Genomic DNA, 144,179 nt, shown 5'->3' with positions numbered 1-144,179 from the left:
CTAATCTTTCTGTCAACTTTATTTTCTACTTTAGCCTTGAATATCTTGATTTTTTCTAGTGCTTCCAACTTCTCACTGAAAAAATCAACCTATGACATTCTAGAATAATCATCAATCAACAACATGAAATACTTCTCACCTTGTATACTCCTTGTCCTGGTAGGACCGTATAGGTCTGTGTGCACTAAATCCAACAATCTGGTGGATGAATGCTCCTTTCATTTGTAATTTCCATTCGTCTGCTTTCCAACTTGACATTCTTTGCAAATGTTGTTATTTGGTTTGGTCAGCCTAGGCAAATCTCTCACTGCACTTAATGAGCTAATCTTCACCAAGTTGTCAAAATTCATATGACACATCCTCCAATGCTAAAGCTAGCTATCGTTGATCTAAGATAACAAACAATTCTTTGTAGCTCCTTCTTATATATACATGTTTCCACCAGTCCTTTTCCCTGTTGCAATAACAATCCCAGATCTCACAACCATCATCCTGAAAGACAATATTGTAACCATTTTCGCTCATCTATCCAACACTCAAAAGATTATGATGCAAACCCTTTACATTGAAAAAATTGTCAGTATTATGTTTTCCTTCAAAAGAAATAGAACCAATTCCCACTATATGTATTGTCTGATCATCTTCGAACCTAACAGAACCTCCATTGTACTTTTCAAGTTTTACAAATTTAGTTTTGTCCCCAGTCATATGATTTGAACATCCACTATCAATAAACCATTCATTTATATCTCTTCTAGCATATAAAGAAATAGCAACAATCTTAGAAATATCAATTTTAGGTACATCTCTTTCTACCAAAAAAAAACAGTCACCATCCTCATAATCTTATTCATCATTTGAAATACTAGCATCATCTTTGACATAGTAGGCTCTCTTGTTAAACTTCCCTTTACCATCTCTAGATTTATGTCTTGAACATTTTTTTGGACACCTAGTAGCAATATGAAAAATCTTTCCACATCTAAAGCATTTAAGAGGTAAAATACCTTTGTATTTGTCGATGTCTTTCTTCAATTTCTGTAATGGAGAGGAAAAATTAGGGTTTCCACCATGAGAGGGGTGAAAGCTACTAATTTATCATTACATTCAGAAGGGGTGAATCTGACAGATTTAGTTACAAACTAGTAATGATAAGGACTAAAATACCAATTGGATTCAAGGGAATGATGTTGATTTGCCATCTTATGTGAGTTAAATTTTGAAATTAGGTAAAAGTGTTGAAAACAAAGGTAAAAATGTGGAAACAATGAGCTATAGTCATCAAATTGAGGGATGCACCTGGATCTGAGTAGTATATGCAAATTCGGACCAGATCCCCAAAAAAGCTCCAAAAATGTCAGGATTGGAGCACCCATCGCTCTGGTCCTCCTAACTTTTTGCATGCCAAAGAGGGTTGATTCATCTCTGCAAATAATGCCTATTTTGAAGATGACAACTTTGAACATGTTTCCTACACACATAAAGAAAGGGAAATAGGTTGGGAATAGGGGCTTGCCTAAGTCAAACCCTGGTTTTGGAATTAACCATGAAATAAAAATAAAAGATAATTGAATTGTTTTAAATGAAGATTCTCCTTTTGAGGGAGATGTTGAATAATGACTAAAAATCAAATGATATACCTCCTCGTAAGTTTTGTTTGTCGAAACATGAGATTAGGGTTCCATGAAGTCTTTGGTAAAGTATGATGTAAATCTCATCTTCAATGATTGAATCTTGACTTTTTTGCTGCTCCAAAGCTTGAGGGAAGAATGATTACTTGCTCAATTGCTCAAATGCTTGAATGCTTGATCTCATGTGTGTATATTATTATTTTTGGATGCTCAAATGAGAGGGGAAAGCCTCCTTTTATACTTGCTTGTTGAAAAACTTGCTAATTTCCCGACATGAGATGACAAGGAGTTAGGAATCCCACTCAAATTTGAAATAGGGCAAAGGATTTTAAAGAGGCCCCAATTGAGGAGGACCAGAGCGTGGTGCTTTGGTCCTCCCCCAACTTAGGGCTAGGGCAAGGTGCCATGATAATGTGTAGGGTCAAAATAAAGACATTCTTGAATGGTGCGAGCAGAATCAGGTCCCAATCAGGCCTAGGGGAACAAATGCTAAAGTAGGGACCCAATGCAGTCAAAATTGTACAAGTGTGCAAATTTAGGATGTTGCAATTTCCTTACAAAGTTTGCCTTCATCTCATCTAAACTTGCATCTTCAATCTTAACTTTGTCTTTTTCAAACTTCCTTATCTCAAATGTTGACAGAGTATCATACAACTACTCTCTAGTAAACTTTTTTGGATCATAGGTTTCTTCAATAATAGAGATCTTATCATTGTAGCTTTCTAGTAGGGACATCGGAATCTTTTCGATTATGTCTTCTTTTGTCAAGGTGCTACCAAGTTCTCTAATTTCATTTACCGCACTATCAACCTTCTGAAAGTAGCTTGTTATGTCTTCTCCTTCTTCCATTTTCAAATTCTCATATCTACACTTAGATGTTAGCCTCTTTGATAATTTAACTATGTCATTTCCTTCATTAATATCTCTCAACTTTTCCCAAACCTCATAATTAGTGTAGGGGATAAAATTTTCCCCCTCCAAGATGATAAATCTTAGAAGGCAAATCTATCCGCCACTACCTCTTTGAACAGGCACTAAGATGAGCCAAGGGATAACAAGTAACTACACTAACTAAAATGCAAAATTACAATGCAGAAATGATGAATATACAAAAACTGAATTCACAGAACAGTGCAATATCAAAAGCAGGTTATAACTTTTGGATGGGGAGCTCTCAGGTTTAGGACACCAGCGCAACGCATTGTAGTTCATATGGCCTGCAGATAGCGATAGTCCCAAAAATAGACCTGCGTGTAGTCCTTTACGCGCAGAATCTATATGTCACCTACACACACTAAGATAGGGAAAATTGTTTGGGTTGTATAGGGGCTTGCCTCAGTCAAACCCTCGTTTAGGTGTTTCCACCGCCACGGACAACTAGATAGATAGATTGGAAAAAAAATTGGAACATGGTAAATTGGAAAATAAATGCAAATGGAAACTACACTTCATTTAAAAGAAGCTAACTCCTATTGCATGCAATAAATATTAGAAGATATTGGAATATTGGAAATAAATATTTAACAATGCAAATGACTCATTGCATGTGAAAGAGATTGGTAAAAGAGAGAGAGAATGAGCATGAAGCCAAACCCATCGATATTTGGATTTGTGAGCTTCACGAAGCCCACTTGATCGCTTTGTTGGTAAGAAGCCACCATGAGATAACAGTAGCTTGATATTGGCAGAGTGTATTTCCAAGAGCATGAAGAGACTAGTAAGATATCAATAGCACAATGAGATCCAAGAGCCAAGAACCCAAGATCGAGAACCCTTCGAAATGAGCTAGGAAGGGTTCTTAAACCCAAAAGGGGCGCAGAGAGCCGTTACAACAAAACACGAGCTAAAGGACACACATCGGCCAACGTCTGACTCTCTTCTAGATTCAAGATTCAGCCAGCTTTTCAGGATGTTAGCGCGGCACATGAACGTCCCCGTATTGCGCTGATGTCCATCAAAAAGTAGGCCCAAAGAGGATTTCAAGGCACCTTGTCTTTCGAGCCCATGATGCGAAAATAACATAATCTTGATCATGGATTTGTCATAAATGCACTAGGAATCATGCATAAGTGTCATAAATGCACTAGGCATATTTTAGGATACTACATTTTGCCCCCATTTTAGTGGACTGATATGTTGTAGGGATCAGACACACTAAAGTATTTTGGAAAGACATGTTCATTAAGATCATGCAGTGCAATAAATGTAGTGGATGCAATAAATACTTAGCCAAAAAGGATATTGTAGAAGTCGCTGAGGTCGAGTCAACAATCATGAGCAATGCCCCCAAGTATCCACGAGGAAATGTAGTGTTTGGTATGACAAATTCCATACTGCAAGATTGGAAAAGTTGTCAGCACGGAAAACAAAGGAAGCTACTTTGGCGAGAAGAATGCTTAAGGATCATTAGTATCGATAGAAGAGAAAATTAGATGAAGGTGAGTATATGACCCCTCGTGTTTTTCCCCCAGTATGGCGGTGAAAACAGGAAGGGAAACCAGCCAAAATTTGCCCAAAAATGGGCAAAAACCATTTCGGGAAAAAACTAGGCTATATACTCGAAAGTGGGCCCCAAGAAGGGTCCTTGTTACTATTCACTGTGAGCATTCAAGCTGAGATTTGCATAGAGTCTGAGCGAAAATGCCTCCTAGATGAGAGCTTAGGGCTAGCAGGATCAAGGAGTTGCAGACAGCGGTCGAGCAGGGCAATGAACCCGACCAGGTACGATTTGAAACATCCCTCGTTGTGTATTTTGAGTGCTAAGGATTTTACCATGATATCATCGACATAGTCTTCTATGACCTTATGGATGAAATCATGGAATATCAAGGTCATGGCTCATGGATAGGTTTCTCCTACGTTCTTCAACCCAAACGACATGGCAACATAGCAAAAGGTTCCCCAAGGGGTTGTGAAGGTGGTTTTATATTGATCTTCTGGGTTAATATGGATCTGGTTATAACTCGAGAAGTCATCCATGAATGAGAGTAAAGCATACCCCACGGTTGAATCCACAATTATATCAATATTTAAGTGAGGAAAGTCATCCTTAAGGGAGGCATGGTTCACATCCCAAAAATCAATGCACATATGGATGCGATCATCGGGTTTGCTTACCAGAACAATGTTCAAGATCCAAGGTGAATAGTCAATAGGGCGAATGAAGCCAGATTTTAGGAGCTTCTCTATCTCGACCTTGACTAATAAAGCCACCTTAGGATTCATCTTTCAAATCTTTTGCTTCACGGGCTTAGCATCGATACTAAGCACAATGTTGTGTACCACAATGGACTCATTAATACAAGGCATCTCCTCGTAAGACCAAGCAAAGATATCAGAGAATTGATGTAGCAAATTGGAATATTCTTTGAATTCTTCGGACGATAATCATTTTCCCACTTTTATGACCTTGTTGGGATCCTTATTGCTCATGATGATGTCAGTATTTTGGTCTTCTGGATGAGGAATAGACATTTGTTCTCCATTGTGAGATAGAGGTGCCCCATGTGGATCAGATTCTCCAAAATACGCCTGAGCATTCAAGCAATATGGGAATCGACGTTTATGATGGTAAGAGGGCAGCCCATTGTATGCACCCAAAAATTCCTTCAAGGATTCTTTCAAAGGGAAAAGATCCAACAGAATCTCATTAGGTGATACACCAGCGTCGATGAGTTCTAGCTGAACAAGCTTTAAAGGAAGGGGATCGATCGAAATCATGTTAACAGTTAACCATGGCTTCCCCTTTCAACCTGTATGACAGTATCCTAGTCTAGTATTGTGGTGATGAGGTTTGGGCTCCAAAGGAATCTGAATACCCTGTTCATTAGTTCCACAACACTTCCCATCATAACCAAGCTGAGACATAAGCTTGTATCCAGGACCATAGATGGTTTGTAATTATTTAAATGATGGTGGTTTCATATAGAAAAGGTGATTGACATGATAAGCACCACCTAGCTTTATAGATGCATAGTCATCTTTCGTAGTCGAGGTGAATGAAATCTTAGGAAAACTTAAGTGGATGGGATCTACTTTGTACTCACCAACGTGAGAGTCAGTGAAATAAAAATAACCCCAATCGTCACCCAAGCATGCATTCACTTTTGAAGGTGATTTAGCTAGGGAAGGTTTTACAGGTGTAGACTCCAACATCTTCACCTTAGGAGTATCTTCCTTTGGAGATTTTTCTTTCGAAGAATCCTTCTTCTCAGGTGATCTCTCCTTTTGAACAACTTCCTTGGTGACTTCTTCCTTCTTACGCTCTTCCTTTTTAGAGGATGAGACAGAAGAAGAAGTTATGATAGAAGAAGACAAAGTGGGTACATAATTTTGGAATGAAGGTGTAACAGAAACCTGACCGACTGCGACTATTTGACATAACCGCATAGCCATAGGATCAGCCTTAACTGTGACAACCTGATTATTAGCCACGGACTTCATGAATCCATGAAGTGTAAATGAAACAGCTCCCAAAGCATGTAGCCATGGTTTGCCTAAAAGAAGATTGAATGATAAAGGGTCTGGCATAACATGCACAAGGTTTGGAATAGTGACTGGTCCAACCTTCAAGGACAATATGACAGTCCCCATAGCGGTCTTACCATTGTTATCAAAACCTCGAATTTACAAGGAGAATGTTGCCAAAGAATTTGGGTCCACCTTGATCTTTGGTAACAAGTCTAAACCACAAACATTCGATGTTGGCCTTGTACCAATAAGCGTTCCTCTAATACCAATGCCATTCACGTGAACAATGATCATTAATTGATATGCTAAATTCCTCACTTCAAGAGGTGGGAGTGCATGCAGATAAAAGGTAATATTCGGCAAATCCGCACAAATATGATCCATCAATGCATTCACATCAGCCAGTCTCGTAGACGAAGGTAGCAAAATATTTTGCAAAGCTTCCTGTGGCATACCTTGATACATCGGGGCAGTTTGAAGAAAATCCCAAAGTGAGATCTTAGTTGTAGTAACCTTAAGTTGCCCGATAAGATCATAATCACTTGGTCGCTTGTTTGCTAGCAAACGTGCCTTAGGAAGGAAAGGTTGAGAAGGAGGTAGAGAAGTTCGAGGTGGTTCAGGAACTTGTTTTTTATTATGAGTATTATATGTGTGAGAAAAAGTATTATAGGATAGTTGCTTGGATTGTATAAATCAGAAGCTTCTCCTTTGAAAGGTTTTCCATTAATGGTCTTCACTCTCTTAGGAGAAGGGCTTGCCACTGTCACATGGATGTAAGGTCTCTTGGGCCTTAGTGGGGCCACGGAGACAACAATAACGTTCACAGATCCTTCATTTTCACATGAGGATTTCGTGGAGGATGACTCACCCTTTACATTTCTTTTAGGAGAATGTGCTTCAAGGAAGTCATCCAAGACTTCATCCAACAAATCAAAATCATCCTTTGAGAATGCCTTATCAAAGGCATTGAAATCCAAAAGGAAAAGATCCAACATTAGGCATTCACATCGGGTTCACCAAAATGTAGGGGAGGAGATTCGTCCCCTCCAAGATGATAAATTTTAGAAGGGAAATATATATGTCACTACCTCTTTGAACATGTGCTAAGATGAGCCAAGGGATAACAAGTAATTACACTAACTAAAATGCAAAATTACAACACATAAATGATAAATATATAAAAATTGAAGTCACATAACAGTGCAATATCAGAAGCAGTTATACCTTCTAGATGGGGAGCTCTCAGGTTTAGGATACTAGTGCGGGGTGTGGACACCAACGTAACGTGTTGTAATCCATATGGCCCATGGATAGAGATAGTCCCATAACAGACCTGTGTGTAGTCCTTTACGTGTAGAACCTGTACGTCACTTGCACACACTAAGATGGGGAAAATTGTTTGGGTTGTATAGGGGTCTGACTATTTAGGTGTTTCCACCACCACGAATAGCTAGATAAATAGATTGGAAAAATAAATTGGAACTTGGTAAATTGGAAAATAAATGCAAATGGAAACTACACTTCGTTTAAAAGAAGCTAACTCCTATTGCATGCAATAAATATTGGAAGGTATTGAAATATTGGAATAATGGAATATTGGAAATAAATATTTAAGAATGCAAAGGACTCATTGCATGTGAAAGAGATTGGTAAAAGAGAGAGAGAATGAGCATGAAGCCAAACCCCTTGATATTTGGATTTGTGAGCATGACGAAGCCCACTTGATCGCTTTGTTGGTAAGAAGCCACCATGAGATAATTGTAGCTTGATATTGGCAGAGTGTATGTCCAAGAGCATGAAGAGAGTAGTAAGATATCAAGAGCATAATGAGAGCCAAGATCCAAGAACCCAAGATCGGGAACCCTTCCAAATGAGCTAGGAAGGGTTCTTAAACCCGAAAGGGGTGCAGAGAGATGTTACGGCAAAATGCGAGCCAAAGGACACAAGTCAGCCAATGTCTGACTCTCTTCCAGATTTGAGATTTGACCAACATTTTGGGACGTTATCACAACACACGAATGTCCCCACGTCGCACTGACGTCCATCAAAAAGTAGGCCCAAAGAGGATTTCAAGGCATTTTAAGGCACCTTGTCTTTCAAGCCCATGATGCCAAAATAACATAATCTTTGATCATGGATTCATCATAAATGCTCTAGGCATCATGCATAAGTGTCATAAATGCACTAGGCACATTTTAGGACACTACAAGTAGTATTCAATGAAATAACCTTTGTCAATTTAGGCTTTGATAAAGCACTAAAGATAACATACCTTGCCTTTTCATTCTCTTCATAACCATGAATCTCATCCAGAGTGGTAAGGCCATTTGCTAGTTGAACATACCTAATTTCCACTACTTTCCAAGTGTTGTATCCCAAAGAAACTAGGTAGCCTCTCATCTTCGCTTTCCAGAAACTATAGTCAGATCCTTCAGAGGTAGGAATAGTCAGTTTATCTGACATTGGATCAAGATTTACCTCAAGCGGCTAAGCTCTTCTCCAAGGAACTAAAGCTTTGATACCAATTGTTGAATATCTGGGCAATTGAGAGGGGGGTGAATCAGTTGACAACTTAAATAATTTCTTTAATGCTTTCACACATCTGGAGTAACCAACAGACTTAATTAAAGCAGATATAACATGAAGAACACATAAACACAACACATCACACAATGAACACCAGATATGACATGGAAAACCCAAGAAGGGAAAAACCATAGAGAATGTTAGTTTTCAATATAAAACACTAGTTAAGTTGACACCAGTTAAGGTGATCTTTACAAAGGGTGGCTCATTGCAAGATGGCTCATTGCCCAGAAAAAGGCTCACTTTCGAAGAAAGAAAGAAAGGTAATCCACCACTATTACACACACTACAAAACCAGATTACATTTGGTGCCTCAACACCAACACACTTCGCACAACATGAATAATTAGATTTTCCTTCTCAATCCCATATATCTTCAATAAAAATGTTGCACTTTTTCATGCTAACACAATCAGATCATCCTCATAAATATTGTCTTCTGGGAAGCATAATCTTCCAAGTCGGCCAAGACAAAGATCTAAAATAGGTCAACACTAAACATTTCGATGGCAGGAAGGAATGAGAAGTAGACCATACCACAACACACATCATTGGTTAGATCAACATGTTACATCCATTACAAATTCCGAACCCAAATCATGACTTACACGTTGCACCAATGTCATTACACATCCATGAATTTCAAACTTAATCCGAAGCCAAAAACAATTGCCCAATACAACAAAAATAAGAATGCAACCAAGATATATACATGAATACAATCGATCAACACCATATCTGATTAATAGAAATATCCATATCACCATCAACTCAACTAATCCATACTGAAAGACATCTTTTGGAGTACCAAATATTCAAGGGGGACACATCTTCCAGATCACCAACACCAAGAACACATGTTGACATTAATGACAACCATTATGTTCATATTAATGACAACCAATCATACTCATCAACAACACATTTCCAACAAGCTCTACTTCCAGTGGTGCTCTAACTAGGATTAGGACTAAGCTAAGATTCTTTCTTTGAAATATCTGAGAGGAGTTGTGAAAGAGGATGTACTAATAGTTCTCTTGTCTACTAAGGAATCCATGATTTGGGATACTCTCAAAAAGAGTGCAAATTTAATTAAGCAGGGGTTGTTTTGGATTAGTAATTGAGGTTCTCAGACCCTCTTCTGGCATGAATCTTGGGATGGTTATCCCTCTATCATGACCACTTTTTTGTACTTACATGATCTTTGTAATAGCCTTTTAGACGTTGGAGTGACCCGAGTGGAGGACTTCAAAGTTGCTCAAAGGATAGGACAGGTATAGGTGTTCAAGTAGAAGGAGGCTAGAGATTGGCCTTTGGGGGGATACACGAAGGAGAGAGATGAGTTGGATAAAAATTTAAATGGTAGAGCTTGTAGTTCATTGATGAGTGAAAATTATTTGTCTCAAAGCCTTGACCCAAGAGAGGTGTACTCTATGTCCTTTGGGTATTAGGAGTTGGATTGATGAGAGTATGGGAGAGAAGAAGTTCTTTTGTGAAATAATGTGTGGAACAATTTTGCATGGACTAAATGCATCTTTTTCCTCTGGCTTATGACTCTGAATAGATATCTTACTTGGGATAAATTGAGAAAGTGGGCATTCCAAGGGCCATTTATTTGAGTTTTGTGTGGTAACAATGAGAAATACTCATCCCACTTATTTTTCCATTGTTCTTTCTCCATAGTGATTTGGCACCCATGGTGGGGAGTCTAGAATTAACCACTTGTTCATGCCTCTCCCTTAGTTGATTTTTGGAGTAGTTTAGGGAAGCCACTAGCTAAGGCTCCATTTCTTCAAGTGGCTTGCATTATTAGACCTTCCTGCATCATTTGGTTGATCTAAATAGAAAGAACCATCATATTTTTCAAAGAAGGAAGTTGCAGGCCCTAAAAAGTTGGTAAAGGACTATTAGTATGATTCAACAAATGATTGTTGCAAAGCATGATGTAATTGTCCTCTGGAGCCTAGGAAGGTCATGGTAAGATAAGGGTAGGCTTATTTGGGAATGGTTTAGGATCTCTTTCTTTATGAAGAAAACAGTCTCCTAAAAGGAAAACACAAAGGGAGGGTAGATGGGCTTCGTCTCCTATTGATGTCTTCAAAATTAACATAGATGTATCTTCTAAGGGAAACCCAAGGAATGTTGGGATTGGTGGACTTAGGAGGGACAATACCGGTATGCCCCTCTTCTTCTTTTCCATCTATAAGGGGGTGCAAACTAATTTTTGGAAGATTTAGTTATCATTCATGCCTTGGAGAGAAGTTGTGCTATGGGTTGGAGCAAGGTTATTTGTGAATCAAATTCTCATATTTTGGTCAACCTATTAAACAAGTAGATTAATTGATGAGGTTCACTAGTATTTGCCTTCTATGGCTCTTCAAATTCTTTTGAGTAATTGTTTGGAGTTTATGTCCTTTGTCTACATCTTGAGAGAGTTGAAATTGGTGGTTGATTGATTGACTAAATGGGATTTTAAGAAAATGGGGGGTTTCAATGTTAGAGAGTGGAATTACCTTGATTTGAACTATTCGCAAAAGTTAGATATGTTAGTTCACGAGGATATATCTATCCTAATGGTTTGTTATGGTGGTCTGTTGAGGAGGCTATTCCTAAGTTTGTAAGTCTATATGCAGTCTGAATGATTTATCCCTGGGTGGGCTTGTATTGTTGGTTTAGTTTTGATTTGATAAATAATTACCCCATTTTTTCAAAATTTATATTAGTTATATTAATTTAATATAATTATATATTAAATTGTGTAGTGCTAATATAAAATTCAAATGTAAACATTGTTGAGAATTTTTCAGCAAAGATAGAGCTTATGAAAATATAATGTCTGAATGTTTTATTACTTATATTTATTTTTGTTGGATATTGTTGGCATATGATGAACCAGCATGTTGATATGATGGTAGTGTATGTTGTCATTGATGTCAATAAGTACAAGTAAACCGGTATGCAGATTAAAAGAAGTTGGTGAACCGGTATGAAGAGGTATGAAGAGATGATGTGAACTGGTGTCGGGGTTTCACTAAAGCGTGACTATCGGTTGGTAGTCTCAGCTCTAGGGTTTCCGGTTTGGCAATCCAGCTTGTGTGATACAATCGATGATACTCTGTGATGAGTTAGCTAAGAGATGAGAATGAGATCAAGGTGCCACGTCAATTTTGTGCACATGAAGGATTTCATTGAGGATCTTTCATGTGAAGATCGATTGTATTAAATGTCTACCTCGGGAATGAACATTCTTCTTAGCGGTATGAGAAGAAAGCATGATGGGTTACTCATTCCCATATGCGGTGAAGAATGAACGATGCAAATTGTCTTGTGATTTGTTTAAGATTGTATTGCTCTATGCAAAGTGTTTGGACGGTCAGGATTGGACTGCTTGTATTGTAAACCTAAGATGCTTATGGTTTAGGGTTTATGCTACCGACCTAATTGTTGTATATAAGGTCAATGATGTTTGTTGTTGTAAGTTGTTGGAAAATGTTGTGTGTATTTGAGTGACGAGATACTTGCCAAACCAGTAAGAGGAAAACTCCAGAGTGTGATTGCAGAGTAAAGGAATTGAAAAGGATCTGCTTTGGCATGTAGTGTTGTTATCAGATCAGATTTTTACCTGTTCTCTTCTAACCATTTCAACAGTTGGAAAATCCCTTTACTGGGTAGCTTTAACAGGATTATTGTAAATCCTTTAACTGGATGACTCAAGATCATTGAGTTCTTCAAATGTAGCAAGGTAGCCTCTAATAGGGTTTCAACCTTTAATAGGGTATATAGCCATCCCTTAACCAGGTGATCTTTAACAAGATTGGTTCCTAGCAGAACCTTATTGTAAAGTCTTTAACCGAACTAGGCTCCTAACAGAGAAAACTTCAAAAGAGTTCAAAACGAGCTTGTGGGTATTCATTCCCACCGTGGTTTTTCCCATTTGGGTTTCCACGTGAAAACTTTGTGTGTCATGAGTTGTGCATTTTTCATGTGATGATTAAGTATTATGTGTTTTAATAATTATGCATGCAGAGCTATTAGGTTATGGTATTACTGGTATACCACATGCATATGTTTATGGGTGAAGTTGTTATCAAGTACTAAATGTATTTGAAGTGTTCAAAATTATCAGTTTATGTTGTCTGAAGTCTTACTGTGTTTAACCGGTATTTCCATGGTTAAGTTTAGTAATGAAGACAACTGGTTGAAATCGCTTTAACTTGATAAGTTGTTGGGAAAGTTTTTGTCTGTACTGATTCACCCCCCCCCTCTCAGTACCAATTAGGGTATTTGTTGTTCATCATTATTCATCAATTGGTATCAGAGCAACTTTAGGTCCTCGGTGATATAAGCTTAACCACTTGAGGTAAAAGATCCTGTTGAGGGAAGGTCCTAAGTTCAATAGAGATAACTTCAAGATATGGAAGGACAGAATGAAGATTTACATCAAGAGTATGGGTGCTCAACACTAGAGCTATGTTGAGAATGCCTATGTGATTCCCACTAGCACTCTGACAGATGATCAGAAGAGAGAGATTCAGGAAAATGGGCAAGTCATGGAAGCCCTTATCAACAGCTTGTTAGATATTGAGTTTATTGATGTACAAGACAAGGACACTCCTAATGATGTATGGGATGCACTGGAAACCATTTATGGTGGTGATGAGCATGTAAAGCAAGCTAAGGAAGGAAGCCTTAGAGGAAAATTTGAAGACATGCGGATGGTTGAAGGAGAGACCATTCAACAATATGGCATTAGGATTAAGACTGTGGTTGGAGATATCAAAAGCGTTGGTGGAACGATTGAGGATGTCAGCGTTGTTAGTAAAGTATTGAGATCATTGTTACCGATCTATGCAATCAGAGTTGTTTCTATCCAGGAACTAAGGTCTATTGATAAAACCAAGGTATCCTTGGACTCTATCATTGCAAAGTTGATTGCATATGAGTTGAATAGCTATGATGACAGTGTTCAGAAGACTGAGTCAGCCTTTAGAGCATCTGCCGCACCATCTAGAAAAGGAAAAGAAACTAGTACCAGTTATGAATCTAGAAAATGCAGAGATATGGATGATGAAGAGATTTTGATGGAGTTTGAAGCTCTTCTTGCTAAAAGACTTCCGAAAGGAGCTGGTAAATATAGAGGTAAGCTTCCTTTAAAATGTTTCTCCTGCAACAAGATAGGACATATAGCTGTTAATTGTCCTAACAATGATAATAAGGATAAATCGGAGAGGTTTAGAAAGTATAAAGGAGGAAATAGGAGAAATTGTCTTGTTGTTGTATATGAAGGTGTTATTGATGAAGAATTAGAGGATGAAGAGAGTGAAGATATAGTGTTTGTATCTGTAAAGGAAGAAGTGTCTGACAAGAAAGCACTTGTCTCTCACATTGACAACTCCAATGAGTGGATTATTGATAGTGGTTGTTCTCACCACATGACTGGTGACCAGAGAAAGTTTTTGTCTCTAGAAGAATATGATGGAGGTGTTGTCAGATTTGGAAATGATGCACCATGCTTGGTAAAAGGTAAAGGATCCATCTCACTGAATGGAAAGAGCAGTGCAGATGATGTCTATTGGGTAGAAGGTCTAAAGGATAACCTTTTAAGTGTTGCTCAGCGGAATGACAAAGGACTCACTCTGAAGTTAAAAGGTGGAACCTGCATTATAATTGGAAAGAGTGGTGAACTTATTGCCACTGGTAAGTAGACCAGAGGTAACCTATTTCAGTTGAATGCCAAGATTAGTCAGTGTCTGACGGCCAAGTTTGATGACAGTTGGATATGGCATAGGAGACTTTGTCATATGAACTTTGACAATATTGTTAAAGTCAGTAAGATCAAGGCGGTAAGAGGATTGCCTTTGTTGAACAAACCTGAGAATTCTTTGTGCAAAGAATGTCAACTTGGGAAGATGTCTTCCTCAACTTTTTAAGGTAAGTCTTTTTTGAAAAAAATTTACTTGACCTTGTGCATACTGATTTGTGTGGTCCTATAAAAACTAGAAGTATTTAGGGAGATAGATATTTTATGATTTTTACTGATGACTACTCAAGAATGATGTGAGTCACATTCTTGAAAGACAAGTCTAAAGCATTTGGAAAATACAAAGCCTTCAGAGCATTAGTAGAAAAGGAAAGTGGCCAAAGGATAAAATGCCTAAGAACTGATCAAGGAGGAGAATTCACTTATGATGAATTCAACAAGTACTGTGAAGATAGTGGTATCAAGAGGTAGTTGTCTACCCCGAGGACACCACAATAGAATGGCATAGCAGAAAGGAATAACAGGACTGTAGTTGAAGCAGCGAGAACAATGTTGATCCAAGGAAAGGTTGCTCACACTTTTTGGAGAGAAGCGGTGAGCACTGCAGTCTATAAAATGAACCGGGTACTTATCAAGAAAGGCAAAGATAAAACCCCTTATGAGTACTGGACTGGGAAGACTCCCACTGTGAGTTACTTTAAGGTATTTGGGAGTAAGTGCTATATCAAGAGAGGTGAGCATTTGAGCAAATTTGATTATAAAAGTGATGAAGGAATATTTCTAGGATATTCCACTAAGAAAAAAGCTCTCAAGTGCTACAATAACATAACTCAGAAGATTGTTGAGAGCATCAATGTCAAGGTTGATGAATCACCTGAGAAATCTGAGGGAACCAGTAGCGAGAAAGTGGAAGGTGAACTGGGAATAGCTTTCTGGGAACCGGTTACAATAGAAACAAGCAAAGATCTCAGTGTTCCTATACCGGTAGAAGCTGTTGTAGGAGAAGAAGAAGATGGAGAAGAAGGAGAAGAGGAAAAGCAAGAAGAACCAACAAGAGTCATTCCTAGATATGTGAAATTGCATCATGATCCAAAGAAGATCATGGGAGATAAAGATGCAGGGATACTCACAAGAAGAAAAGTGAAATAAAACTCTTGCATGATTTATGAATTAGAACCCAAGACTTCTTGAGAAGCACTTACAGATGAAGACTGGATGAAAGCAATGGAAGAGGAGCTAGACCAGATAGAAAAGAATGTAACATGGTCTTTGGTAACCAGACCAGAACACAAAAATGTCATAGGTACCAAATGGGTCTTCAGGAATAAGCTAAATGAAGAAGGTACATTTATAAGGAACAAGGCTAGGCTTGTATGTAAGGGATACGCTCAGGAGGAAGGAGAAGACTATGGAGAAACATTTGCTCCTATGGCTAGACTAGAAGGTGTTTGAATGCTACTTGCATTTGCAGCATTTAAGGGATTTAAGGTATATCAGATGGATGTGAAGTTTGCATTCTTAAATGGAATCCTTTAAGAGGAAGTATATATAGAGCAACCAGATGGGTTTTCCCTATTAGAAGATAGTAACATGGTGTGTAGATTACACAAAGGCCCATATGGATTGAAACAAGCACCTAGGGCATGGTATGAAAGGTTACATTCTCATCTTGTAAAGATTGGATTTCAAAGAACAAGTGAAGATAGCAACATCTACTTGAAATTAGACGGTGACCAGATTCTGATCTGTGAAGTATTTGTAGATGACATAATCTTTGGAGGAGATGATGAAATGAGCCATGCATTTGCAGATATAATGAAGAAAGAGTTTGAGATGTCTCTGATTGGAGAGATAAATTTCTTCATTGGGTTACAAATTCAGCAAATGAAAGAAGGTATTTTTATTACCCAGTCCAAGTATGTCAAAGAAGTATCGAAGACCTTTGGAATGGAGGAAAGCAAACTGGTTGGTACACCAATGGTGACCGGCTGTAAACTGACTAAGGAAGATGATTCAGCGCTAGTAAATGAAAAGGAGTACCGGTCAATGATCGGTAAGCTGCACTATGTGGTGCACAACAGACCAGATATTGCTCATGCAGTGGGCATAGTAGCTCATTTTCATAAATGTCCTAGAGAATCCCACTTGGTAGCAATCAAAAGGATCCTTAGATATCTAAAAGGAACAATTGACTATGGATTGTGGTATCCATATAATGGTGACTTCAATCTCAAAGTGTATACCAATGTTGATTGGGCAAGTAATGTAGACAACCGCAAGAGCACAACCAGTGGAGCATTCTTTCTTGGTGGAAGATTAGTATCATGGATGAGTAAGAAGCAAAGTTGTACTTCCCAGTCTACAGCTGAAGCAGAATATATGGCAGCATTTATGAACTGCACTCAAGCAATCTGGATGAAACATGTATTGGAAGGTTTCAAAGTACCTGTATCTGAACCAGTGAATATATTTTGTGACAACACAAGTGCAATAAATATTTCCAAGAATCTGGTATTGCATGCTAGAACTAAGCACATTAAGCTTAAATATCACTTCTTGAGAGAGAAAGTTCAAAATAAGGAAGTTGTACTTAAACATGTTTCCAGTAAGGAGCAGCTAGCAGATATATTCACTAAGCCCTTACCAAAGACTACATTTACCTATTTGAGAGGTGAATTAGGGGTTCTGCCCCTTCATGAAGTCAACTAAAAGTTGTGTGCTCCACATCAGTCAGGTACTACAGTGACAAATCTTTCAAGATTGATGTGTTAAAGGATGCTACTCCATAGAGGGAGCAACATAGTGGAGTATGGAATCTTGTGCCTCCACTTTGGCATTATTGTCAAAGGGGGAGAAGATATCTGATGAATGGGGAGAAGATATCTGATAATGCAGATACACTAGTCTATGATGTTTACAGTTGTAATGCTACACTGAATATTGCCATCAATGGGGGAGATTGTTGGATATTGTTGGCATATGATGAACTGACATGTTGATATGATGGTAATGGATGTTGTCATTGATGTCAATAAGTACAAGTAAACCGGTATGCAAATTAAAATAAGTTGGTGAACCGGTATGAAGAGGTATGAAGAGATGTTGTGAACCGGTGTCGGGGTTTCACTAAAGCGTGACTATCGGTTGGTAGTCTCAGCTCTAGGGTTTTCGGTTTGGCAATCCAGCTTGTGTGATGCAACCGATGATACTCTGTGATGAGTTAGCTAAGAGATGAGAATGAGATCGAGGTACCACATCATTTTTGTGCGCGTGAAGGATTTCCTTGAGGATCTTTCATGTGAAGATCGATTGCATTAAATGTCTACCTCGGGAATGAACATTCTTCTTAGCGGTATGAGAAGAAAGCATGATGGGTTACTGATTCCCATATGCGGTGAAGAATGAATGATGCAGATTGTCTTGTGATCTATTTAAGATTGTATTGCTCTATGCAAAGTGTTTGGACAGTCAGGATTGGACCACTTGTATTGTAAACCTAAGGTGCTTAGGGTTTAGGGTTTATGCTACTGACCTAACTATTGTCTATAAGGTCGATGATGTTTGTTGTTGTAAGTTGTTGGTAAATGTTGTTTGTGTATCTGAGTGATGAGATACTTGCCAAACCAGTAAGAGAAAAACTGCAGAGTGTGATTGCAGAGTAGAGGAATTGAAAAGGATCTGGCTTGGCATGTAGTGTTGTTATCAAATCAGAGTTTTACCTATTGTCTTCTAACCATTTCAATAGTTGGAAAATCCCTTTACCGGGTAGCTTTAACTGGCTTATTGTAAATCCTTTAACCGGGTGACTCAAGATCATTGAGTTCTTCAAATCCTCTAGCGAGGTAACCTCTAATAGTGTTTCAACCTTTAACAAGGTATATAGCCATCCCTTAACTGGGTGATCTTTAACAGGATCGGTTCCTAGCAAAACCTTATTGTAAAGTCTTTAACCGGACTAGGCTCCTAACAAAGTGAATTTCAAAAGAGTTCAAAACAAGCTTGTGGGTATTCATCCCCACCATGGTTTTTCCCATTTGGGTTTCCACGTGAAAACTCAGCGTGTCATGAGTTGTGCATTTTTCATGTGATGATTAAGTATTTTGTGTTTTAGTAATTATGCATGCAGAGCTATTAGGTTATGGTATTACTGGTATACCACATGCATATGTTTATGGGTGAAGTTGTTATCAAGTATTGAATGTATTTGAAGTGTTCAGACTTATCAATTTATGTTGTCTGACGTCCTACTATGTTTAACCGGTATTGCCATGGTTAAGTTTAGTAATGAAGACAATCGGTTGATATCACTTTAACTTGATACGTTGTTGGGAAAGTTTTTGTTTGTACTGATACACCCCCCCCCCCTCTCAGTACCAATTAGGGTATTTGTTGTTCATCATTATTTATCAATTTTAGTTATGGATATTGTTGGAAGCATATATGTACAAGGATGCTTACCTCTCACTATTAATCCATTGCATGATTAAGTTGAACACACAACTATACTAGGAAGGGGGGGGGGGGGTATGGATCACTTTAAACCTCAAAATACTTATATTTATATCTTTAAACTTCAAACTAAAATTATATAATCATAGCAGTAACAAATCATGAAAGCACAAAACACAACAAACACATGAACACTAGAATTATGTGAAAACCCTAAGAAGGGAAAAGAATGGTGAAAATCACACTTACAATATGAATATAATTACTACAATGTTGCCTTCAAAACCCACTACTCTTGAGAGGATTTGTAGAATTAAGGCACACAATCTTAGGGCAAGATACAAATGACATGCAAAGCTAAAACTCGCTATGTCAAGGCAAGATACAAAAAGTTTCCAAGAGACTCCTTGTCTTTCGATAGAGAAAGGAATAACTAGATTTAGAGGAAAAATATCTCCTGATCATGAAATTGTCCTTGAACCACTATGTCAAGTGCCCAAGACCATGGAAAACACATCTGACTTCAAACAGTATCTCAGAATACTATCCTATAGAAGATATCATCATCAAATCTCTTCACAATTGATTTTCACACAACTCCAATTTCAAATCAACTCGCAAATCATTAACATTTATTGCTTGTCAATTCCCACTCCTCTCTTGTCTTCACTCATGCATTTGTACTCCTTTATACACAAGATTAATCATTAAAATCCTTAAATAGGTCGGCTACAGATAGTGTATACACCTAAAAATGGTCTGAATATAATTAATTAAATAAGCAATTATTTAATTAATCCCCCTTCCTATTTTAGTTGAATTCATTAGGCAGTTTGATTAAATTCTCCCTTTCATCTACTTATTAATAAATCTAAGGATTTATTCATTAAGTTCATTCTGTGGTCTCCTTAGATTAATTAATTCAAATTAATTAATCCTCCCCCCATTTCAATCAATTCTTCTAATCCCCTAATTAATTAAAACAAATCAATTTGTTGAAAATTAATTACTCTTTTCCTATTATTTGAATTTTTAAATTCAAATTACCCACATGCTTCCTAACTTCTAACCACCTAACCTAACCATCCCCCTAACCTAGCCCATTCGACCTAACCTTGGGTTTGCCTAACCCTATCCTATTTTGCACATCCTAACCTCCTTATCCTAACCTCTTATGGTGTGGATATTCTTCCCTTGAGACACATGGCACTTTGGTCAATGTCTCCTTTCTTGGACACTTGCCCTCTCATGAGCAAGGCTCCTTGACACTTTTCACCATAAAGATGACAAGTGTCCCTTCCTCCAACCTCTTCTGCAACCCCCTCCAATTTAACCCTTGATATCTTCAGACTAAATCTTGACCATTGATTCCTGCCACCTCACCCCTGGCCTTGGAAATCCTATAAATATCCCCCATTTTGGAGCACAAAGGATCCCATCTCATTATCAATTTAGGCATTGTTACTATAGGCATATCCATTATATCATATCATTTGAGCATCATCATCATATCTTAATCATGCATATCATTAGCTTAACTAGTCTCTTGGATCAATCTAGCTTAATCAATCTCATATTTGCACATCATTATCATTTCAAATCCTCCATCTAGGTGTAGTCAAGTCACTGGGATTGCTTATCCAGATCTGAGAGCAAATCCATACTCGCATCTCTTAGGAGGCGATGGGTCTCTTTTTCATGGTTCATCTTTCATTTGCTTCTTATGTGCTAACCATGCTTGTAATGATCTATGGAGTGTTTTGTGTTGCAGCTACAGGTATCACACTTCACAGGCACGACAGATAGAATAAACAATATTACATAAATTTAGCCACCCAGACCTAAAATATTTATTTTGGTCCACCCCAAGAGATAGAGAGAACCTGAAAATTTCACAACATGTCATTTCCAAATGATTGCAATGAATTGCACATGCTAACACATCCTCCAAATTCAACATTAAAATAAATGTGTAGAAAAATGTTAGAGCACGTTAACTAGTCAGCCCAAGTACAGACCTCTAATACAAATTACAAAACACAAATCTCAACACACCATCAAATAATTAACCAAAATTATCTTGCAAAGAAAATCTATACCAAAGGAATGTGATACAAGTAGTATACATCACCACAATCAACTGAAAACTAGACCTGCTGACAACACAGAAATCAAAACCTCATAACTCCACTTGCCAATGAAATCATCACCTGAAATTTGAACAAGAACACTATACAAACCACATGAACATGTCCTCCGACCTGTAACACTTGAATCCACGTATTTGGAAGCCACCAATAATTCTTCATACCTATTCTATCAAACAACCTTACTGTCAGAAACAACAAACAATACTACCACCTCAGCAACAAAGGACATACAAATTCGATAGTGCAATATACACAAAACATAAACATTATATCCATAACCATATCACATATTCTTCATATACTAGAGGAATTCAAGGCATTCTTCCAGAGAGACATTAAAACTCTTTTCTACATAAATATTGTGTCTTGCATATTGAAACTTCTACTACACCATCCTTCCAGAAACACTTTAACATCTTGACCAAATCATTTGCAACACATAGTGACATCAATAACAACACAAGATAGGTTGACATCAATGAAAACACAACACAACTCAAGTTTCCAACATTCTTCCCCTTTGTCATTGATGGTAACACTTGTATACAACCAATAGTAAAGACAATTGAATTCAACTTATATATCTCTCCCCCTTTGACATCAAGGACAAAAGGGCACCCTACAAATCTATCTTTCTTACTTAATGATAAGCTCTAATAATTGCAATACTCATTGATCCCCCTTGTTACCTTGGTTTTTCATCCTCTTCTTTGAGGTGCTAACTTTATCTTTTGAGTGGTCTCATCCCTAAATTTGCACTCAAAGTCAGCTTCTTCCTAAGCATTTGAACCCAATTTTTGTGGTGTCAAATCTCAAGTAATCATTGGTATTCCAATCTCCCTCATTTATGAATAGTCACCTTATTGGTTAAACCTTTGATCACTTGATTGAGTGTTTTTGGAACACTGGTACCCCTTCTTATTCAGTTCTCAAGTTCCTAAGTTCGTTCATAACCTGATCACCCTTTAGAAATTGCACATCATCAAGGGTTAAGTACATCTGTCAATACCGATAGTCAGTGTATTGGATGACATTTGGACTCTTTCTTAACACGCTTCTCAGTTCATAAGATTGTCAATCGCCTGATTTTTATAAAGACACACATCCCAAGGCACAATCTTTAAGAAAATCTAGAAATTATATGTCATTTATAACGGATTGCAAAGGTGGAAGCACTATTTTCTAAAATGGAGGACATTGCTTCCCACAAGACAAAATTAAATGAGTTTGAAACCTAATTCATAAATAAGGAATGGTAATACTCCTAAACTCGTTCTTATTTGTCAAGTTGGTCGATGTAACATATTTGTAACCCCTCAAAGAAGTCAAAGAATCACCGGTTCTTTTATTCCTATTATAACTAAGTATTGAGTATGAATTATTCCTCTACTTCAAATCAAAATGGTGTCGCCTCATGAAGACCAATTCTCTGTAGCTTAACATGACTTAAATTGGCCACAAAGTGAAGATAGCGATATCATTTCTAGATTGTACATGTTAGCTTGGAAGGAAAGAACAAATCTTTCAAAATGCAAAAGGGTAGTTGAGACTTTGAGAGAGGAGGAAAGATGAGTAGAAGATCATAACCAACGCCTGCAAGAGGAGATTATCGCAGTGAGGAACCTATCCTAAGACAATTAATTTTAGAAGAGGATCTTCTATCATGGAAGGAAAGAACAAATCTTTCAAAATGCAAAAGGGCAGTTGACACTTTGAGAGAGGAGGAAAGATGAGTAGATGATCATAACCAATGCCTACAAGAGGAGATTATCGCAGTGAGGAACCTATCCTAAGACAATTAATTCTAGAAGAGGATCTTCTATCGTGGAAGGAGAATCCAAAATTGTGCTTGTAGACACTTAAATTTGGTTAATTAATTTACTCAAATTTAATTCCCTTGGTCACCTATATCAATTAATTAATTAATATTATTTAATGGCATCCCTTCTAGGTAAATTAATTTAATGAATCAAACCATGTATAATTAATTGATTATTATTTTAATTAATCAATTAATTCCCCTTTATCCTTCTACTAAATAAAATAATTCAATTATTTTATTTAGTTCATGTCATCTTTTTTCTCCCTTTTTTTTGAATTTTTATAATTAAAATAATCTAATCGAGTCACGTCTCCTAACCTTAACCCCCCATCTAACCCTTCCTCTAGCCTAACCCACTGACTAACTCGGGTTTCCGAACCAACCTTATCTTTCTAACCTCCTTTATCACATGTGTGCAGATTCCTAATTTCTTAAATATTAGGAAAAGAAACTAATTTTGGATGGCTACCTCCCAAAATTGTCATGTGTACTTGTTTACACTTGTCACTTATTGCCATGACATTTGGCCTTGTCAAGGACACTTGTCAATCCTCCCATTGTCACTTGTTGACAACTGAGACAAGTGGCACATCCTCAAGAATCTCCCTCATCCCGTCAAATCCTATTTAACCTCCTCATTTTCCTTTGTAATTCATCCACTATCACACAATCATAACATTATCATTCGATTTTGACTACTCATATCCACTCATTTTGCATCCATATTTGAGCCAAATTTGCACATTCAACCATCATAAAGCATATTGGAGCACCCTTGGAAGTATATATTGAGCACACATCAAACCGAAAGACAACCAAATCAAGGAAAATGGGAGAGTTTTCTATTTTATTGCTTATTATTTTTCTTTCTTAATTTCATTTTAGCGTCTAATCTTGAGTGTTTGGTTGATTTGTGTTTGCTTAGGTTGTTAGTTTAATCTTTTCAATCATTTTTATTTTGCACACATTTCTGGCATGCCCAATGGGACCCACTTCACAGGTCATATCTCACATTTTGTGTTGTTGTCATATGTTATTTTTATAGAATTCAAACACTTGTAGGCAAAAACATGGAATACAACTCGATTTCTTCTTTGACGGAAGTTTATTCGACTCAAACTCAATTTTGAGAAATGGTTGGAATGCACTATCAAATTACAAGATCACATTCCTATTGTCGTAGGAAAGATTATATTTTAATTTTTTGCTCTAGAGTTTTTTCTATTTTCTATATGCATTTAACAATAAAATGACAAAATTGTGGGTAAAAAAGGTGGATTTGCGAGTAAAACCAACGGATTTACATTCTGTCTAGATTTTTCCTGCACTATTTGATTAAAATTTTGCATTTTAGAACTAAACAGTAGGCTTGTGGGTTAAAACAACGGGTTTGCACTTTTAAAAAAAGAAGAAAAAAAATACATTTTTTTTTTTATAAAATTGCAGGAATGCATTGTTCAACCACGGGAATGCATTATTGAACCACAAGAATGTACTGAAAAAACTATAGGAATGCATTGTTGAGCCACAAGATTGCTCTATTTTTGTTTTCAGTACTTTTTATAGAATGTTTATTTGGTTCAAATTGGATTAACCTACTAATATGTTATTGTATTCTTGTTTTTTGCTAACATTTATGTAGATTCAATTGTAGGAGATCCCAAACTTTCAAAAACACTAAATTTTTTCTTGTAGGATTGCCAAAGAGGGGTGCACTTGGAAACAAAAATTTTGGGTTAAAATTTACAATGTCTATTTTTGATTAGTTAGAAATCACTTCATTTTCTAAAGGAATTAATCATTGTTTGTTGTGTATTCTCTTATTTAGATTAAATCCCTAAGATAGCATACAAGTATCCTCTCCCCTCATGCCTCCAGGTGACCTTGGGTGTAAGAGAGTGTGTACTATCTTATTAGAGAGCTTTCCTCCCGATGCTATACACTAGTGAGAGGGAATGACTCAAAACAATACTCTCAATTTTATTTGATATATAAATAGGCTAAGGTGAAACCCTAACTCTTCTTGATGAAAAGTGTATCCTAACGATTCCCCCAATATCCACATTCGTGTGAGATATGTAAAAAAAAATTCACAAGGATTGGGATAGGCTCTTAAGTGATTCATCATCGAATTGATAGCCATTGAGTCCCCAAATTATGCCTAGACACCTTTGTTGTAGTGGCCAAAAACCCATGCTCAATAATTCAGGGAATGCAAATCGTATCCCGAAGTTAACCCTTCATTGTGAGGTATAAATTCTTTGATTTCAGAGAATGAGATCTATTGTGCATGTGCCATGGTGGGGGAGCCAGTATCACTAGATCTCTACATATCCACTTTGTCTAAGGTATTGCTATTTATAGCAAAAGGCCTTAGTGAGTAGTATCTTTGTTTCCAAGCCATAAGTTGGCAAGTGTCTGATTTTTCTTCATGTTCATACTAGTAATTGTAGACACCTAAAATTGTCATGTCTAATTAAATAAATATTTTATTTATTTAATTATCTAAGCTTAATTCTTCTATTAATTAAATAAATCTTTATTTATTTAATTAATTCATTTATCCTCTTCTAGCCTTATTTCTCATTTAAATAAATACATTTATTTATTTAAATTATCCCTTTCCTAAATTAAATAAATATTTTATTTATTTAATTGATCCCACTTCTTCTATTAATTAAATAAATCTTTATTTATTTAATTAATTCATTAACCTTTTCTACCGATGACACATGTCATTCATCTCTTAATTCATACACTACCTACCTCTTTCATTATTTTGGTATTTCTTTTACCTACCCTCTAATCTTAGCCAACCTCTCTTTTTACACCTCTCAATCTTATCCCTCCATTTCATATTGTGTCTTCTATATAAGGAGATGCTTCCTTCATTATCAAACCCTAATCATTCTATGCATTCTAATGATTCATCCTAATCAATCACCCTAATGACCTAATCTTGAAGACTTGGCTACACTACAATCCTACTTGCAACCACATTCCGTTCTTTGTTGAGCTCTTGTGCATATAAAATCTGAGAGCAAATATATCAAGCAAGATCAATGGAGATAGGAAGAATGGAGATCAAAACCCTATTGGGCATGTGATGGTATAATCTCTGTGATTTCATTTGATTTACATTGTCTTAGGTAATCTTCATATGTTATGGTGGATCTTTGTTGATTGTTAGGCTAGGGTTTGGTGGTTGAATTCATTTAGCCTTTCAATATTGTTATTATTGTTATCCATTTTCACCATACACAGTAATCATTATCACTTGGGCTAATTTAGGTCCTCATCTTTCAGTCAAGTCAAACAACTATTTTTATGCTTGTTGTGTTTGTGTCACTTTACTATCTTTGGCCAAAATTCGAGTCCGAATTGCTGAACATATGAGTTTGCAGTCCAAAAAATCCAAACATCATCACTTTACCTAGTTAGTAACTGTGGGTTCACTATCATGGGCCATGGGTTTGCAACTTGAAATGGCGGTAACACCATTTGTCCAAGTTAGTTTACCAAGTGCTTAAAACCCTAGGTTCCCATCTCAAAATGATGAGAACAATATTTTTTTTGTGTTAGTTTTCCATGTCTTGTAGTCACAGGTTCACACCTAGAAACATGATTATCGTCTACCAAGGTCTCAATTTGCATTGTCATCTACACCATCCTAGTCTCAATATCATCATCTTGGTCATCATCATTCAATCTCGCATCATCGTAATTGTCATTTTTCATCCATCATCACTCATCACCAAATTCACATTGCCATTACCTTCTTCCTAAGTCAAACATTAATCAATCCAAACATCAAAATTTCCAAAATAAAACATCAAACTTCATCCTCTTTCTAACTTCCTCAAATTCAGTCCATATCCTAGTTTGAGCTTGTCATTCATCCTATTCTGAGTTTTAGTTATCGTCCATTTTCATCTTTCATCTCTATCCAACTCATCAACTATTTGTCATGTCACAATTTTATTATGATGAGTTTGGTTGTCCTTCATTTTCTTTTACTTCATCCCATTCTGATGACGATGAGAGTCATGTTGATCAAGACGAGTATGAAAATAAAAACCTTGATTCCCTCATCCTTAGAAAGCTTGTGCCAAATGTTAGATACCAAAATCAACTGCTCATCCTAGCTACCCTACTATTCCTCCATGTATATCAACTCATAATCCTTATTATACCTTTGACAAGGAAAATCCATTATGTCCTCCACTGACCACTCCCTCATATATCACACCCACATATCCCCCTCACATTATCATGCCTCCATCTTCTCCTATGATCTTATCCCAACTTCCTTCTTTCCATAACAACATCACCAGCTACATCCCTAATGCAAATTTTCACCTCATTATCCCCAAATCCATCACACAATCCATAATCCTTATCCCCCATCCTACCTCAATCCTCCATCCAATCATAATCCCCATCCTACCTCAATCCTCCATCCAATCTTGATCCCTCATCTTACCTCAATCCTCCATCCAATCCTAATCCATCATCTTGCCTCAATCCAACAACATCCACTTCATCCTATCTCAACCCACCATCCACTTCATCCTACCTCAATTCGCGACCATCCACTTCATCCTATCTCAACCTGTCGTCCAATCTACCCTATCTAAATCCACCATCTTCCACTCCATTGTACACTAAAATACCTTCATTCACCCCATCCTACCTTAATCCACCGTCATCCACTCCACCCTATCTCAATCTACCATCTTCCACTCTATCATACACCAAAACAACTTCATCCGCACCATCCTACCTTAATCCATCATCGTCCACTCCAACTTATCTCAATCCACCACCCTCCATTCCCTCCTCCATTTTTGCAACTTCCCTTCCACCTCTCACGCTTATCATTCCTCCTCCACTTCTCAAAACCATTGAGAGCCTCCCATCCATTGGGACCATCCAACCCCAACCCCCATCTCCTACTCCTACCATCCTTCGAACTCAATCCAATGAACCTCCCATCCTTCCACTTACTTCACCTATCCTAGCTGACAAACCTCCCATCTTTACCTCCACTCTGTCTAGTCTAGTCAATGAACCTCCCATCCTTTCATCCATCTCATCTAAAGATTCTACCCACTCACCCCTCATCACACCATCTGCACCAATCTTATCATGCCAAGATCTTGTTCCAAAGCATGTGGAAATATTTATTGATCCAAATCGAGATCTTACCATTTTGCCTCCTTCATCTCAAGATCCCCTGTCATTCTCTCTACCAATTCAACAACCTCTAATCCCATCTACTCCACTTCTTGATCCTTCATTTCCTCCTATCCTAACCATCCCACCACCATCACTCCATCCCCTTGGTTCACTTATATTCATCCATGGTGGTTTTCTTGCAACAGAAGAACATCTCATATACACCACCCATTCTTCTCCATCTATAATAATGGACTCGCATCTTGTTCCCTGGATGACAAGTATCCTATTTTAGATAAAATGCTAAAAAAAAAGAACTATCAAGGTAAAGGCTTAGACCTACATGAGCAGGGTACTTTGGAGCCCATCCATGTCAAAGCACATCTAGGATCTCATGGTCTTAGTTACATATCCCAAGGCACTTCATCCAAAAAAATTGGTACAACTAAAGCAAAATCCTAGTGTGTTTCCAAACCTGACATCCCATCGTTCCTATAAATAATTTATTTCCATCCCCCCCATCATATAAAGCCAAAACAACCATCCATCTCCCTCCTTCATCCCTTAAATCTATTTTGGATCCCTATATCCCAAAAACCACCATCATATATTCCCCACATATTAAATCCATTTTGGGCCCTTATATCTCACAACCCCATCCTCTATCTTGCCCTTCTCATCCCTTCATACACACATCCCATATCCCCAACACCTATCATAAACATCATGCTCCTTTCATTCCCAATCATGATCAGCAAAGGAACACTCCCATGCATCGTATCCACCATCATACCACCATCACTCCATCCATATTCCCTCTACACCCTCCATCTTCTCACACTCCTTCCAATGCTACTAGCAACAAGTTGGATGCCAAAATAAAAATTCATAAAGCTGCACATCCACAACAATCTAAAGATCACCATATCCACTCAAAGGGACATGCTCCCACAAGGAAAAATATAATACAAAAAGGCAATAAATCCCAAAGGTCACCAAGGCCTATTAAAGAAAAAGTAAAAATAATGTGGATCACAAAGAAAGAATAAGTAATGCATCGACAAGAAAAATCTCCTATGGCATCCAAAGCCACTAATCTACAAGCTAAACATCCCTCCCCTCCATCTCCTAAATCTATTTTGGGTCCCTGTGTCCCAAAGCTACCTATCATAATTCCTCCATCATATCCATGTGCTACATCTGTCTCCCCTCCACTCATCCCACATCCCCCACATGTGCCAATGTTGGTCCTAACAAAATCCTCCTATCACACACACTTTTTAGCATTCCCTCCAAACACTTTCCACCACTATATCCCTTACACCAAATAAATCCCCCATCAAAACCATCTAATCCACACCTTTGAATAGTCCACCCATCTTAATAAAGTTGTACCAACATCTAGTAATCAATCCAAATGGGCTCTTATTACTTTGATATGGAAATCGATGCTTGAGTCCTCTATTTGTCTCCCTCATTACCTATCTTCCATATCCATTTATCCTCATCCATCTCCATCCATTAATCTCCTCCCAAAAATTAAAAAAAAATCAAATAAATAAATAAATAAAAATTTAAAGAGAAAAACTATGTCCAGTGGTGAAAAGTTGGCAAATCACCTTGGAGAAGTACCACGATGAAAACCTGGCAAATGAGCATCATGTGTAATTCCATCCATATTTTTTATCTCCACACTTTAAGGCAAGTTCTTCTACCCATATAGACATCACCTCCTCCATCTCATCTACCTACCATGCCCATCATATCCTATCTAGTTCACTTTCTCCATCCTCCTTTGTATCTTGATCAAAATAAAAGGCCACCATGTATACATTCTTTGGAAACCTCTTCCTCCATTATCCTTCCTATCCATGAATCCTTCCTCCCATCCATATAATCCTTTTGTATACCTTCATAGTCCCTATCCACCCATCAACCTATCTTCCATTCACTTCACTCAACTTCCTTTTCATCATATCATTCCTCTTATCATATATCTCCTAGTGCCTTGTTACACATGAAATATCTAGAGTGGGGCATCTTATTCCTTTGTGATATATTCCTTGGAGACCATATCACACCCACCATCCATCTAGTCATCCCTTCATCCAACAATCCTTATCTCCCAATTTCTTCCATCTCATAATCCTTCCATGTCCTAATCCCTCCATCTCCCAATCCTCATCCCAACATGATTCCATCTCCAAATCCTTTCATCCTATCCTCCATTTTTCAATCCCTCCTATCATATCATTTCATCACCTCATACATCCCTTATCATTGGTATTTAGCTCTATTCTACCACCATGCAACCTAATACCATCCATCCAGTCAGTCCATCTGCTCATTGCAATCTACCATCACATGCAAATCCTATCCATATCCTCCAACTATCCAACATCAAACACTAATCAAATCATCTAATCTCATCTTTGGTATTGTTCCTAGCCTTGATTGCAATCCAATCATCATCATCGGGATGCATCCTTCCCAATCCTTGTGTTGTTTTGGGATATATCATTCCCACATCAGCAACAATTTATCTGCCATCAATTCAATCCTGGTGTTGTTTTGGGATATATTATTCTCACATCAGCAACACCCAAACAATCATCAATCTCTCATGGATTTTCATCTTGACTGGAGAAACATCATGTTTGTCTCTGGGTCCTCATCCATCATCTATAGATCTTGTACATCTTATAAAAAGTGTCTTGTACACAGCGTCGATTGTGTGCCTCCATCTAGGTTGACTTGTACATATGTGTCCTTAGGTCTCATCGTTTGCACCGGTTGGTCATGTGTCATCAACATCACGTCCTATCAATTGGTTCCTTAAAAATAATCCTTGAGCATCTTTGTCATCGTGATCATATCAGGTACATTTTGTCATCTAGTCTTGTCGATCTCTTGTCCAATCATCAATATGCAAAGGATGTACATCCTTCCTCTAGTCATACCACATTGAATCCTATCCTAAGTTATCCTTTTGGCAAGAGATATTTGAGATGCTCAAGTTGGCTTTGATTTCTTTTTTAGCTTTGTTTATCTTTATTTGAGCTTCATCATTTTGTCTCTTCACGGTCACCACGATCCTTTATATCACGGTGCGTGTGAGTGATGAAACTTGGGGCATGGTCTTGTTTTCTTTTTTTTGCATTTGTTTTCTTGATGTGTCTCGTGTTACACTGGGGCATATCTTTTGCTTGTGGTTTTTCTAGCATTATTTTCCACAAAGTTCTTTGTAACTTTGTGTGGTGCTAGACTAACCTTTTGTGTCTGCTTGTTGTGCTAGTCCATGCATTGGCTATGAAATCACCTTGGTTCCTTCTACCTCAGTTCATCATATACAATACTGAATCAAAATAAGTGCTCACTGCATGCTAACCCATTTTCAAGGGTGCTCAAGCTCCATGATCAGTTCATACATATCATCTATTGCATTTGCATTCACTCCTCTTTCCCATTCATTTTCACTTTTAGGCTCTATTTTGTGTTGTCCTTCATCCTCTTTGTTGGGGCAATGTTTCTTTTGAGATGCTACTTGGTCCTTTGTTTCTTGTGCACCCTCTCAAGGGGGCATCACTAACTCGTCATCCATCTTTCATTGCCCCCTTCGCTTGTCCTCAATCTTGTATGGGGTATCTTTTGCTATGTGTGTTTTTTCACTTCCATCTTCTTCATTGTGTCAATGTCTCGTTTTCTTCTCACCAACACTATTCTAGCACCACCTCAAAGAGGGGCAAAATGTAGACACTTAAATTTGGTTAATTAATTTAATCAAATTTAATTCCCTTTGTTGCTTATATTAATTAAATAATTAATATTATTTAATGCATCTCTTCTGGATAAATTAATTTAATTAATCGAACCATGTCCAATTAATTAATTAATGTTTTAATTAATTTATTCCCCTCTATCCTTCTTCTAGTAAATAAAATAATTCAATTATTTTATTTAGTTCATGTCATCTTTTTCCTCCCTTTATTTGAATTTTTATAGCTCAAATAATCTAATTGAGTCACATGTCTCCTAACCTTAAACCCCCATATAACCCTTCCTCTAGCCTAGCCCACTAACTAACCTGGGTTTCCTAACCAACCTTATCCTTCTACGTGTTGATATGTGGCGATTGATCAGCAAAGTACTGTTGATAATAAGAAAGATTGGACGACTGTGTATGGTGGACGTAACCCATTCTGGGTGAACCACGTTAAATCTCTATGTTATCTGTGTCCTATTTTATTCCTTTATCTTTTGTATTTAAATCTGCATATAATTGTTAGTTCATATTTGCTTCGGATCTGCTTGAAACCCTAACACTACACTCCCTTGTCACATGTGTGAACATTCCTAATTTCCTAAATATTAGGAAAATAAACTAATTTTGGGTGGCTACCTCCCAAAATTGACATGTGTACTTGTTCACACTTGTCACTTCTTGCCATGACTCTTGCCCTTCCCAAGGGCACTTATCAATCCTCCCATTTCCACTTGTCCTCAACTAAGACAAGAGGCACATCCTCAAGCATCTACCTCATCCCATCAAATCCTATTTAACCTCCTCATTTTCCTTTGTAATTCTTTCACTTTCACACAATCATACCATTATCATGCCATTTTGACCACTCATTTTGCATCCATGTTTGAGACAAATTTTCACATTCAACCATCATGAAGCATAGATCAAGTACACATCAAATCGAAGGACAAGCAAATCAAGGAAAATGGGAGAGTTTTCTATTTTATTGCTTATTAATTTGCTTTCTCGATTTCCTTTTGGCATCCAATCTTGAGTGTTTGGTTGATTTGTGTTTGGCGTCCAATCTTGGGTGTTTGGTTAATTTAATTAGGTTGTTAGTTTAATATTTTCAATCATTTTATTTTGCACACAATGTCATCAGGAGGTGGTATTGCTCTCGTACTCTAGCCAGACACAAAATTCAAAGAAGACCCACAAGAGGATAATCTCTCTGGTTTGAAAAATCTTGCTTGGAAATGTAAAATGAGTTTCATTGAATACATGAGGGTGACTCTGGTGTTAGGAAAAGAAGAAAAAAAGGCAAAACTACTTGATGCACAACTTTAGTTGATACTTGCGGTTAAGAGGAGTCTGGTTCCCCTTTAACAATTGATGTCATTAATTCTAGGTTGGTGTAAGTAGCATAACCTTAGGGTCTTTGGTGTTTTAAATTATAATTTCTAATGGGTCATGTGTGATGTGATGGGTTACATTTTGTGTTCTTTGTAAAAAATAGTCTTTTTCAAGAAACCGTTATTTTCTCTAAAACAGTTATGACATAGTAGCTACAAATGTTAGAAGGTTAGTAGTCGTAAGGATCTTTTGGCAAACTTTGTGTTGTTAGATGTAGATATTTTTTTAACTTGTTTTTTAGTTACTTGGATATGCTTCAATGAAAATTATTCAAATGGTTTCGTAAGACCAGAGGCTTTGTGTTGTGGTATATGGATATGATTCTTCTTATGTTGAATATGTAGCTATTTGGTATTTTTGTTGTTGAGTATCTAACTGATTGAAATCTATTCATTAGCCCATCGTTATGAAATATCTATCTTTGTATGGATGTTGATAGCGATGGTTGTTTTAATTATGAAGATGTTAGATATGCTCTTCTAATCCCCATTATCCTTAGAGATGAGAGTGAGAATCAATTGGAAGATTTAGTTTTATTTTTTATTATTTTAAATTTTGAAGCATTAGTGATCTTTTAAAACTTTTTGGTTATAATTTATACCTTTCAATTGCCTTCTAGTTAAAAGCACACTTGGATTTAATTTATTGTCTATCCATAGAAGTTAGTTGTGCCTTGTAAAAAAAGAAGAAGAAGAGAAGGTATAGAAGGTCATCATACCTATCTCAACTACCTATTCACATTTTTACCTATGTGGGAGTTAGAATATAGAGTTAGGTAGCATAATCTATCAACAAACACCCCTAAAAGTAGTCACTATATCAATCCTGGAGCAAAAGATGAACTCTAGAACTCCCCCTGAATAGATGCACCATCTTTATGTATCTAGTTTTAAAAAGGAGGGGTAATGACCCACAACTTCTATTGGAGATACTCAAACATATCATTTGTTAACACCTTAGTAAAGATATCTATAATTTGTTCTTTAGTAGGCACATATTCCAATTTGACTTCCTTAACTGCAACCTTCTCACTTAAAAAGTGATGCCAAATCATGATATGTTTAGTCCTTGAATGCATTATGAGATTCTTTGAAATATTAATGGCACTTGTATTATCACACAAAATAGGAATTGCTTCATCATACACTATCCTAATATCTTTCAGAGTTTGTTTCATCCACATAACCTGAGTGCAACAAGATGTTGTTGTAATGTATCATTCCTCTACAATAGATGATCATATTGAATCATGTTTCTTACTCAATCAAGAGACCAGTCTACCCCCCAAGAAAAATGTGCCACCACTTGTACTTCTTTTGTCATTTGCACATCCGACCCAATTAGTATCTATATATGATTTCAATGTGAAATCTTTATCCTTCTTATACCATAACCAATAGTATGGAGTCCCTTTCAAATACCTAAATATCGTCTTCAATGCTTGATTGTGTGATTGATTGGGACTAGCTTAATATCTAGCTACCAAACAAACAACTTGCATAATGTCTGGTCTTGAAGTTGTTAAATACAACAATCCTCCAAGCATTGATCTATAATATTTCTAATCAACATTCGTAGATCCGTAATCCTTAGTTAAATTGCAACTAGTAGCCATGGGAGTGTCAACTAGTTTAGAATTCTCCATACCAAACTTCTTCAACATCTCCTTGATATAATTGATCTGAGAAATATAAACCATTTTTTTTATTGAATAACTTGTAGACCAAGAAAAAATGACAATTCTCCTATCATAGACATCTCAAATTATTTTTTCATTTATTTTGCAAACTTCCTACATACATTATCATATCATCCGAATATAATATCATCAACATACACAACAACAATCAACAATTTGTCACCTTCAATTTTAATGTAAAGATTACTATCTACAATATCTTTTCTAAAGTTTTGTTACAATAAATACTTGTCCAATCTTTCATACTAAGCTCTAGGAACTTGCTTGAGTCCATAAAATGCCATCTTCAATCTACAAAGGATATCCAAATCATCTGATAGTTTGAACCCATCCGGTTGTTTAATGTACACTTCATCCTCAAGTTCTCCATTTAAGAACATTGACTTGACATCCATTTGACATACCTTAAATTTCTTGTGAGAAGCAAATGCAAGAAACATCCTTATAGCTTCCATTCTTGCTATCAAAGAAACTTTTTCCTCAAAATATATGCCTTCAACTTGTGAGTAACCTTTGCAAACCAATATTGCCTTGTTTCTAGTGACCTTTCAACCTTCATTCAACTTGTTCTCGAACACCCACTTGGTTCCTATCACATTCTTGCCCATCGGTCTAAGTAGCAATTCCCATGTATGATTCTTTTCTATCTAACTCGGCTCTGTTTGCACTGCCTTTATCCAACCCTCATCCTTATTGGTTTCCACATATGTCTTTGGCTAAACTTAGGATATGAAATAATAATTTTGTTGTTCACTGGATTCTATGAGTCTTCTTTTTGTTTGAACACCTTTACTTTTATCACCAATGATCTGATCTTCTGAGTGATTCTTCAGTACAAACTATGTTGGTATTTTAGCATCTAGTTAAAGTTCTTATTCTTATGTATTAGTCTTCTCTTTTTATGGATCATCTTTCTTTTCTATAGCAACTGACTTGACTTCTATATGTCTCGGGTTTACATGCAATATTGGTCTAATTCCATTCTTTGAAAACTTTCACATTTGCACTTTCCACAATCTTGTGTGGCCTCTTATTGTAACACTGGTAAGCCTTGCAATTTGTGGAGTATCCCAAAAATGTTCCTTCATCTGCTCTTGCATTAAACTTGCCTAGATCAGCTTCATCTCTCTTTATGTAGCACTTGCTTCCAAATATTTTGAAGTACTTAGCTAAAGGGGGTCTTCCATTCCATAGTTCATAGGGTATTTTTGTGTGATTTACTCTAATTTGTACCTTGTTAAGAAGATACATAGCAGTATGCATAGCATCCTTCCAATATACATTAGGTAGGTTATCATCTTTCAACATAGTTCTATCCATCTCAACAACAATCCTATTTTTCCTTTTAATTACACCATTCTACTAAGGGGTCCTCAAAGCAAAAAAATGCCTTCTAATACCATGTTCTTCACAAAAATTATTGAAGTAATTAGATGTAAACTCTTCTCCTCTATGAGATCTTAGACATTTTATTCTACTATCTATTTGATTCTTAACCATTGACTTGAATGCTTTGAACTTATCTAATGCTTCATATTTTTCTCTTAAGAAAGTAGCCCATGTAATTCTAGAGTAATAATCAATAAGTAACATAAAATACCTTTCTCCTCTTAGTCCCTTTGTCCTTGTAGGTCCACACAGATTTGTATGAACCAACTCTAAAGGTTGTGAATTAGCATACTCCTTGTTTATGATTTTTCTCTTCGTTTGCTTTCCTAACTAACATTCTCTATGCACAGTATCAATAGGTTTGATAATCCTTGGTAAATATATCACAACATGATTATATCTAATCTTCACCATATTATCGAAGTTGATATGTCACATTTTTTTATGTCATAACCAACATTCACTACTGTATATCAACAAACAATTGCATCCAATGTTATCCCTCACATGGTAAACATTGTCATTAGTCCTTGCACTTTCTGCAACCAACCTTCCAGAATTTCCTTTTATGATTTCACATCTAGAACCATAAAATATGACCTTATAACCTTTTCTACATATCTAACTCATAATCAATAGGTTATGTCTCAAACCTTTAACATTATAGACATCATCATTTTTATGCTTACCATCAATAGAGATGCTTCCTTTTCCACAAATAGGTGCAACTTCTTCTCCTACAAACTTGACTGATCCAACATCATAATTCTCAAGATTAATAAACTTGTATTTATTATCGGTCATATGGTTTTAACATCTAGAGTCGATGATCATTCTTTTTGTTCCACTTGTGCATGTAGTGTAGTCTTCACACTTATAGATTTCTCACTTTTCCTTACATCCTTTGAACTTACGAATTGCTCATCATTCTTTTCTTCTATAGCCAGGAACAAATATTCTTCATTTGAGTAGTTGTCATCTTCTTCTTCTTCAGATGAGTAAGCCTTCGTTAAACTAAAACTCTTCTTCTACTTATCTTTGCCATCTCTTCTCATATGTTTGTTATTCCCTCTGTAGTTTCTCCTTTCCTTTGTTATCATCATTAGGTCTTCCACCATAATCTTCTTTATACACACATCTAGAAGCATAATTACAAATTCTTCCACAACTAAAATATCTTAGGGGTAACTTACCTTTATACTTTCCAATTCCTCTTTTCAATATTCTCACAAATTTTGCTTCAATCTTATCCTTGTATTTATTTTCCTTATGTTCTTCTTCAGGTTTCATTTTAACTTTGGATGCAACTTCCATCCTTTTATTTTTTATGTCGTTCAATTTAGCAATCTCAAAGGCAACAAGTGAACCAAGGATATGATCCATAGTGTACTTATTCATGTCATCGCTTTCATCAATGACATACTTCTTAGTTTTATAGCTTTGGGGAAATGTTACCCTTACAACTTCACTTTCTTCTAGCATTCCACCAACACCTCTAAAAGCATTTATAATTTCATTCACTCAATGAATATATCATTCAATGGTTTCAACATCAGACATTCTCACATTCTCAAACTTGTGTTTTAGATTTGTAATCTTGGTTTTCTTTGTCCTTTTATCACCTTCAAATACATTCTTCAACTTCTCCCAAATTTCTTTAACTAACTTTGCCCCTATAACTTCGCTAAATACTGCATCATTTATGCAAGTGACAATTGCAATTGTAGGCTTGACATTATTCTTTTATGCTTTGATTACATCCAAATTAGTAGGACCATTCTAAGGAGTAGTATAACCATTCTTAACACTTTCCCATATCTCAACCAACATAGTTTCTAAATGATATTCCATCATTTCTCTCCAATAAGCTTAATTTGTTCCATCAAACTTTGGAGCCTTGAAGGTGTAATATTGTACCATCCCAAATCTTCCTTGAGCGACTAAGCTTCTCAAGAGGAACCTTGCTCTGATACCAATTGTTGAACACATCATAGGACTGAGAGTGGGGGGTGAATCAATTTGGACCTTTAAATACTTACTTTATGATCTTTAAACTTTAGACCACAATTATATAATCACAGCAAGAACAAATCACGAAAGCACAAAACATAACAAACACATGCACACTAGATTTATGTGGAAAACCCTAAGCAACAAATAAACACAATGAGAATCACACTCACAATATGAATATAATTATTGCAAAGTTGCCTCTAAAACCCATCACTCCTGAGAGTACTTGCAGAACTAAGGCACACAACCTTAGGGCAAGATACAAATGGCATGCAGAGCTAAAACTCACTATCTCGAGGCAAGATATAGAAAGTTGCCAAGAGACTCACTATCTTCTAGCAAATACAGGAATAAATGAATTTAAAGGAACAAGATATCTTGATCATAAAATTATCCTTGAACCACTATTTCAAATGACCAAGATCATGGCAAACACATCTAACTTCAAAAACAATCTCAAAACACTATCATACAAAAGATATCATCATCAAAGCTCTTCACAACAAATTTTTGTACAACTCCGATATCAAATCTACTTGCAAAACCATTAGCACCTATTGCTTGTCAATTCACACTGCTCTCATGTCTTCACTCATGCATCTGCACTCCCTTATATACAAGATTAATCATTAAAACCCTTAACTATGTTGGCCATAGATAAAATAAACAATATTACATTAATTTGGCCACCTGAACATAAAAAAGTCATTCTAGTCCAACCTAGGAGATAGAGAGTACCCAAAAACTATTGAACTACCAGATGATGGAAGAGAGGTGAGTCAACCTATATTATAACTTGAACAAATAAAACTCATAATTTGTACCATACATCTAATCAAGAAAGTATATAATCAAAGTAGCAAGAACATCCACATAAGAACACCATATTTTTATGTGGTTTACCCAAACTAAGAAAAACCACAGTGAGATTCTAACTCACAATTTATATTAATTTTTTTTACAAAGTTCAGGCCACGGGCTAGGGAGCTCACTACTCCAGACTTGCAGACCAAGGCAGAGTGCCTCAAAGCAAGATACAAACAAAGGACTTGCATAACTAAAGATCACTTCTTCAGGGCAAGATACATAACAACTATCCATATACAATAGAAATAGAAGATTGAAGTATATAGGAAACTGACATCTGACAATATGTTGATAATAGTTCATAGATTAAAGCTTATATGTTACAATAACACTTTTAGACCTCTATTTCACATGAACTCTGACCATAAATTAGCTCATGATCACATACACTTCTTTGCACACCATTCTATATCCATAATCGAATTAAGTTGCTGGTTATATACCATTCATAATTAACAATATTCTTCATAAGGTCAATCATAAGTAAATGTAATGTGTCTATTACCATTGGTCCAAAATAATCAATACAAAAAAATGTGGAATGCACAAAATTGTGTAAGGACCTATACCATGTTAGCTCATCTTCCAAAAAGAATTCTATACACAACCGCATGGACCTAAAATGGTACAAACCAATATGTCTTACACAAATTCTTATTCTGAATCAAAAAACAATATGAGTGAATCATCAAAGTAGAAGTTAAGATGATCTAGAAGCATGATCTAATGATCCAAAATACTCTTTACTCATCGGCAAGATAAGGAGCACAACACATTCTTCTGCATCAACCTAAACTATATGAATTTTATCTATATACATTTGTTGATGCCAACCAAACCAAACATAATTCACATGAACTCCGAAAATTCATCAGACAAACATTATTTGTGATCTAAAAGATTTTCTAATCATCTGCATGATAGTTCTGATACAGATGCCAAGCTAATAAGATGAGAGGGGCGGGGGGGGTGGTGGTGAATCATTCAAACTTAATCTTCCATAAAAACAACAGATTCAACCTCGGTAACATATACTTCAGTAATATAACCAAAACTGCTAAACATGCAAACTCAAAAGCATATAAACATCATAACACTCATAACACCAAATTTAACATGGAAACCCAAATAGGGAAAAACCACTGTAGGATTTCGGACCAACTAAGAAATATACTCTTCTAGAGTATGCTCGGTTAAAAGCAAATCCTGTTAAAGATTACAAACACATTGCTAGATGTGACCCGGTTAAGAGATTTCCCTCAGATCTGTTAGGATCTTCACCTTGTTAGAAGTGACCTTGTTAAAGGATTTCAAACACTCAATCAGAATGTCACCTTGCTAGAGGGTTTTACAAATAAGATTGTTAAGTCCACTCAGTTAAGAGATTTTCTGTCACTTTACAAAATAACAGTAATAAAAATCTATCTGCAACTTCACATCTAAAATGCTAAAGCAGACTCTTATTTGCTCAATACAATAGGACTAATCTTGTCCATCTGCTGGGCTCTATACTTTGTTATTCAATCAGGTCTTCAAGCTTCTGTGCTCGGTAATCACTATGTAGCATCCCTGTGCATACACTTGCCCGCATACATTGTTTATCAACAGTTCCTTATTTATAAACAATTTGCCAACCGCTTAATCTCCTTGATCACATTTCCCATGATCAATCATAGCCATCAGATCTTCAAACTTGACCAGGTTCAATGTATCCTTCGATCTGAAAATGTTTTACCCCGCCTTGGAACTTGTGCTAGGGTATTGCAGTTCAATCTAAGCTGTAGATCTTCCTGCTGATTTTCCTTTGCCATAGATTCTTTAACAAACTTCATGCACGACATACCAATCACTTATTCATAGCCAGCTCATCAGCTTCCTTCATTAAATAATGCTTTTATTCATTCAATGCATTATGTTACTACTCGGTAAATACTAAACTTCACTCAGTAGACATACCGCCTTCATTAACCGATAGCAATAACCTTAGGGTTTACCAACTAGGTTCTTTAGGGTTTAGCGACTAGGTTCTTTGCTTGGTAATATAATATAGTATTAACCTTACAATCAACAACATATGTAGGATATCAAAACAATCTAAACATCATGATCTCATCATTGTCTAACTCGGTAATAGTTGCCCATTGAATAACTTATTTCTCCCCTTATTCATCACATTCTTTCTGTGTCTTTTACCAACATCTTTATACTCATCAAATCATACTTCTTAAGATATGGCAACATCATACTGAATTAGAAAATCAATTTCTTGGCATCAATGAAAAAATAATAATATTAAGACAGTAAACATCCTTAATCAGTTATATCCATAGTCATCAACAACCTTCTCAATATCCTTATTGAAATGCCAACAATCTCTCCTTGTCTGTTATAATGCCAACACTGCACACTATCTAGAGCATATATACATAATTTGTGCCCAACCTAATCATACTATATATATTCAGACAACTTTTGGACTAGAGGGTCGACATCAATGACAAGCTAAAGGGGAAATTTGCAACAATCTCCCCCTTTGTCATTGATGGCAACACTTGCATCAACAATATATCCTTTCAAAAGATATAAAATCCAAAAACCTCCCCCTTTGTCTTAGGAAAATATATATACAACAAAAAGGAAAAATTGTACCACAAATGCTCACACATTTTGTAAGGAAGGGGATATTATGGTATTGTGAATAGATCTCAATTCTTTCCAAGCAGAGCTCCAGTCAACTTGTACAAATACTAGAATCTTGATCTAGCTTTCCATATCCATAATAAGTTGTTCTACAACATTGCAATCTACCGAAACAAAAATAGATGCACACGAAGTTTGAGAATCCTTGAGCACTTTCACCATGTTGGACAGATGAATATCCACAATGTCTCTCAACCTATAGAACTCCTTCAAATGCTTTATCTACCCCGTAATCTCGTTCAACTATTTATATTGTTTCTCAATTTCCAGTCTCCCTTGACCATCCTCATCATTATTTAGATCAATGGCCTTAGATGCACCTAGAATTTTGGCCTCAATAGCATCAATTTCCTTTTGAATTTTGATCATGGACTCAAGCCATGAATGATAAAACTTGTACACTTGAATCACACTATCTACATTGTTCAAATGTTGCAATGCAGTCCTTCAAACGTGTGTGAGTCTCCACACAATTTCTTGTTAGCCATTTTACTCAATTATCTATCATCTTCTTCTCCAAAGCATTTGTAATCTCTGTCTCAAGGCTTGAAGCATGTCCCCTCAATATTTTAAACAAAGCTCTTTGTTGGTCTTCGTCACTAAAGGAGTCATTAATTTGCACATCCAGCAGTTTCTCATCGAGAAAATTCAACATGTTTTCAACTAAATCTCTAGACACATAGCTCTTCTTTCCCACTTAGAATCAGTCAGTTCTAAAACAATATCATTCTTCACATACTTCTTCACCAAAATGGTTCCCTTTTCACATAAGTTGGTCAAAGCCCTAATATCATTTTTTTTCATGATTTTATAGGGTTTGTACAGTTACATTGTATCTCCATGAATTTGACTCAAAATAATTGTTATCCATTCGGTATCATAAGAAAAATCAAGAAGAACCCTCCAAATATTCAACCCTAACTCAACAATAAAATATAATTTTCACTAAAAATAAACCCCACGATAAAAATATCACATGCACAATAATAAATGATAAACAATAAATCAGTTAATAAATGATAAATAATAAGTAAATAATAATAATAAATAAATCATTAATAAATAATAAAAAATCATATTTATTTAGTAAATAGTAAATCATTTAAATACTAAATTATTTATTATATAATATCCAATAACAAAATATATTAATTAAATAAAAATTATAATTAAAGCCACAATAATTATTAATTTGATTTACAACACTCTTATAATTAATATTAATAATTAAAATAATATAAAATTCAACACACTCAAATAAACCATAAAATAATGCCAACGTCAAAACAAGGCTTACCACTGAAAATTAGGTAATCAAATATTGTCCACATGATAAATCTGACAAGATAAAATAAAAAACTAGGTAATTGTCTCTAGGTTACGAAAATGGCTAGGGCTAGATACATTTTGGGCCTTTGTACTATCTCGTATACAACCATTGGGAATCTAAGACACGCTCGGACCTGTGGAACCAAGTGGAGTCAATATTTGGTACCTGCAATCATGCACCAAAACATGTTGTATACAAACACACACACACACATAATCCCATCTATTGAAAGGAAATCGTAATGTCATATGAAGCTCATGAATGAGTAATATGAAATCATTCCTTTCACCCTACTCCAAGCAAACAATACAATAAATATCTATTCTAAAAATAGCATTTACAATCAACATTCGCATGTTGCTAAAAATAGAAAGTTTGCTCAATAGCAAAATTGGGCCAATTGGAGACATAGAGAAATTTTCTAAAAATAGTTTTACTAAAAATAGACATTACTTAAAATAGACATTTCTAAAAGTAGTAAGTATAATGTCACTAACATCAATATATTTATCTCAAATGAAATATGACAATTTTTATATCCCGAAACATATGAGCATAAATTAGTCCAATAACATTAATCACGTGAATGTATACATACACACAAAGGAAGGAAATAAATCACATATAAAGAGTCAAAATGTAGTCTAATAAGTCAAAGTAACAAGTATCTAAAGAATAGCATGGAGGGGCACTGCACTATGCACTTATGTTAAATGGTAGCAATTGGTCATGCTTTGGTTACACCTACCTTTCAAAATTATATTCCATTGTTATCTTCTAAAGTCGACAACTGTTCCTATGGTTTTCCCTAAAAGGAAGTCCATGAGAAGGTTGTCGCTAAAAATATTCTCCTAAGAAGCAAGAACCTCCTAAAGTAGAAAGTCCCAAGTCTGCTCCCACTCCATTTCCTTCTTCTTCAAATCCTTCTTCTCAATCAAATGCATTTCTTGGTGATGATTGGGTTTTCTTAGACTTTACAAAATCCTTCACTGGATAGTATAAAGTTGACCCTATCCACCTTAAAATTTCAAAAACATTTTTCACACCTGCTATCGAAGATGATTATTCTTCTGTATTGTAGGAGCATGTGAAAAATATTGACTATATCATTAATGGTGATCCTCCCCCTCTTGAGGAGTTGCAATCACATTATGGTCTAGGATTCAATATTATTTCTAAGCATGGATATAAAGGAAATGATCTTGGGTGAATGCCCAAGACAAGGAGTTAAGGTCCCTTTGGAACTGAAATTGTAACTAGGAATTTAGGAAAAGGCATCAAATCATGTAATTAGGCAACCACAAACCTAACAAGCTATGATAAGAACTCCTAATTCATTCAATAAAGGAATGAAAGGAAAGATTCAAAACAAAAATGCAAACCATATGTAGAAATCTCCTTCATTGACCTCCATTGGCATTCTTTTTCCTTCAAAGTTGATGTGTGGATCTCACCTACAAATCACAAATGCAAGTGAAAAGCAAGTTGATTACGAGATAAAAATCACAACATAAGGATACTTGAATTGTGGTTTTGTTGAAAATGAGCAATGAGAGCTCAATTTATAGAAAAATTAAGATTGATTGGATGACCAAGATTGATTTGAGACTGAAAATAATCAATGGATGAAATTGAGTGCACAACAAAGCTACCATTTGGGGAAGGATGAAGATAGAAGAAAGCAAATGAAAATATATTATGAGAATAAATAATAAAATATTTAATTATCTTCTCATAAATACCAGATTAGCAAGTTGAAAATATCAAAGGGTTGATTGAGACCAAATGAAGAAATTCTTGATTAATCAGATAGAATAGAGAGCATGATAATTATTTATTTGATGAATAGATAGAATGATTCATGGGATAAAAGAAATGTTAGCCAGAAGAAATGCAAGTGAGAAGTGAAGAATGATTAGTGTGATGAAATATTACTTTCACAAATGCAAATAGTAGGTGAGAACCTTTATTTGATATGGCAAAACAGATGTGACACACCATGGCAATGAAGGCCAGGGCGATAATGCAATCCCTTTGCGTAAAACAGACAAATTGCAGACAAGGAATGGTTCAACCATCCTAATACATACTTGCCCCAAAATGTTATGAAATACCCCACAAACAAAAAGACAAAAACAAAAATGTCCATGAGCCATCCTAGCCACTCTAAATCACTCAGTAATATCATCGAGCAACATAGGAACATGATCGAAGATAAATCAGTGAAAAAATAAGATTCACAAATTCAAACAAATCAAACAACCATTCTAATATTGTTGTCAAGAGTGATAATGTTTATTTGATGATAGGACGATCATGATGTCTGGTTTTAGGGAATGCAGTACCCCGTCTAAGACAAGACACAGTCTGGTTTCGAGTATACCACACCTTGTATAAGACCCATGATAATGTTTGACAAAGGACTAATAATGTTGATGTTGATTGATTGATAAGACAAGTTGACCAGTTTGAATGCTTGGTTGGTTGAACAGTTCATCTGTTAATGTGTGATTTGTTTAAGCGCAATATTTAATATGTTTCTATCTGACGTTCGCTCAAATGTCTGTCTATGTACAAAGGGGATAGTTTATTGGCAAAATGAAATGAAAGTGTTTGTTTTTGCATTTTTATGTTTTCCAATATTTAGGGTTTTTTAAGTTTTGATTTTGTGTTTTGTTCAGGACATTTTACAATGTTGTGTTATTTTAGGACATTTTTCAATTTTTTTTGTGATTTTTTCAAGACATTGTTGGATTTTTTTGGATTATTTTAGGGCATTTTTTGATGTTTTTGGGTTAATTTTAGGACATTTTTTTAATGTTTTTGGATTATTTCAGGACATTTTTTGAATGTTTTTGAGTGATTTTTTCAAAACCTTTTATGATTTTTAGTTATTTTTTTAGGACTTTATAGCTATGTACATGTCGTAGCGTCCGCGTTGTTCACTATGATAACTCTGTCAAATGAGCGTAACAAATATTTGCCCTCGATGTCTAGCAAGGCAAGAAATATGACAAATAGACAAATAAGCTTGCTAAAAATGATGGTGGATAAAGGGAAGACAAAGGCTATTTATTATGGAGACAATGTGGATGCAATTTCCAAGGGCTATCATGTGATGGGATAAGGGACTGGATATGACAGTGTAAATAAATGGCATGGCATGAGGGACATGTCAAGAGGTTTTTGAAACCTTTTTTTTTTGCATTTGATGTCCTTATGTCTGATCTTGATCAAGGGATGAAAAAGAGTGTATGGACGGTGATAGGATATGAATAGGATACACAAGATCAAGAATGGATAAGGGATATGAATAGGATAAGGATGTGATAGGCCAGTGGATAGTGATAGAAGGTTGAAATAAGCCAAGGAATATGGATGAAAGGTTGTGATAAGCAAATGGGTAAAGACCAAAAGTTGTAATAGACTGAAAGTTGCGAATAGGATGCATGATGTTCATGAAGGTTGTCAGCCTTATCAAGATCAAAGGTGGAAAAAGGGAATATGGACATAGATAGGATAATGGTTACCGGGGATGAAGGAAATGAAGGACAATAGGATACGCTAGGATATCATAAAATGAAACCTGCCCCCGATTATGGTATGCAAGAAGTTCATGGATTACACATGACACCTGTTTGCCAGGTTTTCATCATGGTACTTGCCCAAGGTGCCTATTTGCCAGGTTTTCATCATGTTACTTTCCCAAGGTGCCTATTTGCCAGGTTTTCACCAGTGGGCGAATTATTTTTCTTTACTTTTTTTCATTTTTTCATTTTTAAATTTTTTTTTTTTTTACTTTTTAGCAAAAGATGGACACATGATAGGGGATGGAAGAAAGACTCAAGCATATTGGTTTTTGTATAGCAGCCTTGAAAAATGGACCATGACTATTAAAAGTATACTCAAAGATGTTGGTAGGATAATAACATGGAAATAAGATGGGACTAAGCTAAGGCTTTATGCAAAGGATTGGATAGGATCGAAAAGAGGTGTTGGATAATGGAGGGAGTGGAATAATTGTGCATGAGAGGATGAAAATGTTGACAAGATAAATATTGGCACACACCTTGAGGGGTCGTGGATTGATGGAGGAAAAATGAATTTTGGATTTGGATTTTGGGATTTTGATGGAAGAATTACTATAGATTTTGGGACACAAGGACCCTAAATGGATGACGGAGGTGATGGAGGAACAAATTTTGAAGGTTTGGATGGAGGAATAGCAATTATGGATGTCGATCTGGATATTTCTTTAGATTGTTGTGCTTCAAGAAGCCGCTTGGGAATCCACATTGTTTTCTATTTTTCATTTTTGTGTGGTTCCTTGGAATGCATTTCTTATGCAAGGGATTTAGGAACCCATATAGCTTTTGACTTTGCTTTCTTTTCCTTAGTGGGCCTTTGTGGCCTTTTGGATTTTTATTTTTCTTTATTTTGACATGTCGATTAGATTGGACATGTTGATCCTTAAATACATGTAGATTGCTTGACTTACGACTTTTATGCTTGACATCCAAATTGTTTGGAGAAGGCAATGAATGTATGGATAGATAGGAATGATATGAAGGTCTTGTAGATGGATGGAAGGTTCTCAAGGATGTGTGCCTTTGTTGACCCTGCATGGTCAGAGGGATATAAGGACCTAAAATGGATGGAAGGGATGAAGGACAAGGTGTATGTTGCTAGGGATACCAATGTCTTGATGAATGGTATTGAGGTCATGACCATTAGGATTTTATTTGATATTGAGGGGTTCTTTCTTGTGAAGGTCTACCCCTTTGAATTTATGCATATTTTGACTTGTAGGATACTCTTTGCTTTGGGAAGAAGACACGAGTCCATTATGAGGTGGATATGACATGATGGGAATGATGGGATCATGAAGTGGATCAGACTAGAACAAAGTAGAGGAACCCATTGTGCATGTAGGGGGTTCATACATCTTGCACCAACATGTTAAAATCACGAGGGGAATTAGGATCAATGACAGGCTCTTCATGAGAAGGAATTGGAGGAATAATGGGGTCATCAAAGGAAATGAGATCTTGAAGTATATATGGAGGATTAGGACATGGGGATGGAGGAATGATAACATCTTGTGGTGGACATGAAGCTGAAAGGATAGTTTGATCTTGACAAGGAGGAAGATCATTGGATTCATCTTTAAAGGTGCTCTTCTCTTGACTTCCAATGGGGTCACTTGGAAAAATGAAAGGGATATATTGATCTTGCTTAGGGAGTGATGCCAATGGGACTTGAAAAAGTGTTGTGATCTTGGATATAATGGACAGGACTAGGGGGGTCATCATGAATGTCTAGGAAGATGGGATCTCGGTCAAAAATTGGATGGGATGATAAGGTTTCAGGATCTTGATCTTGATTTTTTTTAGGACTCATTCGTTCATGCTCTAAATTAACCTCTTGACATAGGGTTGGACTTTGGATATGCATGGGGTATTTTGGCCACATGAGGGAGATGGACTTTTTATGGGGTCCTCTACAATAGTTTTGATAGGAAATGAAGCGCATGGTGGCATTAGATCTGACATTTCTGAAGCATGGCATGGACTTGCATCATGAATTGGATTATCTTGGTAATAAATAATGGATAACCCTTGGGGAATTTAATCCCTGGGTGTATTGTTTGATGAGGATGACATGGAAGGTTCTTGCAAAGCTTCAAAAGGTGTAGGAATAGATGCCACTAGAGAGTAAATTTTTTTATGAGGGGATGAGCCATTGCTAAATATAGTTGCATGATTTTGATATTTCTTATAAAAATTACCTAGGGCTCTCTTTAAGAGTTGTGTAATAGAGACACCTTTCTTTGGAGGCATGTTTGAATCCTTGCGAGGTTTTGACATAGTTGGATTTGGATTTTGAACTTGTTTGAAGGTGATTTGGTTTTGGTTCGATGTTACATTTTGATTTTTAATTGAATGTTGGTAGAATTGGTCTGACATGTTTGAAATTTGGCTTGATGTAAGTTGCAACTTTTATTTTTGTTTTTGAGTTGCAATTGATGTGAGTTGCTAATATCTTAAAGGGGGGCATACATATTCCACTCTTTTGTGCATTCTTATCATATCTATCTTTTTCTTGTATTGGTGTCTATCTCTTTTTCACTTGCAATGGTGCATGTCTATCTACTTGTCACCTATCGTGGTGACTATCCACTTGTCACCTGTTGTGGTGATTGTCTAGTTTTTCCCCCTTACGATGCTTATCAAAATCAATCATGCCTATATCAACTTTCCTCTATAGTATCAAGGTTGTTCCTACCTAGTATCCATCACCATTTGGATCTTTATCTCTATCAATAGTTTCTCGCATCCATAGCAAAGTTGGTTCTACAGAGCATCTTATTTGGTAGTGGTTTTCCTTCACAACGAGGTAGGTGCTACTAATTAATTGCTAGATTGTGATCTATCTTGCTTTCCTTCAGAGTGAGGATGGTGCTACTAATTTGCGATCACCTAACATAACACAACTTTTTAGATTGTCATCTATCTTTTTGAACATTATCATTTGCATGATTACTAGTGACAGATCAATCCAGTGCCTAAGTCATGTTATCACTTCGACATTGGTTGCTTCCTTATTGTTTGGGTGCATTCTTCCTCGAAGGAATCAATCCTAAATTCTTCTCTTCTTCTTTAGAATTCCTCTATGTGTTGTTTCTTGTATTTTGGGGATGATGCATAGTACTAAGACAACCTTTTACATCAAGGCCTCTTTCACTTTGCTAACACAATTTTTTTTAGTTTGTTTATTATGTACCTTTGTGAAAGTGTTATCCACGTTCTTGCCTAAATATTTATCTATTCATCATGATCTAACCCCATCATCTTGGAAATTTAAATTCTCTAAAATTGTTGTCATGTGTAATTTTTTCTATCTAATGCATTTATTTTGTAGGTCTTTTACCTTTGGGGCATGCTTCCTTGGCTAAAGAGTTGTCTGCGTCATCTACAGTATCCTTTTGGAATCTTGATGTCATTTATGTTCAATAGATTTCCTTTAGCATGCATATTAATGTCGATTCATAAGCCTACTAAAGTGGGGCCAAAATATAGAGTAAAAAATTGCATACCTTGTTTGCAATTTTACATGTTCCCCTAGCATCTAAGTAGGCTCATTTTAGCCCTTGAATTAGCCTTTTTCATCTCAATATGCTCAAGACACCTTTCCAACAACTACCTTTCAATGTCAGTTTTGCATTAACCGCATGTTTCTCTTGTCACCCATCATTTTGGAGTGTAATTTGTTTGGACACTAGTGCATCACACAAATGTCCACGTGCTGCACAAATTTCCTATGCCATATTGTTGATCAAATGTTTTTCTTGAGTGTTTTGACACTTGGCACCTGCCTAGGTCAGTGGTAATGGCTTGAAATCTTTTGAAATGGCTCGACAACCCTCTTTTTCCCTCCTATTCTCTATTTCAAATCCAACTCTTTCATTCATTCAATCTCTCTTAGAAGTTCTCTTGAATCCTCTCACAATCTCTCTTGGCTCTCACAACTTTCTCTTTCTCTCTCTTGCTTGCTACAACACTCTCTAATTTACTACAATAATCTCAATCTCTCACAATAATATATCTTGCTCTCTTGGATTTATCAAGCCCATCTAGTAATATCTTTCTCACATCTTTGAGCTTCTTGGGCATTTATCACATCCCTCATCTATTTAATCATTTTGATCTATCTATCTATTTGGTTGCCATAGAGGTGGAAACACCAAAACATGGACTTCATTGAGGCAAGTCTCCAAACAACCCCAAACATTTTTCCTCTCCTTCTTGTGTGTAAGCTTATTGGAAGCATTCAAACATATGAGGGTTTGTTTATGTTTTATTTATCTACTTTCTATTTGTATTTATCGTCTATTATTTTCTACTGCATTTCTAACTTTTGGGTTTTGTAGGTTAATCAAAACATAGCGTTGGCTTTCACATTTTCAAAGATTTTTGTCACAAATTGACTACTACACTTAGTGCTAGCATCCTTGGCTGAGACACTCAGATTTGGACTAAAAACTCTCTTTTTTTTGCTCTTTCCGATTTCATAACCAAAATCTTCATTTTCCTTGTCTATAATTAGATATCTTCACCAATTTTACTAGTTAGAGATATCTAAATGTATGTTGTAAAATTGGCTCTCAAGGGAACATAGTTTTACCATTGGCAAGGCCACATTTGCACCATTACACTTTCTATTTCTAATTTATCAATTTTTCAAATCCCATGCTTTTACTTAACAAATTATCTAAGTATTTCACATAAAGTTTTAGAGGTTTCAATTTCATAAATAGGGTTATTAAAACCTCAAAACCATAATTAATTGTAACCTTTATGTTTGACAAAAATTATGTTTGGAATGGTTTATGAGAAAAGTTTTAAAATGCTAGAGCATCTTGTGCTTCCATACCCTAGTTGAGCACTATAACTCCTAAGCCTCCTAATCATTCTTTAAAAATAACATATTCATCAATCTATTTTGCTAAACTTATTAGGTTTTTTATTGCTTTATCATTATGGTCATTATTTGATTTGATGTATCTTTTTTATTGAGCAACACCACCATTATTTGCTCTTTTATTTGTAGAATCCTCAACAATTTCCATATTATTTAAATTCTTATTTGTAGAAATATCCCTCTTGGCACAATTAAGCATAATGAACAATGTTAATGGTGACAAGTTATCACAACTCTCATTATCCTTGAAACTCTCAATTGGAGTCCTCTTGACATGCTCAAAATAGGTTTCCCTTTCTCTTTTCCATTATCATGTGGTATTCCTCTTACCTTTCTTGTATTTACCTCAATCTCATTTCCTCAATGTTTATTTCCATAGCCATCACAATCTCTTCAACAATATTTCTTAATTCTTATTATCTCCCTTAATTATAGGTTCTTTTAGTTTATGATTTCTTTAATCATTTTATTCATCCCCAATGGCTTAATAAAGACCCACCTCTAGTGGTCACATGTATCTTCAGGGATCCCTTTTAGGACCTCTCCTTCCATCCATCATCCCTTAGGTACTTAACCCTTCTCATAATGTAAGATCTAATGTTTTCTACTATAACTCATCAATATGCTTCTTTTATGTCTACAATCCATCAATGATATATTTTTTCTTATAATAATGTTTCTCTTTGAAATTCAAACCTCTACTTACCTCTTACTAGGGTCCCAACAATGAATCCAAAATGTTGGTAATGAGGAAGCATTTGATCTATGCATTTGCTCTTAAATGCATCATTTATGCTTCAATGTTAAGGGTTGAGAAGAAAATTAGAATACGTGTGACAAATTACAATGAGGTGTGGTAGAATATAGAGTATATATGTTAAAATATAATACTTGACCATTCATGTCATACACATGATATCCAACATCAATCACCATACATTCATTATATATTATGATATAATATCATTTACGAATGTTCATCTCATACTCATACTTTTGTTAAATACAACTTATCTCATCTATTTCAATCTCTCTTATATCTATTCTCTTTTATTATCTCTCTTTCTCTCATATATATCTCTATCTCTAACTCATACATATGACACATATAAACATTTTTACATATTTTTTATGTCCCCTCTTCCTTTTTATGACCTTTAGTTCTATTGTAAGTCAGTTGTAGGTGGTACATTTGCTTTAGAATGGGTTGATAATTGTAATGGTGGGAAAATGGTCAATGATAGATCAAGAAGGAAACTACCCTTTCCCTCAAAGAGAGATGAGAGTTTCTCTATTGATTACAATCCAAGCACTTTTCACCATATTACATTAGAAAGAGGAGAGGATAATTCACGAGATTCAATCTCTCCACATGAAGATGGTAGATTGAATTTTGAATGAATTGGGAATGTTAAGTCAATCCCCTCTTCCTTGTTTGATTTGGAAAGGAAATTGATTGAATAATGCAGTGCAAAAGTGACGAAGAATTGATTATAACTTTAGATTGGAATATGGGATGAAGCTGTGCACCTAGATCTGGAAGTAAAATGTCGAGACAAAGTCGCCTTGTGAATTTGAGGAAAAGTTGCCCAGACCATGGTGGGAATGTACACAGTCGTCCGAAAAATCCACGAAATGAAAAGGGTTTTTCTACCTCTACAAATGGAGCCTGAATCCAAAAGTACAGCTCCGCACCTGCAACCTACACACATAAAAGAGAGGAAAATGGGTTGGGATTGGGGGTTTGCCTTTAGGTCAAACCCCAATATTGGAATTAGCCAAGTAATGAAAGAAAGTACTTGCAAGTAGTTGTAAATGAAAGACTGAATTGTAAATCACCTCAAGAGAGGTTGTAGTAGCAATGTTGATAGAAGTGCTTGTGTGGATTGAATGTTGAAATCAATCTCCTCTTCAATGGTTGAATCCTTGACTTGAATGCAACACCTAGCCTTGAAGGGAGACTTGAGAATGCTCAATGTTGGAAAAGAATGCTTGAATGCTCGAATGCTTGAACGCTTGAATGCCCGAATGCTTGAATGCTTGATCGCTTATGCAACTTGAATATATCCAACTTTGACCTATCCAACTTATGCAAATGAGAGGATGAATGCCCCTTAAATACATGTTAGTGGATCTGAATTTCCTCATGGGCCGACATCAGGGGAGTTTCTCGCCCGATGCACAACCAACAATGTAACCCTAGAAAGGGTCTTGCCCCAAAATAGGGCAGGGATAGGGACGCCATGCCCCTGTCCTGGGAGGACAAGGATGCCACCCCCTGCCCAAGGGGGGATAGTGGCGCCATGCCCCTGTCCTACCCCTTTCTCCAGGGCAGAGTGTGGACGGGGTGATGCAGAGGCCAAGGAATAAGCCGTTTCTGCAAGCTGAGCAATCTCCGGTCTCCGATTAGGCTAGAGGATTCGAATTCACATGCGTGAGGACCCTAAAGCAGTAAAAAATTGCTAGGGTTGCAATTTTATGACACTACAATATTTAATAATATTTCTCAAGGTGTGTTATTTGTGTTGCTAGCCTTTAGAAACCTTATGGGTTTTCACCATTAGCTTCCATTAGGCAATGGGTCTCTTAGGTGACCTTGACTAGTAAAGGGGAAACCCTATGGTTTCTTGGGTGACCTTGATTGGAAAAAGGAGTGACCCTAGATCTAAGATCTCCTAGGCAACTTTGCCTCATCCCCAACAACCTTAAATAGCAAAAAAGGGTGACCCTTAAACATTAGGTTTTTCATGAACTTATTCAAGAAAAGTTTCAATGGAAAGTTGTCCCCTTGGTTTGTCTTACTTCTTATCGTCTTACTTTGGATAAATATGTCATACTTTGTTGATCATTTGCATCCTTGTGTAGGAATACCTACCCTTACATAAAATTAATTAGTTGATGATCTTGTTAGTTGAGATCTTGCATCTCCATTAAATCAACCTCATGAGTGGACACACCTAATGTTTTGGATGTTGATTGTGTTGGCTTGGTATGAGTAATGAAGTGGGTTTCACCCTCATTTTATTCCTTGTGTCCATGAGAGAACAATATTGTGGACTAGCTTTTGATCTTCATGGCAAAAAATCCTCTTACATGCTCATCACAGTGACTTTCTCACAGGATAAGGTTAAAAGTTTGTCATTGTGTTGTCAGGCTTGGTGCATTAGCATTATGTGTTGATACGTGGTGACTGATCCAGGAACGTGGGCAGTAGCCTCGAGGAAATTTTTTTTTGGATGTTTTTTGTTGATGAAAACTGACATTGTAATAAAACCCTAAAAAGGCCGACTTTGTTTGGTGCCCTAAAAACACATGTTATAAGCGTCTGGGATGCTTAAGGCATGGTGAGGTTGATGTACTGTTTTTGCTGGATAATAAGAAAGATTGGACGACTTATGGATGCCCACCCCTGTTTTTTCGACAATTTGATCCTGCCATGTCCAATCAATTGGATCGACCCAAGAACTACTCACTGGTTACTCACGGTCATCAAACTAAAAGAGATCTGATTTTTGGTATGGTGGACGTAACCCATTCTGGGTGAACCACGTAAATCTCTGTGTTATCTGTGTCATGTTTTATTCCTTTATCTTTTTGTATTTAAATCTGTATATAATTGTTAGTTCATATTTGCTTCGGATATGCTTGAAACCCTAACATTACGTACCTTGAGTGTTATGTTTTAGTCACAAAATTTTGAGTGCATAAGTGCATGATGTAGCATGTTGATGTCACATTTACATTGTAAGAAAATGTTCATCTATTTGTTATTGTTAATATCTTGGCTAAAACTTGGGGCATTACATTTAGCCACATTAGTCTCACTTACATTAACATTTTTATTCTTCACTTGGCATGTAGTTCACCTTATTACATCAACCTTAAGGATTATTGCTATTATGGAAGTCAATGATCTCCCTTTATTCATAGGAAATCAACAATGAATAGAATAGTGAGGGAGCAAATTTTACTAGACAAGAACATGGGTGTAACCTAATTTCGTACAACATAAAATTTTGATCATCTTTATCTTAGATTTGCAATCACGATCCAATACTAGATTTTAATTTTTAATTCTTATTATCACATCTCTTCCAATCAATAATCAAACAATAATACATTATAATCCAAATAAGAATGTATTTATTTTTTAATTTTTTTTTTCAATTTGTTTATCTTATTTATTTAAACTCCTATTTTATCTTATCATATTCAACCTTTAATTTTTTAAAATCTATACTTTGCAATGTCTTCTTTTACATAAAAATAAAAATAAAAATGAAAAGAAGTTTAAAAATATTTTAATATATAATAAAGCTAGTTTCAACCCTAATGTGAAACATGTGTTAGTTATGCTAGTCATCCCACGCGGAGATTGTTTGAGTTAGCAAAATACTTCACATGTTAATATAAACACCGCACACAGAATATCTAATAAATAGTGCAAATTTTTAAAAAGTAAATTATCTAAATATTTCTAATGGAAGCCAAATTACTCATTTGTTTGTTATTATTAGTACTTGCCGTTAGGCAATACTCTTGTAAACGATTGGCTAATACTTTTTCCCCTATTATACACGGGTTTCTTGGATGCAGCATAATATTTGTTTTTTTTACTTTACAATTTTTGAAAAATAATTTTAATTTATTTACATTGTTTACTCAAAAATTACTATTATTTTATTTTATTTTCTTAAAAAAATAATTATTTACTTAAACTAACTCTTTAGCAAATGAAACATCTATAATAAAAATCTTAAATAATTTTAAAAATTCAAAACTAAAATAAGATAAATATTTAATAAATAAAAAGGTTGTTCATATAGGAATAATTTTTTTTTAATTTTATCACATGGATCTAAAACATTTTATCATATATAATCTTTTATTTTAATTTATATATTATGCTTTCCTTTGTCCCAAAAATTAAAATTGAAGCATTCCTTAAAAAAATATTAAATAGAATTATAATATTTAAAAAAAAATTTAAATTATAAATTATTTCAAAATAATAACAAAAATACATTATGTAAGATAATATAATAATAAAAAAGTACTATAATAATTAAAATTACAATATTATTATACCATCTTATATTATATTTCTATTAATATTAAATTATTTTCAATATATCACATATTTTTATAATTATTATAATATTTTAAAATTATTATTATTATTATATTACTATTTTAGAAAAAAATTATATATAAAAATATATCACTTATTCTTTAAAAAAAATTTAAAAATATAGCTTTCCGAAGACATTTCATTTCAAGAGTTACTTATTCTTTTTTCTTATTTATTTAATTTTTTAATTTTTTGAGTTAATAAATTAAATCATAATTATTATTAAAACCATACTAAAAACAAGGCAAGTACTAGCCACTATGTGGCACTTGTTTAATATAATGATATAATTGCATAAAGGTGTTTTGTTCCATATAAATAAATAATAGTAATAATAATAATAATAATAAATACTTCATAAATAGTTTTGTAACAAGCAAACGACAAGTTTGTATATATACTTGTGTATAATGAATTATTTTTTATTTTGTGTTCGTTTGTTGGTATATATATGTGTGGGTGTGGGGGGGGGGGGTTGAAGTTTGAATCTAGAGAGTGATATAGGGATTGAAGTACAATTTGACAATCCAATTTGATGTCTTTTACTTAAAGAAAGTTAAGATATTTTCATATGTTACAAGTTTAAAATTAAGATATTTTCATATGTTATAAGTTTAAAATTAAGATATTTTCATATGTTATATGTTTAGTTGTTTGATATTGTGGATTGCAAAAATATTATATTTCATTTTCATATCTTCACTTTCTTAAGTAGTAGTATCATTATATATAATTTCACAAGTATTATAAATTTTACAAATATAATATAGTGTTACATAAGGATGTTGATCTTGAAGTGATATATGAGTGATAGTAGAAGTGCTTCTCCTCCATTAAAAACCATTTGAAATTGATGTATATAATAAAAGTAATACCCAAAAGGTATTGTTAGGAATGCATGTAGCTATGTTCAAGAATTATTTTCATTGAATTTTGGGAGGATATTGATATATTATTGGTTATAGTACTTTGAAATTTTATTGATATATTATTGTATTTTGATATTGATGTATGTCTCTATGTCTAATTTTCATATACAATGATGGAATACAGTTTAATATATAGCTTTTTTAGACTTATAATTGCTAAGTCTTTTTGGCTTCATTAATTTGGTGCCAGTTTGTGACTAATGTGGTATCCTTGACACATCTATATTGTACCCTGTTTACTTTTGGTAATAGATCTTTTTTTTTTTCAAGGCGCTACTATCACCATGAATATCTATTTAAGCATCTATATTTGTGTATAAACATCCCTCACAAACGATTCTACAAAAAATAATAATGCACCAACATAGACACACACAATCTCAAGACACAAAAGCATATGAAATTGTCATGATATAAAGAGAAAGCTCAACAATAGATTATACAAACTTAACTCATGTTGGATCAAACACAAACAATGATTAACACTAATTTTATTTGCAAAAGTATTATAACACAATGCCTTCCACATCTTGAAAACCAATCTTCACAGTGAAATAATTTTTGAACATTTCATGAATCCCTACTTATACATCGATATTCATGTATGAACACCCCTCATACACAATTCTATAAACAATAATAAAACACCATCATAGACGTGAATAATCCCAAAGCATAAAAACATACAAGATTGTTATCTATGAGGAGAAGCCATAATAAAAGATTACACAAACTTAACTCATGTTAGGTCAAACAAAATCATTATGTGATACCAATTTTATTTGCAAAAAATATTATAACACAAGATTTTTCACACCTCGAAAATTAATCTTCACAATTAAATAATCTACATGAACATCAATATTAGTAAGAGTGAACTATGAAATATATAATTTACTTGAAGAAACTCTAAAACATGAATGACCATCCTTGTTTGTGGCCATAGAGTACGTTTCAAGTTAGTAGAAGTAGACAATCTATTTGAATGAAGTTTTCATTTTTTTTGAAAAATTATATTTATATCAATATTTCAAAATACATTATATATGACATTTCATAAAAAATAAAAACAAAAAAATCTAGGCTTCAACTAAATTTTAATTATATATAGATGAATATTCAAACTTACAATCATGTCAACGTGCCCTTGTTCTACTGATAAAGTTGAATGGTTTTGAATGAGCCCATCAAAGAACAATTCTTGTTGAGTGTAAGGCCTTGAGAGCATAACAGATGAGGTTGGGATCACACCTTGAATGATTTTGGTGGAATGGATACACTTGAATCCTCATTCCTTAATCCTTGTTGAATGTAAGACCTTGACATCATAATGGATGAGGTCAAGTTCATGCCTTGAATGATTTTGGTGGAATGGATACACCTCAATCCTTAGTCCTTGTTGAGTGTAAGGCCTTGACATCATAATAGAAGAGGTCAGGATCATACCTTGAGCGATTTTGGTGGAATGGACACCTCAATCCTTAATCCTCGTTGAATGTAAGGTCTTGACATCATAACATATGAGGTCAAGATCATACCTTGAATGATTTTGGTGGAATGGATACACCTCAATCCTTAATCCTTGTTGAGTGTAAGGCCTCAACATCAGAACAAATGATGTTAGGATCATGCCTTGCATGATTTTAGTGGATTGGATAAACCTCAATACTTAATCCTTGTTGAGTGTAAGGCTTTGACATCATAACAAATGAGGTTAGGATCATGCCTCAAATGATTTTGGTGGAATGGATACACCTCAATTCTTAATCCTTGTTGCGTGTAAGGCTTTGACATCATAATGGATGAGGTCAAGATCATGCCTTGCATGATTTTGGTAGAATGGATATACCTTAATCCTTAATCCTTGTCAAGTATAAGGTCTTGATTCAGAACTGGAACAATAGACTTTGGCATATCATAATGGATGAAATTAAAATTATATCTTGAATAATTTTGGTGAAATAGATACACCTCAATTCTTAATCAGAAAAATTTCAATCTAAAACTTGTACTAATATATTTGATATCTAAAAGTCTATAAATTTCATATAAAACTCTCATTCATAAGCACTTAAAAAAACTTATATTACTATATATGGGAAGCTCCTTCCCACTTAAATAATCAATCAACATGGGGACAAGTTATGGTAAGCACTTAGAGACCCACCAAGTTAGAGAAAGGAAAAGAAGAGATATTTGGGAAAGGTTAGGTACATGATATGGATGATAGCTGCCAAATCAAGGAAGGATAAGATCATGACAGCATGGAAAAGCCCAAGAGCAATAAAAGACAAAGCAAAATGAAACGCATGGACTTACCTCCTCTTTATCATTATAATTTATGAGCAGCCCCACATTTAGCAAATGTGACCTGAAGATGATTGAATGTACAAATTCTCTTACCATTTATATCCCTATCAAATAAATAATAATAATAATAAAAAGAATCTTTAAGTACCGGGCTGTTCTTCTCGTGTTCCGCGCTCCGATCCGAAAGCCCATTAATCGAGGTATCTAACAGTAAGGGAGTGATTAACGGTGGCAAAAAACCCGTCTATTCTCTGAAAAACCGACGTCAGAAGCGGCAAATGACGTGAATGAAAAATCCAAGAAACAGACGTTAGGAGACATAGGTAACGTTTTAAGTTGAGTTTTATTTTGTTTGTTGGGTAGTTGAAGAGAGGAAAAAATTAATAATAAGAAATAAAAGGGAAAATACATTGTACCAGGAGGAGCCTTGTTGGGGTGTCGCAAGTTGTGACAAGTGCACAGCTGGGCCGCCCAGTAAGGGCTTTGCTGTTGCCCATTGCCTTGTTCATTTATAGAAGTCCGGCATGGAATATAGTTTTTTGGTGGAAAGTGGGAGAAAAGGTCTCGTATTTCGCTTTTGATTCATTGTGGTTGGATTCGAACCCGCGAGACCTTTTGGAGGAGAGGAGCGACTCTAACCCTCAACCTTCGAAAGGTCAAAAGGAGAGAAGAAAAAGGATTGGAAGTCGAGGGCGGTATCGCTCTGGAGACAGCGATGGTGAATTGAGGGGTTTTTGTTTGAGGGGATTCGATGCATGGTTCTCATTGCAGCCGTGAGGATTTTTGGTGGAGAAGGAAGAGAAGGAAGGATGGTGTTTTGTGAAGGGCGCGTCATCTTTGGAGAGGTTTTGAGTTCTGAACACAGCCCTCACCCTAGCGGGCGTTTGAATTTGTCGTTGTTGGGAAGGGATTTTGGTTTGGGCTTTTTTGTTTGTTGGATTTTGGAAGAAATGTTTGATTTTGGTGCTTTGAGCTGTGAGGATTCAGGGTTTGGATCGTTTAGTCATTGTTGGCCATTCTAGTTTGTATGTTTGATTTCTTACGAGACGTTTGACTTTGGCGTTTTGAGCTGTGGGGAATTCAGGGTTTGAATTGCTCAATCATTTTCAGTTTTTTTAGTTTGGATTTTAGTTTCGGTGTTTGGAATTTCGAAGATTTGTGTTTTGAAAGTTTTATTTCGGCGTTTGGATTTTCGAAGATTTGTGCTTTGAATGTTCCATTGCGGCGTTTGGATTTTCGAAGATTTGTGCATTGAATGTATAATTTAGGTGTCTGGATTTTGGAGATTCTAGAGCACTTTTGGTTTGTATGTCTGATGTTGGTGTTTGGATTTTTGAAGATTTGTGGTTCTTGATTGTTTTACATGCTGTCAGTGATTTTTGTTTGGGACTTTGGATGTTTGACTTGTTTTGGTTTGTATGTTTGATTTCTTCATTCGAAATGTGACCTTTTGTGGCTTGAATTATTAAACTGGGGGTTAGCGATAATAGTTTAGATGTCTGGTTTTGGCCAGTCGATTTTTGAAGATTTGTGGTTCTTGATTGTCAGTGATTTTTGTTTGGGACTTTGGATGTTTGACTTGTTTTTTTTTTATGTTTGATTTCTTCATTCGAAATGTGACCATTTGTGGCTTGAATTGTTTCGATGTCTGGTTTTGGTCAGTCGATTTTTAAAGTTTTGTAGTTTGAATTGTTCCACAGGTTGTCAGGTGTTTTAGTTTGTATGTTTTACTTCACGGGAGTGATTTTCCATAATTAGAAGGTGTGTTGTGATTCAGATTTGGTTTGGTACAGAGATTGTTAGTGATTTTTAATTTGGATGTTTCTTTTTTCTAAGTTTCCATCGCGGAGTTTAGTTTAGTTAACATTTGATTTGTTACTGTTTTTATTATGAATGTTTAAATTTAGGGGTTTTGATATCTGACGCTAGTTTAAAACAAGAAGTGGTTTTATGGTTTGAATTTTTCCAAATATTATAAGTGATTTAAGTTTGGATGCTTTATTCAGATTCCATTTTTCAGCATGCTTTTAAATAAACCGAGCTTCAGCTCAGGGGTTTAATTGTTCGAAAAGTTGTCAGTGATTTTACTTTGGGTGTTTGAATTCATGGGTTTTGATGTCAATTTTTTTCTCTGGAAACAGCAAGAAGCCGAGTGGCGGTTCATCCAGCGTTTGAAGGGCGAAAGGCTTTATAAGAGTTGGCTTTCAGCATTATCAAAGAAAGTTTATTAACGGCCAGGGTAGAAAACTAGACATTAACTTATGAACATGGGAGCATGGTATAGTGTTAAAGATTTGGTGTAATACCATCGATTTAATCTAATGGGATAAAAGCACTGGTCGATTTGTTGACTATATTTGCAAGGATAATGGTGCATTGGACAAGTAAAAGTTCGTTTGACAAGGGCAGGGTTTGGACGTGCATGAATCGAAGCTATTTTAAGTACTTCAACGGACATTAATTAGTAAAAGAGAATAAAAAAATTACTGCAGTGGAGGAACTCAGTCTTGGACCTCCTACCGTGAGTCTGAGGCATTTTTTTAGAAGGGGGAATCGAGGTTTGTATTTTTTTAATTTAATCTAATCAGATATTTTTTAATTTGTAAATGTGCAAAGTAGCCAAAGCTAGTGTAGAGAATGAGATATCTGAAAAGTATACAGTAACAGGAGTGCTTATGCATCTTTAGTGTAATGGGGTAAATGATCTAAAATAAGAAGAAGAAGCAGGGGAAAAAACACAAAACCAAAGATGTAATGCTTGAAAATCTAATGGTATGTCATTTAGGCACTCTCAAAGTCGAGAAGAAACTGGTGATTGGGTTCCACCAAGTATTTTATTTGGTGCCACTGAGATGGATTCTGTTTGACTGATCTAGTAACGACTGTTTGGTTACAGGTTCTGTATGTGTGAAGGATGCTGCAGCTCAGGGCCAGGGATCTCCATTGTCAAACAAAAACAGGTTTTCGACATGCCTGTCCGTAGGTCAGATTACGTACCGCTGAACCAGGTGCTTGATGATTCTTCCAACGTGCAGAATAATCCCCGAAGGCAGTCACAGCCACAGTCTCAGTACGACCCTCACCGGCGGCATTTGAGTGCAGACAGGGTTCCATTTGATGATTTTGATGAAGATAGGCTTAGCAAGCCTCCTCTTCCATTAAATACAGATGTGAGGAATAATAATAATAATAATAGTAATAATAATAATAGCAGGGATCTGTTTTATTATGATGACAGGAACGCTGTTGGGGTAATTGAGAATTCAAACTATAATGAATGGACACCGACATCTTCTAGACCGGGGTTTTACACTGATAGAAAGTCTCTGCACTCCTCTGTAGATCCTGTGAATTTAATTGAATATTGGAAACATGCTTATTCAGAAAACCATGTAATTGAGCACAGAAAATCTGCTTATTCACAGCCAGACCGAGTAATTGACCAGCATAGAAAACTTCAGCAACAGCCTTATACGCCACCTGAACATTCAAATCTAAAACAGACTTATTCCCCAACAGAACATAGGAAGCCACTGTCGTATTCTCTTACTGAGTATGGAAATGAACAGAGGAAGCCAGGACAAGGACCGACCTTTTGGTCTGCAGATCATTCAGAAGATCATGGCTTACAGAGGGGGAATAATTCAAATGCATGGTTTGGTGATCGGAACTCAACTGGGAGTAACAGTAGGGTTCATGGCACATCATCATCTGGGTTGCAGAGGCAGTCAAGCGGAAGCAGCTATGCTGACAGTTTTCTTTCAGGGGATTTCCCCCTACCAACTCTCTCACCTCCCATGTCTTTGAATGCCAGTGATTCTGCCTTCATTAATGCACTTTATGAGGAGGGATGTAAGTATGATGATCCCAGAATTGGGGGTAAGTATAGCAATGGCTCTGCAAAGAGTTGGGCACAGCAGACTGAAGAGAGCTATAATTTGCAGCTTACTCTTGCACTCCGGCTTACTGCAGAAGCATCCTTGACAGATGAACTTCATTTCCTTGTCAATGATTTTCAAGGAGCCCCTAATAACACATCTATAGATTCTGTTAAAACATCGGAAGGTGCATCTCATCGTTTTTGGGTACATATCTTGAATTTTCACCTGGGTATTTGTTTCCAAACTTGTTCTTGATTCATGTCTTTGCAGTTGTTAAGATGTGAAATTGATCAGAAACCTGCTGGATGTTACAGTTTGCAATAGGGTGTTTCTTTATGGACTATTTCTTTTTTTCCCAATTTTTCAATATTTTATAAATTTTGTTTATGATGATAAGACTAATTTGGAAATCTTCAAATTGAGTCATTAGTCATAATTTTGCCTTCCTGTACGTAAAAGTATTAAATCTGACAGAGTTAATAATTATTAACCATAGATCCTATCTTTTCCTCAAATTTTAGCCTGATATACATATTATTTGTTTTCTGAAATTGGAAATATTCGTATACTATTAAAGTTGCAAAATAATCCATTCGTTGATATTTCCCCTCTTTTGCAAGCGAGAAATATAACTTGTATTGCATTTTCTGCATGAAAGTACAATAGTAATTCCCATATCTAATGCTTCTCCAAGTATTCTCTTTGGTTTATTCATGGTTAAGGCATATCCTTTAGTTATCCACCACACGAGACTAGCTTTCAGCTCATTTCGAATCAATCTGTTCATTAGTGTGAATAGTTGATAGGAAATTCATTTTTCTCATTTGCAGGCACTGTTGGTAAAAAGTTTTAAGGTTGCGTATATCTTTAGAGTTTAGACCAATGCAATCCATTGTCTTCTAATTTCCTCTCCTGTGCTATTCTGGATTAGTTAGTAAAACTTGTAAAGTGATGAAGTCTTTTCATGCACAACTTCTAGGTTCCTAATATCTTAAATGGTTGAACTGTTGTTTAGCACAAACACCCTAAGTGATTTCTTTTGAAATAAGCTTCTATTATTTTTCTAATTTGACTGTTGATTAGGACATACCTGTTTTGTGGGTAGTGGATTTCAAGACCTGACCTCCAGGGATTGTAGATCAGGATATTTTAATTTATTTGCTCAGGATACACAGTTAATCCAGACTCAGGGCTTCACTCATACTTCAATTTGCAAGTTGGGAAGCCTCTTTGTCTGGTAAATTTTTACATGATGCAGAATATTCTGTTGCAGTCTAACTAATATGGAACACTGTGCCCGTCCTTATCTTTATCCAGTTAGGCTGTACCAAAAATAACAAATTCAAGACTTTTGTAATTTTAAAACCATCAGATGTAAAAGATTTGGCAGAACGGTTCTTTAATTGTCTATTGGAGTGCTTATTGCATGCAAAATAAATAAGCTCAATAGGTGTATAGCTATTAGTTCAAAGGAAATACAATGCAGTCTTGAATGCTAAAAAAATCTTGTAGCACATATGAAATCACCTTTATCTGTATGAAAACGTGGCCTGTTGAATGCCATCTCTCTGGAGCAGGAGCATCTCTCCCCGATTCATCGGCTTACTACCCCAGCTTACGTGACTCATCCCTAGCATATTTTCTAGGGGCCCTTCTATCCATAGGGTGGTAGCAAGGCTATTAATTTCATCTGATTAGAAATCTAGGATATTATCATACACCAATATAGAGGTAGGGCTACCATCCATAGTAGGGGGCTGATTCTGTAAATTGGCCAATCCTGGGATTGTATTCCTTCTTCAGGTGGACTATTCATTCCATCCAAACAGGATTGCAAGACCATGCAGGTTCACAGCTGGGCCCATTTCTTATATTTTTGGCCATTCATCTGTTGCCAAAAAGACTGACTACATGCTAATCTTGCCTAATAGTTCTAGCTGGGCTCTAACTGATAATTTATGTCAGCTCATAGTAGCAGGTTTATAAAAGCAATGTCTATTTCCAAGCAGAATTTCTTCATCTATTTTTTAATTTTCTCCAACATCATAATAAGTCTTCCGCCATCCAAAGATCTCCTTTTGCCCTGAGGTGAATTCTTTCTGAGTAGACTCATTTACTAAATATCCAGGATCCAATAATATATTTGGATATACATGGAAAGATGGGAAGGCACATGTTTTTCAAAATTACTCAACAAATAAACTCTTTGTTTCTTACACTAGATATAAACAAACTCACATTCCAAGTATGGCAAGTGCCTCTGGAATCCAGCAGTTCATGAGGGTGCTGTGTGCCTCGATTGTCAAAGAAGTATACCTTGCATTATTATTTGAAAAAAATTCCAAACCTCAGAGTCAACATAGTAACATGTTCTGCGAAACTAACTAATTTCGTATTTATCCTATTGGCTTATGTCAATTACCTTCTCTTAAAGAAGATTATAGAACCGTTCCTTGCAGAAATAGTTTTCAAATTTGATGAAACCTTCAATCAGTGAATCAAGAATTGCTTTAAGTTCTTTCTGCCATTGTTTAAATTCTTTTGTGCCCTAGCCAACTTCTTGATATTGTCCCTTAACTTCAAGTTTCATGCCCTCTAAATATTCTGAAGTAGCTTTAAGAACTTGGAATCAATTTCAGTATTCATTTTCACTTAATTTCACCTTTATAGCATGCTCTTGGAGTTATAGCTTTAGTTATTTCTCAGAGATTTTATCTCTAGATCCTTAGCCAATCTTTTAAATGCTGGTAGAGTATTGTCATTTATGACAGGTATGCTTCTCTAAGACAAACCTTAAATTTATTCTTTAAAATCAAGAGTAGTTTTTGTTCTGCCTCACAGGTCCATAATTGAGCAAATAAGAAATTCCACAAACATAAGAAAGAACTCAACGCGTGAAGGTGTCAATAGAAAGCAAAAGAAGAGTTCAATATAAAATGAATTTTTACCAAAATGATTCAAGTGATTTGTAAGGTGGGAGGCATTGCCTCAATTTATACATCTCTCAATAAGTCACAAAAGGGTAGGGTGATCCATCAAGTCTCTAACCATGATATGATTATAAGTGCAAGTTGCATATGTGGGCACATTAAGTACAATTTACACCCATAAGATATACATAACCGAAGTATATACCACAAGTATTAGTAACTCAAAGAGACTCAACAAGATGTGTTTTCTGTACTCTGACTTGCTTTCTAAAACACAACTTGATGTGGTGAAAAGAGCGGGGCATTGACAAACCGAGTTTTTTGAAAGGGGAGATCTTCACATCCTGCTAATGATAGCTCTTATAAGCCTGAGGAGCTCCTGCAATCTATCAAACTGATCATCTATCCTCGCAAATTTTAAGCTGGACATCTTCTTTGACTTCTTATACGCTTTGTTTGCTTTGACCCTTGACACTGTTGTCAAGGGAGCAAATTGCTTTCTTTCACTCTCCTGGGTCCATGATGGTGTATTTGCAACTCCCTCATCTCCCATGCATCTTCAAGGGCAATAGTGCTCCACCTGGGACATCTAACACCCCCTAGAAGTAGGAATCTCCTTGGCAACATTTACCTCCTTTGTAGGCATGTAGGGCCATCCTCATCCAGTACCTTGAGGTCAACATTTAAATCTCTCCTCTCTAAAACTTTCCGTGGTACAATATCTTATAAGTACCCACATAACACACATATGAAGATTCTTCTGTCCGAATAATGATCTGGTTTTGAGCAGGTTTCCATAATCTATAGGCTTTGGACATCCTCTGCATAGATTAGCATCATGCACTTATGGCTCTTAATTCTTGCCTTTTTCATTGCACTTGTGGGCCCAAGCAATGCTACCAAACATGCTGTAGTGGCCACTAGTAGGTTTTCTACCACACCATTTTCCATGTGGTGTCACAATACAAACAGATTTTGTAGGAGTTGTGTTAAGAATATAATTTGCACAATAAACTGCTTTGCCCTAAATTCTGTTACTATAGCTTTGGCTTGTAGCATATGAATTGTAAACTCAACATAAGTCTTGTTTTGCCTTTCTACAACACCATTCTTCCAAGGGTTATAGGTAACTGTGTGTTGTCACATAATACCATGACATGGTTGGAACAATGCGCCAAAGGCATGATTCACATATTCACTCCAACTATCTGATCTGAAGTCTTTTGACAGTATGCTATAATACTTGGATCATTTCTCCACCATGGTGCTCCCCTAAATGAATTTCTCCAAAGGTTAAGACTGAGATTTCACTCAACTTCTCTGAGTGTTTCCAGAGTAATTATTAATAATGGTCAAAACATTTCTCAATCTAGCAAGGAATGGATGATTTGTGGTACACAAATGAGAATGAACAATGTGAAGATGCTTCTTAGCATAGTACGCAAAAAATTCTTTGTAATGTTTGATGAGATCAGATTCTTTGCACAGGCCTTTGCATGGAGAAATTGAAGGCAACCTATGGACCATTTTGTTTTGGCCCATCAACTATGTGCCTGTAAGATTCTGCTGTCCTAGCCTCTTATGCCACTGATCTATAAACTCTTAAATTTAGAATTTCTGAATTGAGATTTATATGCTAACATACTACAGTACTTGTAATTCAATTGAGAGTTGTTAGAGAGAGAAGTGTCGATGAAAGTAAGAAGAAAACATACTGCAATAGAATGAATCCCTCTAACTGAAGAATTTATCCTGAAAACTCTTTAAAGGGAGAAAAAACAGTCTGTGGTAGTGGCAAATACCATACTATTTATCTTCAAGTTGTTAATTGGCAAAACAGAATGGGTGTGCAAATGATATGGACTGTATCTGCACTGTGTTTCATTAAATAACACCTTGGCTGGATACATCCGCCTCTTCTTCCATTAAATAACACCTTGGCTATGTATACAATCTGCCCCTTGCTCTATTAGCTGCATATCACCATTGTTTGCCTATGCTTTTGCATTATGAATAGCTGATTCCTCTTTACTTTGCTCTATTCAATTACTTCATCTATACATCCTTAAATCCAGGTGTACATTCCATATATATATATATAGGGTTTCAATTCCTTAAGAAATGAATAGACACGTGCGACCTTTCATCTCCCTTTTGGAAATGGAAGAGACATAGTGTATCCTTTCTTCTCTTTTTGTCACTTTTCCTTCTCCCTTTGATGGAAAGGACAAATTAGCATATCAAATAGATAGAATAAGAAAATAAATTTTGAGACTTTCACTTCTCTAGGATGTCCATTTCATTTAATAAAATTCCATGTTTACACGTCTTATTACAATTTTATTATGATCCATACAGATCAGCCATGGTTGGCTATCATCATCAGCACCAGTGCTTTCAGATTCTGATTCTTTAAAACATGATTGAAATCAGTAATATAATTTGTAAGCCATGGCTTTTTGATCAAGTTTATCACTCGTTATTACAAGAAATTTGTTTATGCTCTACAAAACAAATATGTCAAATCAAACTTCAATTTTGTTTCTTTGTCGAGTTATTGTATAAATCAATACCAAATTTACGCTGAAATTCCAGACATGATAAGTGTCCTTGATTGTGCTGTCTTCTAGCACGATGTCATCACTACCAACAAAAGGAAGAGTTGAATTATCCACTAAGAGTGATCACCTTCTTTGCCTACTGTTTGGAACAAATTTCCATACGTTGTCATGTATTTAGTGCAACCAGAATAAAAAATAAATTCACACTTGGATGTCTGAATGAAATCTATGAGAACTATGGACTACTATAACTTTATCCTTATGCTTTTTACTGTCCTTGCCTTGATCCTCCTTGAGTTCTTTGATCTACTACATAAGATCCGTCATCTTCTCACAGCGTGTGTCCTCAACACCAACGTGCTTGCCACAATAGGTAGATTCCCTGCATTGCATCTTCTCAATGTTATAGCTATCCTTGTAATCACCATTATGAGAACTCCATTTGTTCTTATTGCTATCACTTGCACGGTCTACCCTTGCGTCTGCTTTTATTTTCTCTTACTAAATTGAGTCTACTACTATGAACTAAGTGAAAAATAAATTGAATGAATGATTCAATAATCGGATAATCTATTCAACAATATACAAGCGTATATATAGAGATTACAAGACGACGTTCTAAATTAAGAACAAGTCGTTTAAAGTGAACTACTAAAAAGCTAAATAAAGCTTAAAAGCTAATTAACTAAAAAGAAAAAGCTAAATGCTAAATAAAGCTTAAAAGCTAATTAACTAAAAAGCTAAATGACCATTAAACAAGGAACTAAATATAGGTGACTAAAATATAATTAAATATTCTAATACCCTCGCTTAATGGTCATTCTATCTACTAACTACCCTACAGAAGACACTGCAGGTCTTTTGATCACAAATGAAAAGAACACTCTGCTGTAGTGGAGACCCTCCGTGGATCTGAAAAGTGTTAATGACCAAGAATACCATAAGCCATCCAAGCTAATGTAGCCTTCACACGCGAATTAGAGATCTGGCACACATGAATTACTGAAGCCTGAAACAATGATTTTGAGGAAAAAATCAGCAAACCCTTTGGCAGAAGAGTACCAACTCCAAAACTGACTGCAAGATACCACGGTTGCAGATGTTTGCCCTGGTAGGTGCGACCCAAACTAACTGCAACAAAGCATGATTTTGAGGAAAAAAATAAAAATTATAAACCGTGCGAACAATTTTTGAGGAAAAAATTGTGAAAACCCTCCCATGATTTTTTGTGGAAAAAATCCGAAAACCTACAGACAATTTTTCAGGAAAAAATCGTGAAAACCTTGGGACCTGTAAGACGAGGTCTGGCCTAAATCAATCTGATCAAGGCAACGATATTCAGATATCGTGAACATGCACTGTTTCCAGGTGTTGTGGTAGCTGTTGAACTTTTGTCTGTGTTCCAACATGATGTTGGTCAAAGATGCCATCACGAAAATGGAGGTTGAACAAGGTCAGCCTAGTGAAAGCATGAGACAGAAGAATCTGATTCAAAAATCAGAATAGAAGCAGCTGCACAAAAAATCTGAAACCGTGGAGGAGAATTCTGACACAAATTCCAAGGTGCAAATTTCAAGGTTTGGAAGAAACCGAGAAATTAAAATTTTTTGCACACTTAAAACAGCATAAATGGTGCCCAAAAAACAGCAAAAATCCCAACGTCCACAGAAATAGTAGAAATTGCGAATTGTTTTTAAATTCCAAGGTAAATTTGTTGGCACAAAATTCGAGGTAACATGCAACAACCTATGCAAATTTGAAATAACAACTTTTACATCTTTGTAGAAGAAAAGAAGGGAAAAACTTGCAACTTTTTATTTTCGTTAACAACATTGAATTGAATCTTGAATTGAACAAAGATCTATGCTATGAGCAAAATAATTGATACAAATGAGAAGATACATTTTCCAGATGCCAATATTCTGATCTTTCATAACTTTACCAATAGACCATTGGGGAGAGAAAGTATCATCAGGGCGCTTTTCCGCCCAACCATGGACTGACTAGTCCCCCGTGCCATATCCAACTGGATTGGCCCGACCTTTCATAGGGAGGTAACAAAATGTCTAACTCATGCCATCTGAGTTGGTGGATAATCCTACACAGATCCCTAGTCAGTCATACACTATAGGCTACCCCTAACTAGTATGACCTCTGACTAGATTGTGTATCTGGATTAACAAACTGGTTGACACTAATTCAAGAAGTTATTGTTCATAACCTTACTCGGTCGAATTTGAATTCTCGAAGGTGTTCAAGACATCGTGTTTGTCTCTATGCTGATTGCATTCTAACTCTATGAGGCTCTTGGCTATCATTTATGTTTGGACCCAAGTTTCACAAGCTGTATACTCTTAGGGAGTAACCTATCTTTTGGCAGAACCCTAGTTTAATTAAATTTTGAGTTCACACTTGTGCCCTTTAGCTAGCAACCTGCTCTCTCACGAGTACAAGAATGAATCCATTCTTAATGGATATGCAGAATTCACCATCCTTCTTTTAATGAACTAGTGTTCTGTACAAATTTACCAGTCTTAAGTACAACAGTTGAATAGTTCATATTTCACACAGTCTCAATGCTGTTTACACGAGAAGTAGCCCAGACTTGGCCTTTATTAACTAGTATCTGCCATTAGGTTGCAAATGATTAACCTATGATGCCCTTTTTCACACATGAATATTACATGAAATATCAAACAGTCAATAGTTCTCCTTAGTCTGGCATGTTTGAGTATCAGCTGGTACTCTACCTCATCCTAAGGTTAAAGGCCTTAATTTATTTTAGATGTAAATTGTTCCCTTCTAGTTTTATTGTAACATGGTTTTAACCGATAAACTTACCTTAGTGTGGAAAAGATGAGATAGACAACAAGCTGCTATCTCCCTCTTCAGCATTAGCTTCTATGTTCTGCATGTATTATGAGCATTCGTGTTGCTACTGTACCATCCAGAGAAACTATATATTTTGTATGATTGCCAAACTGCATTAGGAAGCAATAAAGCTATGTATTTCCATACATATGACTATCTGCCTTAAGAATCACTATAAGCTCCCTTTTCTATCAAATCTTTTCTCTCTACGATAAGTTTACTAAATGTCTAAGTGCACCCATAGTATTTATTATGCCCAATTGCATTACTGAGTACTGAAATACTAATCTTGCATGTTGTTTCTTACCAAACCGAAGATAAATTAACCATCTTGACAGATGCTCTAGTATGAGCACCTCCTTGGCCCAAAGGTTTTCAAATAGCTGCAATCACACTCGAGTGTGAAATCAAAGTTCCACCCTTCTCGGCTGCAACTTAAGGATTCTAGGGCATAGGTCTAGAAACAAGTGAGTTTTAACCAATAGTTGACCATATTTGTACTCACATAGAGACTCATGTCTCATAAAAGTGTTACATGATTTTAGTTAACAACACTAATTCTCATATGAGGTTTTTGTTTTATCCTTCTCATAAATCACGGCATAAGGTATTAGAAAATATAACTAACCACCCCTAGATTAGTAAAGGTGAAATGGCTTAAGAGCCACCGGTTGCCCATATAATCTTTAATTTTGAATGAACATCATGCATGACATGTCTTTGCTGTCTTTGCAATGTCTGAGTATATTTTTTTTTATAATTGAAATGCTAACTGCATTACGGATACTGCTGTTCGGGTCTTACCCATTTTTCTTTCCTAATCTAGGGTTTTAGTTTTCATTCACATGCAAGTGAAGGTTAATCTCTAATGAGGGGGTATCTTCGCTGCTGATGGATAATACCCAATTTTAGTATTACGTAATGGCTGTGTTGAAGGAACAATCACTTCAACTTATCAATATCCATATTAAGTATACAAGAAATAGATAGAACCCCATACTTATGTGGGTTTGTTTAACTCGGGTTTGGTGCAAGTCTCCATTGACTAACATTAGTATTTTCAGTCCATACTATTTATCTCAACCAAAGATTTATTCTCTGTTCTATTCCGTCAATAATGAATTACTAAAATCTACTGTTCTAAGGAGGCCTTCACAGCTGTACAATATACTGCTTGACAGAGAATACTCTTAGCTAAAAGTTATTCTCTGTCAAACTTTATACGGTACAGATTGACTACAGAGATTTACAATCTGACCCTTATGTTCACAACATTTAGGTTCTATTTACTGAGAATAACTTATTCACAGCCGTACAGCTTACTGTCTGACAGAGAATACTCTTAGCCAAAAGTTATCCTCTGTCAAACCTTATACTATACAGTGTGACTCTAGAGTTTTAAAAAAAAAAAAATTGAACTGCAGAGTTTTAAAAAGAAAAAATCATAAGCTTTAAACGCTAGGTACTGGGGTTAACACATTCTCTTTACAATTAAATGAATCCTCAAACCCCATTCAACAACCATGAGTATTTACATTATTCCTACTCCAGATTGTTTAAATTTCAGAAAAATCAAATAAGAACATAAGGTTTTTCAGAAAATACATATTCCTACTCTAGAATGCCCAACTCACAGTCAAATCGAATAATAACAAAGAGTATTTCTGCATTTTCTTCCTTTCAATTAATTCTACCAAGAAATCAAACTCAAAAAAAAGGAATATAGGAATAAACAAGCTTGGTGGGTTTTGTCAATATAACATGACCTGAAAATTTAGAGGATAACTCGACTTGATTCAGCTCTAAGTGCAGTTTTTCACTTCTGAAACTTCCTGAGCTTTTACCAGAAGAATAAACCCCAAAATGGATGCAAAGCTTACTGAAGGAAATGCTAGCAAAATACTGTACTCCAAAACATTTCTCCAAAACCCTTTTCCCATAATCCTATCGCTCCTCCAAAACATGCCATATATCTCCCCCAAAATGATCACACCAAAAGCATTCTATATGATTAGCGGTTCCATTCATTTCATTTTGAATGAATCACAGCTAAAATGAATACATGCCGTTATTATGACTCCCCTTACGGTGGTTCATTTGCACATATCACTTATATTATGCTCGATAGTTTTCATGAAATGCTAATAATATGGGGTGATAAAATATTTTGCACATTCGTTAAAAGTATTGAATTTATATGATTACCAAGCCATTCGATACATGGCTTAATGCCAAAATAAGACCAAGTGGGCCCCATGAATGATTAAAATAATCCATTACAAATATCAAAGCCCCCTCCTCAACTTAGCTTTTATATCAAAGCTATAATAGTATCATTGGCTAATGCATTGAACAAGTGGACCTTTGTTAAGAGGACAAAAACAAAATATATTCATATATTTATATATATATGAATTTATATATTCTATGTATACATGTCTATGGGAGCATGTATACGGACGTATTGATCTTGGTTCTGATTACCTACATATATGTACTTACATATACATGCATTCACATATATATGTGTATGTATTGACATTTATCAAACATGAGCCAAAGCAATTTTAATTTAATTATTAAAAATAATAATAATAGATAAATTAATAACTAAGTTGCCGGTTCGGGTTCGGGCGTTGGTTTGGGTTCGAAGAACCAGTACGTCGGTACGACAAAATTTTGAGAAGGGGTTTGGGTTCGTTAGTACAAAAACATGTAAATTATATATATATACATTTATGCAGCCTATAAGTATGAATTAAGATTAGCATGTCACATAGCATCATATAAACAACAAAACCAACATAAGCTTGTAATCATAGCATCATGATCATACCATAAAAACATCATATACATCAAGTTTAATACCAAAATGACAAAATACTCAAGTATCATTGTTTCATTTCAACAATTTAAAGTTTAATCATCAAATAGATTCTCTAATTCATCATCCTCATTCTCCTCATCATCCTCCTCATCATTGACATTGACATTAGATGAACCAATGCCAATGCCACTTACACTTGCACTTGCACTATAAGTTTGCTCACTATTCGAGTCTTCAAATGCAACAAGTTGAGAAGTGAAAGCATCCAAATCAATATGCTCTGGCTCTATATCCCACATCTTCATTTCCGCTTGCTTGTAGGCATGTTGCTTGTGTGAAATGAGCCAAGTCAATGTTTTAAAATTCACTTTTAGGGTTAAATTTAAATTTTTTGTGGTGGATTTTAAAAAAATTAAATTTTGCATAAAAAACACTATTTTTGGGCCGTCAGACCTCCGGGTTCGACCTAGTCCGAACCTGGCTCTGTGAATCACAGACCCTGTCCGAACGATAGGCGGACCGAACCAGGACCCCGGACTAGGACCGGATTGGACCAGTGCCAGGGGTCTAGGGGGTGAACCCTACAACTTAGAATAATAATACAAACTAACTTGAAGTATCAATCTATGACTTAGAGTCGTGAAACCCTAAAACCCTTATATAGACCAAATTAGGGTTACCTGACACGACAGGCCAACAAAAACATGGTCAACATGAGATGACCTGACTCACTTACGATTAGGGTTTCTAGATGGCATGAGTTCTTTCTCCTTACCTCCCGACTTGATGACACTTCTCCTCGCTTGGGACGATGAACTCCTGCACACACTTGGCTAGTTCTTCATAACTCTGACATTTCAAAAATATTATCAACAAAAGTAAAATATCTTAAATGTCATCATGTTAAATATCAAAACATCAATTTAACAGTTATGAGTCATCATTTCATCATACTGAGCATAAATAACATCATTCAATTGTAACATGAAACATCTAGGGCATCTTCACTCAATTATAACATGAAACACCTAGGGCATGATTAACATCACGTAAATATTGCATAAAACGACTAGGGCACAAACAACATGGCGTAATGTAGCATAAACAACAACTAGGGCACAAATGGGATGTAACATGCTGGTATATAACCAAGTAATTTAAGGAGAAACAAAACAAAGCCCTTAATGCTAAAAGAAATCTCTAAACTAGTTGCTAGGAAATTCCATTATAGGAATGTGGACCCCATAACTGTCCCTGTACCCACAATTCCTGGTGACTACATTTACATATGACATAGCTGTTTCCTTACTAATATATTCACGTACACTAATTTTATTGGTGTCCCTGTGACTGTACTGGTACTGGTACCCCTGCGTCTCCTGGTAAGTATGGTACTAGGATAAGTACATTTCTCCTTAGTAGGAAAAATTCATTATCACCAATTACCTAAAGTTGAAACAACTGCTACGATGTGTGGAGAGACATATAAACTGCTCAACAAAGATACTACTTGTTGCTTACACTGATTATGAACAAATTTAGATTTTGGGCACACCAGGAGCCCCTAAAATACAGCATCTTGTGGTCCAGCAATGACTGCTAGCTGAGCCTAGTTCTGCTAGATTGTCTTTTATCCCTGGTGGACGTTTACCTTAAAACTCTAGATGGAGCAGGTTTCGGAGCCAAATTGAGACCATTAAAATGTTCTCTCTATTGGATCATTTCTCTTCTCCCTAAATATGAGGTAAAGGACAATGCAATAACCAATGACCATGACAAAAACCTGGTTATCTTTCCTTTATAAGTTCAAACATGATAGGATATCCTGTAGTTTTTGTCTACCCAATACTTCCTTGGGAGGGGGCAAATGCTATTAATGTGCAAAATAAAATTGTTACTCCTGTCTGAAGGTGGATATTCTTAAGTTTATTGGGATGTAAAAGTGAGGCATTTCATTTAACTTCTATATTCAAGGATTATGTAAACTACAAAAAACTGCTTGCCTTCCAATGATTTAAGGTGGTCTTGTGTTTCCCAATCATGATGTTCTTGTACGAATGGATTGCAGGAAGAGTTTCCTCTTTGGGTTTAACATATGCTTCATTTCTCACAATTTTCTTCAAAGCATTTTAATTTCTCACAATTTTCTTCAAAGCATTTTAATTTCTTTCAAGGCATATTTTTGGCATAATAAGTGTAGGATCAAAGAGCACACGAAAAGTAAAAATTACAGCATGAATAAGTAATAATATTCAATAAATTAACTTCATAGGATAATGATTACATTGATGACAAAGGCTACATTGCCAGATCATCATACTTATCTGCTGATTTCAGTACGAAACGTCCCGGAATCAGAAATGACCTTGAAACGCTTGTGGAATTGTCCAAGGTTCGGTATTTCCTTCCTTGAAACGATTCTGCCCAACATTCCTGTACGTGCATGATTCTTAGTGTTTTCAAAACAATTCCAGGGTGATTCCAACCATCAACTGAGTTTTCAAAAACACAAAAATACCTAAAACGAAACATTTAATTAATGCATTTGATGGTTTTCCTTTTTTTTAAAAAATGTTGTGAAGCTGCAAACAAGGATGGGTGGAACAACATGAATAGCGATGGGCACGGACACCATGAACAATGATAGGCCTGAGTAGGAACAAACACAAGAAGCGAGGGTTTTTTAATTTTTGTGCAAGCCTAGCTGATGGTTGATTAGTTTTTAAATTTCCAATCTGAGCTGCAAATCTTCTTTTCTTCATTTTTATATCGGGATAGGGCAAGCAGGTAGGAACGAGCAGGTTTTCTATTATGTAATTTTAAATTATATTTTTGTAAAAGATACAGTATTATATACATTTTTTATTAAATTAAAATAGTATGAGTAAATACTATGACAAAACTGACTAGTAAACAGATTTTAGATATCAGCGAGCAAGTCTTCTATTATGTAATTTTTTAAAACATATATTATTATTTATATAATTTATTATATTAAAATAGTATGACAAAATACTATGGCAAAATTAAATAGTAAATACAGATTTATATAGCATACTATATTTAATATAAATAAAAGTAAATGTGTGAATATATATTAGTAAATCAAAATAAAATGATATGTATGAATATATATAGTTTTCTGAAATACAGAAAATTTATAAATTAAATATCATATTTAAATATTATAGTTTTAAAATTTTCTATTATTTTATATGTATGATTAAATTAAAATAGTAAAACTAAATAGAATATACTATATCAATTTATTAAATATAATTATACATATGTGAATATACATAGTCTATATATAATATTTATGATTATTATTTTTGTTGCCACAGGATATCCTCACGACCCAGCCCGGGGTCCATTTGGGGCGAGCTGAGGCGAGACTAGTCCCTGGGGATGTACCAAGCTGCCTGCAAGACAGGTGCATTGAGTGATTTGGTGCATTGAGTGATTCCAGGCCTTGGAGTCAAACCCAAGACCAATAGGGAGCAAACCCATGGCCCAAGCCAACTCCACTACCAGTTCGGGCTAATATTTATTATAAGTATAATAATATCAGATATATTGATATTCTAATGAATAAATAATGTACAATACTGGAATTTTTACATAAATTTTAAATTAATAATTATTAAATAATACAAAATATAGTTTTTATTTTGAACTTAGTAATAATATATGATTATGTTTAACATATGCATGGTATATGGCATTCTAAACTTAATTATGTTTCTAGGCTGTGCACACACATGTTTTTTGTACGGATGTACCTAGAACGTACCCAGCCCCTCCAAAAATATTCCATACTGCCACACCATATGCACATGCCAGTACCCAATTCAGCTACTTAGGAAAAAGGCTTATAAAGCCACTGTGAAACTAATTGAAACAACTATTAAGTACACACTAACAACAATGCTGATACATAACACAATCATTTATAAGAACTTAGGTTATAGACATAACCTATAATATTATAAGTTCTAACACATTATAAGCAACATCACTAACTTTTGGATCAACAATGACAACAGAAACCAACAGGAGCGGTGTTTGTAATTCTGCTCCTTACTGTATGGAGGTGTCCAATTTTTTTCTCGATTACGTTAAACATGTTTTTTCTTGTCAAAATGTGAATTTCTATGTTGGGAGCTAATATATCTTTGCAGAATTAGACCTTTACAAGTCCTGGCATGTTTAAAGATACAGGAATCTGGAGAGCAATAAGTCTCAATTTGGTTGTCTATATAGCCAGATAAATCTTGTATATGTAGTTTATAAGGTAAAATTGAATATATATCCTTCACCGAGCAGTATAAATTTCTCTTCAGCTTCGATGTTCCTTAAATTGAAAATTCTTCTCTAATCAGTTTCTATGTATGTTCTCACGAGCATTACAACTTCTGGTATTGTCACTTGATTTACTTAACTTACAGGGTGGTTTTGGATGTTGTTCCTTGCTTTCTAATTTTGTTCTTATGTTTATTTTCATGCATGGCCCCTTTTTTTGTTTGTACCTTTATTTGTTTTGCTTACAAGACGGGATATGCTTGAACTCACTCGTACCAGTTGATACTTGGTCTTCACAGTTCAAATTCAACATCAAACCATTTTATGTGAAATATCTGGGCAGCATTTTGTGGAAATTGTACAAAGAAGTTTTTTCTTGATTGAAACAATATATTATAAAATAGTTTTAGACTCTGATCAATTAAACTTTGAAGTTTGTTTTGGTATCCTTGCCATGGAAGAATTGGAGTTTATAAGCTCTTAGTTTCTTGTATCCTCCTGTCTTTCTGTTTTTAAAAATTTACCTTCTAAAAGTAGAACATTTCTGTCATTTGTTTTTCATTATCTAAAGCTTAGTTGGGATTGAAAAACGTTGAATTAATTCCATACCTTGATCTATTGAAGCTTGGAGAATGTGCTAGCGTAGCACTCTTGTTATTCAACAGCAGGAGTACAAAAAATGAAGTGTTAAGATTGCTTTTCTGTCATCGTTTCAATATTCCTGTTTTTTCTTGCTCCTTTAGATTCCTGAAACTACAAGAAAGGCAAGGAACACAAACATTGTATCTTGTCAGTATTAGGTTGAGTATTTGGTTAACAGATTTTTACAGCCCATCTCATTATAGGAAAATACATACATAGCCTTTTATCATTTGGTCTAGAATGGTAAACACCAAAATGGATCATAGGATCTTGAGTTACAAATAATGAAATATTTTGAACTACCATTTAACCTTGAAATTCTTTAACGGGACTTTTCTTCAGTTATTTCTGCTTAAGCTATAGGTTCTATTAGCAGTGCCTGAATATGGGTTTTCTGTTAATCCCAAGTTCTGATCACGGTGTTGATTGTAAACTCATGAATTTGAAATGATTTATGAATTCATTCATTGCTTGCTGTTGAAAATATTTACCAAGCTGGATCATGGAATCTCAAGTTACAAATAATTAGATATTTTTATAGTTTACCTATCATTTAACCTTGACATTCTTTGATTGGACTGTTCTCGTATTAGTTCTGCTTAAACTGTAGGTTGCATTAGCAGTGAATATGTGTTTTCCTCTTATCCCTCTTGATACCAAGTTCTGAGCCTTGTTTGGATATTGTGGCATTTCACTTCTTTTGGGATCCGGTTCCATAACAAGGAGTAGTGATATGTTTTCATGCATTTAATCTGTCATTATCTGAAATATTTGTGGTTTTTGTGTAATAGGTAAATGGCAGCTTATCATATCATGACAAAATAGAAAATGGATTTTACCATATTTGGGGGATGAACCCATATGTTTGGACAATATGCAACAAATTAGATGAAGGTCATCAGATGCCGTCCTTAGAATCACTGAAATCAGTCGATGCAACCGATTCATCAATGGAGGTCGTTGTGATAGATAAGCAGGGTGATTCACACCTCCGGGAGCTTGAGAACAAGGCACTTGCGCTGGCTTATGGCTGTAGTAACAATAGACAAGTTGTTGGAGAACTTGGGAAACTTGTTTGCATGCTGATGGGGTAAGCATATGGAGTGTGGGCTGCTAGGGGTTGAAATATCTTATATGTTTTGTTTGTTGTATATAGCTAACACTGTTTTAGTTGTAACTCAAGGGGTGCATCTTTGACGGAGCATGGAGATCTTATGACACGTTGGAAAGTAAGCAGTCAAATGCTGAGAGACTGTTTAAATAATATTGTCCTTCCAATAGGCAGCTTATCTGTGGGTCTGTGCAGGCACCGGGCTTTACTTTTCAAGGTAATCTTGCAGAATAGGATGATTTGATGGTGGCATTCTTTTTTAGTGAAACTGTTTCTGTTAAAATTAACTAAAGAAGTCCTATTTGTTGAATTGCTTGTTCCAAGCATTATTATTTCATATTCAACCTGATTGTCAAAGCAGTGATTTCTGTTAGACATCAAGATATTTCTTATGATGTCATGTTCTTAAGTTTTCTTGAATGATGTCAATATTCTGAAGGAGTTGGGTATGCATGTGGCATCATTAATACACCTTTTTTTTTCTAATGGTAGCAAGTATAGTAGCAAAAATCACAAATAACTTTTGATTATTTGCAAGTAATAACAGTTCATCATGTTTCCCATGCTGACTCCCATGCTGACTCAATCTGCAATCCCAGCTTTTAGCTAAACCTGGGCTCTGTCCCATAAAAATGTATTTTTTGAAAAGTTCACGAATAACTCTCTAGTTAATTCCCAAAATTTATAACAAGTGGCTCCAATATATATATATATATATATCATTTACTTCCTCAATTTTGCACTTAGTTTTCTGAGTTTTTGCTGAGTTTCCCCTTATAAAACTGGATTATTGAATTCCATTTACACTTTTTCCACTCTGTTTCAAGTTATGTAAATGGGATGATACTATGCGTTGTTACCATGTTCTTCAAATTGAGGACTTGAATCTTAAGATACAGGGAAACTAGAAATTCCAGGATTTTTAATGGAGGATAAATATCTTTTGAGAATTTCTGGGATATCTGTATACTTTTTTCAACTTGGAGCATAGTTAGTGGTCTGAATGCATTATTTTTGGCAGGCATTGGCAGATATGGTTAACTTACCTTGTCGGATTGTTCGAGGATGCAAATATTGTGGGATGGCTGATGGCTGCTCATGTCTGGTTCAATGTGACGTTGAAAGGTGTGTTTTGGAGGATGTTTACTACTTTGCTCCATTCTGTTATCGTTGTAACTTATACATACCACATAGTGACTGTGGAAAGATATGAGAGTTTCAATCATATAAATTTATCTAACAAGAAGATGCCTATTCTTATTTTGTGGATTTAAAAAATACTTCAAAATAGGAAGATTGTTTGGGAAGTAATGTGTCAATTTTATTTAGCTTCAAGGTATAAATATCTGGCAAGGATTATACAGAGGTAGAAGTGAGCATTTTTGGATCTGTTTAGTACAAGTTAACTTTATTTTAAACCAGTTTTATATTTTTTGCTTAGTCCAACTTCTGATTTTCTTTGTGAACTATTGGAAGTACTTTCTAGATATGTATGATGTTTTTTTTTTGTAAATAATGATTCAAGTCTTGCTTCCTGCTAACACATACAAATCATATTGCAGGGAATATTTAGTTGATTTAATTGGATCACCAGGAGAATTGAGTGATCCAGTATCTTTTTTCAGTGGTTTGACCTTTTTGTCAATTGCTTCACCTTTGCGCATGCCAGAATTCAAATCATTTCATATGACTGATGAGGTTAGGTCTTTAGCAAAGCAGTATACCCAAGAAAGCCAATCAATGAGTGATTTAATCGATGCTGCCACCTCACTTCAGGTTGCAGGTAAGATAATTTCTATCTAATTATTTAATATCTTAATTGTCTGGGCATACTATGGTCTTATTATTATATATGTCTCAAATTAAAATGTAATCTAGAAGCATCATTTAGCCTACACTAATGCAATCTTGTGTTTTTCCCAGAAGATAAACGAAACATTTTGAACATGCAACAAGGTTTTCTATTCTTTAGTTAGATAGGAAAAATATACTAATATTTAAAAGATAAGGAAAATAAAAAGAAATGCAGGCCTGCTATGTCCTACCAAATTGATATCACAATACTATTTACCACTCAAAACATGAATTGTAATGACTGGTTGATAGAGACATAGGGCCATAAAAAGAGCTCCTCACATTTTATTTGCAGACTATAAAATATAATTTATAAATAAAGAAATGCCCTATCAAAGCGCCTGGTATATAGTCATAAACAACTTGCTTGAGGCTCCTAAATAAGTACCTATAATGAAGTAGCTTGCTTGAGGCTCCTAAATAAGTACCTATAATGAAGTAGCTTAAAGAATCAAAACTTAATGTGGAACAAAATCTCTATGAATTTTGCAACTAACATACATTTAAGTTAGGAGTATATATTTGATATTTGGAATAAATTGTAACAGCTAAGACCAATGAAATTCAAAATCATATCATGTATAATCTAAGTTACTGGTATGGCCCTGCAACCCTGATGATTCTGGCATGATCAATTTTGGGTCCATATCCCGGTTTGGTGTGAGCAAGGGTTTGTCTGGGTAAGGAATCTTATCTATAGGTTTGTCCCAGGTGAATCCAGGAGAGTCATGGAAAAACCTGCAACAAATTTGATGGGTTTTTCTTATTCCACAATGAACCTGGTGGTTTTTCTAGTTTTCATATTTTACTTTCTAAGTCATAAAATCAAATCCCTAATTCTAAAGGAAAGACTGCTGGGTGCAATTTCATGCTTGCTGCTATACAAGCTGGCATGATTATAACCTTGTTGCCATCTTCGCCCTAACAATCATACAGATTTGTTCATGATAAAGTTCTGCAGTAGCCAATTCTTTTGAAAAGCAACTTTCAGAGTGGAAAGAAAAATGTGCCTGCAATTATTACTGTTTTGTGTCTGATTTGTTCATGATTATGATCCAGTCATGCAGTTTAGTTTGTTGGCCATGTGGACGGAGAGTCATCTTCGATGAAATCAAGCTCCATATCAATTGTCATGTTGGCCAGCATATCTTCTTCACCATTCACTTTCCTATGTACACATTTGACTGTAAAAGTCTTTAGGCATTTGATGATGGGTCAACAGAGTTCTAAAATGTTATTTAGCTTCCAATTGGGTGACATTCTCCTCCTAATGGCGTTTATGATTACCATTGAAACATTGAATCTCCCTCGATGTTCACGTTTTTAATTCCATTGAATTCTCATGTTTGGAGCCCTAGGAAGAGGGCTTGTGCCTTGGCCTTCTTATTGGTGCAAGGTATTAATTTAATTTAGTTGCAGCTCCAATCAGGCTTCCATCTCTTGATTGCCTTGGGTTTCCCACCGAGGCTCATTGAAATTAAATTTATACCAACCTTGAGATGGTGGGTGCAATTTAGTCTTTGCCTTGGATTTTGTTTGGGATTAACCCTATTTACCCATGAACGGGGGATTATACATTAATTTTTTATTTTATTTTATTTTTTTATGTGAAATTGGAATTTTTTAGCCTGGCTTGACTATAAGTGAGGCCACAGATGGGGGACCTCATCCTCGGCATGAACTTACAACATCAACAGAGAGTCCAAACTTGCGAGCACATTAGCCCAATAGGGGCACAAAGCCCTTGGGCACTCCAGCCCAACAAGGGTTCAAACCTGTGAGGACAATGGATCTGCAAGGGCACAATGCCCGCTATCATAATGGCCCAGCGGGGGTTTCAAGCTTGGTGGGTACAACAACAATGCCACAATTTAACCATCACACTATGCCATGAATGGCGATTATACATTAATTTTATTAATATTGTATAAGGTTATTAAATATTTCTACACATCAAAAATATTAGGAGAAATGTATATTTTTTGTTATAAGGCTGCCAATCTGTATATATTTTTTATTTCTATATGTTTTTGTTTGGATGAAGACGAACCTGAATCAGTACCAGGGTCAGTAACTTAGTGTTTAATTCAAGAGAAGATAAAGAAGTTCATGGTATGATAGCTTTTGATTGTTGTTGTACATCTTTGGTAACCTCTTCAAGCTTAAGACTTATTATCACTTTAAACTTCCTTGCTATATCATCCATGTATTGGTAGAGCCAGCTAGTTGTAGTGACAAGTCTCCTGCTGACCATTTAAACTCAGCCATTCCTAGGCTCCACTAAGAAGTTTACTACCTTAAATGTCTTGGAGATTGATAAGATAAACACGTTTTGCTCTGCCCATTTTCTTCATTTGTGGTGTCATCTCAAATATTATATTAGGATTACACTTATGGTATTTATCTTCTTTGATGTCATCTCCCCTTCATGTTCCAAAACTTTATTTGACATTTCAAAGTGACTATCTTTAACTACATCATATGCATGGTGAAAACTAGAGGAAGTCGTAAGGATTGGAGAGAATTTGATGGCCTTGTAAACATTGCAATCCTTTGCTGTGAGATCTGAGATTCTTAGGTTTTTTTATTGGCTGTGCAATTGTTGTAGCAATTTTTGGTCTGTTTACTGTGGTAATACATCTGTAGTAACTTTTGTAAGCTTAACACTTCTTGATGCCACTACCAATAGCTCTTTGAAATTGTACTCTATATATTTATTTGCACTTTGAAGTTCCAGTCCGTTTCATCATGATATTTCTTCCTCTTTAAACCAGTCATCCTCTGCATCATTAAATATGTTTTTTCCCTTCCCATAGATCTATTGTTTCAGTTGTTTGATGCATGGTTGAAAAACTCGGACTCGGCTATGACTCGACAAGCCCAATTTTTTAAAAAACTTTGGACTCGCAAAAACTCAGGGAAAAACTCCGCAATAACTCGGCAACTTTATTGAACATTTGAAAATACATTTTTTTTAGAATATTCTTCAAAAACACACATTTACACCGAATTTGTAGAACATATACTGATTTCTATGATATATAAATCAAAGTTTAAGTTAAATACATATCATAGACCAAAAAACAAGTGCAACGTGTGAATAAAATTGAGTTCAATACATATCAATGTATCATAGTGACATAGACCACAAAACAACTACAACCTTTGAAATTCTGAATATATATCAAGTTCAAGTTTTGGTATCAATGAAAATGAGAAATCATAAATGTGGGGTTTTATAACCATAAGGGAGTGTGTGAAGGAGTTCTATAAATAAGTTAAAATTATGTTTTGTAAAATACATCTCATTCTTGTCCTCGCTACATGGAAATGGATCACAGATATAATTAATTAACGTAATGTTTGTTAAAGTTTGATCAGATTTAGAGGGTATAGTATTTTTAAATTTTTCTATATAACATGTTGATCACAATGTCTCTATAATTTCTTATTGGATATATATTAATATCAATGTAATATGAATATGTATCAATCTGCAGAATTCTTAATATCAATATTAATAAGGAGATGCTTCAATACAACGAGATTGCAATGCAGATCAGAACTGTATATATAATGCTGCCGATATATCCTTGATCCAACGATTCCAAAATATATATATATTGCTGAGACTTGTTTGGCACTTATCGATTTCGGTACCTCCCAAGTTATATTGGATCGAATATAAATATCAATGAGTGGAGATATGTCTCTACGCGGACACGTAGAGACATGTCTCTACGTAGACATGTCTGTCCACTGAACACAAACTAATGTTAATCAACGTGTGTTGGCTGTTAATTATCATCGATACTAATATCGATTCATATTGTAATTTTAACCAAGGTCGATACTCATTATCGAACCGTAATGACATCAATGCAACATTAATATATATGATATCGGTATCATAGTATGCTATCATTGATAGCATAGTCTGATATCGATATCAGCAATGTGGATATCGATACTCAATATCGATGTATGTCTAAATTAATATCAACAATGTGATTAGTATTAACAGCATGATTAACATTAATGATATGAACAAAATTAACAGCATGATTAATATCATTAGCATGATTAATAATAGTTATATCTCACTCATGTATATGATAACCAATAATCATAGCAGAATACAGAAGAAGGATAGAGATCAAATGCTCAAGGCCGGTAGGCCACTTATGCACTTGATTTCATCGATAGGAATAATCCGATCGAAGCTACAATACATTAACAATGTTAAGGAGACATCTGTCCCCATGATTCAGATCCTTTGTTTATCCTCTGCTCAAGACACCATGAAGACAGGTGAAGGTTGAGTTAATTGATCCACAGCTATCCTCAAGAGTAACCATGGTTTGAATTTTAGATCCCCTATTTCTATAAAAGTATCTCATTGGCAACATTCACGACCATCAGCATTCAGGTTTAGGTGCTAGTAGTGTCGAGTGGGTTCTTGTGTGATATATCTGTATGTGCTTTTTATTACCTCTTCTCCCTCCATCTCAATTACAGTTTGCAACATGAAAATTGAGCTTAAAATGGAACTGAACTCTGATATCTGATGTCTATTAGGATTAAGTAGTACATTCTAGACAAGATTTTGTTGGATGATCGACAAGGATTCATGACAACACATAATGCATTTGTCAAATCTATTTTAATAAAATTGTTGAGGGACAATGCTGATCTATTGATACCATAAGTATTCATGACAACACATTGTGCACTTGCAAAGATTACTATTCTAGAAATGTTTTCTTTCTTATTTGTAAATGCTTGCAAATATATGGGATTCTTGTTGAAGCAATGTGTCCTTTTGTTGTATGTGTCCATTCTGTTAACTTTATAGATCAGACAGATAACAACATGTAGAAATGAAACAATAAACACACATAACACAACAGTACCCTGGGAAAAAACCTCCCTCTTGGAGGTGAAAAACCCAGCAACAAAGATCTCAGATTATATTAACTCAAAATCAGTAGAGGTCTTACAACTTTTGCTTCAACACTTGAAGCATAATATAATCAGCAGATGATAATCCAAGTTAGGGCACACACTAGGGCAGACTTATCTGAGGTATGCTTGCTGTAGATGATTCAATAATCTGATTGTAGACCATTTGCTTGATCTTGCAGGCCTTAGAACAAGTTCGCTGACCTTGTAGATGAAGTTGACAGCCCTAGGAGGAGTTCACTGTCCTTGTGGATGAGTTTGCCAGCCCTAAAGGAAGTTTGCCGGCCTTAAATGGAAGTTGGCCAGCCCTAGATAATATCTAGGATGAATTCACTGCACAAGATAACTGATTCGCTGAAGTAATTCACTGATCAATAGCAGAGGTAGTTCGCTGATGTGTGAATGAGATTGATTGCTGAATGAATGTAATATTGATGCAAGAATGATCTTGCATATATATGAGACTTTATGTCTCTTCTCCTTGTTAATTTTAGTACTTTCAGATTGCATAAAACTCAGAAAATTAGATTTGGATTAATTAATTTAAAGTTTTCAGACTTTAGGCATAATAAAGGAAATGAAATGCTAAAGACAATGCACAGTTACCCTGGGAAAACCTCCTAGGAGGAAAAACCCAGCCAAAGGATCCTCAGATCTGATTTATGATTTAGAATTCAACAAGAAATTACACACTTATCTGGTTTTACAGCCACCATGAGGGAGGAATAATTAGGTTACAGTCCTCCTTATCTGATTATAGCCCTTTAATGGAGTCTTCAATGTTGTATGATGATCTGCTGTCTCTAAGGGAGTTCGCTGCCTTCAATGTAAGGTCTGCTGCTGTTTGATCATGTTCGCACCCTCCTATTTGGGTCTGCTACAACATGTGAGGTTCGCTGTTTGCTGGTTGAAGTCTAATGCAATCCTTATGAAGTTCGCTGCCACTATATGGAAGTTCGCTGCCTACTATGGAAGACTTTGATCTTGCTTGAAGTTCGCTGCCACTATGTGGAAGTTCGCTGCATAGGTATAAATTTCGCTCTTCACCAAAGATTGTTTTATCAACATAAAACTTGATTATTCTAAATGAGAGGAAAGTGTTGCATTTATAGGTGACATATAGATCCCTAAACATGTCGGCCTCCTTTATACTTTAAACATTTTATTGCTTTCCTTTTAATTTACCTTGATGGGGTCGGCCCTATCAAGGAGGCGTGTTTATTTGAGTGTGTGGGGCGAGCAAACCTTAAGTGCCGTGTGGTGAAGGGCCTAGCCCTATATGAAGGGGACGGATTCCAATGTTGCCTAAGGCAATAGGAATCCGCTGGCCCTAATTACAACCAACACTCCTTAGGTCGGCCTTGCATTTAAATTAATAATTGAATCTCATTTTGGAACCCACACATAGGGTTAGCCCAATTACAATTTACAAGCTACTTGTATAGGGCCAGACCTAATACAAGTTACACGTTATAATTACATTTCACAAATGATGACACCCATTTAGGGTTAGACCTAATAACAAGTTATACATTGAACTTTGCAAGATATTGTGGCTAAGGCCGACAAGACAATTAGCCACCCAAAAGTGCTAGGTCGGCCCTAGAAGGAATCCGACCTAGCTATAACATCAACACTTCCTCTTAGCTAGGGAGGAGTCCTTCTCAACATATGAGTTACATGGTGACATCCACCATGGCTACTCCCAAAGGGTGGGTCCATCATGGCTACTCCCATGGATGGAAAAAACAAATGAACATGAGTGCCCATCACGAAATCCTCAACGTGATGTCTTCATTTCATCATGACGTTCACCATGGCTACTCCTAGAGAGGGTGAATAAATACAAGTGCCAAGTCATGGAGTCTCTCACATGACATCCACCATACCTACTCCCAGAGGGTGGATCCACCATACCTACTCGCAGAGGGTGGAACAAGGGCTTTCACCTCAAACTTCTCTCGTAGAGAAGAATGCACTAACAAGGGCTTGCACCTCAATCTTCTCTCGTAGAGAAGAATGCATTAACAAGGGCTTGCACCTCAAACTTTTCTCGCAAAGAAGAATGCATTAACAAGGGCTTGCACTTCAAACTTCTCTCCCAGAGAAGAATGCATTAACAAAATCTTCAAGACGATGTAGTTCCCTCTGAAGCTGAAATGACATTTCCTCCTTTTAGAACAAGAACCCTTTTGAGTTGACATTTGACCTTGGCTTCTCTTGAGGTGTCCCTATGTCAACTTCCGCAGAAGAAGCTAGAGGAGTAGACCTAAATTTGCACTCTCGAGCAATGTGGCCATACTTGTCACACCTAAAACATTGAATGTGAGATAAGTCCTCCTTTTTCGGAACAGGATCTGGATTTGGATCTCTGTCTCTATCCCTCTTTCTTCTTTTGCCTCTCTCCATAGAAGTGTGTGTAGCAAGGACTTGATTTTCCACATCATAATGATTACGCTCAATTCCTCTTGATATCAACCTTGACTCTTCTTGAATACAATCAGTACGAAGGCGATCAAATTTGAGAAATTTGGATCTCCCACTTATGCCTTGGCTAAATGGCTCCCAAGAGTGACGAAGGCCATTCAACGCTAGCATGCCAATATACTTGTCCACAACTTCATCTCCAATGGCACCAAGCTGATCTCTCAATTCTGCAATCTTCATGAAGAAGGATATGACTGATTCTCCCTTTGTCATCTTGACTTGATGAAGTTGCTGCCTCAATGCAAGTGCTCTACTTGTGTTGTTGATCTCATACATCCCTTCCAATGTCTTGAACATATCTCTGGCTGATGACATCTTGGAAATGATAGGCACAAGGTGATCCTTCACGGAGTCAATCGGGATCTTCTTTGCTTTGACAAAACATTCTTCTTGAATTGGAGTTTCTCTTCTTGATCTTCGGGTTCGGGCTGATCTTTTTCTTCTACAAACTGAAGTAGATCATTCTCTTCAAGTGCAATAAGAACTCTAACCTTCCACGAGGTGAAGTTCAAAGCTTCGTCAAGTCTATCTTCAACCTTTAAACCCATCACCATCTTCAATGCTGGAAATTGCTTGATGAAGGTGAAGAGTGCTTCGCTGCTATCAGACAATCTGATCACAATAGCTTCAAACCCGCTCTGATACCATGTTAACTTTATAGATCAGACTGATAACAACATGCAGAAATGAAACAGTAAACACACAGAACACAACAGTACCTTGGGAAAACCTCCCTCTTGGATGTGAAAAACCCAGCAACAAAGATCTTAGATTATATTAACTCAAAATCAGTAGAAGTCTTACAACTTTTGCTTCAATGCTTGAAGCATAATATAATTAGCAGATGATAATCCAAATTAGGGCACACACTAGGGCAGACTTATCTGAGGTGTGCTTGTTGTAGATGATTCAATAATCTGATTGTAAACCATTCGCTTGATCTTGCAGCCCTTAAAACAAGTTCGCTGACCTTGTAGATGAAGTTGACAGCCCTAGGAGGAGTTCGCTGTCCTTGTGGGTGAGTTCGCCAGCCCTAATGGAAGTTTGCCAGCCCTAGATAATATCTAGGATGAATTCGCTGCAAAAGATAACTGATTCACTGAAGTAATTCATTGATCAATAGCAGAGGTAGTTTTCTGATGTGTGAATGAGATTGATTGCTGAATGAATGTAATATTGATGCAAGAATGATCTTGCATATATATGAGACTTTATGTCTGTTCTCCTTAGGTTGGCCTTGCATTTAAATTAATAATTGAATCTCATTTTGGTGCCCACACATAGGGTTAGCCCAATTACAATTTACAAGTTACATGTATAGGGTCGGACCTAATACAAGTTACATGTTATAATTACATTTCACAAATGATGACGCCCATTTAGGGCTAGACCTAATAACAAGTTATACATTGAACTTTGCAAGATATTGTGGCTAAGGCCGACAGACCAAGTAGCCACCCAAAAGTGCTAGGTCGGCCCTAGAAGGAATCCGACCTAGATATAACATCAACACATTCCAGTAAACCTAGTGTTTTCTGCAAGCATTCAGAGTTTTAGGATGTAAACCTAAAAACTGGTTACAATTTGTCAATAAATGATAAATAAACACTCCTGATTCACAAATATCATCAAAATAGGAGGTGATCTTTGGTTCAAAGGATGTTTTTAAATTCATAGATACTACCATGAGGATTTATTTTGTTTTGGACTATGATTTTCCCAGAACATAGATTGTGATTGTACCAATTATGTTGACATGATTTCATTGAACTACTGACAATACCCTGAGGTATCAATATATACCACAATACAATTGATAAACCATGGAAAATTCTGTTGAAAAAGAAAAAAGAAAAATGGTTGTGTTGGTGTGCGTTTTATCACCTACCGAACACAAAATGAAATGTCTAATGACACTCTACCCTCTCTTGAACAAAATAACTATGTATGCTTAAGATTGCGTGAAGATCATACGGCGACTCGAAGGTTTATATGTGCGAACAAGCGGCTTTATGTTTGATATAGCTTCCTTGGTGATGTTTGCTGAAATACAAGGGGGACTTACGCTCAACTTAAATGATTCACAAATGAGGACTTAGATGGATTTGACAATGGATTTCATCTTTTTTGTATTTTCAATTTTGGATTTCAAAGAAACTAAAAAGTAAAAAGAGATAAGGGATTTAGAAGTTCTAATCTATTCCTAAGAATTCAAGAGATGGTGTTGACCAAGGCAAAATAAACTATACTTTGGCCTGTCAATTTAAACAACTCAACATGGTAGGTGCAATCTTCAAGGGTTTGTGCTTGTGATTTTCATACTTAGAATAATTACCATCAATTTGAACAATATTTATCCAAGCTGAACTTAAGCATCCACAAAATAAGGTCAGACTAACTTTGTACAATAAATAGAAATCATCTATTTATCAAAAGTATGAGCAAACAGATTTGACCATTAGTCAACACTTATCAAATCTTGTATTCATCTAATAACTTAAACAAATTCTACTCTATTTGTTGAAGAAGATAGAAACCATGCGAACCACAAAAGTATGAGCAAACAGATTTCACCATTAGTCAACACTTATTGTATTCATCTAATAACTTAAACAAATTCTACTCTATTTGTTGAAGAAGATAGAAACCATGCGAACCACAAAAGTATGAGCAAACAGATTTCACCATTAGTCAACACTTATTGTATTCATCTAATAACTTAAACAAATTCTACTCTATTTGTTGAAGAAGATAGAAACCATGCGAACCACTTGGATAATATATATTTCAAAGCCCATAAGCACATTAGAAACTTTATTATCAAAGCAATCAATTGCAACAATTTCACAAAACCTCACACTCTCAAAATGAGAGGAGGAAGTCTTATATAGGCACCAGAAAAGGATTGAACAACTGAGATCAAACAAAGATTAAAGGCCCAGATTGAAACACCAAAACCATAATTAGGGTTTCCAAAATCCATCAAACTTAACAAATAAGAACAAGACAAGTGTCACTCGATGCTTCTTTTGAGGAGGATGCCCCCACTTTCCTTTTCAGAAGCGACATATTCAAAGAACTTGGACACAAGAGGATGGACCTCTTCCATGGTGACATGTGGCAAGTTGCCAATTTTATACTCAACCATGTCCAACTCATCATCACACGTGGCCAAAGCACTTTCTCAATCAGCAGGTTGTGCCAGAAAATTTCCATCAATGAACAAGAAACTTGATACCTTGGCCAAATTTTGCTTGAGAATTGGGCATGTGAAATCAAAGAAATTTTCTTGAATTTTGATCTTCAATTTCCCTGCTTGCATATCATTTTCTTTCACTGTATCCTATTTAAGCACCTCAGTTGCCACAAGGAAATCTTTGTCTTGAATTCCTCTAACCACCTTTTCCAGTTGACGACCTCTCAATGGTTCCGGTGCCATGAAACTGTGACGCTCTGACAAAACCCTAAAAAGGAGAACGAGGAGGGGTCACCATTTGCAATGGGGTAATGTGCAAAAAGGGTCACAACAGGTTGCTTCTCCAGTAGCCAATCTATGAATATTGCCTTAGATCCTTGTCTTAGGAATAGAGGTCTGAGTTTGGATAAGTAGCAATCCTACATGTGCTACATCCACTAGTTGCTTATGCTGCTCAATTGAAAATTTTTCATTTTTTCCCTAGGATTCAAGATCTTAATAATATTTTTTTCTACTCTTGGTATTATTACTGGTCCTACATCAAATGTAAATATTGGTTTGAAAGGGCTAGTGAAGGGTTACCAAAGTTTTCTCATGGATATGCATCTGAATCTACTTGAGGATCATTATATCTCCTAGACATGTTTCTTGTCAATAGGAAGATGACTGTACAAACAAATGTATGATCTTATGAATACATTTTTTATAAGATCATACAAATCCTTAGATGAGTCTATGAAATATTTATTTTTATACGAACTATTTTCTAGTTTGACAATACTATATGTTACTCTTCATGAAAGAACTTATAAATGCTTGAAAATGATAGAACAAAGAAATTTCTGACAAGGCAGAGAAGATACCAAACTATATGTCAGGGAACATAGTTGATTATTGGTATTTCCTTACAAAACTCACTTGTAGAAATCAAGATGTTTTTTTGGACATGCTGCAACTACCTTAAAATCTTCTCAAATGGTAGAGTTTTTGAGAGTTTGTTAGAGCATTGTTTACAAAACTTGTATGACCATAAATGTCATAAACAGAAGGAAACACCTTATAAGTCATGGATCTTGTGGTTTGGAAACCCAAGGGTAGAGAAAACTTGAATTGGCAGTTTTACATCGTCCTCTTCTTCCCTTGATCAATGAAGTCAATTCATAGATCATAATTCACACTCTATCGTCTTCTATCTTTCTAACGCTGCTATGGAAATATCTAGAAGAGGCATCGGCTGGTTACTTTGGTTACTGGTGTACTTTAAACATTAATTACCATTAATAACTATAGAGGGGGAAAAGTGAACCACTTCAACAGGCGGTTAACAACCTCTTGGAGACTCACTAATTAGCCTCTCCACTCGGGTTGAGTATAAAGCCTAAAGATGTCAAGTACCTATTAGAATAATATTGTCATATCTTATTATTTAATGGTCTATAATTTATATTTAGGTAGATTAGATTCTTTCTGTTATCCATTGTTTTTTTAGGAAACATCGTTAGTGTAATTGCCTATATGTACTTTCATATTCTTTTAATAAATCATGTAATTACCTTCACGTGGTATCATAGTCAGTACTTGCTCTTGCCTCGAGGGTTTCTAGACGTCTACCTATGCGTGGTCTTTCTCGACCGTGTCTGGTTTTCTTCTTTGTAACGACTTCTTTTTTGGTGCCACGGTTTTTGTTTCAACGCACGGTCTGTCTCAAGCAAGCAACAGATCTGTGTTGTGCACAACAAGGGATTTTGTTGGATTCCGCATCGGGAGCTTTGATCGTGACTCCTACATGTTGCTCTAAATCCTTTCTACTGCGTGGAGATTTTTTTTGGCTATGTTTGCGTTATTTTTGACGGATTTCTGGTTGTGGGTCACAGTTCTTTGGCTGTTTTTTGTGGGTTTATCTTTTGCTACTTAGGTTTTTACTATGCGATGTCCCTCTTTCTTCCGTCATGGCTCCTGGTTTGTGTTTGTGTAAATTGTGTGACGTGTTTTTTGGTTTCTTTGTGCAAGGATTATTGTGATGTCTTCATCTCCTTGCATCAACATGGCTAGGGCATAAAGTTTGCCTATTTGTTTGGCCGCTTGGGGATGTTTCGGCTTGGGTTTTCTAATTTTTGTCCTAAAAGAATTAGTGTTTGGTTTTTAAATTTTTCTCCTTGAAAAATTATTTATGGGTTTTATAATTTTTGGCCTGTAATTTTTTTTTGGGGTTTTAATAATTTTTTTCTAAAAAAAAATCATTGGAGGGGTTTTATAATTTTTTCCATAAAAAATTATTTTTGGGTTTTTGTACGATTTTTCCACTAAAATCCTACAAAACCCGGGGGATGCGTCCCCTACCTGAAAACCCCCGTCCCAGTCCCGGGGATGTTTCGGGGACTTGGGGATGGCTAGGGGACGTCCCCAAAACGGGGGGACAACTTCCCTAGATGTGGGGGACGTCTGTATGTCCCGGTGACGGTTGGGGACGGGTTGGGGATGTCCCAACCGTCTTGGGGACGGCTAGACGTCCCCCACATCTAGGGCTAGGGAAAAATATTAAAAAAAAAAAGTCGTATTTTCAATTTTTTTTTAATTTTTCTAACATGGGCCCTCTATCAATTCAAATTTTTCAAAATAGTTATAAAATAATATTGAAAATATGACTATCTATATTTTTCTAACATGGGCCCTCTATATTGAAAAAATTTAAAAAACGACTATGAATTTTTTTATTATTGAATTTGAATAGTTATGAAATCAAAATACGACTATCTATATTTTTCTAACATGGGCCCTCTATCAAAAATTAAAAGGCAACATTAAATTTATTAATTCATATCAAATATTTATAATTTTAAATTAATTCATATTATAAATTTTAAAATTTATAAATAGAAAATAAATTAAATAATAAATATTATACTTTGCTTTTTAGTATTTACTTAGTACTATTTTGATTTCCATATCGCAATTGACAATGAAACAATATGGCAGCAGTGTAGCCTTTGGGCATTTTGTATGTTATTTCTTTAATATCTATTATGATATGCATATTGACAATGTGAATGAATTGAAATTCTGAATTATGAGTGCATATTGAGTATTGAGTCTATTGATAATGTTGTATGTTCGATGTTTGCATTCTAAAATGTTTTCATCGTATCATACACATGCTATATCCATGTTTTCATATGAATATAATGTATAGATGCATGCTTTATCCATGTTTTCATATGAACATTTAGAATTTTCCTATATATTTTAAATTTTCCCTATATTTTATATACCCGTCCCCTTTGCCATCCCCCCCCGTCCCCAAATTTGGCAAAAAAATTTGCCGTCCCGAAAACTCGTCCCCCTGTCCCCTCATCCCCAAAACTTGGGGTAACGTAGCTAAAATTGTTTTGTACAGGGTTTTTTACTGTTCTTTTCCTCAAAAACAATGTTTTGTATGCTGATTTATGTCTCGGATTTTGTGTCAGCTACTTGTTGATGTTTCAGTGTTTGGGTTTTGATAGATTTTTCACCTCAAAATTTGTGTCTGGTTTTTCTCGATTTTCTCCTAAAAAATCGTGGTTTCTTGCAATTGTTCCTTGCACCTAGAGTTGCTAGGGCAATGATTTGCACGAGGGCTTGCCGATTTCTCCTCAAAATTGCGGTTTCAGTTTGAGAAGTTGTTCTTGGGATCTCTAGCTACTGGGAGGGACAATTTTGTTGGATAAATCTCAGTTTGTTTTGGTTTTCTTGGTCATTTATAAAAGTTTTGTAAAATTAGGGAGGGTCTCAGCTGCATGCTCATTTTGCAAAGCGTTCTGAAGAGAAGGGGGCAGCTTTCTCTTTGCATTCTCGACCAGAAGGGGCCATCCTTTCGCGCCTTTATGGCTAAAAGACCTGCAAATCAAGTTAAATCCTTTGCTTGGTACATTGATTCAGGTGCTTCTTGACACTTCACTCATCGAAGGGATTGGTTCATAGAATACATGCCTTTCACCGATTCAGTGATATTTGGAGGAGGGGAAGAGTATATTGTTGTCGGCAAGGGCAACATGCAAATTCAATCTGGTGGGAGGAATTTAATTTTCCTCCATGTATACTATGTTCTAGGCATGGAAGGGACACTCTTCTTGGCTGAATGTGGTCTTCAGTTTGCACAAGTGCTGTATTGTTGATTGAAAGACTCACACTATAATTGTTGTGGGCATTGAGGACCATGGTCTTTATAGACTTGTTGACATTGGTGATTCTCCGGAACATGGTATTGCAGCCAAAAGTTCTTCCATCAACAATCTCTGGCATCAATCGTATGGGCATTTGAACATCCACTCTTAGCTAGTTCGAGAGAGTTTGGTTGTTGGCTTACCTGAGATTCAGACTTAGAATAATGGAGTTTGTGGAGCTTGTTAGGTTGGAAAGCAGCATCGGACTCCATTTACGAATGGTGATTCTTGGCGAGCTTCTAAGGTATTGCAATTGGTTCATGCTAACATTTGTGGACCAATGAACACTCCTTCAGTTACTGAGTCTAGGTGTTTTCTGTTATTTGTTGATGATTTTAGTTGCAAAATGTTGGTGTATTTTCTTAAACAAAAATTAGAGGTGTTTAGCATGTTTCAAAAGTTTAAGGCTTTAGTAGAAAAAGAATCTGGTCAACAAATAATAACTCTTAGGTCAGACAATGGGGGATAATTTTGTTCTTCTGATTTGTCCAACTCCTGTGCACATCATGGCATCAAGTGTCATCTTACCACACCTTACATCCCTCAACAAAATGGTGTTGTTGAGCAGAGAAACCACATAATAACTGAAATGGCTTGGTCTATGTTGGAACATAGAAGTGTTCCAAAGAAATTTTGGGCAAAAGCAGTTTACACTGCTGTCTATCTTCTGAACTAGTCTCCCACATGGGCCATGAAGAAGACTCTAGAGGAAGCTGGTTTGATAGGAAGCCCAAAATCAGTCACTTGAAAGTCTTTGGTTCTATAGCTTATGTTTGGATTTTGGATGCTACGCGCACAAAACTAGATTCGAAGAGCCAAAAACTCATGTTTATAGGATACAGTGAAAACCATAAAGCATATCAGCTGATTGATGTAGACACTAATCGTCTCATATTCAATTGGGATGTTGTTTTTGATGAAGAACGAGGGCCTTTTCAGCTCTCTTCTCTTGTTTTGAGCCATGAGGATCAGCCTCTGAAGGCTACGGATTTAGGCATTCGTCTTCCCTTAGGTCCACTTGATGGGAGGGATTCAACAAACTCTTGACTCTGAAGTTGTGGAGTCTCCGAGGTATGTTATTGCACCACCTAACTTTCCTTAGGAAAATGTTGATCTACATCTTGATAAACTTGTTCCAACCATTTCTAAATTAGATGTTGGTACTTCTACTCTTCGACCAAAATGGTGGGCCAAGACCATAGGTGATCTTCATGATGATGAGCTTATTGATGGTAGATCGTCTAGAAACAAGAGCAAACAACAACATACAGTTAATTTTGCTCTGATGGCCAACATTCACAACGTTTATGAGCCTTAGACAGATGCAAAGGCTAAAGGTATGCCCAAGTGGAAATAGGCTATGAACGCTGAACACCATGGTCTTCAGAAAAACAACACCTGGGTCCTGTTTGATCTTCCACCTGGGAGGAAGCCCATTGGTTACAAATGGGCGTTTTAAGTTAAGTATAAGGCTGATGGAACCTTTGATAAGTATAAAGCCTGGCTAGTTGCTAGAGGGTTCACATAGAATGAAGGCATTGACTATGAGGAGACTTTTGTTCCTACAACCAAATGAGTGCAATTTGGCTCGTCCTTGCCATGTCAACCCAATTTGGTTGGAAAGTCCATCAAATGGACGTCAAGAGTGCATTCCTCAATGGTGAGTCGTAGGAAGAAGTCTATATGATGCTGCCTCTTGGTTTTAAGGTTGCCAGTAAAGAATATCGGGTATGTAGACTAGTGAAAGCACTCTATGGCCTAAAACAGGCTTCTCGGGCTTGGTACATAGAAATTGATAAGTACCTCAATGATCAAGGCTTTTAGAGGAATTTTGATTCCAATTTGTATGTCAAAACTACTGGTGGTGATATTCTTCTACTTGTCATCTATGTTGATGATCTAATTATTATTGGTAGTTTGACACTTTTGATCGAGTAGATCAAATAGAGTTTGTGCCAGTTCTTTGACATGACAGACTTGGGACTTCTGCATTACTACATAGGTTTTGAGGTTTGGCAGATTGATGGCAACATCTTTAACTCTCAATCAAAGTAAGCCAGGAGTCTACTTGATAAGTTTTGGATTCAGGATTGCAAACCTACCTCTACACCTATGGAAAAAGGGTTGAAGTTGTCAGCCAATTTAGATTTACCTATGGTGGATGAATCCTTGTTCGGGCAACTAGTCGGTAGGCTTATATATCTCACCGCCACTAGACTTGACCTTAGTTATGTTGTGAGCTACATCTCTCGCTTCCTACCAACTCCTAAAGCTAAACACTGGGTTGCAACGAAGCGTGTGTTGAGATATGTGAAGGGCACTTTTGACTTTGACATTCTGTATGGCAGAAGCAAAGATCCTAGGCTCATTGGTTTCATAGACTCAGATTGGGCAGGTTCTTTTGATGACAAGAAGTCTACATTTGGGTATGTTAGCAATCTGGGAACAAATGTAGTCACATGGACCAACAAGAAGTAGCAAGCTGTAGCTCTTTCCTCGACCGAAGCAAAATATCGGGGAACTGTTAAAGTAGTTTGTGAGGCAGTTTGGCTTTGAAGGACGCTTTCTGATATGTAAATGTCTCAAGTAGGTCCTTTACCCCTCTTTGTGACAATCAAGGGGTGCTCAATCTTGCCAAAAATCCAGTCTTCCATGAATGAACCAAGCATGTGGAGCTTCATTGTCATTTCATCCGCCAGCTTGTTGAAGACTGATCAATATAGTTGCATTATGTTCCAACTGAGGATCAGACTGCCGACATCCTCACCAAGTCTTTGAGCCCGGACAAGTTTGTAAAATTTAGGGGGCAACTTGGTGTAGTAGACAAATTGACCATTAAGGGAGGGTATTAGAACAATAGTGTCATATCTTATTATTTAATGGTTAATAATGTTTATTTAGTTAGATTAGATTCTTTCTGTTTTTGCTTTCATTTATCGATTGTTTCTTTAGGAAACATTGTTAGTGTAATTGCCTATTTGTACATTCGTATTCTTTTAATAAATCATGCAATTACCTTCACAGTACCTTGTGGATTTTACAGTGTGAATATAGAGTTTGAAAGAGGACGTCGTAGAGACTTTCTAAGGACTTCCTTTGGCTCTCTGTCCAGGGACGACCGCACTGTCGTTCCCGTATGGACAAAGTACATAAAGTCGCACAAAAAGTGCAGAGCAATTGTTTATATGTTTTTGATACATTTAAATAAGATGAACATGCAACAAGATTGTAAAATGAATATAACTATGAAATAAAATGATATACAAAAGTCCACGAATGAAGCCTCTAACAAAATAGCTCTTCTTAACAACCTGCACACAAAACAGAAAGGAAAATGTTGGGGCTGTGTTTTAGAGGTCTGCCATAGTCAAACTCTCGTTTTAGTGTCTCCACCTCCACGGATAGCTAGGATAGATTGATAGATAAAATGATAAACAAGATAACGATAATGCTATGGAGATAGATAAAATGATGAAATAAAGAGAGAGAGTGAGAGAGACTCCCCTTCTAGACCCAAAAGTGGAGAGCTTGTTGGAGCAAAGAAGAAGTGCAACCCCCTCTCAAGCATGAAGCACTAGCAACAATAATAGAATCTCAAGTACAAAGTATGAACCCAAAAGTTGAGAGCCAAGAGAGCAAGAGAGCAAAGAGTGAGTCAAATTGCTAGAAAGCTAGGATCGATCAAATAGAGTGAATCTAGAGAGCAAATATGAAGCCCAAAAGCAAAGCCAACGTCGATGGAGGTAGCAAGAGGCATTACGAACTATGCCAATCGTAGGCGGAATGCTCCAACGGCCACCTTCGGACTGTATATTTGTGGGACGCTAGCACGGTGTGTGGATGTCCACAAGTGAAACAGTCAGCAGCTTTGATGAAAGGATAAAAGGAAGGGTGATAGCTCAAGCCAAGCGGACGAAAGGACATGGAGGTAAAGGAATTCTGCAATCAGCATAAAGTGAAGGTGCTTAGGTAGCGTGGAATTGCACAAGGTGCAATTTACAACATTACAATAACTTCTCAAATCATCATAGAAACTGCTAAGCAAAAAATAAGCATGCATCAAAACAATAAAACACTAGATTTACATGGAAACTTGGAAGGGAAAAACCACACTGAGAATAGTTGCTTGGATCTACTACCCATATCTTGCCCATATTTAGCTTCACAAAGCAAATAAAGAACTTACAATATTTTGTAGGCAACAAAAAATCTATGATGGAGACACCATTCCCCAATCAGATTTGCAAGCACCAATCCATAGGAGACTAATCCCCTAATCCAAGAATTGAGCACCAACTTAGAGGATGAGGCACCGACCTCAATTGCAACAAAGTACATGAATGATTGTCATGCAGATTTTCAAGATTGAACCTTCAGTATCCCCCTAATTTGAACAACTTCAGAACAGTCTTACTATGTGCATAAGGTCTAGCGTTCTACGGGGATGCGTTCCCCCCCAAAAAAACCGGTGTCCCTTGTAGGGGGATGTTTTTGAGACTTGGGGACTTGGGGGAAACGTCCCCCCACAACACCACCACTTCCGCCACCTCCACCACCTCTGCTAGGGATTCCGTCAGGTCGCTATATGTTACATGCCATTACATATTGATTGCAACCTTTAACATAATGAAAACTAGTTGGCTTTTCATGGGGCACTCATAGAAATGTTATATTGCAGATTTTGCCTTGAAGATTTCAATTCACCTATATTTTTTATATTAGCACTGCCCCCCACCACTGCTCCACTGTCGTCCCCTCACCATCCCGAAATTTAGGCCTTTAGTCCCCCAGCCCTCGAAATGCGTCCCCCCATCAAGAAACTGTGGAACTATGATAAGATCTGCATTTCAAGTTGCACACTTAAACACAAATTGAGTAGACAGCTTGCACAACATTTGCCACGATTATCAGTCTTACTCGCACACACACACACACATTGGAATGAATCCAATCACTATTATATATGCATTCCTACTTTAATTAGATCCTCAAGTCAGCCTAGAACATATTTACAATGTCCACAAGGCAGCCACAGGAATAACCTTAAGCCAAATGGGTAATCAGTCTGGTCCAAAAGCCAACACATTATGCCGTAAGTGGGAGCACCAAGTCCAACGCAAACTCAATTGGGCCTAATCAACCTCCACATGCTTCATCCAGCTGTCATGCCCTGCCAAACTAGGGTTAGCAGAAATTTTACAGCCCTTAATATAGTAAACCAGAGCAAATATATGTCAGCAATTCATAGGGGCCGACCTGGTAATTGAACCTACGCAAAATTAATAAATAATTGTTCATTGTGAGTGGCCGACTTAGATGACAACATAATGTTTAGAGGCCGACTAGGCTAAGATAAACTAATTATCATCAGTTTCCAAATGGCCGACTAAGGATAATAAAGTGCAGCGAATTATTAGAAAAGAATGCATCTCTTCAAAGGGATACAACCCTAGCATTGGAATGCATAAGAGGAAGGATTGGAATTAGATTAATATATTAATTACAACGGATGTGAAAATATGAGAATACTATTGAGTAGGTCTGAAAGGTAGGATATGCAGATTGCAGTAGAAGAAATAAGATCTTATCAAGCTTCACGAAGGGTTCAATCTGAAGCCATCAGTCTTTGAAGAAGAACATCATCGAATCTCACAAACATCATCAGAAAATCACCAATCATCGAATCACAAAAGCAGCAGATCGAATCCTTAAGCAATAATCAGACTGAAACGACAGCACCGAGCCAAACAAATAGCATCAGCGATCAGGAAACACATATTCAGATTCCAGTATCATCAGCAATTAGCGAGATATGCATTCAGAAAAATATCAGTATCAAACTCTATCATTCATCATCAATCATTCCCAAATACTTATGCAGAAATATAAGAATCAGATTAACAATATCAGCAAGCAATAAGCATTCCAATCCCTAAATGACAGATTGCACTTCCAGCATAGAATCAAACACCAGCAGTTGATATCAGATCAGTCCATCAATCAATAGCAGTTGAGGGATTGCAATCTAACTTCACATTCAACATCTTGGTATAATTAATACTCAGATCATATTTGTAAATTTTTAAGGTGTATATGCATGCATCATTATATGTGTAATTTATGCTTAAGTGTATGCCTCTATGTTAGGGAATAGATATGCGTATTGTCTAAAATCCACCTTGGAGAGGAAGGGCCTGAGTTGTAAGAGAAGGGTGCTGATCGGGCTTGTAAGAAGGCCGAACTAGAAGGACCATTGTGGCCTAGGACAAAGAGGGCAGAGTCAAGTAACCCCTTACAACCTCCACCCAACTCCACAAGATGGCAATGACTGTAGGGAGATGAGACATGGTTGGGGGAAAGCAGGTACAAGCCGCCAAGCAAGAGGGCTGTGGTAGACATCCACTCTTAGGCTTGGTGTAGAAATGGCTTCGGGAGAACCCGTAATGTCGCCTTCCCTCAATGTGTTTATACTCTACGAATATAATGCGGCTCGACTAACCCTAATGATTAACTATATATGTGTGTGCGTATATTTATATTGCATGTCTTTCTTGTTGTGATTGCAGGATCCAAATTCAGGATTGTATTATTGAGGAAAGATTTATTCGGTAAGATGTAACCCTAACCCTAACTTGTTGCAATTGTGATTTCAGGGCAAATCCTTGGGCAAATTAGGAAGGGGACATTACACCAGTTGGTGCACAGTGCAATACTGTGGCACATTCTACAGGATCACGAACATAGACTGTGAACTAGTCACTGTGAGAATACTGTCAACCACAATTTTCCTTCTTGAGCTCCAGCTTTGAAACTTGAAGAGATTTGTCTTCGTGTGTAGCCTTACTTATCAAGATAAAAAATATCACTGCGGTAGAATGTAGCACATATCATTGTGCGAGTGCACAAACAGCTACTGAGCAATAGACCTCAGACACATACCATAGACACTTCCAGAGCTCCACAAATAACTGAAACAGGCTTATGATGATACTAATGACATACTGCAATAGAGATATCCAGCAAAGTTGTTTCTGTCCTTCCAGAGCACAGATGCCCTGAAATGTCAAAAGTAATTAAAAGTACAGCAACCTTCTGGATACTTGAAATCGAGGGGAACATGATGATAATCTGACATTTCCCATGGAATACACCTTCGACATCAATGACAAAACAATTTTCAACAATCTACCTCTTTGTCATCGATGACACCTTTGACATCAAGGACAACACAATGCTCAACAGTGTATCTTGTCACTTTTCTCTTCCTTACATTCTTTCTCACGCACCCATTTATACATTGTGTGAATCAGAGACTTACATCATGTTTTATAATGCCGAGCATTTCTCACTTAGAAATAGATCCTAAGTGTTTCAAAACTGAAGAGATATTGTTATTCTGGCATTACTTTTCCTGTGCAATTTGTTGTGATAAAACTGCTGCACTCAGTAGTCAACAGCGATTAAACCACTGCTTTCTGTGCATGCCAGAAACTAAATTGCTGCTTGACAGAAATGAAACTGCTGCTTTTACAAGACCACCACTATATGCAGAACAGTGCTTTCAAAATTGCTACTTGACCAAAATGAAGCTACCCCTCTACTATTCACAAAGTCTTGTTACCTGTGGAGGTCATAAGTTTGACTCTTCAAGAGGAATCCAAATATATAAGATAGATGGACTTTTGATGAAGTCTAATCCACGTTTGACCCTGTTGAAGCTGACTGTTTTTGTTAGGAGTAAACAATGCCCAATGTTGCCATTGGTCAATTTTCTTCCCTTTTGTCAATTTTGACATGTCTTGGAGCCTATGGAGTATTTTGATGATTTTCTTAGATCCATGTGGATTCTCAAATAATTAGATTCTGTGATTCAGTGATCTGAGATCTCGCAATAAAACTTGATTTATGATAGTGGAATTTTGGATATTACTATATTAGATCCTTTTAAATACACACATTAATTTTCCATGGTCACCAATTACAGAGCCCCACTTTGGGTGTATCTTGATTTTATTCATTCCCAAGGATGGTACTGGCTGACAACTAGGTATACCATGTCACCATGTGAAATTTTACACTATAATTATTTATTACATCTGATCATTTTACATTTTTATTGTTAACATTGTTATGTTCAAAATTTTTAGTTTGAATTCCTAGAGTTTAGATTTGGTATGGAGTGAGGGGCAGAGGTTATTGGCTCTATGCAGTAACAAGCTCCTTTTTAATTTGATCCTGTACTAGGAACTTGGTTAGCTGAGACCATTGGAGTTGTTTATTTAGTTTTTGCTTTGTTAGCAAGTTGTTTTCTTTCCTATATGTTTACATATAGATTTGGTATGGAGGTGAGGGGTGGAGATTATTTACTTTATGCAGTCAGAAACTCCTTTTTAATTTGATCCTGAACTATGAACGTGGCTATCTGAGACTATTAGAGTTGTTAATTTACTTCTTGCTTTGTTTTCAAGTTGTTTTCTAAACTTGCCTATATGTTTACATTGAGTTGCAGGTCCACTAGAGGATAGAAGTAGCATTGTTGGCTCTTCAGAACAAGTAACTATTGAACCACTGGGTTCCTCTCCTATTACATGCACATGCACAAAACCAACTACAGAAGGTTTAGATGCTACAAATGTTGCAGGCAATATGCCCACGGTTAAGATAAAAAAACCAGACGAAGAGTTGACAAAGAAAGTGGATGAAATGAAAGCTTCTAAAAAACGTATGGTTGCAACAGACATAAAGCCTCCTGTTTTACCAGATTTTTCTGCAGCTCTAGGTGTGGGGAATGCAAAAATACATCTAGCAGATAATACAAGGAATATTGATTCTCAGAGGATTCCAGGGATTCCCCCCTCTGGTGGTGATCACCTTCAGCACAGACATTTACCAGTGCATCTGAAGGGAGATATGATTTCCAAAACTCATATTCAAAATTCTTCTGAGAACGATAAATTCTTAGTTGAACATGGACAAATCACTAGTGCAGAATGTCCTCAGGAAACAGTATTGTCATCTCAGATGCAGAGAGATTTGCTACCTAAGTTACAGGTTTCTCATCAAAAGGGTGATGATGGGAGACTCAAGCAGTCTGGAAGTGCACTGCAAAGCCGATCAAATCTTGAGTATTCTTTGGCAATGGATGGTTTGGAAATTCCATGGGAAGATCTTATATTGAAGGAGCGTATTGGTTCTGGTAGGTGTTTTTTTTTGTAATGTAAAGAAATAATATCTTATATCATTCAAATCTTGTCTATGAACAAATTAGATTGCCACTTGTAATTACTGCTCATCTAGGATATTTTTTATGTTAAGAAAGTCTATATGCTATTGATGGTAGCAAACTCTTTTGCAGGCTCTTTTGGCACGGTGCATCATGCTGATTGGCGTGGTTCGGTTAGTACTTTCAGTCCTATAATATGCTTTGCCCTGAGATCTATCTTGGTTTGTTCCTTTTTTTGCATTTTTCATTATTTATTATAATGCTCTTATTCACAAGCAGGTATATTCCATTAAATATGATAATTAAATTTTTGGGATTTTTTAAAAATTTGTTAAAATTTATGCAGCAGACCGTTATTCTTTTCCCTATTCTTTTTCAAGTATATGCTTTTGTAGATGTGTTATATTCCTGCTATAATCATCTGTTTAAGCTAAAGAATAACTACCAACTGAAAATATTAACATCTGGCTTTTCAAAGATTAAGACTATTTGAAACCTAATAAGACAAAAAGTAATATCTAATTAAAACCCTTATTGATAATAATTAGACATGGTAAAATCAGAAGCCGAAAAGATCTGCTACATAAGTTCTAAATCCAGCAACATCCTTCAAACAAAAGCATGTTTCCCAGACCACAGGAACTGAGGAACATGTTACTAAATCTTGAGAAGCGTTACATAAAACAAATATGAAAGTACATATTAAAAATTTAAACTAAAGCTAAAAATTTTAAATAAAATCTGATAAAACCTCAAAATCTAAATCTATATCATATCATATTTTTTTGCCCCATGTAATAAAAATAGATAAAAGAAATCTAAATTTGTAAATTTATAAATTTTAATAATTTTAAATCAAATCTAAAAAGTCTTAAGTTACTGGTTCAAGTTTGTGCATGCCATTAGGTAGAATTATTTTTGGTTTTGGGTTCTGTCATCACAAAAGCTTGCACCCTTGCTGAGCTATCAACTCAGCAACCTTGTGAAACATGGAAACAACTCCGAAGTGTGGCACCTTGCGCAAGGGGGTTGAATTTCCGGAGAAGGCTGACTTCCTTCTCAATCCAGGTGCAGGTGTTGAACCAACTCAACACTTCAAAACTAACTCCTAGACTTATCCTAACAATTTTGTAGAGGTAAAGGGAAGAGAAAATGCTTGAAATAAAAGGGGGTGATGCACCAAGATAAGAGATTGTTCCTCTCCCCACCCGAAATGGCACAAGGAATCAACTGAAATACCCAAGAGATGCACAAACTTCAGTTGCATAAGTGACTCAGACGCATGTGTGGAGGTTGGAATTTTGCTAAGTGTCAAGAGGGGAGAAGGATTCCCACAAGTCACACTCAGAAAACCAGTCAACACAACATATATAGAGAGAGGAGTCACAACATACACCTATGATGAAGATAAGAAAGCATATACAACATAAGTTGAAAGAAGGCAAGAATGGTGATCTTCAATTAATCATAAGGCCAAAAGCCAATCTTACATTTTTGTAGAAATGCAAAAGATTACAAGTCTTCAAGAGAAGAGAAAAACATAAGAAAGCTCAAGGCAGCAAGGAGAGAACCCTTTACAATGAGGCTTAACAACCTTATATAGAAAAATGGGTTACAATGGTGATCATGACCCTTGCATGTTAGTCTGGAAGTGCATGCACTTGGCTTGTACATGCAAGCAACCTAGCCATACCCACAAAGGGAAACCTTGAGAAGGTGGATTGACTGACCTTCCAAAGTCAGAGTATGCAATCATGACAAGTCACCAAACATGGCCTCGTACCTCCCTTGATGGAAATCCTGCCAAAAACATTAAATGCACCCCTGTGGCTCCACAAAAAAAGTGCATAAGTCACCAAAACTGTCGGAGCATTTAAAGCCTTGAGTGTTGATCATGCCATCCGGAAGTGTTGCAAGCCAGAAGCAAGTTTGGAAAACTTCGAGGACTGGAATCATCGTAGTTGGGGAACTTCGGAGACCGGGGTCACCGTAGTTGAAGAACTTCGGAGACCGGGGTCACCGTAGTTGAAGAACAAGGAACTTGGGAACCTGGGGGTTCCGGAGTTCCGGGGTTGAGGACTTAGGAACTTTGAAACTTGGGGGTTTCGGAGTTTCGGGGTAGAAGGACAAGGAACATCGAAACCTGGGGGTTCTAGAGTTCTGGGGTTGAAGGACAAGGAACTTGGGAACCTGGGGGTTCCGGGGGAGAAGGACAAGGAACTTCAGAACTTGGGGGTTTCGGAGTTCCGAGGTAGAAGGACATGGAACTTGGGAACTTGGGGGTTCCGGAGTTCCTTGGGTTGAAGACTTAGGAACTTCAGATCCTGGGGGTTCCGGAGTTTCGGGGTAGAAGGACAAGGAACTTCAGAACCTGGGGGTTCCGGAGTTCCGGGGTAGAAGGACAAGGAACTTGGGAACCTGGGGATTCCGGAGTTCCAGGGGAGGAGAACAAAAGAAAAGCTAAGGGAAGGAAGGGAACTTCGGAAACTTGGAGTTCCAGAGCAGGAAAGAAAGAAACCAAGGCAAAGAAACTCGTAACCTCGGGGTTCCGGAGTTCCGGAGAAGAGAAAGAGAGGGCCAAGGAACTTCCGACAAGGCAACACTTCAACCATGATTTCACTGCTTTTCTCCTTGATCAACTGGGCAGCACTGGTCCATGGAACATATCTCTAATCGGTTCTCACTGATGGACCAAGGGTGTCATAAAATGACAACAGGTTCATCTGTACAAAAAACTTTAAAATCCATAAATATTTATGTTTATTTGCAGCCATTGTTATTGACTTTGAAGGAATATTTTTCTATCAAAAGGAGCTTTTTCAATATGATGGGGATTAGTATCTTCTAACATGCAACCAAACTAAAAAGGATCATTCAGACTAAATAAGAGTCATCAGATAATGGTATCTGATAAAATTAGATAATTCACCCCTTTTGTAGTACATGATACAATAGTTCTAGAGATGAAATAATTTGTAACTTCTGATGAAATCTAAATATTAATATACCACTTTCTTCACAAGCAAATAAGACTGCTTTTATAAACAAAATACTTAAATATATGAAATATATTTAAATATTAGCAAGCCTTAAAAATATGGATTATTAGTATTATTTATTTGACATAATAATCTGTGAAATATGCAGGGTTTAATAGTGTTTACCTAAGTCACCAGGTTCGAATTTGAATTCGAAGTTCGACAACTTTGAAATTCGAATGAAGTTCGATGAGGGAAAAATTCGAAATGTATAAAATTCGAATTAAATTCGCCATATGTAAATTTTAAATTGTTTTAATAAATATATGTAATATATCTATAAAATTGCCTAAATAGTTTAACATTGATAAATAGATTTGAAATCGTTACAAAAAGATGACATTTATAAAATATAAACCATAGGAAACATATGCTAGGGCACGAACGGTGGCAAAAACGGCAGGCAAAAATTGCAGGCGAACTTCTCCTGCAGGCCGCGACTCACGACAGACTGAAGATGTGTTTAAAAAATGCAAATTTCAACGTTTTTTTTTTTTTTTTTGGTTCAGCGAATTTCGAACTTCAAGGATGAAATTCGGCCGAACCTGGTGACTTAGGTGTTTACATCAGAAAGGATTTCAGTGCATTCAGATGCGTTCAGTGGCTTCACCTTTAATCATTGTGATTTAGCCTTTTGCCAGAAGAGCATTGAAATGTCATCAGAATATGCAGTTTAATGTCTTCTTGGCCAGTAATAAGGACAAAAAATTCTGTGATTTTTGGGATAATGACAGGCTATTACAAGCAGTCATCCACAATTCATCAATGATTTTTGCCACACGTACTGTCATTTTGGTAAGAATAAAAGACTGTCACCCCACGTTTCCAGGACAGGGGGACGCGGGGACTGGTATCCTGGATGGATTTTTTTTTGCAAGGGGACGTCCCCTACCTGTCTCCCTGTCCCTGGGTCGTTTCTGTTTCTAGGATGCCTGGTTTTTCCCAGGGATCTTGTTTCCAGTTAAGCTTGATAAAATATAATAGTCAGCAAAATTGAAAAAAATAAAAAAATTTGGAAAGTCATCACGGGTGCATTTTGTAGGACCTTGGATGGTCCTGCAGGTGGACTGGGATTGAACCAGATGTGGATCCAGGGGTTTCCAGGTTCAAACCAATAACAGAGTCAAAAGTTAATAATAAAATTGTATAAAAAACCTAGATATATAAGGTTCTTAGATATTAAAGGGTTTTGCCAATGGACCAAAAATTTCTTATGTTCATGCAGAGTTTCTAAGTCCAAGTTTAGAGATCAAAATTTGGAGTAAAGAGGCAGTGTTTCTTTATATGTTATCAAATTTTTGAATTTTTTTTATGACTGATTTGTATTCATTTTCCAGATTTCAGATCCTTTAAAAAAAATGAAATTGTAACCTTGTTTTCTTCCTTAGAAGACCTCTTTTCATGTATGCTGCCACAAATGTCGAGATTATTGTTCACTTTAATGAACACAGAGGCTATATGATGCAAATGTTGCAGGAAAACAAGTGACAGACATGGATGCACAAGCTACAACAAAATCTTCACAATAGTTAATCAAGAAAGCAAAGATAAAAATCCAAACAATAAAAGCTCTAGTGGATGATTTTTTTAATTATGTTTTGCAAAGATTTTTTATGGTTTTTGGTTAAATAATAAATTAAATAATATTCACAACCCATACAAATTTTATGGACAATTATTTAGGGTGATTGGTTAACTTTAATAATATTCATCCATAGGGATATGGCTGCCATTCTTTATTCCAGCAGGCTGTAAGTGTATAGGGATGCATGCGCAATATGTAACATCCAAGATGTATTGAGGGTATGCAAGGTTGTCTGATTTGCAAATCTGGGTTATATCTGGACAATTGAAGTATATGGTTCCCTTTATATTATTATATTTTTAATATAGAGTAAAGGTAAAGGTAACACATTTAGTCTCAGCCTAGCCATCTTCTTGATGTTGGAATATTACATCTTTGGTTGGTTAGGTATAGTTAATAATAGACTGGTTTATAAGTTATTAGTTTAGTAAATAAACAAATGTTAGCAGGTAAGTCTTGGATTAACGTTAGCAGATTTGGGTAATTGCATGGGAAGATAGGAATTTTCCTGTGTGGTAATCTAGGTGGTTAAGATTGATATGCCTTTAAATTTTCTATAAGTTCTTTTGTATACAATAGAATAAATACGGTATAATACCATTTGAATAAAATATTATATTTGTTACTTTGTGGCAAACATGTGAGCATTTATGATTCCAATATGGTATCATGTCTTCTGATAATATTATATTATATTATGTTATAACCAAAAATGCCAATATATGAAAAATGCTTATGACCAAACAACCAAGGGACCCCATTTGATTGCACATTAGAGGTTGAGAAATTGCACCCTATCAATCGATGAACCCAGATAGTACTATAAGCACTTCAAATGGTGTTCAACATCCCCATATTCTAGAAATGCACTTTTTTCCAATTCACAAATCTATAATTCCCTGTTTTTGCCATAGTCTGAGGAAGAAGCAACTAGATTTGCTAAATCTGAAAACAAACCAAATGGTTTTTGAACCAAAGCCATGTAGAAGGTTGTACAAAGACATGTAGTAGGGATCATATTATAGACCAAGAATGCCCAATCTGTAGAAGATGCTCAATGAATTAAAATTGTACGATGGTGATTAGAACCTTTAATTGTACAGCTGCAACTAAGAAGTTAGTCCATTTGGCAGCACAGGAATTCAATCGCATGGCATAGTGTGCAACCCACCCTTTTGGTTGAAAAGTGCATGGTAGTGGGGGAAGTTGATTTATATGACAGACATTAAATATAGATTGTACAGTAGTAGTAATGAGGAGTTGTACATTTACAATAGAGAAGGATGATTGTATGAATACAGTAGTAAAGTCATTAGGCTATAGAAGTTGTATGACAATAATTGGAAGTTTAGACCGTACAATGGTGGCTTCTATGTACTCCAGTACGATAATATTCAAAATTTTAAATCTTTTAATTTGTTTGTTCTTTTCCAATCGTATGGTTAGTAGGTTGAACGGTAGGAAAATATGGTGGTTGTGCAATCAAGGAATCAAAAGAATTAATTTCTTCTTTTGCAAACCTTGTATTGCATCACACACACAAAGTGTCTAACATTTCAAAAATATTGTTCATTTTTTTCTTATCATCTCAATTGATCTCCATAGCTTAAATGAAATTATAGTTTGACAGAAATACCTCATAGCCCTCTAATTTTCTAGTGAAATTGGTTGTCAGAGAATTTGTTTCATCTGTTGCACATAATTGTAATCCTAAAATCCCTATGTCGTTCAGTTCCATTAGACCTTGATCCTGATTCTTCATCCATTCTTCATAGTTTGAATCTGACAAATCCAAGGTAGCTGCTTCTTCATTGACTACTTGGTACTTGAAATTGATTATATGCTTTCGAGTCTTTGATCCTTGTTCCTGATGGAGATTGTATTTCTTTGTCAGTTGTGGTTGGCTTTAGCTGCTACCAAAGCTGTATGCTTTCTTCTATAATGAAATCGCCACAAAATTTAACAAAATTTTCTGGGTTCCAATTATTACCTTTTGGCCCATTAAAACAGCAAGTACCTTAATAGCTTGTTGATCTGCATTCACTAGTTGGAAAGTTCAGGGCCAAATGTTCGGATTGCCCAGAATTGTCCAACTGTCTTTCAGAAGTGTTTTCACACCAAAGCCACTATCAACAATTGTATTGGTGAGATTCCTTCCATGGATCTCCATGTTCATGTAATGTCCCCTTTTCTCCAAGTTGGATTTATTTAAGGGAATAAATAAATTAATTAGATGTTAAATAGTCCCGAGTCCTATGGGATTATTTAAATTTAATTAATTAGCAGTTGGACGTACTTTATTTTATAAAGTGACTTTATAATAATGTCAATGACAAATTATAAAGTAAATTCACTTTTGAGGGGAAAAGTAATTTAAAAGAGAAATAAAATAAAGTATTACTTTTGAAAAGGAAAAGTATTATAAAAGGAGGAAAAAGTGCAATGAGGATTCATTCTTGACTTGTTATTTTGAAAGAAACTTTTCCTTGAGAGCTTAGCTTGCAGGTTCAGTAAGCCCTAGGAGGGAAACCCTAGAGGTTTTGGTTTTGGTTGATACATTGCCGGAAGGGTTTTGAGCATCATTCTATGTCATTCTGGTATTGACAAACCTATCATACAAACCTATTGGTAGGTTTAATGTGTAATGACAGATTTTTGAGTTGCATTTGGGCATGCTTGGCCTATGTATTTGGATGTTACTTCATGTTCAAAATTTCTGATTTGTAGCAGCAGACTGAATAATTCTGAAATCAGATTTGTTCCATATATATGTTTGTATTTTTTTTGGATGAGTTCTTGATTTAAGATATTATCATAAGGGATCATTTTTGGCATATGTGTTTGCTGTCCACATTTGTTGTAACCAGAGATATAAATCAGAATTCTAGGGTTTGGAGCAGGAAACTAAAATGCAGAGAATCAGGGCAGAATTGCATGTCAGTTTTGGCGACTACCCAGATCTTGCATGTCAGTTTGGCGACTACCTAGATAGTTGCATGTTGGTTCTGAGTCTTGCATGTTGCTTCTAATCAGTTGCATGTCAAAATTAATGGTTGCATGTTGCTTCAAATCAACTGCATGCCAGAATCTATGGTTGCATGTTACCAATAATCCGTTGCATGTCAATTTGATTTTGTTCTATGCACTCTAGGGAGTCGGGTTCACACAGATATAACACAAGGAGTAGGTCGGGGCAACAACAAGAAGCTGAAATTAATCCAGCTGAAGCAAAGATGGGTGAAAGAAGAAATGAAAGCCCACCAAGGGACTTGAATAATCAATTGAATAACTTTCTGACAGCTCTTGCATAACAGCAGCAGCAAATGATGCAACAGTTCGAGGATCGTATGATCACAACTATGGGACAAATGAGAATGGATTGTTCCCGACCAAGAAGATCTAGTAGTGTACCTAGTAGAGGCAATGCTGGACATGAAAATCAAGACAGGGAAGCTTCTAATGCTGTCAGGACAGCAGTCACATAGTCTGACATACCTCTTCGCCCTACTTTTCTATCTAGACAAACTGAAGAAGAGGCACATGAGACTTGTGACAGCTATGGTAATGCTGCTGAAAGGGAGGAAGTTAATTCTGATTTGGTTATGCATAATAACAGTGGTACATTAATTTTGCATGAACCGTTACTTGAGCATGCATCTACATATGTTGAGGATATTAACAAGGAGGTGGAAACAATGGATCTCATTGAAGAATGTGTGGTGAAAAACATAACTGATTCAGATTTGAGGAAGCATTTAATCAATCAAGGAGAATTGAACGAGTCTACTTATGTTTTGACATCAAACTATCATGATTCTTTGACTAGGCATAAAGTTGTCCAAGAGATTAAAGAAGCCACAAGTTCACTTCAGCCATATGAGGTTTTAGGCAAAAAGGAATCACATATTGTTCACAGGGTTGTCTCAGGGTTTGCCAAACCAGCAATAACTGATCAGCTATGTGGAGGCAATTCAGAATTTTCAGTATGTAGTGAACCAACATTCGTTGATGACCATCAACTCATGAAAGGAGAGGTGATTAAGATATATGAAGACATCACACAAATGCATGAAGAAAGGACCGATTCCCTGATTTGGAACAATAGTCCCTTACCTATGTAGAATCATGAGTTGGCAGCCCTTACACATGAAGATGACGGTATTGTTGAGTCTTCCAGTGTTGGCACTCAAGTTGAAGGTGTCAAACATGAAGTATATATTGTGGATTCAAGCCACAAAGGTTCTAATTTTGTACATCATACTATGGAAGATGTTAAAAGGACACAAGATATGTGTGATGGGTGGTTACAAAGAGCTGAGAAGGCAAAGGAAGCTAATTTGATAGCCCAACAAGGCAAGTTTCTCCTACAACAGATTCGGGATACACACCACTGCATAGTTGATGATGAGCGAGAGCCTTCTAATACTGAAATTTTTGTTGATGTTGACAATATTATTGGTGGACATAATGATTCTATGGATGTTACTATTAATGGACCAGCCACTCATGAGCTGACTTTGGGTGTTGGTGATGGCATCTACATTAGAAATTTGATGTTGGCACCTAATTCTTGTGACGGTACAACTGCTTATTGGTTGGCATTTGAGCCAAATTACATGGGTTGTTTAGTGACAAGTGACTGTCCTACATGGCTGCTCACTACATTTTCAGAATTATTTGGGTCTACATCAGCTATGGGTATGCATTGGAGTGTGTGGGAACAAGATTACTTGATGGGAAATTCTCATGAGCCGAGTCTTCTACTTTTGCCTTGGTATGATGACACCATTGCCATCCTATTTGTTGCTGGTCTGAGATATAGCAGTGGTATTGATCGGTTGGATGTATTGTTTCACATGGATTCCATTGCGTTCCTTCACGGTTTGTGGTGTATTGGCATTGATATCAGAGTAGCGCAGTGTTTTGGTGGAGCAGTGTTCTTGAGATTGATATGGGATCCAGGCATTTGGTTTCAGCATGCAGGTGTAGATTGCTTGAGGGCAAGCAATCTCCGGGAAGGGAGGACTGTAATGTCCCCTTTTCTCCAAGTTGGATTTATTTAAGGGAATAAATTAATTAATTAAATGTTAAATAGTCCCAAGTCCTATGGGATTATTTAATTTTAATTAATTAGCAGTTGGATATACTTTATTTTATAAAGTGACTTTATAATAATGTCAATGACAAATTATAAAATAAATTCACTTTTGAGGGGAAAAGTAATTTAAAAGAGAAATAAAATAAAGTATTACTTTCGAAAAGGAAAAGTATTATAAAAGGAGGAAAAAGTGCAATGAGGATTCATTCTTGACTTGTTATTTTGAAAGAAACTTTTCCTTGAGAGCTTGAGAGCTTAGCTTGCAGGTTTAGTAAACCCTAGGACGAAAATTCTAGAGGTTTTGGTTGTTTGGACGAAAACCCAAATCAACCCACTTGGTGAATTCATCTTAGAATTCATAGTTGCACTTCATTATTTAGTTTGGAGAGATTCATGGAGTTTCAGAGTTATTTCCTTGCAGGTCGATACATTGCCAAAAGGGTTTTGAGCATCATTTTATGTCATTCTGGTAATTTACAAACCTATTGATAGGTTTGATGTGTAATGGCAGATTTTTGAGTTGTATTTGGGCATGTTTGGCCTATGTATTTGGATGTTACTTCATGTTCGGGTTCGCTTTGGGTTCGTCCATACAAAAACATATAAAAATAAAAAAATATACATATATGCAGCAGCAAATATATACTTATGGGATTTGACATCTAACATCTAGATCAAGTTTTGAATTTAATCTATGCAAGCATTGAAATTATTATCTTCTATTGGATTCAACCCTTCATCTTCTTGTGTCAACTCAACTCTAAGAAAGAATATAGGTTATGTGGGTTGACAATTTTATTTGAGTTACTACCTTCTACTCCATTATTTTGTATAGATTTGGTGGAATTGTTAGAATTGTTCATGTTTTACACATTTGAACAAGTATTTGTGTTGTTTGCTCTTGTTGTTTTGCCATTTGTTCCTAGCTATGTGCTATTTGTTGTATTTGCATGAAGGCTCTCCAATCCTCATTCCAATTCAACATCTTCTTACTACCTTCAATTCCAGACCTTAACTATTGTGACTCATCTTCGAGCTTCTTTCCAAGGCCCATGCTTAGCTGCATACACAACACACACTCAAAAGGCTAGCAGGTTTGTTGTCTCTAATAGCAATGTAATAACCCTATGCTTTCTTTTAATTGCCCTAACCCATTAGAGCTTACATAGCCACACACCCAGTTTGAAGAGAAAATGACATGACAGTGAATACTGTTTGTCATGAATTAAACACACAAGAAACACAACTATAGATTTAAATTATAAATGGTTCAAAATCTGAATCAAATTTGTTATCCATGCACCTAGTATAGGGTGAGTGATATCACTATTCTTTTCCCTCTGAAAAATACATTCTTTTGAATTCACAAGACAAAAGAATCAATAAGAAAACTTGAAAAAAAAAAAAGGTGTCAAATTGCCCAAATTCTCCTCAGGTTCTGCTGCTGGGGTCAAAACTCTCTGGAAAAGCGTCAAAATTCTCCCAGGGTCCTGCTGATCAAACCCACAGGGCAAAATACGAACCTTGGGCGAATTTCCAACGAATCAGAATCTTGGGCGAACCAAACCAGGACCCAGCAGTTGCACAGAAGAATCTGGTAACTTAGGTCGTAGCATTCACTGTACCATTGTCCCTCAATAATACAATAACATTTTGAAGTTCATGAATACTTTGTATTAAATCCACTACTTTAACTGATATGATAGTTTGAATTACTTGCCTTGTAATATCTGTATCAAATTGTTGTTGATATGTTATCATACTTGCATTGCATGTCCAAAGTCACCTCTTTAGGGTGCCCATTGAACTACGAGTCTTAGGACAAAATTCAATTTCTTTTGTTAACCCTCCTATGGCCAAAAATTAAATAGGTAACCTCGAGATTGGTACACGATCTATATATTTTGGTGCACAGTTAAATTGAAATTCTATTAAATGATGAAATTAGGATGCGGTAAACAGGAAAGCACCAAACACAAATCAAATTACATGGGCATGGTCAAGATGCTTAATAGATATCATGTTCAACCCTCAAACGCTGATGACAGTTGGCTTCATATGTGGTACCACAGCTTGATGACTGTTGACTGGCCTGAAATGAGTTTTGGAACTGCAACATGAAGTATGCAACTATGGTGCTGCAAACTGATAACACAATTGGAAAATACTTGCAAAACACAATAAACATGAAAATATATAATTTTGGTTGATATAGGATTGCTTATAGACTTGGGATTCTCTTGCATCATGGGGTGCCCAAAAGCTCCCCACACTTTCCAAAATCCAAAACTTAAACTGAGCACACATAAAAAACATCAAAATGCACTCATTTGCCATTTTGCCATTTTGCCATTTTTTTATTCGTAGTAAGGGAAAAATTCCAGAGGAGAAGAGGAGAACAAATGAGAGAAGAAGAGGACTGTAATAATCACTTCATCATTTGAGTTAATTTTGTTGTTTTAAAAATTCCTTTTAGTTTTTTCCCTTTCTTTCAAAGTTTCAAAGTTATTGTAGTGAAGAGGCAGGCATTGAACGATCAAACTAAAAAGTTTTTTAGGGTGTGGGTAAGTGAAGTTTGATAGTCACATGACCTATTTGGATGACTTTTCACTATCCTAAAATCTTATGCAAAGGACCCTAGTCAATGCCACCAAGATTCTTTTGCGTGTTGTCACAGTTTTGGACAATGAAAAATAGAAAATTAGGGGGAACAGACATTAGATGTAACATGTGTTCAATAAGGATTTCAAAGGGAGGTTAGTAGGGTTTCCAATCATCTTTTATACATGCTTGGACATGGGGTTAACATTTGTGGAAAAATAGCCTAGCTGAGAAGGCTGAAGTTTCTAGGTTGTTTATTGAGGGTGAAGCAAAATTTAAGGGTAGTTAAGTGGAATTTATACAATTTGCCATCTCATTGATGGTTTGCTTGAGGGTTCTACCAAAGAAAAGAGGTAGGCAAGGCTTAATTGCAAGGATTTTGAATGTGCGATGACAAGAAGAGGCAAAATAGTTGCCCAATTGTTTCATACCCATGTCATCTCATTTCATGTGGTTCATTCTCCTTATTTCAAGAACATGCTGGAAAAGACAAACATTAATTCCTCGTATGCTCTCTCTAGAGAACATAGATTACAAGTCACCTTGTATGAGAGATATAATTTGAAGGTGAGTTTGTTGGTTTGTGGCTAAGGCTGAGTTACTCAATTATCATGGATGGGTTGACCATTATGTCGGCCACTCATCAAGATCATACTTATATATGTAGTTGGCTCTTATTTTATCATAGCTTTTGATTGCTTGGAGAAGCACAAGTATGTGGACTTATAATTTCAAAATTTGAAGGAGGCCATGGAGGAGGTTGAGGCCTCAAATGTTGTATAGCTGGTGATAGATTCAATATGCATCTGTAAATTAGCTAGTATATGGTGGAGGGTGCTTATAAACGCATAGTTTGAACCCCTTGTGTTTATGCATTGAAAGACACAGGGAAGGTAGAATGGGACAAGACAATTGTGGTAGAAGCTATAGATATATAGATTTTAGTTTGCAAACATCTTGCAAAATTGTAAGTGGAAAATTAGTTACCTGGGTTTACAACAGGAAAAAGTTGGGAAACTAAAAAGTGACAGACCATTCATAAAAATCGAGAGAAAAAACTGATTTTGTTATTTCATATATAATGTAGTGCATATAATTTTTAAAAAAAAAAACATGTATATAAAAAATGCTAATTATAAAAATAAATGAGTAGGGCTTTTGAGTAAAAAAATATTTTACTTTAACTAAATAGGTTATATGTTAACGCTATAGGGCTGCTTTTAAAATAGCAAGCCTTGCTGTTATGGAACAGGGTCTACCACTTTGAGGGCAGACGTATGTTGTTTATCTACAACCTCACAAGGGATTAAATTAAAGAAAAAGCTCTTGTTATGTTAAAAATAAATCTATCCAAAATAAAAAGTTGATAATAAATTTTAAATTGTTCTAACTTTAACCCTAGACTAAATGTTTTCAGTTTGCTTCTGCTTTGTATTCCTGCCTCTACATGTAAAAAATGAACTGAAAAGTGGATGGTTATTTATCAGCCAAGAATATAACTGCTTTTGGAATAACTCTGGAAAAGCTGAGGAAATGGCATGGCAAAAAAGGTGGCAGGTTGCAATTATCTGGGACTAATTGTAAGCGTTTTCAGTGCTACTATGGATCTTATGATAAAATGAAATTAGACTGATTCGCAAATATTCTAAAAGGATCTGCTACAAAATGATTTCACCAACTAGCAGATGGCAGTACGAAAGATTTTGGAAACATCAAAATTGGAATTTTGTAAAATGTTTAAAAAATGCTACACATAGGAGCAAAACTTTGATGGACGACAATCTGTAAAGCAAGGACCACAAGAATTTATTGAGGATTATAATTGAGGTATAAGATAGGATTTCCTCACATATGTAATGATAGTGTGGGTCAAAACAAGGATAATGCACTTGAGACACATGCTGTTTAGGCACCGATCAAGCTAGAAAAGATTGTCAAAAGTGTGTTTGGAGTGGAGGAAAAACATGTCAGACCCTATGTTACCAAATCAGTTGGGTAGAGCCCCGTTTCTTGGTGTTAGTTGTACAGAATCGGCTACTGATCAGAATCACCCATGGAATTGAGTAGCGGTTGTATTTTTCTGCACTAAGATGCTTTGATAAATAACAAACAATGTCCAGGCTGTAATATTGGTCATTCAGTTTGGTCCCTTTTCTCTCTATTTTATTACTTTTTCTGTATGTTCAAGTTGGGAAAGATGTTACTTTTGTAGGCAATATTGCAGACATATAGATATAGACGTTCCAACTCTTTTTTAATTTATCCTTGTCTAGGTGATCGAATAACATATGTTGCATATAGCTAGTCATTTCTTTGGATGTCTCTCTGATATTAGAACTAGATGGCACATAGAATTATTGCTATTTATTTAGAGCAGAGGAATCTGTCATGTATATGAAATGAGTTTGACTGCTTTTTATTCACAAATCTATTTTTATTGTCTAGAACGAAATATAAGAGAAGGTGAATACTTCAAAATATCTGATCCAGGAATTATTTGCAGGATGTTGCTGTGAAGATCCTCATAGATCAAGATTTATATGAAGAGCGACTTAAGGAGTTCCTGAGAGAGGTATCCATTGGCCTTATGTTAAATGCACAGTAGAAAATATAGCTCATGATATTTGATTTAAGTTTAAAATTCTGAAACTTTTGAAAATTGCCTTAGCAATAAAAAACGGTAAGTGTTATATTGCCAGTCATTTCAAAGCCATCTCTATTGTAGTTAAGAACAATTTGCTGACCTCTGTTGAACTATGTAGCTCAATGTTTTTGGAGGTTGTAGTCATCCAAGTATTGATTATGTGTTTGCTCTTAAGATAGTATAATATGATCATTTGGAGAGTCTAGAAGGATCATTAGGAGAATTTGCTTACCACAACTGCTCTCATATCAGAATGTAGGACCAAACAGAATTTAGCTAAACATAACATTCCGCAGTCTGTCTAATATTGGTCATGTTTTAAGTGGTTTGATACTACAAACAGGGACTTTACATGTCTCTTTTATGCCATCCTGATTCATTCAAGATTGCTTTATGGTAATGTATTGATCACAGTGATGTATCTGGCAAACAGTTTTCCTGGTCTTGTACAATAATGGGAATGACAGTCTACCATAGGATTGTAATTAGACTCTTATCTGTACTGGGTTCTGATCTAATGTGTTTGGGATTAGCACAAAAGTTTTGGTACTAGCATCAAAATACATCCATTCATTTGATGATAGTTAGCTAGCTTTAAGTGTATTTTGTATCTTGTGGTTTTGATCTTATATTCTGTGTCAATGTTAGGTTGCAATCATGATACGTTTGCGACATCCAAATGTTGTCCTTTTCATGGGTGCTGTAACAAAGCGTCCCAACTTGTCAATTGTGACTGAATATTTACCAAGGTAATGTGATGTAATTATTATTGAATCACCAAAATCATGACATTGTTGTTTGACCATTTATCACCTGATAAATTTTGCATTTTCTGGAGCAGGGGAAGCTTGTATCGTCTTATTCATAGAGCAGGACAAAGGGAGTTACTGGATGAAAGGCGACGATTGCGAATGGCACTAGATGTGGTGGGTCTCCAACCATTTTATTTCCTTTGGCATTAGTTTCTTTGCATAAACTAAATACATTTCTCAAATTCTGAATTGATTGAGGTAGGTTAATTATTTTAATAATTTAGATTTTATTATTTTTGATACAGGCCAAGGGAATAAACTATTTACATCGGTATGACCCTCCTATTGTTCATCGAGATCTGAAGTCTCCTAATTTATTGGTTGACAAGACGTGGAAAGTGAAGGTCAGCATATAGATTTAATATGCAAGCCATTTGAATTTCTATTTGCATCAACGTGTCAGGAAATTAATTTGGTCAATGGATACAGGTTTGTGATTTTGGTTTATCACGATTCAAGGCAAATACATTCATCTCTTCCAAATCTGCAGCGGGAACGGTAAGTCTATATAGCTGTATTTGATTCCTGATAGAAGTGATCTGTTTGTTTCTATTGTCTAACATTAGCAATTCATTTTTTCTTTTACTATTTTCAGCCTGAATGGATGGCTCCTGAAGTGCTTCGTGATGAACCATCCAATGAGAAATCTGATGTCTATAGTTTTGGTGTAATTCTTTGGGAACTTGTCACTATGCAGCAACCGTGGAGTGGCTTAAGTCCAGCTCAGGTCTATTTAAAAAGAACCCTCTACATTTCAATACAAGATATGTTTTATTTAAATTTTCAGATCTGCATGTTTACTGCAGATTGTGAGTCCCTATACTTGATATATTAATTTGTTCTTATTTATTTATACTGTAATTTGAACCCTCTTTGTCAGCAAAACCATCAGTGATTTGATCATGGTATTAGTAGTTGATTTGATTTATCTTCTGCTTCTTTAATCTGATCTGGCGGATTTGTTTCATTGCGTGAATGTTGCACATTTTGAATATATTTTGAATGCATTACTACAGGTTGTTGGAGCTGTTGGTTTTCAAAACAGGAGGCTTGCAATTCCACCAGATATGCACCCTGAAATAGCTTCCTTAATTGAGGCTTGCTGGGCCAAGTGAGTTATTTTATTTTTTCAAAAATCATTTTGGATATCTTCATATTTTCAACCTCATGAAGCCTGCCAACTTTGGTGGCCAGTTCCTTTCATAGGCAGATATTCCTGGGCTTTGATACTGATAAAGGTTTATGACACCTTGGTTTTGTTACAGTGACCCAAGACAGCGACCGAGTGTTTCAAATATTATGGATTCTTTAACAGCATTGCTAAAGCCTTCAGCCGCACAACCTGTTCATGGTGGGAAGTCATAACTTTCTTCACTTCAAAGGCGTGCATATAAAGGGCGTGTCATTTTCCTTGTTGTAGTAACTTCAGGCGGTTTTTTTCTAGTTTTGAGGTAACGATATCAACTCATTACAGGAAGTGAGTGGTATGTGGGCAGTATCTGGAACTGAGAATAATGTTATATAGTTTCTGATGTTATTTTTTCTCACGTTATGTCTGCTATTTGCAGATTTTGGATTTTGTCGATGACAGCTTATTGTAAGGTGGATAGGTTGTTGAAGTGCAAAGAATTTGCATGTTGGATCTTGCTATAGCGGCAAATGTAAATTAAAAAATTCATTTCTTATTCTTTTGAGCCATCTTCTCAGTCTTTGCTCAGTGTACTCTGTAAATTTGAGAGCAATTCTTGCTTTGAAGTAATAGACTCAAAGAGAGTTGGCTTGTTGGTTCAGAAATAATATTTAACCTTTATGCCTCTCATTACATTCACAATTAATTTTTAGCACAAATGGTTTGGCGTCAGCTGAGATAGATAGTCGAGTAAATTACTAATTTTGCTTTTTTAAAACAACAATCGTTAGGTATGAACATGCGACGCTTCTTTATTCGATAGAAGAAGTTCAATTAATCTTTCGAAGCCTTTGTTTCATACAAAATTGAGAGGAAAAGTTGTATTACGGTCAGAAGATGTCTGTTTAACATTTATGCTAACACTTACTATGCTAGAAATTATTTTGTTGATTGCAAATGAGTAATCTCTATCTATTTTTATGGTCGTAATACTTCTCACATGTAGCATTGTGCTACTAATCTGAATTGACACTTGAAATCAAGGAGAGCGCTTCAAAACTAATTATGATTTTCTATAACTAATTATGATTTTCTATAATTAGTGTGAGTTCGTTTGATTGACATGTAAGCAACTTTTTATTGAGTTGTGTCGCATATTTTTAGTAAGTATTTGCTATTTGTCCAGCAGACACGCCCTTGGCTTGCTGAGTTGTTTGGAGGCTGACTATCACATTAAGATCTGAGGTGTTTTTCTAGTCATAATACAGTCAGTCTAAAGTGTCAATTGAACAGTAGTTGTGTAGTTCACAGAGTCTTTTAAAATGGTTGGTGGGAGTTTTTTCTCACAGGATGAAATTCAAATAGTTGTAAATGATTGAAGATTGCAAGATTTTAGAAAACAATTCCGCCGTAATAGTCAATTGTTAGCTGAAACTTTGAGCCAAAGGTATTGCTTCATTGTATGGTAATAAAAATTCCATGGTAAAATGTTGTTAGTTATCTTAGGTGATCAACAATTGAGACAATAATTAGGCCTTTGCCTTTTTTTATTTATTAAGTCTAAGCCTTATCTACTTCAATTTGGACTTTATTTGGAAGGTGGGTTGAAGTGCTAGCCCAAATGCTAGGATGGGTGCAAAATTGGTCTGGATCCCTGCATTTGAAAAGCTCAATACATCATTTATGTGAAACCAAACTTTGTATGTGTATCTGATATTGTATAGAAGTTCTGAACACTTAAGCTTCTTATTAATCTTGCACTGGATGTGGACATTTTGTTACGTCACAATTCTCCGAGTTACTTCTAAAATTATTTGAAAAGTTTCCTAGCTGGATACGCTTACGACATGCTTATATTTAAGTGTAATATTGAAATAGCTTGTGCTAAGTATTTGGTATTGTTTTTAGATGAAATAGTGAGGGTTTTGTTTGTGATAAAATTTTCAAATATATGTAGTTGTATTGATTTATGCCCGCTAATTCAAAAAGTAAAAAATTGTAATATAGCATACAAATCTTACAAACGCATCTAGTTTAAGTGTATCAATCTTCTAAAAGCATCTAGTTTAAGTGTATCAATCTTCTAAAAGCATTTTGTTTAAGTGTATTAATCTTACAAAAGCATCTGTCAAAGTGTATTGTTTATAATTAAAAAGTCCTTTTTAGTATGAAAGATTTCTTGTAGTATGATAGCGGAAACGGAATGTAAAGGAGTCACTATAATAACAAATCATGACTTAATTCCATCTAAAGAATTGGATATGATATATTAGAACAAAGATCAGTTGCACTTGTGATAGCATGGGTTTCTAGTCTCTACCCCCGAGTATGGGAACTATAGCTTCCTTGGACATTTCTATGCAAGATACTCTCAATTCAACTACTAAAGAAGGAACGGCCTTTCGATCTAAAGAAAATGATCTATTAACGAGTGAATAAGAAATGGTAATATGCTTTGACTCATATTGAGATATAATAGAATTGCAAACTTGATTAGAGATGTTATTATTAAATTTGGATACGAAAATTGGGAAGTAGGTTGAATGAATGGGATTCCTGGTTTTGCCATATCTAGTATATGCTCAATTTGATTTCATATCATGACGTTTTAGTGAAAATGTGTTTTACTTTTACGTTATTATGGATAGATCTCTTTTGAAAGTTTGTAGGTGGTTAAGACTGTTAAGAAGTCTCATGATTATTTAGTGTTTGTGCAAGGTATATCTTTAGTTGCTCATGGGAATTCCTCTTTAATATGAATAGGAGTACTTAGCTTCATTCATCATATTGCACTAGTTTAAGATCAATTATTGTGTTTTGGGCCCTTCCATTGGGTTGTTGATGTAGTCCTAATATAAACTTGTAAAAATACTCCTAAACAACATTTCATTAAAGTTGCTTTATAAATTGAAATTAGATTATTGAACAATCATTATAAGCATTTAAAATCTAAACGTTGTATTTTAGTATATATTACTAATTTTATTTTATTTGTATGATTGGATCCCAATATTATTGTTTTTTTTTAGTTTTGTAATATTAATTTTGAATGTGATTAGATTCTTATATTAGTTTTTACTAGGGTTGACATTGGATTCCATTCTCTTTTATAGTATTTTAAGTTAAATGTTATTGGATTCCAATATTCTCCTTTTTTAATTAACAAGTTAGGGGATCTGTTACATGCCACTCTCCACACTTGAGGAAAACAACAAAAGATACATAGTATGCTATTATAAAATAACCATAACCATTGTACAAAATAACACAAAAATTAGTTACAAGTACAAAATAAAACTTCCAAAATTGGTTTTGCTAATGATAGAAAATGTTTGTTTTATAAGAAGTAAAAAAGGTTTTGAAGGGACCTTGAAATTAGCATGAAAAACATCAAAAGAATAACTAAGAACAACCAACCAACAATAATATGTTTGCTACAGTGAAACCCAACACACCAAAAAGGGTCCCAAAACAAAGAGAAAACATGCACGAACACAATTACAACTATTTCAATATCTCCACTACCTCAAGCTCTTGTAAGTTTCCATGAAGCATAAAGATACTTAGTAAATCATTTATCTCATCTTCAAAAGGCTTCTTCTTGCTTGCTTTGGTTCTAGTACTAAGTACAACAAATACACTTTTCTCTCGTGATAGTTTTATCAATTCCTTGAATGACATAGTGTCCGTGCAAGTCATTGAGCTTATCAAATAGGATTGCTATACCAATAACATTGATTTTAGTTGAGCATTTACATACTTGCACCATACATTGCAGATTTTCTTTTATGGATTTCACTTCATTCCCCTGAATAGAAACTCTATTAGTGATCTCTTTTTCCCATTTCTCCATTGAAACTAATTAGGCCTTGAGGTCGTTGTGAAGGTTTAACAAGTCTTTTTTACTTTTATCCACTTTGGGAATGACCTCCCATCCTTGCAAAATGTTTTGATCATTCCCCCTAGAAGGTTAGTACCATCCACCAATTTTCTTTGCATTGCTAGTAGTTTATTATTAATTCTATTGTTATCCAAATAAAACCACTTTGTCATGGAGTGTTAAGAGGAGATGACCTCTTTGATAGTGCTCAAAAAGTTCCTCATGAGAGAATGCATAAGCAACTAAAATAAAAAATAATTGTAGTAATGTTTGGGGTTTGGTCTAGGATATCAAGGAATGGAGCCCCAACTTTGAGATCTACAATAGCCTTCCCTTTTTAAGCATCTCTATTTGCATCCCCTTTGACCTTCTCCACATCTTCATCCATCATTTTCTCACCACCAACATCATTATCCCCTATTTTAGAATCATTAGACGAGATGATGAATTTCTTCACCTTATCCCTCCCCACTAGTTCAAAAGTATTTATTTTTTCAAGTTCTCTTTTCCTCAGCCTAGGGGTTACTTCTTCCTCTAAAAACTTTTACTCTGGGACAAGGGAAAGCCTTGAAGCCCTATTTACATAGTCTCCAAAAACATTAGCACTTGATGCTTCTTTTAGGCCATCATCTTGAGAGTTATTTACCTAGGATTCGATATTTAGAGGTCAAGGTGTCTATAAAATTACAACTCTTGGTAATAGTCTCCTTCCTAGAAGAAGCTCTAACACTCGAGGACTTCTCACTAGGAGTGTAATTTTCATATAATTCATAATTAACAATATATAACCTTGATTGAGATGTGTCATATTAGCTTATTTCCTATTGTCTTTAAACAAAAGCTCCAATGAGGCTGGGGAGAACTAAGATGAAACCAAAATTTTGTGATGGAAATGATTGAGCAAAGTGAAATGATATCCATAAACATTTTTAAAAACTCTTCATGATACATGAGGGATAAACACCTCATGGTACTTTCTCCCACCACCACCCAAATTGGCTTGAGAGATGTCCTTTATATCTAGAATGGAGCTTCACAAATTTGTCTTGTTCACCCACTTTGCAAAAAGACAACAAAACATCCTCTTTAGCCTTGCTATCTTTTAAGGTCTCCTTTATCTTAGTTGTGGGATATACCACTAATGTGGGCAACCAAATCCTCATCCAAACAACAATCCTATCCAAAAAAAGAGGCCCTCTTACTTCTCCATGCTTTAATAAATGTCTTTGACATAGTGGGACATTGCTTGTTCAATCTTTCTAAATATGGGGTGAGACCACCATTCATTTGTGGCTTTCTACAAACCCCCTCACAATTTAATGGTGCTTGCCCTGCATTATATTCAAACTAAGAAAGCGACATAAAATACAAACACAAAATCCTCAATATTGTTCAATAGAGGTAGCTAAAAATTTTCCAAACTACAACCACAAATTGAGGAGATCAACAAGCTCCACTTGTAAATAAATTAAAAAAAAAACCACTAGAAAAATCATTAAATCATGAATTGGGTTGTCCTTCCCTATTCAATATTACACATTAAGTGACTACCACCACAAGATGTATAATCAATACCCAAAAGTCCCTATGCATGCGATGGAAAGTTATAAGATGTATAATCAATACCCAAAAGTCCCTTTGCATGCGATGGAATATACCCTAACCCAACTTATGTTCTAGTTATGAAACAAAATTTCTTAGACATCTCTCTAGAAATCACTAAACCAACAAGTAAAGGACACTTTCTTCATTATACTAACAAAGATCGCATCAATTAGGAAAGGAAGAACTCTTTTTCACAAGGTTATCAAGGGCGGGGACTTTATTTTGAGCAAGGATCCAAAATAAAATATTAGCCTTGGGAATTGGTTTGGGAGTCCAAAGCTTAGCTCAAAATGGAGGAGGGGTGATCAAGGAACTAGAGAAGCAAACCCAGAGGCAATAGAGTAAGATCCATTTGAGGTGAAAAACTAAACAAGTTTTTTTTCTTGTGAAACAAAGGAATGTGAAACTTGGAGAGGGAATTTTGCAACAAGGAAATAAGGTCAGCAATATTTGGAGAAGGGAAGAAAAAAGAAGGGTATTTCTAAGAGCCATTTTCCAAAGGATAATCCAATGACGAACTACCCTCCCAAACTTTATATATGACCCATTTCCTATTTCTACTTCACATCTTTTTTAATAAGGCTTACATTTTCCACTATATTACGCCAAAAACTCAATCCAAGAGGAAGATTAGGATAGTCTAGACTTTCCTAAAAATTTCTATCCTAAAGGGAGGTACTTTCTATTAGTGATTTTAGTCCATTCATTATTATTCATATTTAATCTCCAAACACTTTTGACCCTTAGGGAAAGGTTGAAATCCTTGAACTTTCTAATACCCAAAGCGCCCTAATTTTTTAGGTTTGCAAACAACATTCCAAGGTACCAAAAGGAAGTCTTTTCCTCTCCTCAATGTTTGTCCATATAACTTTTTTTTGTGAATATGTTAAATCCTTTCAAAAAAATTCATTGGGACTTTGAAAAGTCTCATAGAATAGATTGAAATAGTCAGTAAAGTAGTCTTTATCAATAGAATTTTCTAGCTAGCTCTAAAGAGTACCTTTCCACCTAGCCAATTTAGCTTGAAATCTATCAATTAGGTCCATCCAAAAAGAATTAATTTTTTTCCATGAAAGAGGGGCATCCCCAAGTACTTAGAAGGGAGATCACCCATTAGAAATTGAAGGATTCAATAAATTTTATTCTGTCTGGGAACCAAAGTGTTCTTGAAAAAGTTTACCTCTAGAAAGACTGGTCTTTTTCCCTAATTCCATTTCATAGTTCAACAAAATGGTTTTGAGAGTCTTATCCTCTCTAATAGAGGTTTCTCCAATAATGATGGTGTCATCTACAAATTGTTGGTGAGAACAAGGAGGACCCATCAAGGGAAGAAGGATTCCCTTCAAACTACCTTCACTAAAACCCTTCCTAATGTTTATACCCAACACTCAACCACGATCACAAATAAAAATGAAGAAATAGGGTCCCCTTGTGTGATCCCACTAGAACTTTTAAAAAAATTAAAAAAGCAATCCATTAAACCAACACCTAAAATTTGGGAGTGAAACTCATGTCTATAATAAGATCCAAGAATTTATGACCAGTGTCAAAATTAGCCATAAGTTTAAGTAGAAAATCCCACAAGATCTTATCATAGGCTTTCAAAAGGTCAAATTTAAGAAGAAAACCTTCTTTATTATTCATAAATAGTGAGTGTAGGACCTCATAGATGGTGATAATGGAATCCAAAATTTTCTCTTCCTTACAAAAAACCACTCTTCTTAAGAGAATACTTTAGACCAAACCATTTGAGATCTAGAAGTCACCACTTTAAAAACAAATTTACAAATTGAATTACAAAGGTCGATAGGTATAAAATCAATAAAGGAATTATCACTAGGTCTCTTAGGAATGAGGATGATAAAAGAAGAATTTAGCTCCTTCAAAACTCTTTTACTATCAAAAATTTCATTAGTGGTTGCAATCACATGCTTAGCAATGATGTCCAAGTAAATCTGAAAGAAGTGTTTAAAACCATCCATTTGTGAGGCTTTATTTCCTTCAAATGAAAAGGCAGAAACTCTAATTTTCTCATCCAAGGGTAACTTGCTTAATTGATCATTATCCTCCTTATTGAGGAGTCTACAAAATTCAACGAGGATACCTCTCTAGGCTTCCAAATTAATAATAGTATATGTAGACACCTAAAATTGTCCTGGCCTAATTAAATGGATATTTTTATTTATTTAATTATTTTATCCTAAGTATTCTATTAGTTAAATATATTTTTATCTATTTAACTAATTCAATAATCCTCTTTTCACCTTTCCCCATTTAAATAAATATTTACATTATCATTTCCCTAAATTAAATTAATATTATTTATTTAATTGGCCCACCTCTTCTATTAATTAAATAAATATTTATTTAATTAATTCATTATCTTTTTCCCTCCATGACATTTGTCATTCATCTCTTAATTTACCTTTAACCACCTCTATAATATTTTCCTATTTTCTATACCTACACTGTAATATGAGCCAAGCAATTACCTCTCAATTATAGCCATCCATTTGTAGAGTGCTCTCTATAAAAGATACCTCTTCGTCTCTCCTTTCATAATCAAGCATTCAAATGAAGCGCCTACATATTGTTAAATTGCATACACAACCACAATCCATTCTATATTGAGCTCTTGTGCACAATATAAAATCTGAGAGCAACTATAATCAATATCAAGCAAGATCAATGGAGATAGGAAACAATGGCTCGATCAAACCCTATGAGCATGTGAAGTTATAACATTTCATATTTTTTTATTTGCATGTTTTTAGGTTCTTCATTGGTGTATGGTGGAGTGATTGTAGAACTAGGTTTTATGTGGTTGAATCTTATTTAGATTTTACAATATTTTAGTTTCCAATTATAGCTATTTTTTAATGTTTAAGAGATTGTAGGTTCGTAGATCCGAAATTTGTGATGATTTTATTTTTTGGCACATTTGTGGTCTTTCCTGTCGCTTCCGTGGTTTTGTTCAATTCTTTAGTTTTCTAATACATTTTTGCAAGTTCTTGTCGCGTTTGTGGTTTTTTGTCGCATTTTTGGTTTGACAGATTTTAGGGTTTTGTGCAGATCCTGTTTCTAGCACATTTTTGGTCCTTCTTAGTGTGTCTTTGTTAGATTCTAGCGCATTTTTGTGACTTCTTGGCACGTTTTAGGTTAACTAGGGTTTTTGATTTTGCAACATTAAATCTTAGCACATCTATAGTTTATCTTGCCATGTTTTTGTCAGATCTTATTGCGTTTGTGGTTAGTCCTACTACATATTTGGTTCTGTTAATTTTCTGGGTTGCAAGTTTCTGATGTGTTTTTGTCAAGTATTATTGCATCTATGGCTTGTTTTGTTGCGTCTAAGGTTTAGATATTTTTGTGTTTTGCTAACTCTTAATCCATATGTGGTTTGTTCTACTGCGTCTATGTTCTACAGGTTGGCTGAAGGTTGAAGCATTCAAAATCATTTGTAGAAGGTCCCTTTGATTTCATTTATGTTTTAATCCTTTTTGGTTGTAGGTTGGGGTATTTTGAAAAGTACTAATATATTTATGCTTGCAGGGGTAATTTAGGAGAGTTCTTGTTTTTATTAGATCAGAAAACACTTCCATTGGTGCACTATAAACAACAACTTGTTTGAAGTGTTTCGAGCACTTTCCCAATTTGTTGTAGGACCCTAGGTGTTCAATGATATTATCTTCTCCGCTCACCTTCACGGATCTTGGGTGTAAGAGAAATCATTGAGCATGTCTTTTATTTATAGAGCATGCCTTGGTAGGAAAAAGTACTCACCCCAAGGTGACTCAAGTGGTGCTTTCCTTTGGTTCGATATATAAAAAAGGGCAGAGATGAAAGTTATAACCCAACTGGTATTAGCTTATGTCATACTCTTCAATCTAAAAAGGGTTTTCATACTTTAAGTAAGGTTGATTTGGATGTTCGCAAGGTGCTGATGACCCCAGATTGTGACTAGAAACTTTTGTAGTGGCCCACCCTATATTTTATTGAACATCGTGGTAGCTTCAATGCAAGGGCATAGCTGGTTTTGCCCCCAAGATACTTACCATCACTATAAGGCTCCCTTGAAATGAGACAAAAATCCCTGACTTAGCATAAGCTACTTATAGCTTTCCGAGGAGAGGGTGATTGGGTCATCCTTCCAGTCCTGGAGGTCCCTATTTGTCCTCTCTCAAAAAGACAAAATAGTGTACACACCTATTAAGGTGTCCAAATATTTGAGTCGACGGAGATTCCAAGATGTGGGCCAAAGTTATTGCCATGAGACCTTGACCTTAGGGCTAAGAAGTGTTTGAAGTGTATTCGTTTGTGTTAAAGACTCATGGAAATTAGGTTGTTTCAGCCTATAGAGCTACACATTACACTTATACATGGACAAAAATAGTTTTGAACATTGTGTCTTCTCGTTTGTTGTGTTTGCTTGCCACAAAAACATCAACATTAGGATCTGGTCACATTTTCACAACTTCAAAATTTTGAATAGACTTGAGGAAAATAAAATTTTACTAGAAACGCATTTGCGTTATTTCCCAATGCATATATGATCATTTTGGTCGCACCTATGTTAATCTCTAGTGCGTTTCTAAGACATTCTAGTGCATTTTTACAACTTTATCGTGCGTATACAGACAACATTTTTGAGCAATATTCAGACAGATAAAACACATTTTTGGATATTCCTGTTGCGTTTATGCGACATTCTAGTGCGTTTCTGAGAAATCATATTGCGTATTTGGACAAAATTGAGAACAACTTTGCAATTATAAAACTACATTTTTAGATTATAAAGTTGCATATTTGAAACATTTTGACATGTCTGTGGTTATGAGATTCAAGAAGCTTTTAAGGTGATTCTGTAGGATTCCATTTAGTCAACCATCATCTTTTCACAACTTTTCATTCACTTTCAAACATTTTCAAACATCATTTTCCAAACCTCCATTCACACTTTTCAACCAGAGTCAAAAAGTTGTTTAGTCCTTATTATTATCTTGCAAACACATTTTAAACATCTCTAAGTGGTTCTCGCATTAAATTTATCATCTTGGGTACCATTTTGACATCTCGAGTTAAGGTCGACTTACCTATAGGAATTTGTCATCTCCTAGGAAGCCACACATTGCTTAGATCATCATATCAACTTTGGAGCAACATTTTAGGACATTGCAAGACAACTCTAGAGTCTCCCTTCATTTCTATAACTATCTTATCCTTTCATAATCTCACTTTTCCATCTATTCTTCCATATTCCATTTTAGCCAAGGTCTGTTCATGGTTGAAACCCAATCCCAAAGGTCTATAAGACGAGCCGAAGAAGCTCAAGGATTACAAAACATGGATTCGTATGTATTTGATGATGATGAATTTTATAATCCACAACATAATGCTCAAGAATTTGACGATTAGTCCTTTACAATGGAAGAAATTCAAGATCACATGTTCAATGCATGATTCAATAAGTTACTTGAGACTATTTTGAGGAGAGGCCACCAATGATATTTCCACATGTTGATTCAAAATGGAGCAAGATTACCCCATGATTTTGATGTGACACAAATCTTGGAGGAAGACCCAAACCAAACTAATGGTAACGATGGTGGACCTAGATGTGAGTGTACCATGCCCGAGTCACCTTCATCCCTCTTTCAAAAACCTAATGTACCTAATGCTTATGCTCATGCCAATTGTAGTCACATAAATCTGTCCACTTAATTAAATGAATATTTAATATTTATTTGATTATTTAACCATCAATTAATAATTAATTAAATTAATATATTGAATTAATTCATCTTAACCCTCTTCTCCTATTAATTAAATAAATTATTCAATTTATTTGATTTAATTCACTTAACGAAATTCAGACCATTAATTAAATAAATAAATCATATTTATTTAATTAAATATTCTCACATTTAAATAAATTAATATTTATTTAAATCCCCCAAAATCCCACCTCTCACATTTAAATAAATTAACATTTATTTAAATCACCTTTATCCTCTACCCACTTGTATTTTCCTACAAATGCAAGTTGCACAATTATTTTAAATAAATAATTTATTTAAATCACCTTTATCCTCCACCCACTTGTATTTTCCTACAAAAGCAAGTTGCACAACCATTTTAAATAAATTATTTATTTAAAATCCTATTTATCCTCACCCACTTGAAACCTTTAATGGTTTCCCTTAAAGTCTTCAAACTTGATGGCTTTAAAGTCTTCAAACTTGATGGCTTCCTTCTATAGTCTTCTTAAGCCTTTAATGGTTTCCCTTAAAGTCTTCAAACTTGATGGCTTTAAAGTCTTCAAACTTAATGGCTTCCCTTAAAGTCTTCTTAAGACTTTAATGGTTTTCCTTAAAGTCTTCAAGCCTTTAATGGTTTCCCTCAAAGTCTTCAAGCATTTTAATGCTTTATCTTCCTTTTTCTCATTTAAATAAATTAATTTTTATTTGAATATTTATCCAAATGCAAATTACACCATTTAATTGAAATAAATGATTTTATTTTAATTGAAAATACCAAAATTTCTCCCACTTGCATTTTCCTACAAAATCCACTTGCATGCCTAAACCCCTTCTAGATTCTTCTAAACCTTTCCTAATTAACCTAATCCATCCCCTAAATATTGTCACATTCCTAAGCAAATTGGAGTCACTTCTCAAAGACTCCAAAGTCTTTGAAAATCAATTAATGCTTTGTGTGTTCAACAAATTAACCTCTAAAGTCTTCCAAACCACTTATGGCTCTTACATGACCATTAATGGTTAATTCCACTTGCACCCATGGTTAAGGACTTTGACCCCTAACTTAACCCTCATGTAACCCATGTGTCTCTTCAAAGCATTTATTTCTTTGACTAGAGTAACCATCATGTCCCCTCAAGCATTTAATGCTCCTTATCTCTCCTCTCAAGCCTCCTCATGGTGACACGTGTCAACATGGGATTGGGTTGAAAGTCTCACATGGATTGAATATCTTTCAATCCTAACCCTTGTTAAGATTACTCAATCTTAACCCTTCATTTCCCCATTTCTTCTATAAATAGAACCCTTCTCCTCAAGCAAAAAAGAAGCATTAGAGTATTGTTGTTATACTGGCATTAGCATAGAGCTTTCTCATAGCATCATTGTCTACACTTGCATAGCATTTGCTTATCATATTCAACCATCTTGAATCTCCATATGGCATCCATGGATAGTGCTAAAAGCTGAGAGCTACACTCATTTGGGACTTGGAGAGGAGAGGAACAAGGGAGGAGCAACTATGAGCATCTTGATTAGCTATTTTATTCTATGTTTATATGCTTTCTATTTCATGCTTAATATCTCTCTTGATATGCCTGTTTAGGATAATCTTTTGTTGCTAACACTAATGTTTGTTTCTTGTGCTCTTGTGTGTGTTGCCATCAAACAGATTTTCTAATCCTTTTTGTAGAGCATCACCAATTATGCTAGACAAATCTATGAGCAAGCTCGTGCATGTACTTTTCAAGGCTGAAGGAATACTAATGCTTATACTCAATAACAAGAAGATACTAAAGGTCCTAATCATGATAATGCTTATACTAGAAGACCACATGTCAAATTTGATGATCATACCCAAGATCATACTTATAATACCAATTATACACATGGTCATGATACATACACTTGCCTGAGGCCTAGTCCACCTCATCAAAATCACATAACAAGTGGCTCATACAACAATCACATTCCTCCTCCACGTGAACACATATATGACCAATATCATCCCTACATGCACTATGTCCCTCCTCCTCCTCCTCCTCCTAGTGGCTCAAGCATAGGGATAGCGCAAAGAGACATGACACCACCTAGTAATGATTTACAACAACAAATTAAGGAATTGCAACAACAAATGACAAGTATGCGAGCGCTTGCAAAGAATTATACGATTGCAAACATTTGTCCTTATCCTTATGACAAAAGCATACCTATGCCACCTTTTCCTCCTCACTTTATGGTACCTAAATTTGATAAATATAAATGAAAAGGAGATCCAATGGTACATATTAGAGAATTTTTCATGGCTTGCATATAGGTCACTTGAGAGGATTCTTATTTGATGAGACTCTTTCCACAAAGTTTAGGTGGACAAGCCATGGAATGGTTTTCACACTTACCACCTGGAATCAAAACATGGGGTGAATTGGTAGAGGCCTTCATACAACATTGAGTGTGAAGTTTCGCTGACAATATCGTGCAATGTACTAAACAACAAAATGGTGAATCTTTTGCCCCCTTTTGCAAAGATAGAGAGGTTTAGCTAGTTGATGCCCTTGTCACATTCCACAAAAGAAAATAGTTGAGATGTTTACCCAAAATGTGAATAAAGACATTGCATATGACCTTCATAAAGCATGTTTATCTACATTCCAAGAATTTATTAAAAAAAGGTCACTCTATTGAGAAGGTCCTCATTGAGAAAGGCACTATCAAGTTATTTCAAGAAAATAAAGATGAAGGTAATGGAAAAGACAAACACTAATTTTGGAACAAGAACTAGAATATTGTTAATTATGGGGTTGTTGATGCAAATATGCTCAAACCAGTGATAACTTTTCCCAGTGCTAGCTCAACTAATAATCAAGCAAATTCCCAAAGAATGCCAATACCTCCAAGAAAGTACACACCTTTGGGTGAACCAATTGGAAGTGCATTAAAGAAGTTGGTTGCCAATAAGCTCATCACATTACTAGACAATTGACCTTTTGAGCCAAGGGTAAAACCTTCATGGTGGAATGACAATGAATTTTTGGAATTTCATAAGAGAAAGGGCCATGAGATTAGTAATTTCCATAAATTGAAGAATCTCATTCAAGATCTTATTGACAATGGCACTATCAAAGTTGAGGGTTACTCTTCCAATGAAGAACAAGCGATGTTTAAGGATCCATTTCCAAAACATGATGAGGGAAAATCTCCTAAAATAGGCAACAATTCCAATTACACTAATGTGGCCTATGATTACATCGTCAACCATTTCACTAAAGTGGACAACCATGTGGCTATCATAATCATGAAAGGCAAAGCCTCCAAATGCAATTTCACTACTCAATGGGGTCACTACTCGACGGGGTAAAGTTACTCTACAAGGTGCTACATCCAAAAAAAACTTCATTGTCCAACAACCAATATGACCTTGTAGACCAATTGGGAAAGACACCCACTCTCATTTCGATCCTTAAACTCTTGCACATTTCACCTTCACATAAAGCCATCTTGAATAAAATCTTGCAAGAGACATTTGTCCCTACCGATCTAAATGTGGACCAGTTTCAATCCATGGTGGAACACCTTTCTACTCCTCATTGCCTTACATTCACTGAAGCAGATGATGCATCTCCACAACAACCACATAATGCACCACTTCACATTGAAGCTCTCCTCCATAAACATTGCATAAAATGAGTCTTGATAGATGGAGGAGCAGGTCTCAATATTTGTACTTTAATAGTTGTCTTAGCATTGGGATTCTCTTAAAATGCTATGGATTTTAGAAAGATCACTATAAAGGTATATGATGATGAAGAATGCTCCTCAAAAGGAACAGTCACTCTACCTCTTCGAGTTGGGCTAGTAGTGAGATATGTGGTTTTCCAAGTCCTTGATCTTGATCTCACATACAATATAGTTTTGGGACAACCATGGATACATCCAATGAAAGAAGTGCCTTCAACTTATCATCAATGTATCAAGTTCCCACACAGTGGAACTCAAGTCACAGTTCAAGGTGATCCAAACCCATACATATATTGCAATAACATTTGACCAATACCTATGACAATAGTCCCTATAAATCGGGAGGCTAATCCATCTTCAACATACATTGACCATGAATCACTCAAAGCTTCCACCTAAAAGCAAGTAGAGATCAAGGTAAAATTCAAAGACAAAGTAATGGGAGAGTACAATCTCAATCAAACTATTTACCTAAGGCAGTTAATGCACTCCCCTAAGATTTATGGTAGACCACATCCATCAATGCAGATATCAACAATAATTGTGAAATGGGATCCCATCGCTTTCACAAGATGAGGTTAAATGGAAGAAGAAGACAATTGCAAGATGCTCTACAAAGAACCAGAGGAACAACTTAAACAAGACCACATCAAGATACCAATTAAAAATTATGGAAAAGGCTTTAAGTTCTTGCAAAAGATGGGATATGATGGAAAAGGTACCCTTGGATTACAAAATGTGGAGCTACTACAACCCAAGGTAGTACCAAAGAAGTAGAGAACTAAGGGACTTGGTTTTGCATCATTAAGGTTGCATGGTCTCGATCCCCAAGCAGTATTGCAAATTACTTATCTTGCTTCCACCAACAATAAATAGGACAAAGAGAATTTTTCAATAGACTCAAATGATTGGGAATGGGGCTCTGATAAACCATCCAGTGACTATGAGCTTACAGTAGAAACTTTCAGAGAATCTAGCGAACCTACAACAAAAGAAAAGTTTAGAGAATTATTCAATGTTGGTTAAGCATCATCGGATTCTATACCCCAAGATAAGAAAGAGGGTTTTGAAGCATGGATAAAGACCTTTTGGGATCTTGAACCCTCTACATCTTGAGGCTCTAGGCAAAAACTGCGAAAACTGATAACTTTTGGTGATAAGTGTCCTTTTAGTGATGTCGATTTAGATTCTCTTATGATTGAGACTGGTGAGGAGAGTACCACTGACGATATCGATGACTTAATTGAAGTAACCAATGAATCTTGTGTCTTTACCCTCACACCTACCAACTTTTAACATACCAATGGCCTTCCCCTCATTCATCTCCAAAATATCGATTGGGACCAACGAGGACCTCCACAGTTTGACACATTCTAAAACGATAATGCCTTCATTAATTACCTTGGCATAAGAGATGATCTCTCTCTTGGGGACCATAAAGTAGGATACACCATTGAACCCAAGAGCATGACATACTTTAGAGAGGGAGCCAAACCTTCTAGTAGCAAAAATATTAAAATAAAAACAAATGATGGGTCTTTTAGTGAAAACTGCACCGTGGTGCTTTTTGACCCCAAAAATTAAAAAGAAAGGATGCATCCGATGGTAAAAACCTCCATGAGGTGCCAGAGGATGGAAGGTTTGAAACCTTCCCCATAACATCATATCAGGAGAAGTCATTTATGTTGATATAAGTGACCATAAAAAAAAACATTGAGATTGAAGAAGTATCGCATAACATCTTCCTTGCTCAACCATTGACAAAAATAGAGCAACCTAAGTTTACAAAGTTTTTCAAAGAGATAAATTTTGCATGGTCATATGTGGATATGCCTGGATTAGATCCTGACTTGATTATGCATCATTTAAAAGTAATACTAGGCACTAAACTAGTTAAACATAAGTTGTGAAATATGCATCCACAGGTGGCATTATTAGTGAAGGTCGAGCTTGAAAAATTATTGGATGGTGGTTTTAGACCAAATGAATACCCCGAATGGATTTCTAATATTGCACCTATTGGCAAACTAGATGGTAACATAAGGTTATGTACCAATTTCTGAGACATAAACAAGGCTTGTCCCAAAGATGACTTCACGTTGCCGAACATTGTTTTGATCATCGATCTTACAACTAGTCATGCTATGTTGTCACTTATGGATTGATTCTCCAGATATAATCAAACCAAAATAGCACCTAAAGATCAACACAAGACAACATTCACATGTCCTTGGGGTACTTTTTGTTGGAATGTTATGCCCTTTGGATTGAAGAACGCAAGTGCCACATATTAGAGAACCATGACAACAATCTTCATGACATCACACACGTTACCATGATTTCTTGGAGAGGTACACTGTCAGATTAAATCCTAAGAAATGTATCTTTGGAGTGACCTTCGAGAAAACACTAAGATACATAATGTCACAACGAGGCATTGAAATAGATCCAACCAAAGTCAAGAAAATTTTAGAAATTCCACCTCCCAAGAACATCAATCAACTCAAATCATTGAAAGGAAAGCTCCAACCAATTCACAAATGCATAGATCAGCTTGCAGATAAGTGTCATCCGTTTCAACATTTACTTCACAAGAATATCAATTTTAAGTGGGATGACATGTGCCAACAAGCTTTTCAATTGCTCAAAGACTATCTCATGAATCCACCAGTACTCATGTCACCAATTCAACATGAAAATCATTGTTACTTTATATATTAGCAACAATGACAAGTTTGGGGACACTTTTGGCACAACAAGACCATGAAGGAAAACAAAGAGTCATTTACTACATCAGTCGTACTTTGGTATGATATGAGATTAATTACAGCCCAATTGAGTGTGTGTGTCTTACTATAGTTTTTGCTTTGTAGAAATTGTGACATTACATGCTAACTCATAAAACAAATCTCGTAGCAAGAAATGATTCACTTAAATATTTATTCAACAAGGTGAATCTCACAAGAAGGATGGCTAAGTGAGTAATAATGCTAAGTGAATTTGACATTTAGTGTGTTGACAAAAAAGCCATCAAAGGATAGGTCATTATAGATCGACTTGTAGATGCACCGATGACACAGTAAAAATTATGGCAACTATATTTCGATGGATCTTTTACACAACATGGAGCAGGATTAGGCATACTCTTCATCAAACCTCAAGGGGATTCTATTCCTAATTTATATTGATTATCTTTCTCTTGCAAAAAACAACATCGTAGAATATGAAACATTAACTACAGGTCTACAGATTGCAGTTCAGTAGAAGATCCAAGAACTTCATGTTTTTGGTGGCTCCCAACTTGTGATCCATCAAACAAATGATGATTATCAAACCAAAGATGAGAAACTAATGCCTTACGATAAAATAATGGATGAATTTTAAGAAGTAATTCATAGAGATAGTCTTCGAGCAGATACCAAGTGAAAACAATTGAGCTGCATATGCCATGGCTACCATTGCCTCCTTGATCAATATGCCACAAAGTACCACCCACTATGAGTTCTTGGTGGATAATCTTTTGTTCCCTGCAGATGAGATCATTCTTGAACTAATATGCATTATTGGTCTCTATTCCCCTTGGTACAATGACATTTTCACCTACCTTCGTGATAACACCCTTCCACTCAACCTTTCCAACAACCAATGTCATACATGTTTCATTTGACAAACCTCCCACTATGTCATCATTGTTGACACACTTTACGAACAAGGTCTCTGGTACTCTTCTCAAATGTTTAAAGAGTGAGGAAGATCAAATCACATTGCATGAAGTCCACGAAGGTATATGTGGGGCTCACTCTAATGGTCCAACCTTAGCCAAGAAACTTATAAGGGTTGGTTACTACTGGCCCATAATGGAAAATGATGCACACTAATTTGAGAAGAAACGCAAGAAGTTTCAAATTCATGGACATCTAATACATGTACCAGCATAAGAACTTCAACCGATCGCCACACCATGGCCCTTTTGTTAGTGGGGACTCCATCTTGTGGGAAAGATTCACACTCCATCATCCAATGGCCATAAAATTATCATCATAGACACTGAGTATTTCACAATGTGTATTGAGATTTCCCCCCTCACCCAAATCACTGGTAAGTAGATTGCAACTTTTATCCTAAATTACATCATTTGGCGATATTGTGTTCCCCTTTCCATCGTCACAGAAAATGGACATCTATTTAAAAATCAAGATGTTTGTGAGATTTGTTACTCATTTCATATAAAACATCGCTTTTCCACTCCATACTATCCCCAAAGTAATGGTCAAATTGAGGCGTCCAATAAAACCATTCTTAGAATCCTTAAAAAGATAGTCGATGATGTTGGCTGCAATTGGCACATCCAACTCAATCACCGCACAAGTGTTCCCACCCCTACCGGAGCTACCCCTTACTTGTCTATGATGTTGAAGCCATCTTACCCATTGAGGTCGAGTTACCATCTTTACGAGTCTCCTTATGTGATCTAATCAGTGATGAAGACTATAGGGTCCCTTGCTTGTAGGATTTGGAATTGCTAGATGAGTGTAGACAAAGTGCATTCAATCACTTGAAAGCATATCAACAATGCATGAGCTGCAGTTACAACCATAAGGTGAAACTTCACACATTTGCGGTAGGTGACTTGGTCCTTAGAGAAAACCCCAAAAATCAACAGGACAAGAGAAAAGGGGCAAGTTTGAACCAAATTATCTTGGGCCTTATGTCATCACAACAGTTTACGACTCGGGTGCATATTATTTATCCACACTTGAACGTGAACCATTGGATGATCCTATCAATAGAATGCACCTTCGTAGGTTCTACACATAGCTTTTCAAGGAATCCTATTAAAAAGTAATATATATATATATATATATATATATATATATATCAAAAATACAAAAAAAATCGTAAAAAATAAAAAAATCATCACTTTGGTGAAAAATTAACAAATGGGCACCTTGTGACAAAAAAAATTAAAAATTAAAAAAAGTAAAGAGAAGTAAATTCATCCAGTGGTGAAAACCACTTCGGTGGCACCCTGGGCAAGTACCATGTTGAAAACGAGGTTACTAACACCATGTGTAGGGACTTTTGCTCCTCCCTCCTTCAGGACTCAATATCATCCCTTCACTTTGCACATACATCATTCCATAATAAAGTTGTCCATACCCATCATGGCTTGTTATTGATCTACCTAGGATTGGT

General features: G+C 35.8%; 1 protein-coding gene across 3 annotated transcripts; it reads left to right on the top strand.

The window, feature by feature from the left end:
• Nucleotides 1-60,446: 60,446 nt before the first annotated feature.
• Nucleotides 60,447-124,736, top strand: LOC131040938 (serine/threonine-protein kinase CTR1). 3 transcript variants are annotated; one of them, XR_009104947.2, is made up of 18 exons: nt 60,448-60,896; nt 62,193-62,609; nt 62,948-64,136; nt 80,857-81,155; nt 81,249-81,393; nt 82,198-82,301; nt 82,739-82,959; nt 106,384-107,070; nt 107,230-107,270; nt 121,923-121,991; nt 122,712-122,812; nt 122,905-122,989; nt 123,121-123,219; nt 123,305-123,373; nt 123,471-123,602; nt 123,892-123,986; nt 124,141-124,326; nt 124,444-124,736. XR_009104947.2 is itself a non-coding variant. In XM_057973897.2 (17 exons), the coding sequence occupies exons 3-17, from the start codon at nt 62,955-62,957 to the stop codon at nt 124,238-124,240; spliced, it is 3,429 nt and encodes a 1,142-aa protein (XP_057829880.2). In that variant the 5' UTR covers nt 60,447-60,896; nt 62,193-62,609; nt 62,948-62,954; the 3' UTR covers nt 124,241-124,736. The 3 variants fall into 3 exon arrangements, 1 of the variants encoding a protein (XP_057829880.2); XR_009104948.2 differs by lacking the exon at nt 60,448-60,896 and adding an exon at nt 60,938-61,812; XM_057973897.2 differs by having other exon boundaries at nt 60,447-60,896; nt 124,141-124,736.
• Nucleotides 124,737-144,179: the final 19,443 nt, after the last annotated feature.

This window comes from Cryptomeria japonica, chromosome 9 (assembly GCF_030272615.1).
Source record: "Cryptomeria japonica chromosome 9, Sugi_1.0, whole genome shotgun sequence".
Classification (NCBI taxonomy): Eukaryota; Viridiplantae; Streptophyta; class Pinopsida; order Cupressales; family Cupressaceae; genus Cryptomeria; species Cryptomeria japonica.
This window is presented reverse-complemented; position numbering and strand designations above follow the sequence as displayed.

What these genes read in the sequence shown, in the direction of transcription:
- LOC131040938 (XM_057973897.2), top strand. Translation starts at nt 62,955, where the DNA reads ATGTGTGAAGGATGCTGCAGCTCAGGGCCAGGGATCTCCATTGTCAAA. An exon ending in ACCGGGCTTTACTTTTCAAG is followed by an intron (nt 81,394 to 82,197) that starts GTAATCTTGCAG and finishes TATTTTTGGCAG; the next exon opens with GCATTGGCAGATATGGTTAA. An exon ending in GTGACTGAATATTTACCAAG is followed by an intron (nt 122,813 to 122,904) that starts GTAATGTGATGT and finishes TTTCTGGAGCAG; the next exon opens with GGGAAGCTTGTATCGTCTTA.